This window comes from Macaca thibetana, chromosome 19 (assembly GCF_024542745.1).
Source record: "Macaca thibetana thibetana isolate TM-01 chromosome 19, ASM2454274v1, whole genome shotgun sequence".
Lineage (NCBI taxonomy): Eukaryota > Metazoa > Chordata > Mammalia > Primates > Cercopithecidae > Macaca > Macaca thibetana.
Genome location: NC_065596.1, coordinates 34,921,801 through 35,061,604, shown reverse-complemented (window position 1 = coordinate 35,061,604; position 139,804 = coordinate 34,921,801). Strand labels below are relative to the sequence as shown.

The window sequence follows — 139,804 nt, the reverse complement described above, 5'->3', positions numbered from 1 at the left end:
GAAGTGTCGGAGCAGCCTGGGGCCCCTCATGTCTGCCGAGAGCCCAGGGCCACTTTCCAGAGGGACAGAGGGCGGGAGGGGCACAGGACGGGGATGACAGGGTCATTCGTGAAGGACAAGGGACAGGGGAGCGAGGGCTCTGGAGATGGCTCGTGCTGGGGCCTGAAGGGCACTGGCCGGTCCCCGGGTGGGACTGAGTGTGGGACGGGGGTTGCCAGGCTCCTGTGAGGGTCCGATGGGGTGAGGGTGAAGCCCCCAGCCCTGACCCAGCCCTGATCTGCTCACAGCAGATGCCCAGCCCGTGACAGGTCCCCATTGCTAATGCAGGTCTCTGTGGAGACACCACCTCTGGGTTTTCCTCTAGTTTCTACTTTCTCCTCAGCCGAATTTGCATTTCCTTGTTATTAAAGCTCTTGAAAAACCCTGTTTATCTCAACTGGGCTTGGGGTGGAGGAGGAAGGGCGGGTTTGATGCCCTGAAACAGGAAGGTTGTGTCAAAATTAGCAAAATCCCTGAGCAGGGCAGAGAGCTGGCAGGGCTTCAATTCGCTCATCCCGTCTTCATTCATTCTCTGTTATTGACAGATTAAAACTGCATATATTGCAGGTGTACAACATGATGTGTTGGTACAGATACACACTGTGGACTCGCTGAATCAAGCTAATTCATATAACCTTACTTTGCATAGTTAATTTTTGTGGTAAGAACATTTAAAATCTGCCTCTTAGCGATCTGAAAGCATACAATACATTGTGATTAACTCTAGTCCTTATGTTGCACAATCTTGAACTTACTCTCTCTGTCTAGACGAAATTTTCTATCCTTTGACCAGCATCTCCTCAAACCCACCCATTTGTTCATTTTTCTTTCTTTTAACCGTATCTCAGTTACTTATCAATCCGTTTAAAGACATTTTTCATGAGCTGCTAATTCCACAAATGTGAGAAACACACACAGGGTGTCTGCCCTTTGGAGGTGGACGTCTTGAAGGGAGGACAGATACTGATGGGAGAATTGTCCAAATCTGCAGCTGGGAACTGCGGTTAAGTTTCCTGTGGGTAAGCGCAGGAATCTAGGGGACAGGTGGGCGGTGGAGCTGACCTCCTCGCAAAGTCAGGGGAAGCACTCTCTGAGCTGAACGCTGAGGGAGGGGTAGAAACTACCTGAACTGAGCAGACAGGTGACAGCAGGGCACTCACAGTGGGAAAATCAGCCAGTGAGTGTTCCTCAAAGGATACAACGTTTCAGTTAGAGAAGAGAAATAAATTCGAGAGGCATCATGTACAGCTCGGTGACTACAGTTAATAACAACGTATTACATTATTGGACATTGTTAATCAAGGTGATTCTAAGCGTTCTCACCACAGAAAATGATTAGCACAGGAGGAATGCCTACGTTCCCCAGCTCGATGTAGCCATTCCACGCTGTGTGCAGAGGCCACAACATTACACTGGACATGACAAATACATGCAATTTGCATTGGTCAATTTTAAACTGAATTAATTAATTTTTAAAAATCAGACCAGGCGCCGGGTGTCTCACGCCTGTAATCCCAGTACGTTGGGAGGCCAAGACGGGCGGATCACCTGAGATCAGGAGTTCGAGACCAGCCTGATCAACATGGTGAATCCCCGTCTCCACTAAAAATGCAAAAACATTAGCCAGGCATGGTGGCAAGTGCCTGTAGTCCCAGCTACCTGGGAGGCTGAGGCAGGGAGAACTGCTTCAACCAGGGAGGCAGAGGTTGCAGTGAGCCAAGACCAAACCATTGCACTCCAGCCTGGGTAACAAGAATGAAACACCATCTCAAAAAAAAAAAAAAAAAAAAAATCAGCATGTGAGATGGCCTGATGTTGAACAGAATATGGAGTGTTCAAGAAAGTGAAAGAACCTGGAGGAATGTAGAGATGGGTGAGCCCAAAGTCACAGGGACAGGATGTGGCTGGGAAAATGGGCATGTCCAGACCAAAGAGAAGTACACAGGTCTGATTCTATCTGAAGATAAACAGGGGAAGGGCTCTGAGAAAAAAAAAAAATTCATCTTACAATGAGATATTAAATGAAAAATTTTGAATACAATTTAAAAACTGTGGAAAGTACAATGGTCATGTCTGTGCTTTCGCAAATCACAACGTCCCTGGGGTCAGGAAGGCAGCAGGCAGCAGTGGCATGGACAGGCTGAGGCCGGCCTCGGGGAGCCACGGAGGAGAGAGGGGCCGTCACCAGGGGGAGACATAGGAAAAGTCAGTAAAGAGAGAGGGAAAGATGAGAAAAATTGAGAGTGAAATCACCAGGACTGGGTGACATGATGCATCTAGGAGGATGGAGAAGAGATGGAATGTTCAGAGTCTGCCCTTTGTGACTGTCACGTTCCCCGCCAAGAAGCTGCCGAGTGAAGTGTGGGCTGGTCTGGGGAAAACTGCCGGGCTCAGCCTTGGTGGTGTTGGGTTTGAATTCTCGTTGTAGAAATTGGTGTGTGGAGGTGACACCTGCACTCCCAGGGTGACCGCAGAGCTACTCACAGCCTCCAAGACCTGGAAATAACCTGAGTGTCCACTGCCAAATGAATGGATGAGGAAAATGTGGTGTGTCTATGCAATGGAATATTATTCAGCCCTAAAAAAGGAAGGACGTTGTATCATTTGCAACAACATGGATGAACCGGAGGACATTATGCTAAGTGAAATAAGCTGGGCACAGGAAAACAAATACCACATGTGGAATCTAAAAAAGTTCATCTCGGCCAGGCGTGGTGGCTCATACCTGTAATCCCAGCACTTTGTGAGGCCGAGGTGGGTGGATCACCTGAGGTCAGGAGTTCGAGACCAGGCTGGCCAAATGGTGAAACCCCGTCTCTACTAAAAACACAAAAATTAGCCAGGCGTGGTGGCAGGCACCTGTAATCCCAGCTACTCGGGAGGCTGGTTCAGAGGCAGGAGAACTGCTTGAACTCAAGAGGTGGAGATTGCAGTGAGCCGAGATTGTGCCACTACACTCCAGCCTGGGTGACAGAGTAAGACTCCATCCCAAAACAAACAAAAAAGGTCATTTCACAGAGGTAGAGATTAGAATGATGATATTAGAGGCTGCAGATGGGGGGCTTGGGAAAGACACAGATCAAATGGTACAAAGTTTCAGTTAAACAGGAGGAGTAAGTTTTTGAGATCTATTGCACAGCAGGCGGACTATAGTTAATAATAACTTATGATATATTTCAAAATTGCTAAAAGTAGATTTTAAATGTTCTCGTCACTATAAGTATGTAATGTGATTGTTATGTTATTTAGCCTTATTTAATCTTTCCACAATGTTTACATACATTGTAACATCACATGGTAACCCACAAACATATACAATTATTTGTCGATTAAAAATAAGATTTTTGGCCGGGCGCGGTGGCTCAAGCCTGTAATCCCAGCACTTTGGGAGGCCGAGACGGGCGGATCACGAGGTCAGGAGATCGAGACCATCCTGGCTAACATGGTGAAACCCCGTCTCTACTAAAAATACAAAAAACTAGCCGGGCGAAGTGGCGAGCGCCTGTAGTCCCAGCTACTCGGGAGGCTGAGGCAGGAGAATGGTGTAAACCTGGGAGGCGGAGCTTGCAGTGAGCTGAGATCCGGCCACTGCACTCCAGCCCAGGCGACAGAGCGAGACTCCGTCTCAAAAAAAAAAAAAAAAAAAAAAAAAATAAGATTTTTGGCTGGGTGCAGTGGCTCACGCCTGTAATCCCAACACTGTGGGAGGCTGAGGTGGGCAGATCATAAGGTCAGGAGTTCGAGACCAGCCTGGCCAATATGGTGAAACCCCGTCTCTTCTAAAAATACCAAAAAAAAAAAAAAAAAATTAGCTGGGGGTGGTGGCATGCACCTGTAATCCTAGCTACTCAGGAGGCTGAGGCAGAAGAATCGCTTGAAACTGGGAGGCGGAGGTTGCAGTGAGCCAAGATTGTGCCACTAGTCTGGGTGATGGAGCGAGACTCCATCTCAAAAAAAAATAAATAAATAAAATAAAATATAAGATTTTTGAAAATAAGAAAAGCAAAATATGACAGGTAGAGAATGAAGGAGCGAAAGGGGTGAGGGTTATGCATTTTACATCTGGAATAGTTTGCAATCTAGGGTATACTTAAAGGGGTCCCTCCGGCCCTCTAAGCATCAACATCACTCCCACCCAGAACTGCCCTTGGGGTGCCAGAGGGGACGGGGAAGACGGGACGAAGGTGTGACTCACCCTCCTGCGCGTGGATCGTCTGGGCCAGGCAGAGCACTGCAAGAGAAGCCCCAGTGAGAAAAATGCCACCACCCAGTCTCCTTACGGGGCTGCTATCGAAAGGGGGCTGGATGGAGCTGGGGGGCGTTCAGCATTTCATCAGGACCAAACCAACCCTCCTCGACATCGCTATCTCGGTGCAATCCTTGCTGCAAAATGGTTTCAAGATCAATCCCAAAGTCTCCTCTTCCAAAAAGGCTCCCGCTCCCCCAGCCCTCCTTTTTGGTGGTGGTGTTGGAGACGGAGTTTTCTTCTTGTCACCCAGGCTGGAGTGCGGTGGCGTGATCTCGGCTCACTGCAACCTCCGCCTCCCGGGTTCAAGCAATTCTCCTGCCTCAGCCTCCCGAGTAGCTGGGATTACAGGCGCCCGCCACCACGCCCGGCTGATTTTTGTATTAGTAGAGATGGGGTTTCACCACGTTGGCCAGGCTGGTCTCAAACTCCTGACCTCATGATCCGCCCGCCTCAGCCTCCTAAAGTGCTAGGATTACAGACGTGAGTACCGCGCCTGCCCCCCAAGCCCTTCTTAAAGCTGACCTCATCCCCATACCCGGGTCCCTGTTTTTAGGACAAGGTCTTCTCTGGTCAGACTTAGGCCCCGGGGAGAGCAGCAGGGCAGTCTTGGGGGAGGAGGACACTTTCCTTCCCAGAATCTTCTGCACTGGAGTCAGGCTTGAGCAGGGAACTTTCCAGACCTCCCGACCCCCTTTCCAGCCTCCCCGCTGCCTCCAGGACTCACCTAGGCCCAGGAGGGCAGTGGGGTAGCGATACATGGCCCTGGTCCCAGCAGTCTGGCCTGGCCTGGGACGCACCAGTGCAAGGACACAAGCCGACAGGATGTGCTGTCCAGGGGCCTCCTGCCTGTGGGGTTTCCACAGCAACTGCCTCACACAAAAGGAAGAGCTTTCCGTTCTGTTCTTTCCGCCCTTCCCACTAGTGAAATGAGAGGGAAGGCCTTGGCCTCTGAAAAACGCTGCTTACCCGCATGATCAGATGACTCTAAACTAGTTACCTGATGTGTCAGCCTCTTTCTAAATCTACGGGACAAGGCAGAATAAAGGTCGGGCAACCAACTGACTTGGACGTCATCCCAGCTCCACACGTTAACGACCACCGCTCCTGGGCAGGACGTTACAAAACTAGAAGTTGACATTTCCTCGTAGTTAAAACGAGAGTCATAGAAATCCTTCCCCAAGTTTTTAATATTGTGATCTCTGCTAAAATCCCAGCAAGGTATGTAACGCGTTAAGAAAAATCCTACAGTGAGCTGGGCGCGGTGGCTCACGCCTGTAATCCCAGAACTTTGGGAGGTTGAAACACTGTACACTCACTATAGAGAACAGTGGGGAGGTTCCTCAAAAAAACAAACATAGAGCTACCATATGGTAGCTAAGTCCACTTCTGGGTGTATATTTAAAAGAAACAGACCAAGCACCGTGGTTCACGCCTGTAATCCTGGCACTTTGGGAAGCTGAAAAATTGTGCACTCACTCTAGAGAACAGTGAGGAGGTTCCTCAAAAACCTAAAAATAGGCCGGGCGTGGTGGCTCACACCTGTAATCCCAGCACTTTGGGAAGCCGAGGAGGGCGGATCACAAGGTCAGGAGATCGAGACCATCCTGGCTAACATGGTGAAACCCCATCTCTACTAAAAATACAAAAAACTAGCCGGGCGTGGTGGCGGGCGCCTGTAGTCCCAGCTACTCGGGAGGCTGAGGCAGGAGAATGACGTGAACCCGGGAGGCAGAGGTTGCAGTGAGCTGAGATCACGCCACTGCACTCCAGCCTGGGCCACAGAGCGAGACTCTGTCTCAAAAAAAAAAAAAAAAAAAACTAAAAATAGAGCTACTATATGGTCCAGTAATCAATCCCACTTCTGGGTCTACATTTCAAAGAAACAAATTCAGTATGCGAAGAGCCATCTGAACTCCCCCGACCACTGCGGCACTATTCACAATAGCTAAGACGTGAAGATCATCTAAATGTCCATTGACAGATGAATGGACGTGGAAAATGTGGTACACGCACACAGGGGAATACTACTGAGCCTTAATAAGGAAGACAATTCTGCCATGGGTGACAACACAGACGAACTCTGAGGACATCACGCCAAGCGATGCAGATGCAGAGACCAAGTACTTCATGATGCCACTTACAGGGGTCTGCAGAGTCACCAGAGTCACATCACAGCAGTCAATGGTGGTTACGGGGGCTGGGAGGAGGGGAAAATGGGGAGTTATTAACAAACAGGACCTAGAGGTCTGCTGTCCGACATATGACCTATGGTCGACAATAATGTCTTGTTCACTTGAAATTTGTTAAGAGGACAGAGCTCATATTAAATATTCAAACAACGATATACAATAATAAATATTATATATAAATAATTATAATGATTACATATAATCACAATATAATTAATATATTATTATTTAAAATTGTTTATCATTTTATATATAGTCATTACATATATAATTGTTTATATATAATAATATAGCAAATTATAATAGTTTTATATGTAATTGTCAATATATAAACTATTATAATTATTAATATATATATATACAAGTTCATACATAATTGTTAATATATATAAACTATTATAATTATATATATACAATTAACAATTTGTGTGTGTGTGTGTGTGTGTGTGTGTGTGAGATGGAGTCTTGCTCTGTTGCCCAGACTGGAGTGCAGTGATGTGATCTTAGCTCACTGCAACCTCCGCCTCCCAGGCTCAAGCAATTCTCTTGCCTCAGTCTCCCGAGTAGCTGGGATTACAGGCATCTGCCACCACGCCTGGCTAATTTTTGTATTTTAGTAGAAATGGGATTTCACCATGTTAGCCAGGCTGGTCTCCAACTCCAGACCTCATGTGATCCACCCATCTCAGCCTCCCAAAGTGCTGGAATTACAGGCATGAGCCACTGCGCCTGGCCCCTTTAACAATTTTAATTGTTATTATATATATTATGTATAATACACACACACACAAACACACACTCACTCTCTCTCCCTCTACTAAGATGAATTCTCTTCCCCTCATCCCACAGTGTCATTTGGCTCCAGGTGGGGGTGGTGGGGGTGAGGTGGTCCAACAGCACATGCAAAATCCCAAAGGGGTTGAATGGTAAGGAGATGGTGCTTAGAACCTGGCATTAAGGTGTGGGGCCAGATGGGCACCCAGCTGGGTGCTGGAACGAGGAGCAGGACCAGGACAAGCAGTGCATTTCGGCATCATGGAGCTAGGGGGACTGCAGCCCACCCTATCATGGATTCTCATCTCTGCTGCTTCTGAGGACACTGGGGAGCTTGTCTCCAGGTGTAACTGTCGCAGACATTGATGAGGGTCTGCACCGCAGCCATTACTCACTTCTTCCTTAACAACCAAAACCAGTTCTGTTTGAGTGGCTATGCTCCAAGCCCAGGGAGCAAGTGGGAGGGAAATGGAGTTTAGATTAAGGCGATTTTAGCAATCCCATTTTCAGGGTTTGATTCAGAGCAGGGCATATGACCAGATATGACCAATAATACTTAAGGCAGAATAGAACAATGTTCCTGGAAATCATATTTATCTCTTAATAACAGAGGGTTTCAAAAAAAAAAAAAAAAAAAAAAAAAAGAAAGTTTTTTGCATCAGAATAGTCCAAACATTTCAAAAACATTGAAACATTCCATCATAATCACTACATTGCAGACTAGTCCTCCTCCCGAGACGCGGTGACTGTAATGATCTCAAGCTGGGATCTCATGGACAGACAGGGGAACTCAAGCTAAACCCTGGTCCTCCCAGAGCTCTGCATGATGCAGTCCCGGGTATGTTCTTTCAATCTAATCCAATGTTCTGTGAATATGTTAGACTGAGCCCATAAGACAGCAATCCATCTAAAAAATAACAATAAACCAACTAAAACTGCTTAATATAATATATTAAAAATTATTTTTAGGCCAGGCACAGTGGCTCACACCTGTAATCCCAGCACTTTGGGAGGCCGAGGCAGCCGGATCACAAGGTCAGGAGATCAAGACCATCCTGGCTAACACGGTAAAACCCCGTCCCTACTAAAAATGCAAAAAAAAAAAAAAAAAAAAAAAATTAGCCAGGCGTGGTAGCGGGCGCCTATTGTCCCAGCTACTCAGGAGGCTGAGGCGGGAGAATGGTGTGAACCCGGGAGGCGGAGCTTGCAGTGAGCCGAGATGGTGCCACTGCACTCCAGCCTGGGCGACAGAGCGAGACTCCGTCTCAAAAAAAACAAACAAACAACAAAAAAAAACCTTTTTTTAATGCCTCAAGATATAAAAACTAAGTGAAGGCTGTGCAGTCAAAAATTAAAGAAAGACGGAATCCCCAGACTCCAGCTGAATACTGAACCTGGTGCTCACCTTGATGATAAGGAATTAACTGAGCTTTATTTTCATGGTTTTGTAAATCATGGGGAGAAGCACAGACTGCAGGGGTGCACATTCCAAAAGCTTCCAGCTCATCCTAAGAATGATTTTGCCGGACGCAGTGGCTCACGCCTGTAATCCCAGCACTTTGGGAGGCCGAGTGGGTGGATCACGAGGTCAGGAGATCGAGACCATCCTGGCTAACACGGTGAAACCCCGTCTGTACTAAAAATACAAAAAACTAGCCGGGCGTGGTGGTGGCGCCTGTGGTCCCAGCTACTCGGGAGGCTGAGGCAGGAGAATGGTGTGAACCCGGGAGGCGGAGCTTGCAGTGAGCTGAGATCACCCCACTGCACTCCAGCCTGGGAGACAGAGCGAGACTCTGTCTCAAAAAAAAAAAAAAAAAAAAAAGAATGATTTCAAATCACTCTCCAGCTTCTCGTGGTTGCAAGGAATACTACATTTGTTTGGAAACTGATCAAACCAAGTGGCTCCTGAGAATGACTTTCCTGCTTCTGACTCTTCTTTTACTTGCAGGATGGTTTCTCTGTAGGAGAGTCTCCTTCAGCGATTTTTCACTTCAGCGATTTTTAATCAGCTTTATCAAGGAATCCTTGGCAGACAAACTGCCTTCATTGAAGCTGTGCAACTCAGTGAATTCTGACAGCTGTGAAACCACCAACATAGCCAAGAGTTTCCTCACTACTCACTAACATCAAAGGTCACAGAACACATGGGCAGTTACTCTGGGTTTTTCCATAAAAGGGGTGATACAGAGCTGTCCTTGCTCCATATTCTCAGAGGACCCCTCCGCCTTTGCATTCCTCTAAGACTTTGATCCCAGCTGGAGAAAGTGTACGTCCAAGGCATGCTACAGATCCAGCAGAGCACAGCTTACTCATTCAAAAATGCTACTTGGGGAGGTCAGGAGATCGAGACCATCCTGGCTAACACGGTGAAACCCCGTCTCTACTAAGAAATACAAAAAACTAGCCGGGCGCGGTGGCGGGCGCCTGTAGTCCCAGCTACTCGGGAGGCTGAGGCAGGAGAATGGCGTGAACCCGGGAGGCGGAGCTTGCAGTGAGCTGAGATCCGGCCACTGCACTCCAGCCTGGGCAGCAGAGCAAGACTCTGTCTCAAAAAAAAAAAAAAAAAAAAAAAATGCTACTTGGACTGGGCGCGGTGGCTCATGCCTGTAATCCCAGTACTTTGGGAGGCCAAGATGGGCAGATCACAAGATAAAGAGTTCAAGACCAGCCTGGCCAACATGGTGAAACCCCTTATCTACTAAAAATACAGAAAGTAGCTGGGCGTGGTGTGGCGTGCACCTATAATCTCAGCTACTCAGGAGGCTGAGGCAGGAGAATCGCTTGAACCCGGGAGGCGGAGCTTGTAGTGAGTCGAGATCATGCCCCTGTACTCCAGCCTGGGCAACAGAGCAAGACTCCATCTAAAAAAAGAAAAGAAAAAGAGGCCGGGCGCGGTGGCTCAAGCCTGTAATCCCAGCACTTTGGGAGGCCGAGACGGGCGGATCACAAGGTCAGGAGATCGAGACCAGCCTGGCTAATACGGTGAAACCCCGTCTCTACTAAAAAAATACAAAAAACTAGCCGGGTGAGGTGGCGGGCGCCTGTAGTCCCAGCTACTCGGGAGGCTGAGGCAGGAGAATGGCGTAGACCCGGGAGGCGGAGCTTGCAGTGAGCTGAGATGCGGCCACTGCACTCCAGCCTGGGCGACAGAGCGAGACTCTGTCTCAAAAAAAAAAAAAAAAAAAAAAAAAGAAAAAGAAAAAGAAATAAAAACATTACTCGTTGTGGGATGCACAGGCATGGAGTAATGATTCTCACACTAGACTCAGATACACACACAATATTTGCAACTTAAATCAAATTAAATACCAATTAAATGTCAAGTGGAAAGACAACAACTACATAAATAAAATGACATAAGATGCAACGTGAAACGTCATTCAAAGAAGAGTTTGCATTAGAATAGTTCAAATATTTCAAAACTGTTCCAGCACGGTCACTGCGTTGCTGACCAGTCTTCCTCCTGACATGTGGTTGCCGTAGTGATCTCAGGCTTGGACCTCGTGGACAGACTGGGGAACTCAAGCTAAACCCTGGTCCTCACAGAGTTCGGCACATTGCAACCCTGTGTCTTTCCTTCCAATAGAATCCGATCTCAAGGTCCCCAGTTCCTGAGCAGCCCTGGCTTGGCTCAGCCAAAGGGAAGTGTCTAGAGAATCTGAGTCTCGACTGCCCGGAGGTCTACACTTCTTGCCGTTTTCAGGAGATTCAACTGCAAAGCCCTCCCCAGGTCATCCACATTGGCTCACGTGTCTGTGCCCCACCCTTCCTGCCTGGGAGAAGCCTCTTGTTCAGCCGAAAAAGCAACCTGAGGGGGAGGTGGTAGCAGGGACTCACCCACGTCTCTCGCCATCTTCGGGCCCGGATGGAGCCCTGGAAGGAAGACCTCAAGACGATGGTCATCTCCATAGGATTCCCACCCTGCCCCTGGCTTTGTCCTGAATATTAGCCTTGGCGGCCTGGCCCGGGTTCCGATGGTGGATGAACCTGGCTTTCCACGGGCTCCCACCTCCAGCCTGCGCTGTGGAGAGACCAGGTCCTCGGAACCGTATTTTAACCTTGTCCTCCCTTCCCTGCCGGGGTTTACCAAGACATAGCGGGTGTCGTAGATGTGAAAATGCTTCTGCTATACCAGAGTCAGGAACTGAGCAAAACTGAAAAATGCCAAGGATGTGGTCTCCCAGGTGCTAGCATCACAGCTCTAATCTTTAACAAGGTCCAACCGCAGGTACGGAAATAAACAGCTTCTCCCTGCCCTGCACACGTCTCCGATTTTACCCAGGATGGGGCTGAGGAAGCAACACAGATTCACAAATTTTAATTTTTTTTTTTTCTTGCATGAGAGCCAAGGCAATAGGAGGCAAGGCTTGCTCCCTAGTTAGTGCCTGACAGGAACCGTATCTCCGTCCCAATCCTTCCATTCAAAGGAGGCGCAATTTGCTTTTACCAAATGTAAAACTCACGTCAAAACCGTGGTGTGAGTATTTACACCAGAGAAATCGGCAAACGCTACCCGTCAGGGCTGTTTTCTGTGTTTCCTTTTGCTTTTTTTTTCAGAGAGCTGATGGTCAAGCCTTTACCAGCACACCACTGGTAAATTTCCAAGGGCCAATTTAAAGAAAAATTTTTTTTACAGAACACATAAAAAAAATCAATGTGAAGTCAACATGCTCCAGGAAAATCAGAGAATTGATAAGCATGACTATTTCTGTAGCACATACTCTACCGTTTCCCCCTCCTACCTCAGCTACCATAATCAGCATCTGAAGTCTTATGTTCAAATTTCCCTTGTACATTTGTATATATAGTGTTCTCTCATCGATGTATCTATTTGGCGTGTGTGTGTATATATATGTAGGCTGTCATCTTTATTTATTCATTTATTCATTTATTTGAGACAGGGTCTCACTCCGTCACCCAGGCTGGAGTGCAGTAGCACAGTCTCAGCTCACTGCAGCCTCCACTTCCTGGGCTCCAGCAATCCTCCCACCTCAGCCTCCTGAGTAGCTGGGACCACAAGCACGTGCCACCACACTCCACAGATTTTTTATTTGTTTTATTTTGTTTGATAGAGATGGGGTTTTGTCTTGTTGCCCAGGCTGGTCTCAAACTCCTGAGTTCAAGCTCACCCACCTCATCCTCCCAAAGTGCTAGGATTACAAGTGTGAGCCCACACACTTGAGCCATGCTGTCATTTTGTTCTTGTCACTGCTGTTGTGGCAACAGACTCTCACTCTGTCGCCCAGGCTAGAGGGCAGTGGCACCATCTCGGCTCACTGCAACCTCCGCCTCCAGTGTTCAAGTGATTCTCCTGCTTCAGCCTCCTGAGTAGCTGGGATTACAGGCACCCCCCACCACACCCGGCTAATTTTTGTATTTCTAGCAGAGACGGGGTTTCACCATGTTGGCCAGGCTGGTCTCAAACTCCTGACCTCAGGTGATTCACCTGCCTTGACCTCCCAAAGTGCTGGGATTACAGGCACTCAATTTTAATTTTAGTGCAAAGTATAGTTTTCAAAACAATGTTTGCAATGTCATCAAATGTAGAATGAGCATGCATCAATGTTTCCTTAATTCATTCATGATGAAATCATCATCGAAAATTCCTATCTTTACCCAAATATTTAGCTTCTTCTGTTGCTCTTCATTTGTTCCTGCATTTCTCCATTTCCACTGGTATTATTTCCTCTTTTTTTTTTTTTTTTTTTTTTTTTTGAGACGAAGTCTCGCTCTATCGTCCAGGCTGGAGTGCGGTGGCGCGATCTCGACTCACTGCAAACTCCACTTCCCAGGTTCACGCCGTTCTCCTGCCTCAGCTTCCCGAGTAGCTGGGACTACAGGCACCTGCCACCACGCCCGGCTAATTTTTTTGTATTGTTAGTAGAGACGGGGTTTCACCACATTAGCCAAGATGGTCTTGATCTCCTGACCTCGTGATCCACCCACCTCGGCCTCCCAAAATGCTGGGATTACAGGCGTGAGCCATCGCGCCCAGCTGGGATTATTTCCTCTTGTCCAAGCCTTTTATTCTGGCAACCAATGAACTTTTCACTCTTTCTATTGTTTTGCCTTCTCCAGAATGTCACATAGTTGGAATCAGACAGTGAATTCCCTATGTGGGCTGACTTCTTTCATGTAATGATAAACATTTAGCTCTCCTCCACGTCTTTTCGTGACTTGAGAGCTCCCATCTTCTTAGCACGGGATAATATTCCATTGTCTGGACACATAGTTAATCCACTCACTTACTGCAGGGCATCTTGATTGCTTCCAAATTTGGGCAGTTATGAATAAAGCTACCGTAAAGATCCACATGCAGATTTCATGTGAACATATGTTTCAAACTTCCTCGGGTAAATACCAAGGAATGTAATTGCTGGATTCTATGGTAAGGCTATATTTAGTTTTAGAAGAAATTGCCACACTGTCTCCCAAAGTGGCTGGACCATTTCGTAATCCCACCAGCAATGAATGAGAGTTCCTGTTGCTCCACGTCCTCTCCAGTAGGCCAGTATGTGGTATCGTCTGCGTTTTAGAATTTGGCCACTCTAATAGGTGTGTCATGGTAACTTGGTTCCTAAGATACTGAGAGAGGTGCAGAACACCAGCTGGGAAGTCAGCCAGAATGAGCTTCTCCTGTGACGTCCCGTCCCACAGCCTCAGTGACCTCGGATAAGCCACTTGCCCTATAAACTTCTCTCTTCTTTTTTTTTTTTTTTTTTTTTTGAGACGGAGTCTCGCTCTTGTCACTCAGGCTAGAGTGCAGTGGCACAATTTCAGCTGACTGCAACCTTCCACCTCCTGGGTTCAAACGATTCTTCTGCGTCAGCCTCCTGAGTAGCTGGGATTACAGGCACGTGCCACCACACCCGGCTAATTTTTGTATTTTTAGTAGAGACAGGGTTTCCCCACGTCGGCCAGGCTAGTCTTGAATTCCGCCTGCCTCAACCTCCCAAAGTGCTGGGATGACAGGCGTGAGCCACCGCACTCAGCTACTTCCCTTATAAACTTTTCTAAACATCAATGTGTGACTGTTCTTTCTTCAGAAGCCCAACCACCAATATTTATCAATTGCTTATTATCTGCTTGATGTTTGAGATTCAGGAGTGAACAAAACATATCCAGCCGCTGCCATCAACAGAGCTCTGAGTCTAATGATGATAGGGACAGGATCAAAGAGCAAATCACAAATTATTTAGCTACTATTGTGAGATAAGAGTTAGGGTGACACTCACCACTATAGTAAGTAAGTCTTAAAACGCCAGCCGGGCGCGGTGGCTCACGCCTGTAATCCCAGCACTTTGGGAGGCTGAGACGGGGGGGTCACAAGGTCAGGAGATCGAGACCCTCCTGGCAAACACGGTGAAACCCCGTCTCTACTAAAAACACAAAAAATGAGCAGGGCGAGGTGGTGGGCGCCTGCAGTCCCAGCTACCGGGAGGCTGAGGCAGGAGAATGGCGTGAACCCAGGAGGCGGAGTTTGCAGTGAGCCCAGACCGTGCCACTGCACTCCAGCCTGGGCGACAGAGCGAGACTCTGTCTCAAAAAAAAAAAAATACCGCTGGCTTAACATAATGAGGTTTGTCATCTCACTCACGTAAATGACCAATGAGGGTTTCTCTGGGCGGAATTTGAATTTTATCTCCAGGATGACTCAGGGACACCCGCTTCTTCCATCATATCATCCCCTTGGGCAATGGCGTCCCATCCTTCACACAGAAAGAGGAGACACAGAAAATATTTGTACACTTGCAACGTTGATTGACGCACATCATTTCTGTCCAGACTTTTGGCTATAAATAGTCATTTTGGTCAGTCACACACGGATGCAAAGGAGACTAGGAGAAAAGTCCCTTGGTGGGGGTAGCCACCTCCCAGAGGTTCCAATGCACGCACTGTAAGGGGAAGTACAGAATTTTTTTGTTTTTTCTGGTGAGCAGCCACATATCTCTGCCTCATGTGAAAAATAATCTCCAGAAGAAACATACCTGAGACTGTACAGCCAAGGAGCATGACGTTGTGACACCCTGATTGATGGGCCATGTGGGGTGACTGACTCCTCTGTACTTAGAAGGAAATCAAAACCAAAGTTTCAAGTAATATTAAAGAGAAAAATTGTCATATTCCCTCTGGAACCCATGCACATCTTAACTTACCTGCAGAGAGCTGTAGAAACCACTAGAACCGAGGGAAGCAGCTCTGTGCAAGGATGGTGGTCTTCTCCCCTCCCAGTTACCTTCATTCTGGAGTTCGATGAAGGACGGGGTCCACACGGCCCACTCTGTTTCCTCTTTCTCTGAACCAGGGATGCAGAACCTCAACCCGGGTAACCTCTGGATATGAGTCCAGCCCCAGATCACCAGCTGTGGTTTTGGCTGCCGCAGTGACCGTGGCAACGTCCTGAGTCGTTTGCTGTTGTGGGTATGACGGACAGCTGGGACATTTTCCTGGACTCCCACCGAAATCTTTATCTTTAACGTCAAGATCGTCTTCTCCATCCCAACGGGACTCATCAGACCCAGAAGGCTCCCAGCCCCAGAGGTTCCCAGAGCTCTTCACGTGGAATGTTGAGTCTGGACCAGCCAGGATGGTGACTCTGGAGTTCTCCAGAAAAGAATCAGCATCTAGAGTCTCATGAGTTCCAGGCCCTGAGAAATTTAGACTCCAGAACCACTGCCAAAGTAACCCTCTCAGCCCAGTTCTTCGGTACCCGGCATCCACTCTCCTAGTGGGAGTCCATTGTGTTGCTCCAAGAAGACAGATCCTCACCATTACCGGAGAGACTGACCCTCCTGAATTCAGGTCCTGTGGCCCAGACTCAGCTCTGGAAGAGAAATCTGGATTTAAAATGCTCAGTACTTCGCTCGAAATCTGCACTTGATGAAGTCTGTAAGCTCTTGGTCCCAGCCTGGGCTGCGAAGCCTGAGGCTTGGGCAGATAATGCCTTCCCGCCATCATGTCTGCTCCCTCTTCAATCACTAAACCCCCACAGCATTGATCTAACCAGACATGGGCCCAGGGAGAGAGCTGTCTTCCCCGCCTCCCAGCCCCAATCCCTCGATCCCTCACCTGCCACGCCAAGACTGGTAAAGGGAAAGTCCAGGAAGAAACCATGGTAAGGGGCACTGTGCTGCCTGCACCGGCCCCGCTGTGCAGACGGCAGATGCTCGGGATGCGGTGCTCAGAGACTCGGTCCCGACCGTCTTGTGGTTTCTTATCAAGTATCTCCCAGCAAGGCACCATGAGGCTTCGTTCTTCCTTCCCGTGACCGGGGTAAAGGAGAGAACTGTCTCTTTAGACATCATCATCCATATGCCCGGCCCGAACGTCATCTCTGACCCAAACACCAAATCCAGACGGGCAACCATGACTGTGGGGTGTGGAGGGGGAATCTGAACACCAACCCGGAGGTCAGACTTGAAGGAGACGGCGACGCTGCCTACACCCCATCCAGAATATACAACCTTCAGTGGACCACCTCCCCAGTGAGCCTTCATCCATCAGGCTTGGTCAACGTTCTTTTTGTGTGAATCAAAACATACATATCCAGGCACCTATTAAGGGCTTGAGTCTGTGTCAGAGACGAGCCACACAAGTCCACGGACCTCACAGTCTAATGTGGAGGACACACATCTGAGTATTCAAACGTCTTATAGGCCAGGTGTGGTGGCTCACACCTGTAATCCCAGCACTTTGGGAGGCCGAGGCAGGTGGATCACCTGAGGTCAGAATTTCGAGACCAGCCTGGCCAACATGGGGAAACCCCATCTCTACCAAAAATACAAAAACTAGCCCGTGGTGGCGGGGCATGGTGGCGGGCGCCTGTAACCCCAGCTACTCGGGAGGCTGAGGTGGGAGAATCACTTGAACCCGGGAGATGGAGGCTGCAGTGAGCCGAGATGGCACCACTGCACTCCATCCTGGGTGACAGAGCAAGAAGAGAGGAAGGAAGGAAAGAAGGAAGAAGCCGGGCGCAGTGGCTCACGCCTGTAATCCCAGCACTTTGGGAGGCTGAGGCGGGCGGATCACGAGGTCAGGAGATCGAGATCACAGTGAAACCCCATCTCTACTAAAAATACAAAAAATTAGCCGGGCGCAGTGGTGGGCGCCTGTAGTCCCAGCTACTCGGGAGGCTGAGCCAAGAGAATGGCGTGAACCCGGGAGGTGGAGCTTGCAGTGAGCCGAGATCACACCACTGCACTCCAGCCTGGGCGATAGAACTAGACTCCGTCTCAAAAAAAAAAAAAAAAAAAAGAAGAAGGAAGGAAGGAAGGAAAGAAGGAAGGGAGGGAGGGAGGGGGGAGGGAGGGAGGGAGGGAGGGAAAGGAAAGGAAGGAAAGAAGGAAGGAAGGAAGGAAAGAAAGAAGGAGAAAGAGAGAGAAGGAAAGAGAGAAAGAAGGAAAGGAAAGAAAGGGAAGAAGGGAGAGAGAGAAAGAAAGAGAGAAAGGAAGAAAGAAAAAGAGAGAAGGGGAGGGAGGGAGGAAGGAAGGAAGAAGGAAAGGAAGACAGGAAGGGAGGAAGAGAGGAAAGAACAAGAATAAGAAAGAAAGAAAAGAGAGAGAGAGAAAGAAGGAAAGGAAAGAAAGGAAGGGAGGAGGAGAGAAAGAGAGAAAGAGAGAAAGAGAAAGAAAGAAAGAAGGAAGGAAGGAAGGAAAGAAAGAAAGAAAGAAAGAAAGAAAGAAAGAAAGAAAGAAAGAAAGAAAGAAAGAAAGAAAGAAAGAAAGAAAGAAAGAAAAGGGAAAAAGAAAGAGGGACTCGACCCTGAGAGCTGGCCCCAGGGAAAGGAAGCCACCTGCACTGTGGAGTGTAACCAGGGGCTGAGGACTGACAAACTGGCAACGGGAACAGCAGCGTGGGGGGCTTGAGGGAGACGTGGGCCAAGGAGACAGCTTCTGTGACAGTCCCCATCCAGAGATAATTTGCCTGTTGTAAGTTGAGTGGATTCCAGATGGAAAAAATAACGAAGAAGAGAATGTGTATGGGTTGAGCGGGAGTCTCTAAAAGGCCAAGTAGAGTTTTGGTATTTTACCCTCAAGAGAGTGGCAAAGGTTCTGAGCCTCCGTGTGGCATCATCATATTTTCGTCTGGAACATATCGGTGAGACCGCTTCCCGAAGTCAGAACTGCATGAGGCAATCGAAGGAAGAGGTAACTTTGCTAATCTCTCGCTCTATGCCAGACACTGCCCTGAGTCCCCCTTACGGCTAGTTTCTTTAATTCTCACAACTGTGGGAAGATGTTGTCATCCTTAGGCCAGTTTTACAGATGAGAACACTGACGCTCAGGGAGTTAATTAATTTGATGAGCCTCTTGCACCAAGATGTCCCGGAGACAGGGCTGACGGCCGCTGACCCGGAATGCTGGCGTCATCGTCACAAGCGTACCACATGCCTTCATGAAAATCAGACTCTCCCTCCCAAATGCAGGTCTAATTTCATAAAATAAGGTATGCTGATAAGAAAATGCAATGGGGTAGTAAAATAACAACACAATACAATAAAAACATTCGCCACTCTGTGCCACTCTTCTGCTCAGAAGCCTTCCAAAGGGCTTGCCTCCTCAGTCTTACTGACACGACTGCAACTTCCATCCCCCAACTCGGGTGCTTTAATAGCATCTCCTCCAACTCTGCCTTTCACTGATCGTGATGCAGTCCCAGTGACCTCCTTGCTATTCCTAAAAATCATCAAGCACGCATCTGCCTCCGGGCTTATCCACATGCCATTCTCAACCCGGAATGCTCTTCATCCAGACAGGCGCAGGGCTCCCCCCTCCCTCTCCTTCACTGTCAACCCCAGTATCTCCTTATCCTTCAGACCTTCTTGGACCATCCTGTCTGAAGTTGCAAGACTCCCTCCAGATTTCATATCACCTCTCCCTGCCTTTTGTCTTTCCTCAGCGTGTATCATTAAGCTTTGGCATATGTGCACGTATTTTACTTATTAATATTTTTTTTTTTTTTTTTTTTTTGAGACGGAGTCTAGCTCTGTCGCCCAGGCTGGAGTGCGGTGGCCGGATCTCAGCTCACTGCAAGCTCCGCCTCCCGGGTTCACGCCATTCTCCTGCCTCAGCCTCCCAAGTAGCTGGGACTACAGGCGCCCGCCACCTCGCCCGGCTATTTTTTTGTATTTTTTAGTAGAGACGGGGTTTCACCGTGTTAGCCGGGATCGTCTCTCGATCTCCTGACCTCGTGATCCGCCCGTCTCGGCCTCCCAAAGTGCTGGGATTACAGGCTTGAGCCACCGCGCCCGGCCTTACTTATTAATATTGTAGACTATCTGCCTTCCCACTACAATGTATCCCCATGAAGCCATAGATTTTTTTTCTGCAGTGTTTCCTAGAGTGTCCCTGCACCTGGAACACTCCCTAGCACACAGTACATAATAAATATTTTTGATGGCCGGGCGCAGTGGTTCACACCTGTAATCCCAGGACCTTGGGAGGCCGAGGTGGGCGGATCACAAGGTCAGGAGATCGAGACTATCCTGGCTAACACGGCGAAACCCCATCTCTACTAAAAATACAAAACATTAGCTGGGCATGGTGGCGGGCACCTGTAGTCCCAGCCACTCAGGAGGCTGAGGCAGGAGAATGGTGTGAACCTGGGAAGTGGAGTTTGCAGTGAGCCGAGATCGCGCCACTGCACTCCAGCCTGGGTGGCAGAGCAAAACTCCGTCTCAGAAAAAATATATATATATACGCGTAAATATATATATAAATATGCGTATTTATATATTTTTTTAATGAATGATGAATGAATAGACATAGTACATAGGAAGTACGGGGAAAGTTATGAGTGCATGATTATCAGTACAATTCCAGAGGCCAGATCTCTAGATTTTTAATTTTGGTCGTGCCAGTTATAAGCTCTGCCACTTTAAACTAAGTTTATTAATCTCTCTATTTCTCTGCCTCTTCCTCTGTAAAATAAAAAAGCAGTGGTGCCTAACTCATAGAACTGCTGTGATTATTCAGTGTGTAATTATGTTAAGGGTACTCACACTGAAATTACTTGATAGCCGGCTGGGCACGGTGGCTCATGTCTGTAATCCCAGCACTTTGGGAGGCTGAAGCGGGCAGATTACCTGAGGTCAGGAGTTCGAAACCAGCCTGGCCAACGTGGTGAAATCCCATCTCTACTAAAAATACAAAAAATTAGCCAGGTGTGGTGGTGCACACCTGTAATCCCAGCTACTCAGGAGGCTGAGGCAGGAGAATCACTTGAACACAGGAGATAGAGGTTGCAGTGAGCCGAGACTGCACCACCATACTCCACCCTGGGCAACAGAGCAAGACTCTGTCAAAAAAAAAGAAACAAAAAAAGAAAAGAAAAGAAAATTACTTAATGGGTACAATGCACATTATTTGGGCGATGGATACCCTGGAAGTCCGGATTTCATCACTATGCAGTCTGTACATACAACAAAATTACACTTGTATGTCATAAATGTTTACAAAGTTTTTAAAAAAATAGAAAAATGAAAGGCAAAAGTAAGCATGCTTTCTTAAAAATGAAAAGTAGTCAGACTGCGCCTGACATTACTAAGGGTTCTAATATTGATTATTGTTATTTACTTATTTATTTTTTGAGATTGAGTTTCACTCTTGTCACCCAGGCTGGAGTGCAGTGGCACAATCTTGGCTCCCTGCAATCTCTGCCTCCCAGGTTCAAGTGATTCTCCTGCCTCAGCCTCCCGAGTAGCTGGGATTATAGGCCTCCGCCACCACACCCAGCTAATTTTTGTATTTTTAGTAGAGATGGGGATTCACCATGTTGGCCAGGCTGGTCTCGAACTCCTGACCTCAGGTGATCTGCCTGCCTCGGCCTCCCAAAGTGCTGGGATTACAGGCATGAGCCACCGCGCCCAGCCTAATATTGATTATTAATGGTTGTTATCATAATTGTTATTTTCATTATTGGTGGGTTGTTATATGCACAAAACAGCACCCATGGAGAACCCACATTCTTTTCAGGAACTTATGAAAAATCGACAAAAATTGACCACTTCTCAATCCACCAAGGAGGTCTCAAAATACTCCAAAGATTTGATATAATGAAACCACATTTTGTGACTACAGAAATTACATGAGACCAAAAATTAAACGTTTAAAAAACACACATTTTTAAAACAACAAAAATCTGCATAACTTCTGAGTGACTGTTAAAAACACACACACACAGAAGCTGTGACATATTTAGAAATGAACAATGTTATTCATATCGAAACTTAGATGCAATAAAAATCACACTTAAAATGAAATGTGTGTTGTTTTAAGTGCACTTTTTTTTTTTTTTTAAGAAATTATGAAGTTTGGGGTTGGGCGCGGTGGCTCACGCCTGTAATCCCAGCACTTTGGGAGGCTGAGGCGGGCGGATCACGAGGTCAGGAGATCGAGACCATCCTGACGAACACGGTGAAACTCCAAACCCCATCTCTACTAAAAAAAATTAGCCGGGCATGGTGGTGCCCACCTGTAGTCCCAGCTACTTGGGAGGCTGAGGCAGGAGAATCGCTTGAACCCAGGAGACGGAGGTTGCAATGAACTGAGATCGTGCCACCGTGCTCCAGTGTGGGTGACAGAGACTCTGTCTGAAAGAAAGAAAGAAAGAAAGAAAGAAAGAAAGAAAGAAAGAAAGAAAGAAAGAAAGAAAGAAAGAAAGAAAGAAAGAAAGAAAGAAAGAAAGAAAGAAAGAAAGGGAGAGAGAGAGAAAGAGAGAGAAAGAAAGAGAGAGAGAGAAAGAAAGAAAGAGAGAAAGAGGAAGGAAGGAAGGAAGGAAGGAAGGAAGGAAGGAAGGAAGAAGGAAGGAAGGAAATAAATTATGAAGTTTGGGAAATTAATCACTGAACATGCAACTTACATAGATGGAATGAAAAACAAGAAGTAAAGGTCAGACAGGAGGAAGCCAGCCAGCAGTGAGGCGAGGGAGAGAGAAGAAATACCACCCTAAGGGCTCACCGCACTCACCAAGCTGCATTATCACGAAGGAAAAAGAAAATAAAGAAGACATCATAGGTGAGAGAGAAAAGACAATGGTGCACTAAGTTTCTATTACATAATTACATCAGACTTCTCATCAGTCACTCTGGAATTTAGACGACCAGGGAGAAATACATTTGAAAATACCCCATGGGCCGGGCGCGGTGACTCCTGACTGCAATCCCAGCACTTTGGAAGGCGGATGCAGGCAGATCACCTGAGGCCAGGAGTTCCAGACCAGCCTGACCAACATGATAAAACCCTGTTTCTACTAAAAATACAAAAAAAATAGCTGGACCTGGTGGCGGGCCCCTATCATTTCAGCTCGGGAGGCTGAGTAGGAGAATTGCTTCAACCTGGGAGGTGGAGATTGCAGTGAGCCGAGATGGCGCCACTGCACTCCAGCCTGGGCGACAGAGTGAGACTTGTCTCAAAAAAAAAAGAAAAAAGAAAAAGAAAATAGCCGATGTACATCTATGGAGAGATCCCAGAGTGTATAGTTAGATATTAACATCAGGATGACGTCTGTATTGTGCCAAGAACTGGGGAAATCAGAATATACATTCATACTGACTTATACTCACCCAGAAACAAACAGTGGAAGGATTGACATGAGAAAATTAAAATTGTGGCTCTCCCACGTTTTCTTCCCGGTCGACCCACCTGGACAAGCTGCAGACCTAGAAATCCCTTGACTGCTTCTCTTTCTCACCCTCTCCCCTTGTTCTACCTTCAGAATCCGTCCTCATGCAGACACGGCTTGCCAGCACCACGGTGCCAGGTTCACCCTCTCTCCCCTCCTGCAGGGAACATCCCCTAGCTGGTCTCTCCATGCTCATTTCTTGCTACTCAGTTGCCCCTCTCCACATTGTAGCCAGAGTGATCTTTTTTTTTTTTTTTTTTTTTTTTTTTTTTGAGACGGAGTCTTGCTCTGTCACCAGGCTGCAGGCTGCAGTGCAGTGGTGCAGTCTCGGCTCGTTGCAACCTCCGCCTCCCAGGTTCAAGCGATTCTCCTGCATCAGCTTCCAGAGTAGCTGGGATTATAGGCACCCACCACCACACCCAGCTAATTTATTTGTATTTTTAGTAGAGACAGGGTTTCACCATGTCGGCCAGGATGGTCTCGATCTCTTGACCTCGTGATCCGCCCGCCCCGGCCTCCCAAAGTGCTGGGATTACAAGTGTGAGCCACTGCACCTGGCCCCAGAGTGATCCTTTAAAAGCATAAATCGGATTATGTTTTGTTACCATCGAAATCTCCAGTGACTTCACGGTGCACTTCGCCCAAAACCCAAACTCTGTGACCCACGGGACACTCACTCAGCTTTCCAATTTCACATTGGTCCCTGTGCCCCCTCACTCCCTGCCCTCAGGCCACACGACATTCCCGCTGTTCCTTGAAGACACCAGGTCCCTCCCTGCCTCAGGGCTCCTCCTCTCTGCCTGGATGCCCTGACCTCCTGCTTTGCACCACAGCCTCCAGGTCTCTGATCAGCCTTCCCAGACCACCCTGTTGAAAGAAGTCCACTCCCCTGACACCCATCCCTTTGCTAAGGAGGTTTGTCTTTGTTCCCTCTTGACGTTCATCCTCCTTTCTAATTATCTACTCATTGACTCGTACGCTGTCCCCCTCCCGCAGTTAGAATGGAGACTTCACTTGGCCAGGGATCTCTTCTGTCTTGATCATCACTCTATCACCAGTACTTAGGGCCGGGCACATAATAGATGTTTAGTAAATACTTGTAGAATGAAGAGCAGTGAATTAGAAATATATTGCTCATCACTTAATAGACACTTAAATGTTCAGCAATGCCCCCCCACCCAATGCAATGGAATACTGTGTAGTCATTAAAAATGACGGTGCTGCTGGGCACGGCAACTCACGCCTGTAATCCCAACACTTTGGGAGACCGAGGCGGGTGGATCACGAGGTCAGGAGATCGAGACCATCCTGGCTAACACCGTGAAACCCCGTCTCTACTAAAAATACAAAAAAAACTAGCCGGGCGAGGTGGCAGCGCCTGTAGTCCCAGCTACTCGGGAGGCTGAGGCAGGAGAATGGCGTGAACCCGGGAGGCGGAGCTTGCAGTGAGCTGAGATCCGGCCACTGCACTCCAGCCTGGGCGACACAGCGAGACTCCGTCTCAAAAAAAAAAACAAAGAAAAAAAAGAACAAGCAAGGTACCAAGATCTCTTTCCTATGACTGATACCTCCTCATGTTTCCCTCCTGAGTTTCAGTCATGCAAGATGAGGAAACCCTAGAGTCTCCTGTGCAGGTCACTGTGTGCAGGGAACAATACCACCTTGTAGCCTCACAAATTTGCTGAGAAGATAGATCTTATGTTAAGTGCACTTATCATCATAAATTGATATGTGATAATACAAATATTATCCAATAATAAGAAATAAGCTGGGCACGGTGGCTTATGCCTGTAATGCCAGCATTTTGGGAGGCCAAGGTGGGTGGATCACCTGAGGTTAGGAGTTCGAGACCAGCCTGGCCAACATGGTGAAACCCTGTCTCTACTAAAAATACAAAAATTAGCCAGGCATGATGGTGCGTGCCTATAATACCAGCTACTCAGAAGACTGAGGCAGCAGAATGGCTTCAACCCAGGAGGCGGAGGTTGCAGTGAGCTGAGATCGCACCATTGTACTCCAGCCTGGGCAACAGAGCGAGTCTCCGTTTAAAAAAAAAAAAAAAATCCATCCCAATAACCCTTCAAAAACACTTTTGAGTTCTGACTTTATTTCTTCTTGTTTTCTTATTTTCAATGGAATTCATTCTACTGTTTTCACATTTACCACTCAGGGATATTTGGACAGAATTACACGGCCACAGGTCAACCACTGTGACCATGATTCCCTTTCTAAGAATGAGGAAGGATGTGGTCAGTGAGGTTTATTCATATTATGTTATGCTTTGCAACACTTTTTGTCCATTTTATTTCTTACATTTATTATTTCAGATGCTATTGTGACTGTATAAACTATTTCCCCATTTATGCATGTATGTATGTATTTATTTATTAATTTTGTGACAGAGTCTGGCTCTATCGTCCAGGCTGGAGCTAAGTTTTTGTTGGTTTATTTGTTTGTTTTAGTACACATCAGGTTTCCCCATGTTTACCAAGCTAGTCTCCTACTCCTGACCTCAGGTAATCCACCTGCCTTGGCCTCCCAAAGTGCTGAGATTACAGGCGTGAGCCACCGCACTCGGTCTCTCCATTTATTTAGATCTTTAACTTCTCAGCATCTTTTGTAACTTTTAGTATCCACGTCTTTCATTTCTTTTTTTGCATTTCATCTCATTCAGTTTGTTATTTTGGAGGCTTTGTAAATGAAATTGCTCTCCTCATTTCATTTTTAAATTATTGTTCATTAGTATACAGACACATGATTGATTTTGGTGAATATATCTCCCATCCTGCTAGGAATGTGTTGTACTTTCCAACTCCAGAGCTTCCATTTAGTTTTGTGTTTTAATAAGTTCACAGGATAGCACTGTACTCACTGGTCATTTCATGTAATTAATATTTCTATTAGCCGGGCATGGTGGCACTTGCCTGTAATCCCAGCTACTTGGAAGGCTGAGATAGGAGAATTGCTTAAACCAGGAGGCGGCAGTTGCGGTGAGCCGAGATTGCACCATTGCAAGTCAGCCTGGGCGACAAGAGCGAAACTCTGTCTCAAAAAAAAAAAAAAAAAAAAAAAATTTAACTTCGTGCATTTATTGGGATCTGAATTGCCATCCTTCAGATTTCTTGCTCTAGCCTAATGACTCTGTTGTTGTTCATTGCAAGTTTTATTTTTATTTTGTTTACTTTTTAGCAGCTTTATTTAGCTATTATTGTTCTACTAAAAAAAAAAAACCCTCTCACTTAATATACACAATTGGATGGATTTCGACCTATGCAATAACCCCTTAGAAGACATTCACGTGCATGCGTTGTTGGCTTTTTGCTTCTCACGGGAACATATTTCAGGCATTTCCATCTCCACGCTACACATGGGGAAATAGAGGCTCACAAAGGAGAAAGGGTGTGGTCCAGGTCACACCTGTCCCTGGTCCTCCAGGCTGAGGAGCAGAGAGACCACCCACTTCGGGGGTGCGAGAGTTTGACGCGTATCTCGGGCGCCCTCTTGTGGTCGCAGTGGAGAAACTCCCTGCTTAGTTCATTTTTTTACCATCCGGTATTCATTTTTCTCATTCCGTATTTGTTGGTCCTCTCCTGTGTGCCAGACACTGTTCGAGGCCCTAGCGGTCCATCAATATACAAAACTAACATCCTTGGTATCGAGGAGCTTTTTTTTTTCTTTTTTCTTTTGAAACGGAGTCTCCCTCTGTGGCCCGGGCTGGAGTGCATTGGTGCAATCTCAGCTCACTACAAGCTCTGCCTCCCGGGTTTAAGCGATTCTCCTGCCTCAGCCTCCCGAGTAGCTGGGATTACAGACTTGCACCACCACGCCCAGCTAATTATTGTATTTTTAGTAGAGATGGGGTTTCACCACGTTGGCCAGGGTGGTATTGAACTGCTGACCTCATGATCCGCCCATCTCAGCCTCCCAAAGTGCTGAGATTACAGACTTGGGCCACCGCGCCTGGCCGTTTAAAAAAAAAAAATGCTGCCAGCATATCGTCCAGAGTTCCTTTCCCTTTTATCTCTCCTTCGTTGCTGTTCTCGGCTGCTTTCTCCCAGACCTCTGCCCTTCCCGCTGTTCCATCCAGAACCGGCCACATAATTGGTGGTGTCGATTGCAAATGAGAACACGGGGTCCCTTCTTCAAAACGTAAGGATTTCAAATTGGTGGCAGCTGTGCATTAAAAGAAGTGCAGTGGCCGGGCGCGGTGGCTCATTCCTGTGATCCCAGCACTTTGGGAGGCCAAGGTGGGCTGATCACCCAAGGGGTTGGAGTTCAAGACCGGCCTGGCCAATAAGGTGAAATCCCGTCTCTACTAAAACTACAAAACTTATCCGGGTGTAGGGGTGGGTGCCTATAATCTCAGCTACTCAGGAGGCTGAGGCAGGAGAATGGCTTCAACCTGGGAGGCGGAGATCTCAGTGAGCTGAGATCACACCATTGCACTCCAGCCTGGGTGACAGAGCAAGTCTGCATCTCAAAACAACAAACAAAATTCCATCCCAATAACCCTTAAAAAACACTTTTGAGTTCTGACTTTATTTCTTCTTGTTTTCTTACTTTCAATGGAATTCATTCTACTGTTTTCACATTTACCATTCAGGGATATTTGGACAGAATTACATGGCCACAGGTCAACCACTACGACCATGATTCCCTTTCTAAGAATGAGGAAGGATGTGGTCAGTGAGGTTTATTCATATTATGTTACTGTTGCAAGAGGACACTTTTTGTTAATTTTTATTTCTTATATTTGTTATTTTGGATGCTATTGTGAATGTATGAACTGTTTCTCCATTTTTAAATGTATGTATGTATGTATGTATGTATGTATGTATTTTGAGATGGAGTCTGGCTGTGTCACCCAGGCTGGAGTGCAGTGGCACGATCTCGGCTCACTGCAACCTGCGACTCCCAGGTTCAAGCGATTCTCCTGCCTCAGCCTCCTGAGTAACTGAGATTACAGGTGCACCCCATCACATTTGGCTAATTTTTGTTTGCTTTTTGTCTGTTTGTTTTTTAGTGGAGACCAGTTTCCCCATGTAGGTCAGGCTGGTCTCGAACTCCTGACCTCAGGTGACCTGCCTTCCTTGGCCTCCCAAAATGCTGAGATTACAGGAGTGAGCCATCACGCTCAGCCTCTCCATTTATTTAGATCTTTAACTTCTCCACAGCATCTTTTGTAATTTTTAGTATACCCATCCTTTATTTATTTTACTAAATTTCTTCCCAATCATTTTATTACTTTGGAGGCTTTGTAAATAAAATTCCTCTCCTCACTTCATTTTTAAATTTTTTTTTGTTAGTATACAGACACACGATTGATTTTGGTGAACATGTCTCCCATCCTGCTAGAAATATATTGCACTTTTCAACCAGAGCTTCCATTTAGTTTTATGTTTTAATAATTTCACAGGATTACTATGCTCACTGGTCACTTCATGTAATTAATATTTCTATTAGCCAAGCGTGATGGCACATGCCTGTAATCCCAGCTACTTGGAAGGCTGAGGTAGGAGATTTGCTTGAACCGGGAGGCAGAGGTTGAGGTTAGCCGAGTTCGCGCCATCGCACTCCAGCCTGGGCAACAAGAGCGAAACCCTGTCTCAAAAAATATATATATATGTGTGTGTGTGTGTGTGTGTATGTATATATGTGTATATGTGTATATATGTATTACATATGTGTATATATGTGTATATGTGTATATATATTTATATACATATGTGTGTATATATATTTATATACATATGTGTGTGTATATATATACACATTATACACACACGTATATATATTTGTGGATTTATTGGGATCTGGATTGCTCTCCTTCAGATTTCTTGTGCTAGCTTAATGGCTCTGTTGTTGTTGGACGCAAGTTTTATTTTTTATTTTATTTACATTTTAGCAGGTTTATTTAGATATATTGTTCTACTAAAAAACCCTCTCACTTAATATACACAATTAGATGGATTTCGACCTATGCAATAACCCCTTGGAAGACATTCAAGTACATGCGTTGTTGGCTTTTTGCTTCTCACGGGAACATATTTCAGGCATTTCCATCTCCACGCTACACATGGGGAAATAGAGGCTCACAAAGGAGAAAGGTGTGGTCCAGGTCACACCTGTCTCTGGTCCTCCAGGCTGAGGAGCGGAGAGACCGCCCACCTCGGGGCTGCAAGAGTTTCACACGTATCTTGAGCGCCCTCTTGTGGTCTCAGTTGAGAAACTCCCTACTTAGTTCATTTCTTTTCCGTGGAGCATTGGTTTTTCTCATTCCGTATTTGTTGGTCCTCTCCTGTGTGCCAGACACTGTTCGAGGCTCTAGCGGTCTATCAATATACAAAACAAACATCCTTGCCATTGAGGAGCTTGTTTTTTATTCTTTTTTATTATACTTTAAGTTCTAGGGTCATGTGCACAACGTGCAAATTTGTTACATATGTATACATGTGCCATGTTGGTGTGCTGCACCCATTAACTCATCATTTACATTAGGTGTATCTCCTAATGCTATCCCTCCCCCCCTAACCCCACCCCACGACAGGTCCCGATGTGTGATGTTCCCCACCCTGTGTCCAAGTATTCTTGTTGTTCAATTCCCATCTATGAGTGAGAACATGCGGTATTTGGTTTTCTGTTCTTGCGACAGTTTGCTGAGAATGATGGTTTCCAGCTGCATCCATGTCCCTACAAAGGACATGAACTCAACCTTTTTTTATGGCTGCATAGTACTCCATGGTGTGTATGTGCCACATTTTCTTAATCCAGTCTGTCACTGATGGACATTTGGGTTGGTTCCAAGTCTTTGCTATTGTGAATAGTGCCACAATAAACATATGTGTGCATGTGTCTTTATAGCAGCATGATTTATAATCCTTTGGGTATATACCCAGTAATGGGATGGCTGGGTCAAGTGATATTTCTAGTTCTAGATCCTTGAGGAATCGCCACACTGTCATCTTCCACAATGGTTGAGCTACTTTACAATCCCACCAACAGTGTAAAAGTGTTCCTATTTCTCCACATTCTCTCCAGCACCTTTGTTTCCTGACTTTTTAATGATCGCCATTCTAACTGGTGTGAGATGGTATCTCATTGTGGTTTTGATTTGCATTTCTCTGATGGCCAGTGATGATGAGCATTTTTTCATGCGTCTGTTGGGTGCATAAATGTCTTCTTTTGAGAAGTGTCTGTTCATATCCTTTGCCCACTTTTTGATGGGGTTGTTTGCTTTTCTCTTGTAAATTTGTTTGAGTTGTTTATAGGTTCTGGATATTAGCCCTTTGTCAGATGAGTAGATTGCAAAACTTTTCTCCCATTCTGTAGGTTGCCTGTTCACTCTGATGGTAGTTTCTTTCGCTGTGCAGAAGCTCTTTAGTTTAATTAGATCCCATTTGTCAATTTTGGCTTTTGCTGCCATTGCTTTTGGTGTTTTAGACATGAAGTCTTTGCCCATGCCTATGTCCTGAATGGTATTGCCTAGGTTTTCTTCTAGGGTTTTTATGGTTTTAGGTCTAACATTTAAGTCTCTAATACATCTTGAATTAATTTTCATATAAGGTGTAAGGAAGGGATCCTGTTTCAGCTTTCTACTTATGGCTAGCCAGTTTTCCCAGAACCATTTATTAAATAGGGAATCCTTTCCCCGTTTCTTGTTTTTGTCAGGTTTGTCAAATATCAGATGGTTGTAGATGTGTGATATTATTTCTGAGGGCTCTGTTCTATTCCACTGGTCTATATCTCTGTTTTGTACCAGAATCATGCTGTTTTGGTTACTGTAGCCTTGTAGTATAGTTTGAAGTCAGATGAGGAGCTTATTTCTTTATTTATTGAGGCAAAGTCTCACTCTGTCACCCAGGCTCTAGTGCAGTGGCACAATCTCGGCTCACTGCAACCTCCGCCTCTTGGGTTCAAGCGATTCTCCTGCCTCAGCCTCCTGAGTAGCTGGGACTACAGGTGTGCCCACCACCACGCCCGGCTAATTTTTGTATTTTTAGTAGAGACAGGGTTTCACTGTGTTAGCCAGGATGGTCTCGATCTCCTGACTTCGTGATCTGCCCACTTCGGCCTCCCAAAGTGCTGGGATGACAGGCCTGACCCACCATGCCCAGTCGAGGAGCTTATATTCTTGCAGAAGGAGACAGACAGTAACCCTTGGGCATAATAAGCACATTCACAGCCTGCTAGAAGGTGAAAGTGATTTGGATAAATGAGAAAGTGCAGCAGTGGTCTGGAGGGTGTAAAGGTCAGCAGGGGGAACAGTGTGGTGGGTGCAGACTGAGGGCCAGGGAAAGGGAAGTGGTCATGAGTGCCCTGAGTGAGTGAGCTGGAAGGTAACACGAATGACTCCAAGTAGAACACCCTTCACGAGGATTCTTCTTCCCAAACTTCCTCTCGAAAGCTGAGGAACCCTCTCACCACAGGGATGGCTCATTCCATTAGACTTCAACATCCTCAGCAATTCCCTGCCCACCCCTTTCTAGGAGTCAGGATTCCTCCATCCTGATCTAGACCAGCATCTGGTGGCCCCTAAAAATCTGTCCTGGAAGTCTCACAAGGCTCTTCCACTCACAGTTTGTGATATGATGACCCCAGAGTTGTGCAGTGCACAACCAGCACAGCTGGACATGATGGGCCTGGTGCTCTTCCTCTGTGCTCCCACTGCGCTCTGTGCTGACTATGTCATTCCACTAGATGGTGCCATGTCAACTTCTCTCCTCTCTTCTCAATATCCTGTAAGCTCTTTAAGGATAAGATAGGATCAAAGTTCCATCCATGTCCCTGCTACTCAGAAGAGGGGCTGAAACATTGAAAAGGGAAATGTTAGAAATCCCTCAATAGCACTAGACTTAAGAAAACAAATTGCCGGGTAGTGATGATTAGATTGCTATAAAAGTCTGAATAATTACAAAAAGATTCTAGGAACTGACATATAATTATGTAGGGGCACTGGCAGTATGTAGTCACTGAAATCGGCTAAGGAATCATGGTGCAGTCTCAGGAACCAGCTGGGCACAGTGGCTCAGGTCTGTAATCCCAGGACTTTGGGAAGCTGAGGCAGGTGGATTGCTTGAGTCTAGGAGTTCAAGACCAGCCTGGGTAACATGGCGAAACCCCATCTCTACACAAAGTTAGCTGGGCATGGTGGCACACAACTGTAGTCCCAGCTACTCGGGAGGCTGAGGCAGGAGAATTGCTTGAACTAGGGAGGCAGAGGTTGCAGTGAGCTGAGATTGCTCCACTGCACTCCAGCCTGGCGACAGAGCGAGACTCTGTCTTAAAAAAAAAAAAAAAAAAAATGTTGGGAATGTATCCAGACGAACCAAAAAACCTAAAACCTTTCTTTGACCTTTCATGTTCTTTCAGATACTTTATCTCTCTTTCTTTCCCTTCATAGAGGACACCCAGGGTTATCTGCTGACCCCTCTGCCCTTCCTGGCCTCCTCTCTCTCTCTCGCCTTCTCCACTGCAGACTGACCTCTGCCTGCCCACCCCACTTGGGTCTGCTCTCACCCAGGCCCCGGGTGAACTCTGGATTCTTACTGAGTCCAGTGGACCTCTCTCTCTCCCTCATTTTTTTTTTTTTTTTTTTTTTAAATCATACTTGGCCTGCTTTTGAAACCACAAGAAAGGGACGATGCATCTCCCACTCCAGGCTTCTGGAACACACCTCTCTCTTCTCCCTCTGCTTTATCAGGCTACTGCCAGGATATCATCCAGAGTTCCTTTCCCTTTTATCTCTCCATCGTTGCTGTTCTCAGCTGCTTCCTCCCAGGCCTCTGCCCTTCCCACTATTCCCTCCAGAACCAGCCACATAATTGGTGGGGTCTATTGCAAATGAGAACATGGGGTCCCTTCTTCAAAACATAAGGAATTTCAAATTGGTGAACGCTGAGCATTAAAAAGAAGTGTGGTGGCTTGTCACAGTGGCTCATTCCTGTAATCCCAGCACTTTGGGAGGCCAAGGTGGGCCGATCACCTGAGGTTAGCAGTTCGAGACCAGCCTGGCCAAATGGTGAAACCCCGTCTCTACTAAAAACACAAAAATAAGCCAGGCGTGGTGGTACGTGCCTATAATCCCAGCAACTCAGGAGGCTGAGGCAGGAGAATCGCTTGAACCCGGGAGGCGGAGGTTGCAGTGAGCCAAGATCTCGCCATTGGCACTCCAGCCTGAGTGACAGATAGAGACTCCCTCTCAAAAACAAACAAAAAGGCCAGGCGCGGTGGCTCACGCCTGTAATTCCAGCACTTTGGGAGACCAAGGCAGGCGGATCACCTGAGGTCAGGAGTTCAAGACCAGCCTGGCCAACGTGATGAAACCCCGTCTCTACTAAAAATGCAAAAAGTTGGCCGGGCGCGGTGGCTCAAGCCTGTAATCCCAGCACTTTGGGAGGCCGAGACCGGCGGATCACGAGGTCAGGAGATCGAGACCATCCTGGCTAACCCAGTGAAACCCCGTCTCTACTAAAAAATACAAAAAACTAGCCGGGCGAGGCGGCGGGCGCCTGTAGTCCCAGCTACTCGGGAGGCTGAGGCAGGAGAATGGCGTGAACCCGGGAGGCGGAGCTTGCAGTGAGCTGAGATCCGGCCACTGCACTCCAGCCTGGGTGACAGACCGAGACTCCGTCTCAAAAATAAATAAATAAATAAATAAATAAAAATAAAAATGCAAAAAGTAGCTGGGCGTGGTGGCAGGCACCTGTAGTCCCAGCTACTGGAGAGGCTGAGGCAGGAGAATTGCTGGAACCTGGGAGGCAGAGGTTGCAGTGAGCTGAGATCTCGCCATTGGCACTCCAGCCTGAGCAACAGAGTAAGGCTTCGTCTCAAAAACAAACAAAAAAAGAAACGTGTAGGGCCCTCCAAACATGGGTCGCTGGGCAACCCATGAAGCTGGCCCTGCTTTGGCCCCGCCCCGCTCCCAGGACCTGAGCTCTGAGGGGCACTGTGGTAGGCAGAATAGCCCCACCCACCCCCACCCTGCCCTACATGCAAGGTGTCCACGCACAAATCCCTGGGACCCGCGAGTATGTCTGCAGATGCAGTTAAGGTTGTTAAGGTTGTGGATCTTACATCAGGGAGATTATCCTAGCGTGATGGTTAGTTGTTTTGTTATTGTTGTTGTTTTTGTTTTTTGAGACGGAGTCTCCTCTGCCGCCCAGGCTGGAGTGCAGTGGCCGGATCTCGGCTCACTGCAAGCTCCGCCTCCCGGGTTCCCGCCATTCTCCTGCCTCAGCCTCCCGAGTAGCTGGGACTACAGGCGCCGCCACCTCGCCCGGCTAGTTTTTTGTATTTTTAGTAGAGATGGGGTTTCACCGTGTTAGCCAGGATGGTCTCGATCTCCTGACCTCGTGATCCACCTGCCTCGGCCTCCCAAAGTGCTGGGATTACAGGCGTGAGCCACCGCGCCCGGCCGAAGGTTAGTTTTATGTGTCCACTTGACTGGGCTCTAATCTCCGGTTATTCCATCAGGCTCCAGTCTGGGTGTCACTGTCGAGGCATTCCGGAGACGCCGTTAACATCTACAGTCCATGGGCCCTCAGTGAAGATTGCCCTTAGTAATGTGGGTGGGCTTCATCCAAGCCACTGAAAGGCGTTGTGCAAAACGGAGGTTTCCCAGAGGAAGAAGAAATTCTGCCACCAGATGGCAGCACTAACTCCCGCCTTAGTTTCCCTCCTACCCTATGGATTCCAGGCTTGCACAATTCAATTCTGTGAAATAGATCTCTTTTCTTTCTTCCTTCCTTCCCTTTCCTTCCTTCCCTCCTTCCCTCCCTCCTTTCTTTTCTTTTGAGACTGAGTCTCGCTCTATTGCCCAGGCTGGAGTGCAATGGCACGATCTCAGCTCACTGCAACCTCCACCTCCCGGGTTCAAGCGATTCTCCTGCCTCAGCCTCCCAAGTAGCTGGGATTACAGGCACCTGCCATCATGCCCGGCTAATTTTTGTATTTTTAGTAGAGATGGGGTTTCACCACGTTGGCCAGGCTGATCTTGGACTCCTGACCTCGTGATCCGCCCATCTCAGCCTCCCAAAGTGCTGGTGCTGGGATTACACACGTGACAAATAGATCTCTTATATACATTTCTTTCTTTCTTTCTTTCTTTCTTTCTTTCTTTCTTTCTTTCTTTCTTTCTTTCTTTCTTTCTTTCTGTCTGTCTGTCTGTCTGTCTGTCTGTCTCTCTCTCTCTCTCTCTCTTTCTTTCTTTCTTTTTTTCAGAGCGAGTCTTGCTCTGTTGTCCAGGCTGGAGTGCAGTGGCTCGATCTGGGCTCACTGCAACCTCTGCCTCCTGCATTCAAGCGAGTATCCTGCCTCAGCCTCCTGAGTAGCTGAGACTACAGGCACACACCACTGCGCCCAGCTAATTTTTGTATTTTTTTAGTAGAGTCAGCGTTTCTCCATGTTGGCCAGGTGGTCTCGAGCTCCTGACCTCAAGTGATTCACCCGCCTTGGTGGCCTCCCAAAGTGCTGGGATTACAGGCAGGAGCCACTGCACCCGGCCTTTATATATATCTTAAGTACATAATACGTGTAATGAACCGCTGGCACATGCTACACATGGATGAACCTGCTTATGTGATGGAAGTCAGATAGGTAAAGCTGTGCGATGTGTGATTCCATTTATGCAAGTGTCCAGAAGAGGTAATCCATAGAATCAGAAAACAGGAGAGTGGTTTCCAGGGGCTGCAGACAGCGGGGCATGGGGAGTGACCGCTTAATAGGGTTTTCTTTTGGGGTGATGAAAATGTTTGGGAACTTGATAGAAGGGATGGGTACACAATTACCAGTGTACCAGTTAGGTGCGTTCCATTGAGAATGTACTAAATGTCACTGAACTGTACACCCTAAGGTGGTTAATTTTGGCTGGGTGCAGGAGCTCACACCGGTAATCCCAGCACTCTGGAAACCGAGGCAGGCGGCTCACCTGAGGTCGGGAGTTCGAGACCAGCCTGACCAACATGGAGAAACCCCGTCTCTACTAAAAATACAAAATTAGCTGGGCGTCGTGGCACATGCCCGTAATCCCAGCTACTTGAGAGGCTGAGGCAGGAGAATCGCTTGAACCTGGGAGGCGGCGGTTGCGGTGAGCCGAGATTACACCATTGCACTCCAGCCCGAGCAACAAGAACAAAACTCCGTCTCAAAAAAAAAAAAAAAAAAAAGATGGTTAATTTTACATCAATAGAAAATACTTCATAAAAGTCAGTAACATATACATATACATATATATTTCTCTCTCTTTGATTATTGAGTTTCTGGTGACCACTGACCCCTCCCTCCTTACATTTTTCTGTGGGTGCTGAGTCCTGACCTGATTTACTCCATCCCCTGCAGGGACCCCAGAGGGAACTTTCTAACACCTGGATGTTTCCCTGCCATTCCTCCGGGTTCCCCCACACCTGCAGGGCAAAGTGAGGCTCCCAGTGGCTTTCAGGCTGGCTTCTCCAGGCAAATCAAACTCCACCTGGCATCTGAGAACCTTCTGCCCCACCCAGCTTCCCCACTCCGCTCCGATATCCATCCTGCTCTCCTGGGTTCCATCAACGCTCACTCATCTTTCAAGACCCAGCTTAAGCCTGCTTCTTCGTTATCGCAAATTGACTATCTTCTCTCCAGCGCTACAACCCCATCCCCAGCTAGGGATAAAACCATTGACTTAGCCTCCCACCTGGGGGCCTCCCCTTTCTCTCACCAAGCTGCCTCCTACCTAGGCTTCCCTCTACCTCCCCCACTGACCCTGACCCAGCCTCCCACCTGGGCCTCCACCTCCCTCCCACTGACCCAGCCCCCCATCTGGGTCTCCCCTCTCTCTCAATGAGCTTCCTCCTACTTGGGCTTCCCTCTACCTCTCCTGCTGACCCTGACCCAGCCTCCCACCTGGACCTCCACCTCCCTCCTAATGACCCAGCATCCCACCTGGGCCTCCACCTCCCCCCCCACTGACGCAGCCCACTGACCCAACCTCCCCCTGAGCCTCCGCCTCTCTCCCATTGACCCAGCCTTTCACCTGGGCCTCCCCTTTCACTGAGCTGCCTACCACCTGGACCTCCACCTCCCTCCCAATGACCCAGCATCACACCTGGGCCTCCACCTCCCACCTCACTGACCCAGCCTTCCACCTGGGCCTCCACCTCCCTTCCACTGACCCAGCCTCCCACCTGGGCTTTCACCTTCTTCCCACTGAGCTGCATCCTGCCTTGGGACTCTGCTCTCCCCCTCTGCTCTCTCCCTGCCCACACTGCCCTGAAGGAATTGTCCTGACACCCAAACCTCACTCTCTTGTCATCAGTAGACACGGGTGCTTAGAATGAGATATGACCTTTCTATGACCTTTCTATGAGTGGCTTCAGGCAGGGAAGTTCATCTAGGGGATGCGGTCGCAAAGCCTCAGACACCCTCCGTGCTCTTCATCCTCCTGCTGCTTTCACTGTCTGACCTTCTCCCTCTCTCTCTCTCTCTCTGTCTCTCTGTCTCTCTCTCTGTCTCTCTCTCTCTCTCTGTCTCTCTGTCTCTCTGTCTCTCTTTCTCTCTCTCTCTCTCTCTCTCTCTCTCTGTCTGTCTCTCTCTCTCTCTCTCCATACAGCTGCAATCTGGAAGAAATTACTCTTCTAAACAGCCAGACTTCCCCAGTTTCAGGAAATTCCAAGCTGGGCAGGGGAGGGGCCAGGCTGGGGGCGCGCCCTGTCCAGCCCCACCCCCTCTGCCAGTTCCCCCTGCACACTCAGTCCTGGCCTCCTCCCGCCCCCACACTCCGCCCAGAGGGGCCTCAGCTTTTCCACCACTGCTTTCTAGTCCTTTAAATCCTAGAGGCAAACTTTTGGGGGATAAGAAAGGCTGGGAGTGGCCTGTGCCAAAACCCGCTCTGCCTGGGGACTGGGCGGTGATTCCGCTTCTGCCTGGGCTCCTACCATGGCCCCCGAGAGGGGCTGACACTTTAGTTCCCGGCGCAGGTAAAGGGGCCTTATGCCAGGGCTTGCCAGGGGTGGGGTCTGGACTCCTAGGCGTGAGGGAGGAGGGGCTGGGGGTCTGGACTCCTGGGGTTGAGGAAGGAGGGGCTGGGGTCTGGACTCCAGGAGCTGAGGGAGGAGGGCGCTGGGGCGTCTGGATCTCTGGGTCTGAGGGAGGAGGCACTGGGGCCTGGACTCCTGGGTCTGAGGGAGGAGGGGCTGGGGGCCTGGACTCCCGGGTCTGAGGGAGGAGGCACTGGGGCCTGGACTCCTGGGTCTGAGGGAGGAGGGGCTGGGGGTCTGGACCCCTGGGTCTGAGGGAGGAGGGGCTGGGGCCTGAACCCCTGGGTCTGAGGGAGGAGGGGCTGGGGGTCTGGACCCCTGGGTCTGAGGGAGGAGGGACTGGGGATCTGGACCCCTGGATCTGAGGGAGGAGGGGCTGGGGTCTGGACTCCTGGGTCTGAGGGAGGAGGCGCTGGGGCCTGGACCCCTGGGTCTGAGGGAGGAGGGGCTGGGGGCCTGGACTCCTGGGTCTGAGGGAGGAGGGTCTGGAGGGTCTGGACTCCTGGGTCTGAGGGAGGAGGGTGCTGGGGCGTCTGGACCCCTAGGTCTGAGAGAGGAGGGGCTGGGGGCCTGGACCCGTGGGTCTGAGGGAGGAGGGGCTGGGGCCCTTGGCTTTTGGGTCTGAGGAAGAAGGGGCTGACTTTCGGGTCTGGGGTGGGATTAAGAAAGCTAAGAGCTAGGACGCCTGGGACCTGAGGGCGAAGAAGGAGGTGGCTCTGCGGACCCGGATGCCTGGCCCCTGATACCCCCTCCGGGTTCCTCATGACACTTTCTGTACCAGGTGAGATCCCGCCCGGAGGAAGAAGGAAGAAGGCGCGGGCTGAGGATTAGGGAGGTGGAGGCGGACTCGGAGCCAGGGAACCGGGGGTCCAGGCTAGAGCCGCAGTGGTGAGCGCGCGCCTGCCCCGCTCTGGGAGGACCGCGAGGTAAGGCGCGGTGGGGGACAGGGGTCCTGGGTCCTGGTCGGGAGGGAAGAGGGGGCAGAAAGCGCAGGAGACGGCGGCCCCTGAATTCCCGGCCAGCCACGTGGCTGCAGGAAGCGCGCAGTGAAGCCCTTACCGGGCCGGGGGTCTCCCCATCTGGGGTCCCCACCCGCCTCCCCGCGGCTCCCACGGGTCTGAGAACCAGTCGGGCCGGATCTAGAGCGGGTTGTTATTTCCGTCCTGGCGGGGCCGGGACTGAGAGAGGACAGAGGTGAACCAGCTGTGCCCACCACCCTGCAACTGGAGCCGTAGCCCTGCTCCAGCAGGAAGGAGAGGGGTGGGTGGAGGCCGGGGGAGAACGCGAGGCCAGGGGCTCCCGGGGCTGCACGGTCGCGCCCCGCTTTCTGCCTGTTCCACGTTGGTCGCAAACAACAGCCCCTCTGTCCCGAGGCCTGGCAGCGGGAGGGACTTTTTCCAAGCATGACCTCATTGCTTTAAACACGACTCAACCAGAGGGAGGTTGGAGGCTTCTATTTAAGAGGACACCCAGGCTGGCAGAAGCGAAGTGACTTACCCAGGGTCTCAGAGCTAGGGCGTAGGGGTGGCGTTCGAAAACGACTTCCAACTCGTTGTTGTGGTCTGGACTGGAAAGGAAAAAAGACAATCAAGGGTGTCAGAGGAAATCCCTGGCGTTCACATCAAATCAGAATATGATTATTATTTTTTTTTCCCATGGGGTGGCCTGTCCATCCTCTTCTGTGGGTAGCTAGAGTTCATCTGGATTCCGAATCTGGTGCCCAGCATTTGCTGCTGAGTGACCCAGGGCAAGTTACCTAACCTCTCTGTGTCTCAGCCATCATGCATCTGTAAAATGGGGTTGTCCTGAAGATTAAATAAATTAGTTCATTCATGGGGAGGCACTCAGGCAGGATAAGCACTCGGGAAATGAAATTTTGGCCCCCTGAATGTAGTCTTTCTTTTCTTTCTTCTTTCTTTCTCTCCTTCCTTCCTTTTTTTCCGTCCCTCCCCTCCCTGCTTTCCTTTCCTTCCTTTCTTTCTCTCTCTCTCTCTCCTTTTCTTTTGTTTTCTTTTCTTCTTGAGACAGGGTCTTATTCTGTTGCCCAGGCTGAAGTGTGGTGGGACGATCGTAGCTCACTGCAGCCTCAGACTCCTGGGCTCAAGTCATCTTCCCTTTTCAGCCCCCCAAGTAGCTAGAACTGCAGGTGCATGACACAGCACCTGGCTAATGTTTTGTTTTTATTGTTGTAGAGAGGTCATCTCACTTTGTTGCCCATGCTGGTCTCAAACTTCTGGGCTCAAGCAATCCTCCTGTCTCGGCCTCCCAAAGAGCTGGGATTATAGGTGTGAGCCACGGCGCCCAGCCACAAACAGGAGTTCCAACCCCTGTTTTTCGAGGAGTAAACTGAGCTTTAGGTTGAGGAAGCCAGTTTGGGATCCCGCAAGAAGGAAATGGCAAGATTTGAGCCCAGGTGTGTTTCATGTCAGAAACCAAGACTTTATGTGTGTTGCCAGGTGCTGGAAAATGGTGACCACTGATAGGGCAATGGAAGGGGGATGCAAGATGCATGCTGGGAGCTGGGTTTGAGCAGAGGCAGGAGCTGAGAGCTGTCCAGGAGTCAAGAGGTAGCAGAGTGGAGGGAGCCAGCTCTGGACACTAGAGTTCCCCAGAGCTGGCTTTGTGATCTTGGGCAGTCACGTCCTCTCTCTGATCACCCATTTCCTTCTCTGGAACACTGGGAGAATGAGCCAAAGTGCGACTCCATTGAGCACGTGCTAATTGAACGTTCCCTGTGTGCTGGGTGCTGTGCCAAGACTTACATGGGTATATCATTCCACCAATTCTTGCAAAAGGACTGGGAAGTATTATCTTCCTATCATGCCATTTTCAAGATAAGGAAATGAGGTCAGAAAGGTCAAGTAAGTTGCTCAGAGCCACACAGCAATCAGCACAGCCAGATTCAAACCTGCATATTGGGCTTTCGGAATTCCACTTTTCACCTCTGACTCACTGCAGAGGAAGTGCTGAGATCACAGGCTGTGTTCGCAGCTGGAGAGGATTTTTTAACTGTGGATCCAGAAGATACATTCATGAGCTGAGTTCAACATTTAAAAACAAAATCGAGTACAATAGAAAATATCAGAGTAGGGGCCGGGCGTGGTGGCTCACGGCTGCAATCCCAGCACTTTGGGAGGCTGAGGCGGGCAGATCACGAGGTCAGGAGTTCGAAACCAGCCTGGCCAACATGGTGAAACCCCATCTCTACTAAAAATACAAAAATTAGCCAGGCGTGGTGGTGCGTACCTGTAATCCCAGCTACTCGGGAGGCTGAGGCAGCAGAGTCACTTGAACCTGGGGGGCGGAGGTTGCAGTGAGCCGAGATCATGCCATTGCACTCCAGCCTGTGCGACAGAGCAAGACTAAGAAAGAAAGAGGGAGAGAGAAAGAAGAAAAAAAGAAAAAGAAAGAGAGAGAAAGAAAGAGAGAAAGAAGGAAAGAAAAAGAAAAATAGAAGAAAGAAAAAAAAAGAGGAAAAGAAAGAAGGGAAAAAAGGAGAGAGAAAGAGAGAGAGGAAGGAAGGAATAAATAAATAAATCAGAGTATCTACCACGTTGTAAGACAAGTATTGGCCAGGCTTGGTGGCACACACCTGTAATCTTAGCACTTTGGGAGGCCAAGGCAGGCAGATTGCTTGAGCTCAGGAGTTTGAGACCAGTCGGGGCAACATGGCGAAACCCCACCTCTACAAAAAAAATACAAAAATAACACTACGTGGTGGCATGAACCTGTAGTCTCAGCTACTCAGGAGGCTGAGGTGGGAGGATCGCTTGAGTTCGGGAGGCGGAGGTTGCACTAAGCCAAGATCTCACCACACACTCCAGCTGGGTGACAGAGTGAGACCCTGTCTCAAAACAAGACAAATCTTGTTTCTCAAAATGTTTGTTTCCATTATGGGTAAGGAGGGAGTGGAGACTGTGTGCTAGGTAACGATAAAAACATATTTATTCATCTAGGTTGAGGTCAGAGAAATTTGATAAATGCTGCAGAGGTAGTAAATCAAAACTAGTTTCCCCATGGAAATCAATGTAAAGTGTGTGTGTGTGTGTGTGTGTGTGTGTGTGTGTGTGGCAGAGGCCAGTCTTCCAAATCTAGCCATCTACAATTATTTTAAATCCCTTTGGCTTTCATTTTCATCCATATTATCACCAGTACTTCCCAGGGTGCCTGTTACTATGCAAACAACATCAGTGTTCTATCCAACCTAATTTTTGTTCCACAGTTATTGTTAGGGAAATATTTTCCCCCCAATGCTAGCACTACCAATAGGTTAGCACTATTACAAGTATAGTTTTCTCTGATCAGACTTTTCTATGTATCCTGAAAGGAAGGTAGTGTTATTTTATTTATCTTACAGATAGAAAAATAGACAGGGAAATAAAGTAATTTATTCCAATTCATACAGCTGGCAAAGGGTAGGGCTTCAACTGAAATAGGTTTTTATTGTTGCGATAACAGTGACTGTTAAAACAAAAGTACAAGGTCATCAGAGTCCCTCCCAGAAGTTCCATACAAAACATGCAAGGACCAGGATATGGGCAGAGGCTGTGACTGCAGTTCTATTTCTCATTGAATTTAGGCCACGCGTGGTAGCTCATGCCTGTAATCCCCACACTTTGGGAGGCCAAGGCAGGCGGATCACCTGAAGTCATGAGTTTGAGACCAGCCTGGCCAACATAGTGAAACCCCGTCTCTACTAAAAATACAAAAATTTGCCGGGCATGGCAGCACACGCCTGTAATTCCAGCTACTTGGGAGGCTGAGGCAGGAGAATTGCTTGAACCCCAGCCTGGGCAACGGAACAAGACTCCGTCTCCACAAAAAATGAATTTGGTGCAGTTTCAAATATATGCAATTCTTCCCATCTTTTAACATAGGGGATTTTTTTTTTTTTTTTTTTTTTTTTTTTTTTTTTTTTTTTTTTGACAGTCATACTCTGTCACCCTGGCTGGAGTGCAGTGGCACAATCTCAGCTCACTGCAACCTCCGCCTCCCAAGTTCAAGCGATTCTCCTGCCTCAGCCTCTCAAGTAGCTGGGATTACAGGCATGCACCACCACAATCAGCTAATTTTGTATTTTTTTTTAGTAGAAACGGGGTTTCACCATGTTGGTCAGGCTGGTCTAGAAGTCCTGACCTCAGGTGATCCACCTGCTTCAGCCTCCCAAAGTGCTCAGATTACAGGTGTGAGCCACCGTGCCTGGCTAGGGAATTTGTATTATTATTATTTTAGAAAACATAAGACATCATAATATTAGGTTGTAGTCTTTCAAGATCAGGTACAGTTGTCCCTTGGTAGCAGTGATGGGATTGGTTCTGGGATCCCCATGGATACCAAACTCTGAAGATGTTTAAGTCTCTTATATAAATGCCCTAGTATTTGCATATAATCTATGTACATCCTTTCCTACACTTTAAATCATCTCTAGATTACTTATAATGCATAATATAATGTAAATGCTTTGCAAATAAGTGTTATATTGCTTGAAACTTGTACTCGTTTTTTTATTACTGTATTTTTCCCCAGTATTTTTGATCAGCAGTTAATTGAATCTGTTGATGCGGAACCCACAGATACCAAGGACTGTAATTCAAATCATAAAATGCACCCTAGGCAAAGTCTGCCTGGGCCTCTTCCTTGTGTGCCTGGTGGGCTCTAGGCAGGATCTGCTTTGCTCAATGGACAAAGTCAGCCCTGTCTTCAGAAAAGGAGCCTGGGAATTTCCATCTTTGACAAGCTGGAGTTTTCTTTTTCTTTCCATTGAGCCAGGGTTTCACTCCTGTTGCCCAGGCTAGAGTGCAGTGGCCAGTGCAGTGACACAGTCTCGGCTCCCTGCAACCTCTGCCTCCAGGGTTCAAGCGATTCTCCTACTTTAGCTGGGATGACACGCGTGCGCCACCATGCCTCGCTAATTTTTGCATTTTTTATAGAGTTGGGGTTTCGCCATGTTGTTTAGGCTGGTCTCGAGCTCCTGGCCTCAAGCGATCCGCCTGCCTCGGCCTCTCAAGCTGGGATTACAGGCGTGAGCCCCCGCACCCGGCCCAACAAGCTGGAGTTTTCTATCAGTCAAGTCTGGGAAGCACTCTGAAGGGTTTGTGAAATATTTGTTATTTGGCCTCTAGGAAGGCTCGAGTATTCGCTCTTAGGAGGATCGGCATAGCGTGGTGGTCATGGGAATTCTGGAGTCAGGTTAGGAAAACCTCGATCCAAATGTGAGTTCAGCAGCTGTGCCCATGGGACCTCCTGGAGTCTCATCTTACCCCATCTGTGACACGGGAGGCCGGGCGCGGTGACTCACGCCTGTAATCCCAGCACTTTGGGAGGCCGAGGCGGGCTGCTCACCTGAGGTCAGGAGTTCAAGACCAGCCTGGCCAATATTGCGAAACCCGTCTCTACAAAAATACAAACATTGGCTGGGTGTGGTGGAGGGTGACTGTAATCTCAGCTACTCGGGAGGCTGAGGAGGAAGAATCGCCTGAACCCGGGAGGTGGGGGGGGGTTGCGGTGAGCCGGGATGGCGCCACTGCGCTCCAACCTGGAGGACAGAACGAGACTCCGTCTCAAAACAACAACAAAAAAAACGGGAGCTGTCCCCCATGGTCCTTTGAGCAGTCTCGCGGCTGCGAGCCCCGGGCTGGGGCCTCGCTGACCCTCCCGTGCCCCTCGCAGATGCCCGTGCTGAAGCAGCTGGGCCCAGCACAGCCCAAGAAGCGGCCGGACCGCGGCGCCCTGTCCATCTCCGCGCCGCTAGGCGACTTCCGGCACACGCTGCACGTGGGGCGCGGCGGCGACGCCTTCGGGGACACCTCGTTCCTGAGCCGCCACGGCGGCGGGCCGCCCCCAGAGCCCCGGGCGCCCCCCGTGGGGGCCCCCCGCTCCCCACCACCGCCCGCCGTCCCGCAGCCCGCGGCGCCCTCGCCTGCCGACCCGCTTCTGTCCTTCCACCTGGATCTGGGGCCCTCCATGCTGGACGCGGTGTTGGGCGTCATGGACGCGGCGCGCCCGGAGGCAGCTGCCGCCAAGCCCGACGCGGAACCCCGCCCCGGGACGCAGCCCCCCAAGGCCCGCTGCCGCCCCATCGGGGACCTCGAGCTGGACGACGTCATCGGCCTCTAGGTTCCCCCATTCCCCGCGCCTTTCCCGCCCGGCACCCCACTTCTGTATACATAAACGTCCAAGGCGTGTGCCCGGGCTCTGACTTTTCACTTTGCACGTGGGAAGGGATGAATGATAGGGTCCTGGCGCCTCTGAGAGCCGGAGGTGTCACCGGGAGATCTGGTCCGGGTCGGATGATTGCCCTGGGGTGGGGTGCGGCTCCTTTAAGAGAGCCCGGGGGCGAGGCCAGGCGGTGCCGCTTGCAGAGGCGGCCGCTCCCGCAGTCCCGTTCGTCAAATACTGAGCGCCACCGCTGGCTGCACTTGGTCCTGGGGCCGGGCCAGACTCAGCCACCGCAGAGCCCGCCGAGGCGGGGCTGCCGATTGCTGTAGCCCCGGGAGTCCTGGGCCTCCACGCCTCGGGTGGACTCCGACCGGGCGGGGCCGCCCTTTACTCTGGGAGCGGCTGCAGAGGGAAGTGTCTGGGAACCCTTTTAGAGCAGTCGGGGCCTGGTCTGCGTGGGGGAAGGGTCCGCTGGCATCTTGGTTCTTTAAGGTCCCAGAAGGATGGGGCGAAACGTGCAAATGATTTGGACTGAGGGGCCAGGTTCTCTTAAGTTTCCCTGAGGGACGCGGCCGCAAATGTAAATCGCTTGGACTGAGGGCGGGTCCAGGTTCTTTAGAGACGTCCCCCTCAGGGGCGGGGCACACATGTATCACCAGGAAAGGGGCGGGGCACCACATGTAAATTACTTGGGGAGAGGCACACATGTAAATCACCCGGAAAGGGGCAGCACAAAAGGATCACCGGGAAAGGGGCAGGGCACGCATGTAAATCACCTAAAAAGGGACGGGGCACACATACAAATCACTTGGGAAGGGGAGAGGCACACATGTAAATAACCTAAAAGGAGCGGGGCACACGTAAATCACCCGGAAAGGGGCGGGGCATTACATGTAAATTACCCTGAAAGGAGCGGAGAACACATGTAAATCACTTGGGAAAGGGAGAGGCACCCATGTAACACACCTGAAATGGTCGGGGCACACGTAAATCACCCGGAAAGGGGCGGGGCACTACATGTAAATCACCTAAAAAGGGGCGAGGCACACGTAATCACCAGGAAAGGGGCGGGGCATTACATGTAAATCACCCAGAAAGAGGCAGTTCACACGTATCACCGGGAAAGGGGCGGGGCCAGGCTCCCAAGAGCTCCGGGAGACCGAGACGGCCGCAGCCTTTACGGAGCTCGCTTTCCTGGCGCTGGGGGAGGGCGCAGCTGGGAAGTCCCAGAGCAGCGGTGTCAGGCTCTCCACGAGGGAAGGACGGGGCCAGAGTCCTCGCGAGGGCCCGGGGCGTGGTCCCCTGGGCTGGGCCGGAGCGCGGGCCGCTGACGTCACTGTCGGGTGAAGCTCGGTGCCTCCAAGCGGAGCCGCCCTCCGTACGGGGTGACCTGGTCTGCGCGGCGGGCGTGCCAGCTCCCCGCACCCATGGCAGCGGCCAGAGGACAGCCGGAGTTGCCGCAGGAAGCCCCCGCCACGGAACCCCCGCCCCCGCCGGCCTGCCGCTTCTTCCTGGAAGGCCGCTGCCGCTTCGGCGCCCGCTGCCGCCAGCCCCACCCTGGGGCGCCGGCGCCGCCTGACTGCGAGGCGCAGCCCGAGGCCAGGGCCAAGAAGCCGCCGCTGCGCACAGCCGCAGATGTCATCCAGCGCATCCGCTGGGACCCGCGCCTCGACCCCGCCGACTTCTCGGTGGGCTACGTCGACCGCTTTCTGGGCGTGCGCGAGGAGCCCTTCAGCGCCTTCTGCTGGGACGAGCCGCTGGCGGCGCTCGGGCCCGGCGTGCTGGCCGTGCCCCAGCACCGAGTGCGCTTCTTCCGCTTCCGCGGCCGCCTCGTGTGGGACCGCGCCTCGCGCACCGACCTCGTCTTCGGCTCTGGCTCGACGGCGGGACGCGGGCCCACCATCCTGGACGCGCTGGACAGCGAGGGCGCCCACGGGGCGGAGGACGCCGAGTGGACACCGGCGGTGGCAGGGCAGGAGGCCCAGGCTGCCCCCGAGCGGGGGAGCACAGGGCCGCTCCGCACAGGGCACCAAGAGCCAGGCCTGGAGGAAGCCGGAGAGCTGGAGGCGGCCCAGGAGCACGCGCTTGGCGCAGCTGCTGATTTTGAACACTGGCCCCAAGGGGACGCCTCGCAGGAGTGACTGAGGAGGCACTGAAGCCAACAGCAGCCGCCAGGATCACATGGCTGCGAAGCAAGGAAGCACAGGCCCTGGCAGCCCCGGGGGGCCCCGCTGAGGAGACAGAAGCCGAGTGGGGTCCTGGGGCCTGGCCCGAGGACAAAGGGGCCCGCCTTAGTGTTGCAGCCCCTCGCCAACCGCACCCCATTTTGTGGCCCTCATGGTGACCCAGCCTGGGCTACAAGCAGAAGTGACCAAGGCCCAGGAACACCTGGTCCACGTGGCCCCACACCGCGCCGACTTCCTGTGCCCACCCAGAACCTACACCTGCCGCTGGCCCTGCTGCTACCGGCAGGCGCTGGGGAGGCGGCGGCTACCATCAGGTCTCTGAGACGATCCTCTTGGCCCTGGGGCTAAACACACCCCCTCAGCTGAGCTTTAGGGAGCTGGTCCTCCTGGGCCCTCATGTGCTCTGTGCCCACCCTCTCCCACACTGGAAGGCATGGCACAAATGCTGAGCCAGAGGCTGGAAGCCGAGGGGCTGAGTGTGCTACAGTCTCCAGGGCAGCTGCATCGACACCTCACCGTGGCCAAGGTGCCCCATGGTTCCCAAGCCCACCTCCCCAAGCTGGAATTCACCCTCAGCCAGAAAGTGGGGTGCCAGACCCTGCTGACACTCTGGCTGTGCCGGACGGGGAGGACACGGGGGCCTTTCCAGCCCCTGGCTGAGATCCCACTGGAGTGACACCCCCAAACCTCTGGAGACGACAATGGATGCAAACAGCCCACACAGGAAGGACAAAGCGGGAGCGTGCGCTCTCTCTCTCTCTCTCTTTAATTTTGGTTTCTCTCAAGCTTCCAAATGGTGCTCAGTGCTCCAAGGAAAGGAAGGAAGGAAGGAAAGGGAGGGGAGAGGAGGGGAAGGGAAGGCAGAGGAGGAACATCTGGAAAAAAAGCAGCCTGACAGTCCAGCTGTTTGCAAACTCATAGCACATCCTCCAGTTACATGGCAGAAGAGGGAGGGAGGGAGGGCCAAAAAGAAAAGGGAGAGGAGGAAGAAAAATAACTTAAACACACACACAAAGAAAAGAGAAGGCAACATGACGTGAGCTGGTGATCCATGAAGGCAGGGAGGGAGGGGAACCATTTTACCTGTGCTGAACCAAGGGAGGAATGCAGGGAGGAGGGAAGGAAAGGGGAAAAAAAAATCAGAAGAGACATTGGGGCAGAGGAAGGAGGGGACACGGAGACAACTTTATACAACTTGAGACGAGGCGGCCCGGCCGGCGTGTCCTCAGTGCGGTGTGGCGGCGGAGGATCTGGTGCTGGTGGTGCTGGCACTTCAGGGTGGGGGGCCAAGGACGGGCACAGTCTCTAAGCAGCTCCCCTCACCCCAAACACGGAGGCCCCAAAGGGCTGGGAACAAGAGTCTGTGGCGAAGCAGGTGAGGCAGCAGGCGGTGGGCAGGCTTGCTGGATGCCCCCGCCGCAGGCGGGCACGGGCTGGACGGCCTGTCTTCTTTCCACTGGCCCCCCGGCATGGGATGGGCCAGGGCGCCGGGTCGGGTACCGGAGTGCAAGCTCGAAAGAGAGAGAGAGAAAACACTGAGACAGCATTAGTGGAGTGAAAGGCGGACACAGATGAGCCTGCAGACCATGCCCCCAACCCTCCACTGCCCATCCCCTCCTCCCCAATCCCATCCCTCTGAGGCAAAAAATAAAAACGTAGAAAAATCTCTGTACAGACTCCCCGGTGGGAAAACGGGGGCAGGGATGGTGGCTCTTCCTGGAGCCCACTCCCCACAGATAAATTTACAACCCAAGTCCACGGCTCAAAAACAGAATCCGCAAAGGCAGCGCTGGGGGCTGCAGCCCCTGCCCCCGCCCCCTCCTCGCTGGGTGCTCAGAAGGCTGACAGCTGCGCCAGGCTGAGGCGGCAGTCGATGCTGGAGTTGTCCGGGCCCGTGTAGGCCAGGCCCAGGGGCTCTAGGAAGGCCCGGCAGGCGGCCTCGCCCTCGAAGGCCAGCTCGGCCTGCAGGTAGGAGACTGGCAGCGCAGGGCGGAAGCTATGGAGACAAGAGGAGAAGGTGATGAGGCGGGCGGGCGGGAGGGCAGGGGAGGGCCCCACGAGCGGGGAGGCCCCCCATTCGGGTACCCACAGGATTTCCTCAGCACAGTACCTGCTGGCTTCCCCACCCGCCTCCCAGCCTCCCCACCTCAGGGGCTTGGGGGGGCCCGGGGTGGGGTTAGTGGCCCCAGCCCCCAGCTGTGCCCCCCCTCGCCCTCACTTACCTGTGCAGGGGGCCAGGGAGGAGAGGGGACAGGCAGGGAAGGGCCCAGCGGGCTCCTCCGCTGGCTGAGGGGCAGGGGCCAGATGGAGGGAGCAACACGCGGCAGGGGATGGGGATGGCAGGGCTGCCAGGGCCACCGTGGGGACCCGGCCCTCGCTGCTTCCCCTGCCCTGCATGACAGTGTCTCTGGGAAGCCAGGCACAGGGGTGCCAGCCAGCACTCACCACTACATACTGAAAGCAGCCGCTTCTGGCCGCTGCTAAGCCACACGACTAAGCATCTAGCACGACCCAGGTCCTCAGAGCTCCCTGAACCCTCTTCCACAGGCGGTGCACCCTACCCTTTCCACACATACAGGAACCAAGGCACCAAGTGAGGGGCACTAAGTCCTGGAACCCGCTTCTGCTCCAAAGCCAGAGCTTCATGGAGGCCCTGGGATCAGAGTCCACGCCATCTCCCAGTCTCAGCTGGCAGGGCAGCGTCAGCCTCCTTGGGGGAAAGGTGCTGACACAATGAGGTCAATGACAGACTAGGGCCCCACCCACGAGGAGCCTCTCGGCTATGTTCCCAACCAAGGCCAATTAGGCATCGATTCACCAGGACGCTCCACCACAGGACCCTGTGCAGTCCAAAGCTTGAGAGCCGCCATTCATGGGGCCCATCATGGCAGTACACTGGGCAGCCTCCTGCCTCTAACTTCCCAAGCTGGCATGGAGCTCTGGGCACGGCATGCCACATGCTCGTCTGCTCCTGTGACTCCTACCCTGGCTCGGCCTCTCCCTGAAGTTGGCTTAATCCACACTAGATTCCAGGATGAGTCTCCCACCCTCCAGGCTGACGACCCCTCCCTAGCTCCAAACTCTGCTGTGACTATGACCTCAGAGGGCCACCTGGCCAGGCTCTCAAGGCCTCTCCAGTCCACTGGTCAACCTCTTCGACCAGAATTTCTCCACCTCGGCAAGACTGACCTCTGGGCCCCAGTGGCAGTGGTGGGGCTGCATACCTGGCCTCAGCACCCCTGGCCTCCACTCACTAGATGCCAAGAGCATCCCCTTGCTGTGACAACCGAAAACCTCTCTTGACATTGCCCAGCGTCGTCTGGGCACCTCAATCACCAGACAGAACCATGCGTCTAAACGTGAGTCAAGCAACTGTCCCCTATCCACAGCGAGCCAAGAGCAATGTCTAGTGAACAAAGGACACTGCAGGGGCCTGGCCTGACCAGGGGCCTTTGGCACCGCACCCAGTGTGGCCTCATCGCAGGCGTCTCCCTAAGTGTTTCTGGTGCTCTCCAAGGAGCTGCGTGGGACAGGGCCTTGTCCTGTTAGACCAGAGACTGCCTGGATGGTCTCTATGGTGGGAGCACAGCGACAAGCTGAGAAAGCAGAGACCTCAGGGTTCTGAGGAAGCCCAGAGCGAGGAGTGAACTAGGGGATCCAGGCAGGAGAGAACAGGAGGAAGAGACGCACAGACGGGGTGGAAAAGAGGCCCCAGAGGCAGTGAGCTGGGAACAGTGGGGAGGCGGGGAGGAGTGACCCGGAACACAGAGGTGGCCAAGAAGGAAAGCAAGAGGAACTGGAGAGGGAAGGGCTGAATGGAGAAAGATGGGGGAGCAAGGACCAGGAGAAGGGTCAGGGGCTAGGGGAGGCCTGCGGCCAGGAGCTGGTCTGAGAGGTGGTGTGAGGCAGAAGGATGGGAAGAGCAAGGGCAGAAGGGAGCTTGGCACCACATACGTTTTGATCATGGCTTTGAGGGCAACCTTGCGTTCCCGATCTGCAAACTTGTCCACGAGGTAGCCAGACATGCAAGGTGCATGGCAGTAGAGCCGGAAAAAGCGGTGGTAGTTGCCCAGGGCCCAGGCTGTCCTTAATGCCAAGGCGTGGGCCACGCAAGGATCTGCCTTCAGTTCTCGTGTGAGGTATGCCAGCTCCGTGGTGATGTCTAGCGCCAAGACAAAGAGGGTCAAGTCAGCAGGGCTCAACCCTGGGCACCACGGCCTCTGTCCCGGGGACTGGGCCTCACCTCCCGAGTTCTTGGTGAAGATGTAGTAGAGGATTCGGTAGGCAGTAAACTCGCCCACGTTGCCAGGCAAGTTCTCGGCGTACAGCGACTTGAGCTGCGTCTGGCACTGGTTAAACTCTTCATGGTCACCCTGCAAGGCAGAGGCATGGAGGGAGGAGAGCAGAGTGAGGGTGCTGAGGGCAGAAGAGCAGCAGGAAAGGGGCTGGGGAGGCCCGCAGAGGCCAGCTCACCTTCTCCAAGGCGATCCGGGCGTGGGTCTCATACACCTCCACCGTGAACTCGGTGCGGATGCCCTGCACCTGGGGCCGCGGGGCGAGAACAAGAGTCACAAGGAGCGGGAGGCAGGACTGGCTGAGGCCAGGCCCTTCCCAGCATGAGACTCACCGTCAGATCCTGCCGGATCGACTTCATCTGCTCGCAGGCAAACGCGTAGTCCTGCTTCTCTTTCCAGTGGGACTTCACCATGCATAGCGATTTTTTCAAAACCTGGAAAAGGAAACTGAATTAGCACTCGGAGTACAGCTCAGGTCCGGTAGGCAAGGGTTTCCACTGATTTGGTAGGAGAGTTGCAACATTAAGGAAAAAAACAACAAAAAAAGGCTGGACGCAGTGGCTCACGCCTGTAATCCCAGCACTCTGGGAGGCCAAGGCAGGTGGATCATCTGAGATCAGGAGTTTGAGACCAGCCTGGCCAACATGGTGAAACCCCGTCTCTACTGAAAATACAAAAATTAGCCGGGTGTGGTGGTGCACGCCTGTAATCCCAGCCACTGAGGAGGCTGAGGCAGGAGAATCGCGTGAAGCCGGGGAACGGAGGTTGCGGTGAGCCAAGATCACACTACTGTACTCCAGCTTGGGCAACAGAGCAAGACTCTCTCCCCCACCAATTAAAAAAAAAAAAAAGAAAAAACACACCAGACATGGGTTAAGAGTGGCCACCCCACACCCATTTCCCCGTAAGCACACGGCTGTTCACATGTTCTGCAGCAGAACAGTGAGGACGCAAACCCTGGGAAGCACAGCCCCCCGTGCCCCACAGCCCATGGGCCTGGGAGAAGGCTCTGTGCTCCCTGTCACCTAAGCCAGGGACCACGGCCCAGAGGGCAGGCGATTCGCTGGCCAAGCTGCACACCCACCATGCAGGATCCGGGTCAGCAGTGTGCCTTCGCGCTCCTCTCAGAACGCAGACCGGCCGAGGCTTCCCTGGCCGGGCTTCCCCTGCCATACCAGAGCCCCCATGTGGCCTCTGCCACCCTCCCTGGCTCGGCTCTCCAAGTCCTGAGCCAGCAGGGCCTCACAGAGCAGAACTGCCCAGCCCAGCCGGGCACTTACTGCCACAGGGCGCACGGTGGACGGGTCGGGGGCACAGGTGAGGCGCAGGTAGTGCTTGGTGATGTCAGGGCAGGTGCCCACGATCTGCAGCTCCTGCCAGTCAGGGTCGGCCCCGCTGCTCTCCAGGCTGCTCATCTGCAGCACCAGGGGCTCAAGGCGCAGACGGCGGGAGTGTCCATGCTGGAAGCGAGCTGCCCGCTTCTGCTTCTTCAGCTCGCGCTCGGGGTCCTCGCACTCCAGTGCCGCCATCTTCTTTCGACTGCGCTTGGTGGAAGCCAGATCATGCCTAGGAAGGGGTGAGGGCAGTGAGCGGGACGGGTGTCTCCAGCCACCCTACAGCCTCGCCTCTTTGGCAGCTGGCTATCCACCTGTCTAGCCTCTTCCTCCTTCTCCCACAGGTCCCCAGTACCCTCCTCCACCCTGGCCTGTGTCTCAAGCCCCTACCCAGTCTCACCTCTTCCCACGCTGCGCCCTGCCTCGGCCCCGATCCATATGGGCCCCTCGACCGCCCCGGCCCTTAGGGGGCGGGTTCCTGCGGCCCACAGGGTGACACTCGTTTCCTGAGTAGGAACTGTCGGAGTCTGAGTGGGAGTCACTGCAGGAAGAAGCAGGAAGATCAGGCCTGAAACGCCTCCCCCCTCCCCCACACACCCCCACCCCAGCCCGGAGCCTCAGTACCTTCTGCGGAAGTGGCGGGTTGGGGACCTGGAGGAGGAGCGGGAGCGGGAGTCTGTGCTGGACGAAGAGCTGTTGTCCTTCATGAAGACGTTGCGGTTGCCAAACTTGGTGAAGCTGTTGCCCCGGGCTCGACCAGCACCCCCAGCCCCCGGCGTCCCTCGCTGGGACGGGGCACCCCCGCCCCTAGTCGCTGAGCCCGCCCCTCTAGGAGGGTGAAGGCTGCTAGGGGCCTCCCACCGCTTCTTCTTAGGGCTCTCGGCCACAGGCTCCCGGGTCAGCCTGAGGATACAGCAGGGCAGGGCATTACCATCCCCGCCAGACACCGGCAGGACGGCCAATACCACCTCCCTCAATCTACCAACCTACCTCTGAAAGGAAAGGGGCTTACCCCAGGCGGCTCAGCTATCACAGTGCAGAAATGAGACGCACACCCAGGTTTTCTGTGTCCAGAGGGTGCGCTTAACCACTAAGCAATGCACACCTCTCCAGCATCCATGGTCCCCACCCCACCCCACTGGCCTCCCTCCAACCAGGACTTCATTCCCCTGGGATCCAACTTTCCAGTTCATTTCTCTTTGGAACTCCTGGTACCTGGGACCCCCAACTCTCCTACTTCCATACCCGGCCCGTGCCTCGCACAGCACCACCCTCCCACCTATGTCCCCCACCCACACTAACCCTGGCAGGGGCTCCCGGCTCCAGTCAATGGTATAAGCTGAGCCGTCCTGCAGCCGCGCCTGCAGCACCTCCTTGAGCAGCTTTTCCGTGCGGTCCTTGTCCTCCTCCGACTCACAGGCGGTGAAGCAGCGCTCCACATACTCTTTCATGTCCTGGGGCCAGTCGTCGGGCTTCCCAGACAGGTTCCCCCGGGCAGAGGACCCACTGCGGGAGGACAGATGAGGGGTTCGGTTGTAGAGAATTCCCAAACTCAGAAGACCATCCCCAGCACCACTCTGAGCCGACACACAGCGGGACACAGTTCCCATGTTCTCCTTCTGTCTCCTTCAGTGCTCACAGCAACCCCCAAGGGAGGGTCCTTCTCCCCTTTCCAGAGGTGCACACTGAGGCTCGGGGTGGGCAGCTGGCCAGTGGCACTGGACCACAGACGCTGAGTGCAGTGTGCGGGGCTGTGACGGGGCAAGTGGGCAGACGTCACCTGTGGTTCTGAGCTTTCTCAGGGTTGGGCTGGGGGCCGAAGCCGCCGTGCTGGCCCTCTGCGTTGGAGCCAAAGCTCTGAGTGGTGACAGCAAATGGTCGCTTCTGGATGTTGAACTTGAGACCTCCAGTCCCAGGGGCTGCTGTGAGGGCAGCAAAAACTAGAGTTAGGCCCTTCCCCAGCACATCCAGAGGTCCCCAGGAGACAGCAGGATGTGGAAATGCAGGGAGGAGCGGTCAGGTTCTAGAGGAGGGCTCCAGCACACACGTGCTGGTCCAAAGCAGCCCCACCCCAAGCCTGGCGATCACAACACCCAGAAATAAGGAGCAGCACACACCATATGCCTCACACCTAGGAGCTCTGTAAGGGCCCCAACCCCTCGAGCCTCCACACGGCTTTGCCGACTTACGTTTCATGCGGTTCCACAGTTGTTGGCCCTTCTTGGGCTTGGCAGGTTCAGTGTAGCTGTGTGGCCCATAGGCCTGGCCTGTGGCGGGCCCCGCCTGGCTGTGCTGTGTGGCTGGAGCTGTCCCAGGCTGAGGGCCACTGTTCAGCGTGTGAGCCCCATGCGGGGGATTTGAGGGCTGAGGGGGCTGAGCCGACGGCAGCTGCTGAGGGGGAGCCTGGTAGGACATGCTCTCATCCATGCCGGGGACTGGGGGCTGCAGAAGGAAGCAGGCGCTAAGCACGGGAGGCAGATTCGGGAGCTGGCGAGTGGCACTCAGCCCTCACCATGAGGACACAGTGGTCACAGCACTCGACCACAGCACCCTCCTGTGACCTTCCCACACGTGCTCATGCGAGTCCTCAGGGAGTAACAGCCACCGACAACACACGCACTCCAGCGTTGCCACGTGAGCACACACTCATAGAGCACGAGGACGAGGCCGCCATCCTTCCCGCTTCCGAGAGCGGACCGAGATGCGCACGTAATTACACCGGGGTGGGCACGCTGGGATTCAAACCCAGGCCTACCTGCCTCCTATGCACTAGCCCGGCCATCCCTCCAAGCTGCACCTTAAATGCAAAACCCACCCCGTGTGCGTGGCCACACTGCGGAAAAAGACGCCTTTCAACATCTCAGGTCTGGCCTTGGCTCGGCCTCAAACCCACCCTGGGTTCAAACACTATGCTTTGTCCTCCTCATTTTCAGACCAGGAGTTGCTTGGAAGGAAAAAAGCAGTTTAAGGAGCACAGGCCATTCCTCATTGACAGCTCACTCAAAAATCTACATTTCCTCTGCTTGAGCACGGCATGGGAGCTGGGCTAGGGTGTTACCTGGTTCAGAGTCCCTTGGTGCTGGGGTGCGGATGGCTGCTGGGGTGTGGCTGAGCCATAGGAGCTGGCCATCCCATACTGGGAAGGGGAGCCGTAGCTCTGGTACATGCTCTGCAAAGGTGCAGGGAGGGAGGGTTTAGTGGGAGGCCTGCCCTTTCCACTTCCCCAGCCCGCTCAGGAACTACACCAGCCATGGCCCTCTACCGATCCCTCACCCCTTTCTCTCTCCACTATATTAATGCACCACACCCTCTCATATACTAAAAAAAGAAAAATCTCTATCAATCCCGCATCTCACTTAGCTAGTTCTCAGAAAAATATAATCAACAATACTGAGTGCCAACTTTTCTAAGCACCACGACGAACAGTAAGAAGGAAAACCCATGAACTAATGAAGCTTGTGCTTGAATTACATGCCCGGCTGTAGACATCAATATATAATATATCCAGCAATAAGAATAATGAACAATAAAAAGGCAAAGAAAGGGAGAGAGACAGGCTGCAAGGCAGGAATGCTACTTTCAATCAGTGTGTCAGGTAGAGGCTCTCTGAAGGCGGCATCTGAGCAGAGACCTCCAAGAGGCGGTAACACAGGGAGCACTGCAGCCAGGGCAAAGCAAGAGCGGGCCTGGCGGGGGTGAGCATCAAGGAGGTCTCCGCTTTGATGGCCATGGCAGAATGAGCATGAGGAGAGAAGGGACCAGAACCAGGTACGTAGGACCTTGTGGCTCAAGGTGGGGACCTTGGAATGCACCTCATGGGCAAGTAGAGGGTTTCCAGCAGTCATCACCGCTATCTCCAGTCCATCCACCACCGGGCCCCATCCCGGCAGACTCCGCCCCGCCCCGCCCCGCCGGCTGGGCACTCACCATGGGATAGTAGTAGCTGTAGGGGTAGGCATAGTTGTACTGCTGGTACCACTGGTAGTACTGCTGCTGCTGCAAAGCTGAGGCTTCTGCCTGGGACACGTACTGTGGAAACAGAGAGGCACACGTGCCGTCAGCAGCCCAAATCCACAGGCGGCCCCCAAAGCACAAGCCTGTTGTTTACTGGTGGGTAATTGCCAAGGGATGAAACTGGGTTCATGTATCTGCAAAGTGAGCCGCCGTCTCCACCATGAGACTCACAGACGTTAGAGACCAGGGACATGGGCATGGCCTCCCTCTTCAGAGCCACATCACACCCTAGATTCCTCAAGGAAACAGAACTCTTCCGTTCAGACTTAGATACCCTGGAACAACTTTTTATGTTTCCCCTCAGAGCACCCCGTCCGAATGATACAAGAGAACGCCAGACTGTCTCTCTCCCACGACCACTGGCTCAGGGTACCCCAGCCCCATGTCCTTCTCACTTGTGCACTGGCCACAGGCCCATTGCTGCTGGACTTGGCAGAGCTGCCGGCAGCTCCTGACTTGCTGATGCTGGCCAGGGCCTGGCGGGCCTTCTCCCACTCCGGGTTCTCGTGCATTGGCGTCTCCATGCCATTCTCTCGGCCTGCCCCAGCCACCATGCTGTACTGAGAAGACCTGCAGAGAGAGGACCTCAAGTCACACCTGTTCTCCCCACTGTACACAGGTGGGCAAGTTGGGAGGCAAATTCCAGTCCCTGGATCCCAAATCTAACTGTCACTACCTATCTAAGCCTAAGTTTTCTAATCTGTACTATCCTGATAAAGGGTTTCTGCTTCAGAGTCTTCTGGGAGGGATAAATGAGATCACCCACTTCAGGTACTTATCCCAGAGCCTGGCACACAGGAGTTGTTAAAACCAAACAAACAAAAAAATTAACAGAACCCACAGAACTGAACACAGGCCCTGGCACCTCCTAGGGCTATGTCTTTCATGAATCAATGAATTCCGTCTGACATCACCCCAGTCGGCAGGTTATCACACTATTTTGAGAAAAAATAAGGAATTTGCAGAAAAACAAATAAATGAGTGTCTATTGAGTGTTGGGAATCTGCCTCCTAATTATACTTGCTTGAATGAATCATCATAATTCTGCAAAGCAAGCACTGTACTGTGAAAAATGAAAGCTCCAAGAGGTAAGGCTTGCCCCTCTCCACACAACCGAATGCTTCCCTCTGTGTTTGCCTCACCACCACCCCCAATCACAGGGATTGTGGCATCACTTCCCCTAAGGCCACGTGAGGTCCCACCCCAGAGGATAGCACTGGGTCTTGCTTCCTCTTTCCCTCCCGACCGGCCTCCATCCCTCTTGCCACACTAACCAATCTGTGCTACGTTGATCACCCACGTTGGCCGCCATCTGGACCTTGGGGTATAAGGGGTGGACCTCGGGAGCCAGACTGCTTTTTCACTGTCTATGAGAAAAAGAATGAGTTAGGGAGACTTAAGGGGGAGCTAAAAACATGTCACAAAGTGGGGAGGAAAAGTAGATGAACTCACAAGAAGCCAAGTAGAAAAGGGGAGGCTGACAGAGAAGCCACTGGGGTCAAGGATCTGAAGAGTTCTGGGTGTGGACTAAAAAGGCTGGAGTATGAGGAGAAGCCCCTGGCCACTTTGTAGTGCTCCAGGTGGAAAACGAAGGATTTGGAAACAGGGAAGCCAGAACAGACTTCCCAAAGGGAAGGAGAAGGGTCTGAAATCCATGGGAGCAAAGAGAGGGTGTGATGAAAGGTCGAGAGGGTGGGAGTGCCTCCACCAAGGGGGAAAAGTTCTAAAAAAAATTCTAGGGGCCAGGTGTGGTGGCTCACGCCTGTAATCCCAGCACTTTGGGAGGCCGAGGCAGGCGGGTCACCTGAGGTCAGGAGTTCGAGACCAGCCTAACCAACATGGACTAACCCCGTCTCTACTAAAAATACAAAATTAGCTGGGCATGGTGGCACATGCTTGTAATCCCAGCTACTAGGGAGGCTGAGGCAGGAGAATCGCTTGAACATGGGAGGCGGACGGCAGTGAGTTGAGATTGCGCACCACTGCTCTTCAGCCTGGGCAGCAAGGGTGAAACTTTGTCTCCAAAAAAAAAAAAAAAAAAAAAATTCTAGGGAATACGGGTTGTGAAAGGAACCTGAACCAAGAGAACAGATGCTATAATGAGAAGAGTCTGAGGGAACCCTTAAGGCTGAGAGGGTGGAAAGGTTTCCGAGAACTCTAAAAAAGACAATGCCGACGTGAACCCCAACGTGAAGAAATGGGTTCTTAGCACCGACAGACTGATTTCAAACAGGTCTCGGAAGGGCAGTAAGGAGACCGACGTGGGAGTCCTCAGTGGGACTACCCCTGCCTGCTTCCACGGGAGGTTCCCGGAAGCAGGGGTAGGGCTGGGAGAGAAAAGGGATCACCTTGGTTGGGTGTCTGGACATAAAGCTTTGGAAATGCCAAACAAGACCCAAAACATGTTCAAGGAATTAAGAGTGGGGTAGAGAGAACTGGAAGGAAAGTGGAGTGTCTCCGGGGCGAGGACGGCGAAGCCTAAACTCCCGCGAGGGAGTAACCGATAAGTAGGATAATGAATCCCGCAGGAGAACCGGAATTCTCCCAAGTTGACGGGATAGGAACAGGAGTCTGGAGCTGGGGAAAAACCCTAGAAACGCAAAGGCTTAACTTAAACAGGACATAGGGCGTGAGTGGAGACGAGGGATCGTGGCGGGGACACAGGAAAACGCGCCCCCGGGCAGAACGGAGATCAGAAATAAGGTCAGGAGTTGGGGGCTGGGGAGAGGACTCCCCGACGGGTCTCAAGAACGGGGACAGGCACCAGACGTGAGGCCTGGGGTCCCGGGAGCACCTGGCCGTCCCGCAGGCTGGGCGAAGGCAAAGGAGGACGCCGGGTGGAGGAGGCCGCCCGGATCCCCAAGACTGGCCACGGAGCCACTGCCCAGGCCGCGCCTGCGCACCACGCCCCAGAAAGACTCGCTGGAGTCGCCCGTCGCCCGGGGCAACACCCGGTCAATGGAGAGTTAGGGGCGCGCCCCGGGGCCCCAAGAACTCCGAGGGAGAGGGACGGGGAGTGGAAGACTACGGCGCACGCGCGCTAGTGCCCGAACGCGCGCCCCCAGGCCCGGTGCGCAGGCGCAGTGGCTTCCCCCTGCCCCGCCACACCCTGTCGACGCTCGCGCGCGGCGTCTGCTGCTGCGACAGCCGAGAAGGCCTCGGGGCTCGCGGGACGCTAGACCGAAAGGAGATGCTATCCCCGCCCGCCTGCTCGCCCGCCGCTCCCCTTACCAACCAGGACCCTTCGCTGCAGGGACACGCCAACAACCACCCAGGCGATTACCAACACGGCCACGACACAGCTCGGCCACCCGGCTAGCTCTGGTCTTCTTTGGCTTCGACGTCCTGACCGCGGCGTCCTGACGTCACGCGGCGGCCTCGCCCCGCCTCGCTCGGCCCTGCACAGCCAATGACCGCCACGAGCTACGCTTGAGCCCGCCCTCCCGCCTACGCACTTACGCATGAGCGTTTTAAGGCAGGCCGGAAGTCTGGGTGGGGACGGTGGCCCCGAGGGGACAAGTGAGGCCGCATTAGCTGGTTTTGCCTCCCACGCAGCCCCGTTTTGTTGTTGTTGTTGTTGTTCTCCTCCGAGACGGGGTATTGCTCTTGCTCTGTCATCGCCCAGGATGGAGTGCAGTGGCGCAATCTCGGCTTACTGCAACCTCCGCCTCCCGGGTTCAAGCAATTCTCCTGCCCCAGCCTCCGGAGTAGCTGGGATTACAGGCGCGCGCCACTATACCCGGCTAATTTTTGTATTTTTAGTAAAGACGGGGTTTCACCATGTTGGCCAGGCTGGTCTCGAACTCCTCACCTCGTGATCTGTCCGCCTCGGCCTCCCAAGTGCTGGGATTACGGGCGTGAGCCACCGCGCCCGGCCGCAACCTTGTTTTGACTGAGTCAGTGGGAGCCATTACTGTTCCTCCATGTACACTGGCGTGACAAGAGTTCCGGGATTGTCCACAGCACCGTGATGTGGAAGCCCTGGGGAGAGAATGATAAAGAAAGGGGGTGAGGAACAGCTTCCCCCGGAAGAGCGGGCTTCCCTAGTCAATGAATCTGGAAGGGCGCAGTGGAGGGGGCGCGGCGAGTTCAGATGGATGGAGGCTGGAAGCTGGTGCGGTTGGAGGAGGATGGGTGTAGCAGTTGGCAGGGGCGCTGGGGTGGAAGTGTGTGGGGTCACAGGTGTGTAAGGGTGGGCGCGGAGCGGACCCCCAGAGGTCACTGAGGTCAGGCTGAGACATTGGACCAAATCTGTACATAGGCATTTCTCTGAACTCCGCGCCACCTGTTTCCATCCAGGACTCGGATACAAATTATCCAGTCCGCTGCAGGGACCGGTCACTGTGTCACAGTAAGTGGTAGGATTTAAGAGGCAGTTTTCCTCCTTTTTTTGTACCATTATGAACTTGTAGCTTGAAAAGCACATACCATTTTCATAACTACGTATTATTTTGTTAATGCTAGCATAGATCTTTTTCCGTTATTTTACTGTGTGTGGTGGGGGGTCGTTTTCTTTTGTTTTTGTTTTTGTTTGGGTTTTGTTTTTTGGGTTTTGGTTTTGGTTTTGGTTTTTTTTTTTTTGGTACCAAACTTTTTGTTCCGGAATAATTTTGGATTTATTCAAAACCTTGCCAATGCCGGGCGAGGTGGCTCACACCTCTAATCCCAACACTTTGGGAGGCCGAGGTGGGTGGATCACCTGAGGTCAGGAATTCAAGATCAGCCTGGCCTGGCCGACATGGTGCAGTCTTGTCTCTACTAAAAATACAAAAATTAGCTGGGCGTGGTGACGCGTGCGCCTGTAATCCCATCTGCTCTGGAGGCGGAGGCAGGAGAATCGCTTGAACCCAGGAGGCCGAGGTTGCAGTGAGCCAGGGTTACGCCATTGTACTCCAGCCTGGGCGACAAGAGTGAAACTCTTGTCTCAAAAAAAAGAAAAGTTGCAAAGATCATAATGCAGTCCAGCGTATTTTATGCCCAGTTTCATCTGATGCTGTCATCAGAAGCATCAATAAAAGTGCTTTGTTACAGATACTGACAGGATACGTTAGTGTAACTAAACCCCAGACTTTACTGGGATTTCACCTTTTCCTCCAATGTTTTCTTTACATGCCAGAGTCCAAGCCAGGACCCACGCTCCATTTAGCTTTCTTTTACCTGTTGTTTAGGGCGGGTTTCTTGTAGATAGCATGTAGTTGGATCTTGCTTTTTTTTTGCCCAAGCGAACAGTCTCTGCCTTTTAAAAGAGGTGTTTATAACTGTACTTTTATTTTTTATGTCTTATTCTTTTAGCATTCTGTAACAGACACAGCGATAAAATGAAATGACTGGAACTTAAAAGTGAAAACTCTTTACAATTAAGCCCACAATTAGATACATTTATCTTACATGTCAGTAAAAAAAAAAAAAAAAAAAAAAAAAAAAAAAAATTATGAAAACAGGACGAATTATATCACAAAAGAACCCCAAAATAGAAAAAATACCTAAGAAATGTGTCTAACCATGAAAAGTACTGTTCTTTTGGTGTCTTCTGTGTACTTAAGTACAAAACATTGTTGCCTCTGATTAATGCACCCTGTACTTATTTTTCTGTTGTCCAGTTACATATTTGGTCGAATCCAGGGCTATGTTCATGTACCATCCAGGCAAACCAGCACCCCTCCCTTAATCCACTTCAGAATTTTACCCCAACTGTCTGATGATTTGCTCTAAGAAGTCACTAGGGGGTTGCTTTTTTTTAAAATCAATTATTTTATTTTATTTTTTTTTTTGAGACTGCTATGTTGCCCAGGCTGGAGTGCAGTAGCACGATGTCAGCGTACTGCAACCTCTGCCTCCCAGGTTCAAGCAATTCTTGTGCCTCAGCCTCCCAGTAGCTGGGATTACAGATATGCACCACCACACCCAGCTGAGTTTTGTATTTTTAACGGAGACGGTTTCACAGTGTCGAGCAGGCGGGTCTCGAATTCCCAATCTCAGGTGACCTGCCCGCCTCCGCCTCCCAAAGTGGTGGAATTACAGGCATGAGCCACTGCGCCTGTCCAGTAGGGCGTTGCTTCTGAACACTTATTTTAATAATCTTGGGTGGGCCAGGTGCGGTGGCTCACGCCTATAACCCTAGCACTTTGGGAGACTGAGGCAGGTGGATCACCTGAGGTCAGGAGTTCTAGACCAGCCTGGCCAACATGGCGAAACCCCGTCTCTACTAAAAATACAAAAAAATTAGCCAGGCGTGGTGGCGCATGCCTGTAATCCCAGCTACTCCGGAGGCAGGAAACCTGAGTTGTAATCCCAGCTCTTTTACTTAACCAGCCGTATGAGTTGGAAAACTCATTATTTCCCTTCTCTTGGCTCCAGATTCCTCATCTTGCAGCTGGGATCCAGAGTTCATACTCCAGGAGCCCAACTACAGCAAAAACCAAAACTGTACTTTTTTTTTTTTTTTTTTTTTTTTGGAGACAGGGTCTCTCATTCTGTCACCCAGGCTGGAGTGCAGTGGCGTGATCTCGATCTCAGCCCACAGCAGCTTCAACCTCCCAGGCTCAAGTGATCCTCCTGCCTCAGCTACACAGTGTGATGGTATTTTGTTATAACAACCAGCATGTAGTTAAGACATTTATTGAAGGATGTCTTGGTTCCTTCCAAGTTTTTGGCAATGATCCATAAAGCTGCATAAACATGTACGTGCAGAGTTCTTTGTGGGCACAGGTTTTCAGCCCATCTGTGTAAGTACTGGGGAGCACTGTTGCTGGTTTGTATTCTACCAGTATGTTTAGGATTATGAGAGACTGCCGCACTGTCCTCCAAAGTAGCTGTACCATTCTGCATTGCCAACACCAAGTAATGAGAGTTTCTGTTGCTCCACATTTCTGCCAGCATTTGGTGGTGCCAGCATTTTGGATTTGGCATTCTAATAGGTATGTAGTGGTGTCTTGTTTTTTTGTTGTTTTTTTTTTTTTTTTGAGACAGAGTCTCGCTGTGTCTCCCAGGCTGCAGTGCAGTGCAGTGGTGTGGTCTCAGCTCACTGCAACCTCCTCCTCCCGGGTTCAAGCGATTCTCCTGCCTCAGCTTCCCAAGTAGCTGGGGCTATAGGCGCCCGCCACCACACCCGGCTAATTTTTGTATTTTTAGTAGAAACGGGGTTTCACCATGTTGGCCAGGATGGTCTCGATCTCTTGACCTCGTGATCCACCTGCCTCAGCCTCCCAAAATGCTGGGATTACAGGCGTGAGCCACCACACCCGACCAGTGGTGTCTTGTTTTAATGCGCAGTTCCCTAATGACATACGACTAACATCTTTTCCTATGCTTATTTGCCATCTATATTAGGGTTCTCCAGAGGGCCAGAACTAACAGGATATATGTATATATTGAAAGGGAGTTCATTAGGGAGAATTGGCTCACACGGTCATCAGGCGAAGTCCCACCACAGGCCGTCTACAAGCTGAGGAAGGAAGAAGCCAGTCATGTCTCCAAGTCCGAAAGCCTCAAAAGTTGGGAAGCCAATGGCCAGCCTTCAGTCTGTGTCAGAAGGCCCAAGAGTCCCCAACAAACCACAAGGAGAAGTTCAGGAGTCCAAAGGCCAAAGAACCTGGAGTCTAATGTCCAAGGACAGGAAGCATCCACCACAGGAGAAAGATGAAAGCCAGACGACTCAGCAAGCCAGCCCCTCCCACCTTCTGCCTGTTTGTTCTAGCCACGCTGGCAGCCAACGGGATGGTGTCCACCCACACTGAGAGTGGGTGTTCCTCTCCCACTCCACTGACTCAAATGTCAGTCTCCGCTGGCAACACCTCACAGACACACCCAGAAACAATCCTTTTTTTTTTTTAAGACAAAGTCTCACTCTGTCACCCCGGCTGTAGTGCACTGGCACCATCTCGGCTCACTGCAACATCCGCTTCCCGGGTTCAAGCAATTCTTCTGCCTCAGCCTCCTGAGTAGCTGGGACTACACGTGCCAGCAGGTTCGGCTAATTTTTGTGTTTTTAGTAGAGACGGGGTTTCACCATATTGGCCAGGCTGGTCTCAAATTCTTGCCCACCTCGGCCTCCCGCAGTGCTGGGATTACAGGTGTGAGCCACCGTGCCCGCCTTCTTTTCCTGTTTTTTAATCAGATTGTTTTCCTGTTAACTGAGTTTTCAGAGCCCTTTGTATATCTTGGATAACAGTCTTTAATGAGATAGGTCTCTTGCAAATAGTTTATCCCAGGCCGCAGCTTGTTTTCTCATCATATTAAAAATGTTTTTCAAAGAGCAGAGGGTTTTTTTTATTATTATTTTAATAAAGTCCAGCTTGTAAGTTTCTTTCATGGAGCACGCCTTTAATGTATCAAAAAATTTATCATGGCGGGATACAGTGGCTCACAGCTATAATCCCGGTATTTTGGGAGGCTGAGGTGGGCGGATCACTTGAGGCCAGGAGTTTGAGACCAGCCTGGCCAACATGGTGAAACCCCATCTCTGCTAAAAATACAAAAATTAGCCGGGCGTGGTGGCGCACAACTGTAATTCCAGCTACTCAGGAGGCTGAGGCGCGAGAATCACTTGAACCCAGGAGGCAGAGTTTGCAGTGAGCCAAAATTCTACCAGTGTACTCCAGCCTGGGCAACAGAGTGAGACTCTTGTCTCAAAAAAAAAAAAAAAAAATTTCACAAAACCCAGTCATCTAGATTTTCTCCTAGGTTGTCTTCTAGGAGTTTTATAGTTTTGCATTTAACATTCAGGTCTATGATCCATTTTGAATTAATTTTTGTGAAGAGACTAAGGTCTGTGTCTAGATTTTATTTATTTATTTTTGGCATGTTGATGTCCACTTGTTCCAGCACCATTTGTGGGGAGAGGTTTGAGCATTTTTTATGATACTGTTCTTTTTCTTTCTTTTTTTTTTTTTTTTTTTTTAGACGGAGTCTCACTCTGTCATGCAGGCTGGAGTGCAATGGCGTGGTCTCAACTCACGGCAACCTCTGCCTCCCAGGTTCAAGCAATTGTCCCACCTCAGCCTCCCAAGTAGCTGGGACTACAGGTGTGCAGCAGCACACCCAGCTCCTTTTTGTATTTTTAGTAGAGACAGGGTTTCACCATGTTGGCCAGGCTGGTCTCGAACTCCTGACCTCGGGATCCGCCTGCCTCGGCCTCCCAAAGTGCTGGGATTACAGGCGTTGAGCCACCGCACCCAACCTTATGATACTGTTCAATCTCTGCTCTGCGCCCACCACCACATCCAGCTAATTTTTGTATTTTTTGGTAGAGACGGGGTTTTACCATATTGACCAGGTTGGTCTCGAACTCCTAACCTCAGGTGGTACGCCCGCCTCAGCCTCCCAAAGTGCTGGGATTACAGGCGTGAGCCACTGCGCCTGGCCTTGTCTTCACTTTTGAAAAACAGTTTCAATGAGTATAGAATTCTAGGTTGACTACTTTTTTCTTTTGCTACTTTAAGAATTTTCTTACACTGCTTTCTCACATTGTTTCCAGTGAGAAATCTGGTGTCATCCTAATTTTTGTTCCTCTGTTTATAAAATATTTTTGTTTTTCATCTGGCTGTTCTCAAGATTTTCTCTTTATTACTGGTCTTAAGAAATCTGATTAGGATGTGTCTTGGTTTTTGTGTTTCTTCTGCTTGGGGTGTGTTGAGTTTCTTGGATCTTTGGTTTTATAGTTTGTATCAAATTTGGGAAATTTGGGGTTGTTATTTCTTTAAACACTTTCTCTGTTCCTTTCTCTCTCCTTATGGGCCTCCAGTTACACATATATTAGAATATCCCACCACTCACTAGTGTTCTTTCCATTTAAAAAAAATATATATTCATTCCTTTTGTGGCAGGGCATGGTGGCTCATGCCTGTAATCCCAACACTTTGGGAGGCCAAGGCAGTAGGATCATTTGAGCCCAAGAGTTTGAGACCATCTTGGGCAACATGGTGAGACCTCATCTACAGAAAATGTTTAAACATCAGCCAACCATGGGCCGGGTGCAGTGGCTTACACCTGTAATCCCAGCACTTTGGGAGGCCAAGGCGGGTGGATCACGAGATCAGGAGATGGAGACCATCCTGGCTAACATAGTGAAACCCCATCTCTACTAAAAATACAAAAATATTAGCTGGGTGTGGTGGCGGACGCCTGTGGTCCCAGCTACTTGGGAGGCTGAGGCAGGAGAATGGCGTGAACCCAGGAGGCGGAGCTTGCAGTGAGCCAAGATCACGCCACTGCACTCTAGCCTGAGCAACAGAGCGAGACTCCGTCTCAAAAATAATAATAATAATAAAATTAAAATAAAAAAATTAGCCAAGCATGGTGGCATGCGCCTGTAGTCCCAGCTACTCGAGAGGCTAAAGTGGGAGGATCGCTTGAGCTGGGGAGGTTGAGGCTGCAGTAAGTCATGATCATGCCAGTGCACTCCAGCCTAGGTGACCGAGTGAGACCCTGTCTAAAAAATAAATAAATAAATCATTTTTTAAAATGTTTCATTTGGACAGTTTCTAATGCTGTCTTCCAGTTCATGAATCTTTTTTTCCCTGCAATGTCTAACCTGCTGTTCTAGCCAGTGCATTATTTCTTTCAGACATTGTAATTTCTATCTCTTGATATCCAATTTGGGCTTTTTTAATATCTTCTATATCTGTAAAGAACTTTTGAACATATGGAGTACATTATAATAGTGGTTTTAATGTTCTTACCTACTTATTCTAACTTCTGGGCCCATTTCAGTTGAATGATTTTTATCCTCACGATGTGCCCTATTTTCCTGCTTGTTGCATATTTGGTGACTTTGTTATTGGATACTAGACAATGTCAGTATTACCTTGTCAGGCGCTCGTTACTTTTGTGTGCCAGTAAATATTCAAAAATTTGAGAATGCAGTGACGTTACGTGGAAGCAGCTCGATCCTTTCAGGTTTTGCTTTTAAAATTTCTCAGGTGGGGCCAGAACAGTGTTTAACCGTCTGTTCCCCACAGTTGACGTAAGACCCTTCTCAGTGCTCTCCCCAGTGTTCCTTCAATTATGAGTTTTTTCTGGCAGGAACAATGCCTTGTCAAACCCTGTGTGAGTCCCCAGAACTCAGGCACTATTTCCTTCAGTCCCTCCAGGTGGTTATTTCCCTGGCATTCTAGTCCATTCAGGCTGCAGTAATGGAGGACCATGGACTAGTGACTCAAAAATAACAAACACTTATTTCTCACAGTTCTGGAGGCTGGAAGTCCAAGATAATTTATTTTTATTTTTATTTATTTATTTTTTGAGATGGAGTCTTGCTGTGCTGCCCAGACTGGAGTGCAATGGCATGATCTTGGCTCACTGCAACCTCTGCCTCCCGGGTTCAAGAGATTCTCCTGACTCAGCCTCCCAAGGAGCTGGGACTACAGGCGCTCACCACCACACCCGGCGAATTTTTTGTATATTTAGTAGAGACAGGGTTTCACCATGTTGGCAAAGCTGGTCTCTTAACACCTGAGCTCAGGTGATCTACCCGCCTCGGGCTCCCAAAGTGCTGGGATTGCTGGGATTACAGGCGTGAGCCACCGCGCCCGGCCAGTTTTTTGTATTTTTAGTAGAGACGGGGTTTCACCGTGTTGGTCAGGCTGATCTTGAACTCCTAACCTCGGGCGATCCGCCTGCCTCAGCCTCCCAAAGTGCAGGGTGAGCTATCGCGGCCGGCCCATAACTGCATTCTCAAAACAAAGCTCAGACTCTGCTCTCTCCTCTGCTCACGGAGTCCTCCCAGCTCCGCCTCAGTGTTCCCTCCCTGTCCCATGGCCTGGAAACTTGTAACAGGACCCTGCGGCAATTTTAGGGCTTTTCTTGATGTTTCCCATCCCTCAGGGATCACTTTCTTGTGAGAGTCTTGACTGCTGTTGTTTTCTTGTATTTGCTCTGGTTTTGGGGGGCCGTTGCAGCAAGGAGAGCAAGTCCAGACTCTGTGACTCCACCGTGGTCGGAGTGGAAGCCCCCATAGGTAACATTCTAAAAATAACCACTGGATTTTCCTTTTGTAAAGGTTGGGTAAAATGCCTTCTTTTTTTTTGTTTTTGTTTTTTTTTTTTTTTGAGACAGAGTCTCACTCTGTTGCCCAGGCTGGAGTGCAGTAGGTGCGATTCCAGCTCACTGCAACCTCCACCTCCCAGGTTCAAGTGATTCTCCTGCCTCAGCCTCCTGAAGAGCTGGGATTACAGGCGCCTACCACCATGCCTGGCTAATTTTTGTATCTTTAGTAGAGACGGGGTTTCACCGTGTTGGCCAGGCTGGTCTCAAACTCCTGACCTCAGGTGATCGCCTGCCTCAGCCTCCCGTAGTGCTGGGATCACAAGCATGAACGATGGCGCCCGGGGCCAACTTCTTGATAAAAGATCACCCCCAGGCTCATTGGCATGGGAGATCAAGCAGCTGAATCTCAAGGTACTTTGCACCCACCCAACAGTAACAGTCAGCGGTTGCCTGTGCTTGGGAAATGGGCTCAGGGGCACTAGAGGGCAGTGTTTGAGAGGAAAGAAGTCAGCACAGCAGCAGGGCCTGCCCCGGGGCAGACAGCCCACATGGTCAGGAAAAAGTGAGTGAACGGATGTTGTCCCCAGAACCCCTCCCTGAAATTGCAGTTGATTTTTATTCCCCACCTCAAGCCCACATATCCAAAGCTTCCTCTGAACGCTCCTTGCAGTGCACAAGATAGAAATGATTGACAGGCACGGAGCCGCGGCGGGCCCCACGCTGGACACCAGCATCTGGCACCGTGGGTCACCAAGCACCAACCTGATCTCCTCGGAGCCAGGTGTGTGTTGGGATTCAGGATTTTTCCGTTTCAAAGGTAGTATGATCTCTACTCCACAGGGCACACGGCACCCTCAGTGCTCAGCACAGCAGTGGGCAGCAGCCTGGTGAGCTTTTCTGCAGGGAAGTGTGTGAACGTTCACGCCGAGCGGGGTCAGTCACGTCTGTGAGTCATCTCCCACCAACACAGGTCAGGTTTTCCCACCCAATGAGCTTGGGGATGGCTTCACTTCGAAGCTCTTTGGATCTGTGGATTCTGGAATTTTGGATTTGTGATACCCATTTGATCAAAGAGGCAACCAAAGGCCGGACGCGGTGGCTCACGCCTGTAATCTCAACACTTGGGGAGGCCGAGGCGGGAGGATCATGAGGTCAGGAGATCGAGACCATCCTGACTAACACAGTGAAACCCCGTCTCTACTAAAAATACAAAAAAAAAAAATTAGCCGGGCGTGGTGGCGGGCGCCTGTAGTCCCAGCTACTCGGGAGTCTGAGGCAGGAGAATGGTGTGAACCTGGGAGGCGGAGCTTGCAGTGGGCCAAGATTGCGCCACTCACTCCAGCCTGGGCTGGAACAGAGCGAGACTCCGTCTCAAAAAAAAAAAAAAAAAAAAGAGGCAACCAAGGTCTAATGGGTCAAGTGACTTTCCACATCCGTGAAGGTCATGAGAAGCAAGACCAGGATGGTGGCCCAGCAGTGTCTTCAAGGATAAGCTGGGCCCTTCACCGTGCAGGCCCCTCTCCGTTGGTCCACTCTGCCACTGCTGTCTGCCACACCCTGCCCTGATATCTCCTCTCTGCCAGGTTTTTCCCTCACGTCCTCAACTCAGCCAAGAGCTGGTTTCTTCCAGAAAGAGCCCTGCTGTCAGGTGATTTATCGGACTTCTCTTTTTTTGGATGTTTGTTTTCAGGGTTTAGCTGATCAAAGTGGTATCGTTGTAACAGGCAGCTCTAAATATAAGTTTTCAGAGGCCTGTGTGTCTTTTTCTGTAAATCAATTCCCAAAAGCAGGATTGTTGGGGCATGGGGTGTATGCAGTTTTGATCTGATCACATACAAGCACATTTTTTTTTTTTAAGGGATAGTGGCAGTTTGCAGCCTCAGAAGTGTTTTGAGTGCCTGTTCCTCCAGATCCTTGCCCGCCCAGGACGTCAGCACTCTTGTTAATTTTATTGTATCTGGGTAGTGAAAAAGAGTAGTCTCTCATTCTTTCAAACTGCATTTCCCAGTTATTAGAGTTTGAATCTTTTTGTCTGTTTACTGATGTTGGAATTTTTACTTTATTGAATATTCATCTCAGTCGATTACTTTTAAATGGGTTGTCTTTTTCTTAGTTTATGAAAGCTTTTGTAGATTATATCTGTTAAGAATATATTTAGATTATATCTTTTAAGAATAATATATTTCTGCATCACAACTTTTAACACACATGCACACACACACACACACTCTCACACTCTCTCTCACTGTTCCCCAGTCTATCAATTTGCCATTTGACTTTACGGCATTTTTTTTGAATCTATAATTTGTCAAATAAGCTATCTTTTCCTTTCTGGTTTTATGATCTCTTGCTGAAACTCCTCCCTCCCCACTTTCCCTACCCAGTTATACAACATGCAGACAACATACAAATATTCTCCTAATTTCTCTTTTTTTCCCCCCCCAGAGATGGAGTCTCACTCAGTCACCCAGGCTGGAGTGCAGTGGGTGCAACTTCCACCTCCTGGGTTCAAGCAATTCTCCTGCCTCAGCCTCCCGAGTAGCTGGGGTTACAGGCTTGTACCACCCCGCCCAGCTAATTTTTTTTTTTTTTAAGTAGAGATGGGGTTTCACTGTGTTGGCCACTCTGCTTTCAAACTCCTGGCCTCAAGGGATCCACCCATCTTGGCCTCCCAAACTGCTAGGATTACAGTCATGAGCCACCGCAGCCAGCCTCTCTCTGTTTTTTGTCTTTTTTTTTTTTTTTTAAGAGACAGGGTTTTGATCTGTTGCCCAGGCTGGAGTGCAGTGGCACGATCACAGCTCACTGCAGCCTCGAAACGAGCTCAAGCCAGGAGCCTCAGCCTCCCGCGTAGCTGGCACCACAGGCATGCACCACCATACCCACCCTCCTAATTTCTCCTGAAATTCTGTGCCTTTACTTGTACACATCCAGATCTTCCACCCATCTTATCTATAGAAGGTTTTGGCCAGATGGAGAGCCGATATGTCACTACTGCTGCTAAACCAACCGTCCTTTCCACACTGACTTGAAATCTGTCTTCTGTCATGCATGTGTATATATATATATACACACACACACACACACACACACACACACACACACTTAGATCTATTTCTAGGCCATCTATTCTGTGCCAGAGATGTCTGTGTCTTCCTATGTCAGAACACATGTATTACTTTTAGAATCAGAAGAAAGGGTTCTTTTTGTTTTTTGATTTTTTTTTTTTTTTTAAAAACCATGTCTTTGGAGCCCCTGCTGAGCCTGGACAGGCACAGAAATTCCTGGCGGCTGGGAGGCCAGGGGAGAGAGGACAGCAGGGAGGATGTCACAGCCCCGAATCAAGGGAGAGGAGAAATAAGGAGGGCTCAGCTGCTTGTAAAATAGTCTTCCCTTTTATTTTCAATCAACCCTTTTCCAAGTTAGTGCCACGAGTTGAGATCAGGGGGTCAGAGCCCACTGGGATGTGGCGGGGGCAGCAGGGGGACTCATGTCCCCCGCCCCCAGCTCAGTCCCTCCAAGGATGGGACCGGCAGCCAGGGATGAAGGGTGTGAGGCTGTCTGCCCCCTCCCCTGCCAGCCCTACTCCCTAGTCTGCCCCCTCAGCTACTCCCAAGGCCAAGGACAGGGAGGCGGTCCTGTGCGGGCTGTCCGTGGCCAAGAGTGTTAGTGGTCAGAGCCCAGGCAGGCTGGGTTAGTGGGGTCTCCTCCGGCAGCCAGGGAAGGAACTGCGGAGAGAGGGAGAGACGGGGCAGTGATGCAGGTGGGAGGGCCTGCCCCGTGGGATCCACCCAGCAGGAAGCACGCAGCCCATGCCTGGAGCAGCTCAGAGGGCAGGAGGAGAGGGCAGAGGTCAGGCTGTAGGAGCTGGGGGTGTCCCTTGGAAGCTCACCGAAGAGGGGAGCCAGGGTCCAGTCCGGCAGGGAGGAGGGGCTCAGATAGACGACTGCCACTGCACAAAGCGCTTGGATTCCTGCTGGAAGATTCAGGGGAGAGGAGGGAATGGAGTGGGAATTGGTTTTGTACTGTGGGAGCCCTGCCCCTCCTCCCTCAGGCCCGAGTCCAGGCCCCCAGCCCCTCCTCGCTCAGACCCAGGAGTCCAGGCCCCCAACCCCTCCTCCCTCAGACCCGGGAGTCCAGGCCCCCGGCCCCTCCTCCCTCAGACCCGGGAGTCCAGGCCCCCGGCCCCTCCTCCCTCACCCGGGAGTCCAGGCCCCCGGCCCCTCCTCCCTCAGACCCGGGAGTCCAGGCCCCCGGCCCCTCCTCCCTCAGACCCGGGAGTCCAGGCCCCCGGCCCCTCCTCCCTCAGACCCGGGAGTCCAGGCCCCCGGCCCCTCCTCCCTCAGACCCGGGAGTCCAGGCCCCCGGCCCCTCCTCCCTCAGACCCGGGAGTCCAGGCCCCCGGCCCCTCCTCCCTCAGACCCGGGAGTCCAGGCCCCCGGCCCCTCCTCCCTCAGACCCGGGAGTCCAGGCCCCCGGCCCCTCCTCCCTCAGACCCGGGAGTCCAGGCCCCCGGCCCCTCCTCCCTCAGACCCGGGAGTCCAGGCCCCCGGCCCCTCCTCCCTCAGACCCGGGAGTCCAGGCCCAGCCCCTCCTCCCTCAGACCCGGGCGTCCAGTACCTGCGGGTTGAAAGGGTCGTCATCGTCTGTGTCATCGTAGTCGTCACTGGGGTTTGATGCGGGGCATGGCAGAGAGGCGGGATGGGGACCCATCAGGAGGCTGCACCCCCCACCCCAACCATGGTCCCCAGGTGCTGCCCCCGCTCCCCAGGACCCTGCCCTCCCCCGCTCCTGACCTGGGTGGGAAGAGGGCCCAGGCGCGGGGCAGGCTGCAGAGCGCGGTGGCCAGCGCTCCCGCGGACAGCAGGGAGAAGAGCAGCAGGAAGAGCAGGCCTTCCAGGGCGTCTTCGCACAGGCCCCGCAGGGCTGCACCGTAGTCCTGAGGGGAGGGCGTCATCGGGCGGTGCCCCCACCCCCTCCCCCACCAGCACACACTGTGCACACCAGTCTGGCTGTCCTCCCAGCTGTGGTACTGCACACGTCAGCCGACTGCTCTGTGACTCAGTTTCCCCTGTCAAAGGGCGGTTCTGAGAATACAGTGGGGTCGTTGGTGTGATAGGCCTGGCACTCAGGAATGAATTGCACAGACTCCAGACTTGGCGTCTCCTGAGCTGCACAACCCCCCCCCAACCCTGTCATTGCAGGTCCCCATCTCCCTTTCACATGGATCCTTCCCCACCAGCACCCCACATCCAGAACCAGTCCAGCATCTCCCACCAGCCCTGGGCCCTCTCCTCCATCTTCATCTGCCCCGGAACCTGAGAACTGCCCCTCCTGTTTCCCTTCTGCGTCCCGGCAGCGGCACCCCCTGCAGAAGCATCCTCTCCTGTACCAGGCGCCTGCAGGCCAGCCACCGCCAGCTCCGCCTTGGCCCAGGGCTGAGGGCTTCATAACCTGGGCCCTGCTGACATTTTGAGCCAGATCATTCTCTGTGGTGACGGCACTGCCCTGTGTGTTGTGGGGTGCTGAGCAGCACCGCTCAGTTCCACCCACCAGATGCCAGGAGGACCCCCTCCCGCGGTGTGGCAACCAACAGCAACTCTGCACCCAGTCAAGTGCCCATGGGGGCTACAGCACATGGAACGGCACGTAAAAGAACCAACCAGTGGCTCAGGATGACACCACACACACAATACACACTCAACACGCCAACAAATGCTGGCTCTGATGACTGTCATCCCAAGAAATCAGCAGAAACGGCCTTCACCGAATGCTAAGCACCTGCACAGCCTAATGCACTCAGTGGGGGTTGACAGAGCCCCCACTACCATGAGAACCTGGGCCTCCATCTCCCCTGTCAGGGCATCAGGGTCCTCACAGATTAAAAACCAAGAATAAGCAGCCAGGCCGGGCACTGTGGCTCATGCCCCTAATCCCAGCATTTTGGGAGACCAAGGTGGGTGGATCACCTGGAGGTCAGGAGTTTGAGAACCGCCTGGCCAACATGGCGAAATCCCATCTCTACTAAAAATACAGAAAAACTAGCCAGGCGTGGTGGTACTGCCCCCAGTACCAGGAAACTTCGGTAAACAGGACAGAGAAGGTCATCTCAGAGGGTGGTGTGTGCAACGAGGTAGGAGGGCGAGGGTCAGTGCAGGGTGGGAGTAGGTCAGGTGACCCCACCAGCAGGGATGGGTCCTCCAGGAAGGAGCCAGGCAGAGGGCTGTGCAGAGGAAGCTGGGAAGGGTTGAGGCCAGAGGCAGACGTATCCAGGACTGACCACCCAGGCCCTTGTAGGTCAGGGCGAGGAGCAGGGATTTTAATCCGTGTCCAGGGGGAATCACCAAGGGTTTTAAGCAGAGGAAGAACTTGATCGGATTGTGTTTTAAAAGGATCACCCGGCTGGCTGGCTGCTGCATGCAGGACAGATGGGGGTAGGCAAGGGGGGACAGGGAAGAGGCCCCTGCAGTCATGGCGTTTAGGATGCGGGGACCCGGGCACAGTGGTGGAGGTAGGAACAGTGGTGGGAGTCCAGATAGGTTTCAGAGGAAGGGCCAACAGAACTTGTTCCGAGAATGGTTGTGGGAGGTAAGAGCAGGGAGCTGGTTGTGGGAGGCATGAGCCTGAGTTTCTGGCAGGAACACCTGGTTGAGGTGGGGTGTCTGTTACTAAGCCAGTGAGGGCAGGGGTAGGGACCTGTCAGGGCAATGGAGGCTCTGTTTTGAGAGTATTGGTACATGCACACTGTCCTTCATCCTCACAACAGCCCTGCCAGGCAGACACTGACCCCCACACGCTGCTGCCTTTTGCAATGGTGGAAAGAAGTTGCAGCCCAGAGAGGGCAAGCTACTTGTCCGGAGTCACACAGTCTGGAAAGGGCAGAAGTGAGATGGAGCTGATTCACTTAGGCTCCGGCGCACACCCTCCTTCCTCCTCATCCCTGATGTCCCTTATTGTTGTTGTTGTTTTTTTTTTTTTTTTAATGTTAAAATAGAGATGGGGTTTCACCATGTTGGCCAGGCTGGTCTTGAACTCCTGAGCTCAAGGAGTTCTGATCTGCCCCACTGGGCCTCCCAAAGTGCTGGGATTATAGGCACAAGGCACCCATGCCCAGCCCCCTCTTTTTTTTTTTTTTTTCTTTGAGATGGATGATCGCTCTGTCGCCCAGGCTGGAGTGCAGTGGCATGATCTCAGCTCACTGCAACCTCCACCACCCCGGTTCAAGCAATTCTCGTGCCTCAGCCTCCTAAGTAGCTGGGAATGCAGGGGTGCGCCACCACGCCTGGCTAGTTTTTCTGTATTTTTAGTAGAGATGGGATTTCGCCATGTTGGCCAGGCGGTTCTCAAACTCCTGACCTCCAGGTGATCCACCCACCTTGGTCTCCCAAAATGCTGGGATTAGGGGCATGAGCCACAGTGCCCGGCCTGGCTGCTTATTCTTGGTTTTTAATCTGTGAGGACCCTGATGCCCTGACAGGGGAGATGGAGGCCCAGGTTCTCATGGTGCAGCTGTAGGGGAGGGTAGAGTGATCTGTCCTCCTCCTTCCCTTCCCTCCCTCCACGAAGGAGTCTGGGGGCCTGTATTCCAGTTTCTGCCTAGGCCACAGAAAAGTGCCTGGACCCCAGTTTATCCTTATGCAAAAGATCAGGGCAGCCCTGGGCTGGGTGGGGGCCCAACCTTTCCCAGCTCAATAGTCGGCAATTCTGAACATGGCTTCAGTGCTTGCTCCCCACTCCCTTTTCGGAATGCCAATTTCAGAAGGGTGGGGGGCAGTGGGAGCCACAGAAGGGGTCCGTCTGAGCCAGACCAGGGAAAGCTCAGGTCCAGGTATGGTGTAGATGAATCCCTTTTGGGTAGGGTTGCCAGATCAAATTCAGGACTTCCAGTTCAATTTCAATATCAGATGCCCATAAGGATAAACCGGGGTCCAGGCAGTTTTCTGTGGCCTAGGCAGAAACTGGGCTGGAATACAGGCCCCCCGGACCCCTTTGTGAAGGGAGGGAAGGGAAGGAGGAGGACAGATACATAATTTTCTAGGGTAAGTATCTCCCCAGCATTGCACCGGGCATACTTATAGCAGAGTGGTTTGCTGTTTGCTGAATCTGGCAGCCCTATTCTAGGGTCCATGGGGGGACAGATGGGGAAGGGACCATGCTTCCTTCTCCAGGAGAGAGAACGAGGCCTCAGCTGCAGTAGGGGCATTGGGCATTGAGAGTAGATGGATAAAGGCATTCCAGAAGCAGAAAGGACAAGACTGGACAACTGCCTGGCTGTGGGGGGCAGAGGGTGGGGCCCTCCGGAAGGTCCCTCTCTCTTCAGTGTGCACGGGCTGGCTGGCCGTGGGACCTTGGGAAAGTCCCTCAACTCTGCACCTCATCTTCTAAGTCTGTTCAGTGGGATAAGGGATAATCATAGTTCCTTCCTCATAGCATTGTTATGAGTCATCGATGAGTTACCACCTGTGAAACGCAACAGGGTCAGGTACTTGGTGAAGCTATGCACATGTGCGGTCTTTGATGGGCAGACTGGCCGGGGAAAGGCATCCTCGGGTGTGTTTTCGAACAGCTCTCACTGGTGTTGTTTGTTTGTTTGTGACAGAGTTTCGCTCTTGTCGCCCAGGCTGGAGTGCAGTGGCGCAATCTCGGCTCACTGCAACCTCCGCCTCATGGGTTCAAGTAATTCTCCTGCCTCAGCCTCCCGAGTAGTTGGGATTATAGGTGCGTGCCACCACCGCGCCTGGCTAACTTTTTGTATTTTTAGTAGAGACGGGGTTTCACCATGTTGGCCAGGCTGGTCTTGAACTCCTGACCTCAGGTGATCCGCCCACCTCGGCCTCCGAAAGTGCTGGGATTACAGGTGTGAGCCTCTGCGCCCGGTCAGCTCCTACTGTTTTATAAGGGAATTTTTTTTTTTCGATCCTCACGACCATCCAGTAAAAAAAAAAAAAAAAAAAAAAAAAAAAAATAACACTTGTCCTTCCTCACGGTAGGGGTGGGAAGCAGAGTCAGCCAGGCTCACCTGCCTGTGGCCACGCAGCCTACAGCAAAACCCAAGCTGGAGTCTGCAGGACACCAGATATCTTTCCTCCTGGGCACCCTGCCCGCCCCTGCCTGTCCAGTGTATGAACAGCATACGCCCCAGGGGAGCTGGACAGGTGCCCACTCTTGCAATCCCAGTTTTATAAGTGAGGGAACTAACTGAGGTACAGAGAAGTTAGGTGACTTGCCCTTGGTCAAGAGCTAGGACTGGAACCCAGGCAGTCTTATTCCTGAACTCACTGAGCGGCAGCCTCTAGGAGGGAGGGAGAGGCAGGAGGAAGGAGAGAGGAGAGAAGACAAGGAAGGAAAAGGTGGCAGGAATGGACGGGGAGGGTGGGATGGGGACCCAGGGAGGAGTGCGGGAGTTGGAGGGGGGAAAGGGAGGGAGGAGGGAAGGAATGTGGATAATGCTTGATAGGTAGGTAGACGACAGGTAGAGAATAGATATAGGACAGATAAATCATATAAACAGGATACAGAGATATCCTCAGGCGCAATGGCAGGGGTCCAAGGAGAGGAAGGAGCTAGTTCTGTGGGTCGAGGCAGAGGCTCCCAAGACTCCCCGTGGGAGAAGAAATTGGGAAGGGGAAGGGGGTTCACCTTGTGCAGGCCACGGCAGTGCAGCAGTGCCACCAACTGGTGAAAGTTTCCTTCTGTCACATTCAGAGTCTCCTCCAAGGACAGCAGAGGCTTCTGCAGGGCGAGGACAGGTCGTTTTCTCACCCACTCGTCAGGCTCGCCCAGTGCCCTGGCCCCGCCCACAAGATAGGGCCCCGCCCAGCTCTGCGGCCCCGCCCACAACCCAGAGCCCCGCCCACACACGGCCAAGGGGTCCGGGTCTCTGGGTTCTACCTACGCCCCACAGCTCCACCGCGCCCCTCCCGCCTTCCCCTTGGGGTCCACGTGTCTGGGGAGCGCCCACCCACCGACCTGCGCTGAAGGGAACTGAGGCACAGCTTCTCTCTCCAGGCCCAGCAGCTGGGAGTGGATGTTGGCCAGAGCTCGCTGGGACAGAGTCAGCCTCTGCAGAAAGAGAAAGGGAGGGAGGAGGACCCAGGAGTCGACGTCCCCGGCCCTCTTTCCTCTCCTCCGGACACAGCACTCGGGCCCCTGGCCTGCATCCTCCCCGGAACCCAGGAGTCCAGGCCCCAGCCCCAGCCCCTCCCCCTCCCTTCAGAGTCCAGATTTCTGGTTCCCTCAACACCCCTTTCCCTTGCCCGCAGCCCTAACCTGTTGGAAGGGGTTGGAGACGGCCTGGTTGCAGAGGAAATAATAGCTCAGGATGTCTGAAGTGGGAGGAGGAGAGGGGAGGAGGCCATGAGCCTGGGCCCCCAGGGACCTCCCGGGGGAAGGCCGGGGACTGGGGGGTTAGCAGGGTTAGGGGCCTCAGCCCAGCTCTGGAGGCCTCCTGGAGCCAGATGGCCTTACCTTCAGAGACCCGCCAGCCCCGCGTCCCTTCTGCTCCTGCCACAGCCAGAGCAGGCGCTGGTGCACATCCCTGTACTCCCTGGGAAACCCTGACTTAATGGTGCTCCCCAGTTTTCTCCAGGGGGCGAAAGCCCCCATTCCTGACGCCCAGAAGCACCCTTTCCTGACCCTCCTCTCTCTTCCTGGCACCAGCGTATTAATCCCGCCCTCTTTTCCAGCGCACCAGGACAGGCGCTGCCAGCTGGAGCGGAAGGGATGAGGGTCTGGGCGGTGGCGGGGCTCCAGGAGGGCTCCGAGCTGGGGAGTGGCCAGGAGCCCTGCTTCCCTTCCAGAGGGCTGGGTCTCGCCTGGCGGGCTGTACCCCCACCCCACCCTGGGCAGGACCGGGCACAGAGGAGGCCTCAGGAAGCCAGGGCCTGCACTGCCCAAACCGGCGGACCCACCGGGCCCTTGGAAATCACCTGAGCTGAGCCCTGTCTCCTCCTGGGTCAGGTTCAGAACATAAGGGTCTGGATTGGAGCAGAAGTCACTGAGGCCCTGTGTGAGGCAGCAGAAAAGGGGCTCAAACCTGAAACTGCCCCAATTCCACATTTCCACAGCACACAGTGCCTGGCTCCCCGGCTCCCCTCTGCACCCAGGGGTCCAGGTCCCAGCCCTTCCTCCCTCAGACTCAGGAGTCCAGGTCCCAGCCCCTCCTCCCTCAGACTCAGGAGTCCAGGCCCCAGGCCCCTCCTCCCTCAGACCCAGGGGTCCAGACTCCCCAGCCCTTTCTCCCTCAGACCCAGGAGTCTAGGCCCCCAGCCTCTCCTCCCTTGCACCCAGGAGTCCAGACCCCCAGCCCCTCCTCACTCGTTCCTAGGAATCCAGGCTTCCAGCCCCTCCTCCATTACAGCCTAAGCGTCCAGGACACCAACCTGTACCCACTCAGGACCCAGAAAACCAGCCCTAAACCTCAGAGCTGTGATCGTGCCCCCCAATTCCTTTCTCTGCTAAGCCATGCCATCCCAGGATCCAGAAGTTGAAGTCTCCAGGCCCCCAATGGCCCAGCCCCGGCACTCACCACAGCCGTGGCTGCCTCCAGGCCCATGGAGCCCCAGCTCAGGACAAGAACCAGGAGACTCATGACCGTCATCCTAGAGTGGGGGAGGGAGGATCAGCCTGGGGTTCTTAATCTCCTAGCCTAGCCTCTTTCCACACCCCAAATCCCATCACAGCCGCCCCCTCTACCCCACACCCACCTCTGGAGCCTGGAGGATCAGAATTAGGGACACAGAAGTTCGGTGGTGGGGGGTGGGCCGGTGGCTGCTGACGTCCAGCTGGACATCTGGCTCCTGCCCAGATGAGCAGGGTGTGGGGTATGAGCAGGGCCCTGGGCTAGGGGGTCGTGGCTTGGATCCCAGCTCCAGGACCCTGAGACGGTGACTGCTCACCTCTGGGCTCACTTCCCCTGAAGGTTCCCAAGTCCACCCACAGCCTGGTCAGCCTCTGGCTCTGCCCTGTCTCCTCTGAGAATGGGAGACAGTTCCAGGGCTGAAATCTGAAAGTCTCTGGACTTTCCAGGTGGGGAGGGGTGCAGGGGGCGTGTCAGCACTGGTAGGGTGACCAACAAGCAGGAAGGGCACCCAGGGGTCCCCAAACTGAAGGCCTGGCCTCCAGTCCCAGACTTGCCCCGTGTTGGCTAGGTTTACCTGTCTGCAAACCTTCGCAGGGTCTCTCCCACTCTCTCAGGGACAATGGAGGCACGAGTTCAACTCCGCCCCACCCCACCAGGGCCAGAGAGGATGCAGGGACTCCTTCAATGGGAATGGCCTGCCTGGTTCAAATCCCAGCTCTGGCACTTCTAGCTGTGTGGCCCTGAGCAAGTGGCCCAGCCTCTCTGATCTTCAGTCTCTCCCTCTGTTAAACAGGGAGAAGGGCCGGGTGTGGTAGCTTGTGCCTATAAACCCAGCACTTTGGAAGGCTGAGGCAGGCAGATCACTTGAGGCCAGGAGATCGAGACCAGCCTGGGCAACATAGCGAGACTCCATCTCTACAAAAATATGCAAAACTTAGGCCAGGCGCGGTGGCTCATGCCTGTAATCCCAACACTTTGGTAGGCAGAGGTGGGCGGATCACCTTAGGTCAGGCGTTCGAGACCATCCTGACCTCTACTAAAAATACAAACTTAGCCAGATATGGTGGCACATGCCTGTAATCCCAGCTACTTGGGAGGCAGAGGCAGGAGAATCGCCTGAACCCAGGAGGCAGAGGTTGCAGTGAGCCGAGATCGCACCACTGCACTCCAGCCTGGGCAGTAAGAGCTAAACTCCATCTCAAAAAAGAACTTAGCTGGGAGTGGTGGCATGAGCCTATGGTCCCAGCTACTCTGGAGGCTGAGGTGGGGGGATCACTTGAGCCTCAGGGGACAGAGGCGCAGTGAGCCGAGATCGTGCCACTGCACTCCAGCCTGGGCAACAAAGCAAGACCTTCTCAAAATAAAAAACAAAAATAGGCCAGGCGCGGTGGCTCAAGCCTGTAATCCCAGCACTTTGGGAGGCTGAGGTGGGCGGATCACGAGGTCAGGAGATCGAGACCATCCTGGCTAACACGGTGAAACCTCGCCTCTACTAAAAAACACAAAAAACTAGCCAGACGAGGTGGCAGGCGCCTGTAGTCCCAGCTACTCAAGAGGCTGAGGCAGGAGAATGGCGTGAACCCGGGAGGCGAAGCTTGCAGTGAGCTGAGATCCGGCCACTGCACTCCAGCCCGGGCGACAGAGCGAGACTCCGTCTCAAAAAAAACAAAAAAAAACAAAAAACAAAAATAAAAAACAGGGAGAAGGAAGCACCTTCCTCACAGGGTGGGCATGAGGCACTCCAGGGAGTACAGAAAAGAGTGTCGGGCGCGTAGAGCGATCTGTGAAATAAGCGTGGTCCTGCGGCTCTGCCACGACACTTAAGGGCCACTCAGCCTCGGACTTGGCCACCACCCTCTGCCTCAGGTCCCTGACCGGCCACATGGAGTCTTATGGTAACTCCTTTATCTGAAGGAATCAGCATGCATGACCCTCAATAGATCATCATCCTCATCTTTTTTTTTTTTTTTTTTTTTTTTGCACTTTGTCGCCCAGGCTGGAGTGCAATGGTGTGATCTCGGCTCACCGCAACCTCCACCCCCCGGGTTCAAGCAATTCTCCTGCCTCAGCCTCCTGAATATCTGGGACTACAGGCGCACATACCACCAAACCCGGCTAATTTTTGTATTTTTAGTAGAGACGGGGTTTCTCCATGTTGGTCAGGCTGGTCTCGAACTCCTGACCTCATGATCCACCCAGCTCGGCCTCCCAAAGTGCTGGGACTACAGGCGTGGGCCACAGCGCCTGGTCTCATCCTCATGTTTATTGCAAACACAATGATTATTTCTGCCATGATTCCAGCATACTTCATACTGTGAGGGCTGCCTGTTTTCAGGTCTGTCTCTGCCTCCCTCCTGGGCTACTCTGACTCTCTTTTCTTCGTGTGTACCCAGCCCTGAAGGACCACCGTCCTCCGTGTAGGACAGTTGTAAGACTGAGGTCCTGCCTGCCAGGAGAGTGCCAGGCACGCACTGGGGAACCCCTACTGCCTACACTTACACGATCACCAGCCACTTGCTCTGCTTCGCCAGGCCCAGGAGGGTGAAGAGGCAGACCAGCAGCTCCAGGAGCAGCAAGAGGACATAGGCCAGCCACCTGGGAGGGGAGATGGTAGGGCTGAAACCACAAACCTGCCTCCAGGCACCCCGGCGGAACAGCAACCCCGCCACCAACGTTCACCGAGATGGTAGGGCTGAAACCACAAACCTGCCTCCAGGCACCCTGGCGGAACAGCAACCCCGCCACCAACGTTCACCCCGCACCCCCAGCTCAGCCTCACATTCACTACCCTCCAAGCTCAGCCTCCTGCTATTTACTGTGTCTGGGCCACAGCCCAGCTCATCTGTGAAATGGGCTCATCAGGAGATGGGTCACTGGAGAGGTTTAGAATACAGGTCCTGAGCACCTGGGACTATCCCCTGGCTGGGCCGCACACACATGCCCTGGACCAGGGACATGTGATGTGTCCTCTCCGAGCTCCCCATCCCCAACCACGCCCTGCAGAGTGGAGATATTCCTTCTCAGACTGCACCAAGGATCCCATCGCATCCCCTGAGGGCATGACATCTGGAGGCAGAGGCTGCCTGGTCTCAATCCCAGCCCCTCCGCTTAACCGGCCGGGTAACTCTGTCTGGGTAACCTTAGCCTCTCGTTCCTCAGTTTCCCCACCTGCAACGTGGGGAGCACAGCACCACTGGCTTGAGAATGTTGCCTCAAGTGGGATGCGTGACTAGAAGTGCTTAAGAGAGTGCCAGGCACGTGGACACACTTAGAGGTTAGCCTGAGCAGGAAAGAGGGAACTGAGATGTTATTTAATAGTTAATACTTGGCCGGGCGCAGTGTAATCCCTGCACTTTGGGAGGCTGAGGCGGGTGGATCACTTGAGGTCAGGAGTTTGAGACCAGCCTGGCCAACATGGTGAAACCCCATCTACTAAAAATACAATTAGCGGGGTGTAGTGGTGCATGCCTGTAATCCCAGCTACTTGGGAGGCTGAGGCAGGAGAATCATTTGAATCCAGGAGGTGGAGGTTGCAGTGAGCCAAGATAGCGCCATTGCACTCCAGCCTGGGCAACAAGAGTGAGACTCAGCCTCAAAAACGAAAAAAAAAAAGTTAATACTTAAATATCTGCAAAGCGCCCACCACGATTCAGGAGGTGCAAGCACCCAAGCCACAGTGAGAGACAGGACCAGCTGGATTTCGTAGGCCCATCAAGAACCCCTAAGCCTAGCTGGGAAGGTGACCGCCTCCACCTTTAAACACGGGGCCTGCAAGTTAGTTCACACCTGACCAATCAGGTAGCAAAGAGAGCTCACTAAAATGCTAATTAGGCAAAAACAGGAAGTAAAGAAATAGCCAATCATCCATTGCCTGAGGGCACAGGGGGAGGGACAGTGATCGGGATATAAACCCCGGCATTCCAGCCTGCAACGGCTACCTGCTTTGGATCCCCTCCGTTTGTATGGGGGCTATTTTCACTCTATTAAATCTTGCAACTGCACACTCTTCTGGTCCATGTCTGTTATGGCTCGAGCTGAGTTTTACTCGCCGTCCACCACTGCTATTTGCCGCAGTCGCAGACCCGCCACTGACTTCCACCCCTCCGGATCCAGCAGGGTGTCTGCTGTGCTCCTGATCCAGCCAGGTGCCCATTGCTACCCCCAATCGGGCTAAAGGCTTGCCTTTGTTCCTGCACTGCTCAGTGCCTGGGTTCGTCCTAATCGAGCTGAACGCTAGTCGCTGGGTTCCACGGTTCTCTTCCATGACCCATGGCTTCTAATAGAGCTATAACACTCACCGCATGGCCCAAGATCCCATTCCTTGGAATCCGTGAGGCCAAGAACCCCAGGTCAGAGAACAAGAGGCTTGCGGCTACCTTGGAAGGAGCCCACCACCATCTATGGAGTTCTGGGAGGAAGGACCCCCCCCCGGGAACAACAGTGCAGTGCCCAGCACATAGTAAGTGCCCAGTTAATCCTGCCATTCTCTGCAGGCCCCACAAGCTTGGGCTTCACTCCTTACCCTCATCTCTGGCTGCTTCCCCCCCAGCCTCACAAGTGCCGCCTGCTGCAAGACTCCCTTGAGGGACCCTGATTTGTCTCTCGAGGGACTCCCAAGTGTGGGGTGCTTTCGCAGTGGTGCACCCGGAATATACCCTGGCGTCACCCTCATGGCTACCCCCACTTCCCTGCCCTCCCCCAGGAGGAGGAGCTGAGGCCCGGCTTGTGTGGCCCCTGGGCCTGACCACAGTGCAGGACCTGGATTTCCGCAAACTTAGGCCTGTCTGTCTGTTGCATCTGCTGCCCTGCAGGTGTGTCTTGACCTCCAGCTTTTTCAGCCCCAGTCTGCCTTCCCCACTCCCAGAAGGTCTCCCGAATCTCAGCCCATGCCCCGCAGGCAGGGCCCCCAGCTGACGTCGCATGAATGAATGAATGAATGAATGAATGAATGAATGATTACTAATGGTCAAAGCGATGAGGATGCCATCATGGTGGCCGTTGGGAAGGGTGGCTGCCTGGACGCTGCACAGCCCCCTGCCTCCTCTTCTCCAAGTGCCACCTTCTCAGTCCCCCTGATGAACTGCCAGACTCTGTTCCACCTCATCTCCCTCTATAATTTTCTTTTTTTCTTTCTCTTTTTTTTTTTTTTTTTTTGAGACAGAGTCTCACTCCACTACTCAGGCTGGAGTGCAGTGGCACAATCTCCGCTCACTGCAAGCTCCGCCTCCCGGGTTCACGCCATTCTCCTGCCTCAGCCTCCTGAGTAGCTGGGACTACAGGTGCCCGCCACCACGCTTGGCTAATTTTTTTTTTTGAGACGGAGTCTTGCTCTGTCGCCCAGGCTGGAGTGCAGTGGCCGGATCTCAGCTCACTGCAAGCTCCGCCTCCCGGGTTCACGCCATTCTCCTGCGCTTGGCTAATTTTTGTATTTTTAGTAGAGACGGAGTTTCACCGTGTTAGCCAGGATGGTCTCCATCTCTTGACCTCGTGATCCTCCCACCTCGGCCTCCCAAAGTGCTGGGATTACAGGCGTGAGCCACCACGCCCAGCCCCCTCTGTAATTTTCTCCAAAGTTCTCATGGCCCAACACCTTACAGAGGGTTTTGCTCTGCATTTGTCCCTTGCTGGCGCCCCCTAGAGGACGCAGCCACGTGGCAGGGATTTCTGCCACTTGCTCACTGCCCTGCCCCACTACCTGGGCGGCTGCACTTCCCGTGCACCTCTGCGGTGCTCTCCCTGTGCCAATCGCCCTTCTCAGCACTCAGATGCCAACTCAACAGTTCACAACAATTTAACAAGGGGGACGCTGCCCCGATTCCCATTTCACAGATGGGGCCTGCAAAGTAACTTGATTGCAGCCGCGTGGTTAGGGAGGGGCTGGCTGGCTTTCAAGTGCAGGTTCCTAACCTGTAGGTCCGCTGCCTCTTTCGCCAGAGGGTGCTAAATAAATGGTGCGGAACAACACTTTGGGAGGCCTAGGAGGGCAGATCACAAGGTCAGGAGTTCGAGACCAGCCTGGCCAACATGGTGAAACCCCATCTCTACTAAGAATACAAAAATTAGCCGGGCGTGGTGGCGCATGCCTGTAATGCCAGCTACTCCCGAGGCTGAGGCAGGAGAATCACTTGAATCCGGGAGGCGGAGGTTGCAGTGAGCTGAGATCGTGCCGTTGCACTCCAGCCTGGGCAACAGAGTGAGACTCCATCTCAAAAAAAAAAAATAGTGCTGAAAAAATGCACGTGTCACACGGATGAACGGGTGAGTGAGTGACCTGCTGGGTTAGTTCAGGAGTGACTGAGTCCAAGAGTGACTTGCTGAATGAGTGAGTCAAGGAATGAATGCATGTGTGAATAAGTGAGTGGAGTGATGATGGAGGGGGTGGGTGAGTGAATGGGCGAGGACATGGGTGTCAGGATGGCCATGGGGTCCTATGATCTGTCCCTCCACAGCAGGGTTTATCGACCTCATCATATTTTTATTTTTTTGAGGTGGAGTCTCACTCTATTGCCCAGCCTAGAGTGCAATGGCAAAATCTCGGCTCACCACAACCTCCACCTCCCGGGTTCAAGGGATTCTCCTGCCTCAGCCTCTTGAGTAGCTGGGATTACAGACGTCTGCTACCACACCTGGCAAATTTTTGTATTTTTAGTAGAGTCGGGGTTTCACCCTGTTGGCCGGGCTGGTCTCAAACTCCTGACCTCAGGTGATCCACCCACCTCAGCCTCCCAAAGTGCTGGGATTGCAGGCCTGAGCCACTGAGCCTTGCCAGCCTCGTCATAATTGACATGGTGGCTGGATCATTCCCTGCCGATGGGTGGGGAGGGGGGTCCTGTGCCTTGCAGGGTGTTGAACAGTCCCTGGGCCCTACCCACTGGATGCCAGAAGATGCACACCCCCCCCCCCCACCGGCTGTCACAACCAAAACTGTCTCCAGACATGGCCAACTGTGCCCCCGGGGACTCTGTCTGAGAGCTGCTGGCACTGAGAGCAAGAGCAGCAGCAGCAGCCTCTCACCTGTATTCCTCCACGAAGGACACATCTTCAGCCACCTGCAGGGGGCTCAGGGGCACTCCCTGCCAGAAGGCCAGCCCCTGTAGCTGCTGGGCCACCGCCTCTGCCTGCCGCCGAGCCCCTCGGGCAGCAGCCACCAGCTCTGTGCGAGGCTCGAGCACCTCCTCCAGGGTGGTCAGCTCTGTCCTCACTGCCTCGCCCAGCCTCTCCACCGTCTCCAACACCTGGGGACAGGACAGGGGCTGAGGTCTGGGAAGGACATCCTTGGGGGAGCCCGTGGTCAAGGCCCGGGGTTTTAGAGGTGAAGGAGGGGTGCACAGTAGCGGGTGTCTGAGATCTGGAGTCTGGGACATCTGAGGATTGAGGAAGGGAAGGGGTTGGGGAGGGGCTCCAACATCAAGTTCATGGAGTTCTGTGGCCTCTATCCAGAGCTCTGGGCGGTTGGTAGCTTGAGCCCAGGGTAGTGAGTCCAGCCCCAGGACTGAGATTAAGTGTGGAGCTTTAGGTCTGAAGTTTTCGTCTGCCTTCCAGAATCTGGGGTCGCAAGTCTGGGTTCCATGGTCTGGGGTCTGCAGCTGGACATGGAATCTAAGGCCGGAGGTGGGGCCAGGCCTCAGCCCCAGGGCCCAGAATCCTGGAGCTGAGGTCAGAGCTGAAGCCTCAAGTCGGGGACCTGGGCCTCAGGGCGGGGGTCCCTGAGCTTGCTTATGGGCCAACAATCAGATCTGGGGCCCTGGATCTGGCCCGAGGACAGGGGCTGGCGTCCCTGGTAGTTGGTTTCTGTGTGGTTTGGGGGTTTCAGGTAAGGTCCAGGGCTGGGCCCGGGTGTGAGGTCCTCAATTTGCAGCCAGGGTAGGGGGTTGGGTGGACAGTCTGAGGTCCGTGGGTCTCAGGATGAAGTTCCGAATCTGGGGTCCTAAGCTTCAAGCCTGGGGTCTTAGCTCTGAGTTTGGATCCCTTTGTCCTTGGGTGTGGGGAGCCCATCCGGGTGTGGGTCTGGGGTCCCACTGGTCGCTGGCCCCTCACCAGGTGGTCGATGGCGCTGAGTGTGTGGTTGGCGTGCAGCAGCGCGGAGCTGAGCTGGGACACCCCATCACTGGTCTCACTGTTGCCATAGAAACCGATGCCAATGCCAATGCTGAGCGGAGGAGGGAGAGGAATCTCAGCGGGTCCCAGGACCCCGGGGGCCACCATCCCCTCCCACCCCATCCCCTCCACCCCGCCTTCTTATCCACCCCTCCCATCTCTCAGCCCCACCCCATTGGTCCAGCCCGTGGGAAAAGGGCGACTTCAGGCTGGCCCCCATCGGTTGCCAAGGTAACGGGAAGGCCTCACTCCCCCAGTGGAGGGACGTCATTGTGATGCTAATGGTGGGTGGAGTGGTAGGGGGGAGGGAGCCCCCGATTTAACTCGCACCTCCCTGGAGCAGAACCCCAGTCACACCCAGCTTCGGGATGGGCCGTCTTCCCCTCCCGATGACTGCCTGCCCCACACCCTTCCCCGCATCCTTTGCCAGGCAGGCAGCCCTCCTGGCACCTGTCCTAGGGTGCCCTAGGATCCTTGGAGTCTGCAGCGTCAACCCCTTGTGCTGAGACGTCCCCCGCCCCCACCTGCTGGGGGTTCCTAAGGGTACGAGGGGGCAGCTGTCACCATCTCCTGGGGGGGACGCTGAGCCTGGAGCTCTCAGCCTTCCCCCACCCGGGACCCAAGCGTCTGGCCAGCTGGGAGGGAAGTAAGGGAATGTGGGAGGGAGGCTGGAGGATGGGCCAGAAGCCGTGCCCCCGCCCGGGCCCTGCCAACACACAGAGCTCCATTGTGGGGCCTGAATGTGGGGCCCCAGACCCCTCCCGTCCCCGCCCCCGGCCGGTGTCCCGCAGTGGAGGGGGCGGGAGCCTGACACCCTCACAGTTCCCAGCCCCGGCTGGGCCTCCACCCCCATCCCTCGGGTCGGACGCCCAGTGTCCCCGCCCCATTGTTTGGAGTCCTACAAAGCTCCTCTTGTTCCCAGTTCCCCCCAGGCTGCGGGGGCTGGGGCCGTGTCTCTCCCCCACTGGGCCTTTGTCCACCTCCCCTGTCTCCCCCCACGCCAGAGAGCCAGAGGAGGAAGCGTCCTGGATACAGGGCACGCATACAGGTCCCTCCCCTTGCCCACTGTGGGTCTGGGGGCAGGCCGCTGGCCCTGTGGGACCGCCCCCCCGCCGTCTGTGGAAGAGGATAGCCGTCTGTAACTTGTGGGTGCTGCTGTGCTGGGGAGGGGGCTATGCTCAGAGCTTGCTCTTGGTAGGTGGTGTGTTCACATTGGAAGCCCCCTAAGCACCCTTTGGGGCCTGGGTCTGAATCTCCATGCTGCCTCTTAAGCCACGTGGCCTTGAAAGGTGACCTCCCCTCTGCCCCTGAGCCTTCCTCTTTGGAAACTGGGCCTGATACCCCTGAATCCAGCAGCATTATTGTGAGAAGGAATTAGACCAGCTCAGGTCTGGGCACAGATGAGGTGCTCTTGGAGGGTGAGTATCTATTTATCGTCTGTCTCCCTGATTAGAACATAAGCTGCATGAGGGGCTCCTTGCCTGGCTTGGTCAGTATCTGGCACATAGTAGATACTCAATAAATAGTTGTCGAATGAATGAGCTGGTGAATGACGGAATGACAGACATCACCAGTTAACGTTGGCTGAGAGTAGCTGCAAGCCAGACACTGTGCTTTCTCTCCATCTTACCCCAGCAGGAGGTGGGCGAGACGGTAATACCCACTTTACAGAGGTAGACATTGAGGCCCAGGGAGACTATCACTCCCTTAGGTCACACGGCTATTCAGTGGGAGAGCCACCAAAACCAAGCCATCTGACTACCCTGCACCTTCTCACCAGATGGCTGCCCTTGATTCACTTCCTCTCCAGAACCTCACTTTCTCCATCCATCGAATGGAAGAGTCCTTCCTGCTGCGCGCTGAAGCGGGCTTGCAAATGGCGGGGAGAGGGATGAGGGAATTTTCTCCTTCCTGTCTGCTTCCTCCACGTCCCCGGAGGACACCCCCAGGAAGGCCAGCAGAGAGCTTGGGGAGCCCTGTCCCCACCGCCCACCCACCCTGGGGCCCCATTACCAGCCGGCGAGAAGGGCGACAATGCAGCTCCAGGTGACGCAGCCTCCTCCGGGCGAGGGGGTCTTGGACCCGGGAGGCTCGGGGGGCCGGCAGCAGCAGAAGCGGATGAGGTAGACAGCGATGAAAATGAGGCTCAGGCCCAAGCCCAGGCCCGCCAAGGCCGCCACCAGCAACAAGGCCTGGGGGAAGGGGGTGACATCAGGCCTCCGAGGGCACCAGCGTGTTCCACACTCAGATCCCCCTTCCTGCGTGGCTTGGGGGTCGGGGTCTGGGACGTCAGAGTGAAGGTGGGAGGCATCCCTGGCCTAATCTTGGGGGAGATTGGGGCCCAGCCCCTCCCAGGCTGGCAGCTGGGGTTCCAGGTGTCAGGGCCAGCTTGCTGCAGGGAGCTTCCAACTGGGGGCCCCAAGCCTTGGGTCGCAGTTCTGCTCTGCCCTCCAATGGCTGTGCAACCTTTAGCAGGAACCACCCCTTCTCCTAGCCTGGGTTTCCTCCTGCAGCCAGCAGTTGGAATGGAGCATTTCCCGAGGCCCCTCCACAATCGTGTGGGATCAGGGGGCCGGTGAGGGTGTGGGGGCACCTGTTCCTGGTGCCTCGGGCCAGGCTGGGGGAGGTGTGCTTCCTCCCCCTCTCCTCCCTGCTCACTGTCTCCCCTGCTGCTAAGCGCCACACCCCACTACGCCTGAGCTTGTCACCCAGAGACGGGGCGAGGGGCTGTGTGGCAACGTGTGTGTTTGTGTGTGTGTGTGTGTGTGTATGCAAGACTCAGAAATGGAAACTGGGAGAATGAAGACAGAACAGAGAGAGAGAGAGAGATGGAGGGAGGCGCAGGCAGAAAGACACAACCAAAAAAAGAGACAAAGATAAGACAAGGTTTGGGCATGAGTCTGAAAAAGGCAGAGAGCAAAAGAGATCAAATCAGAGAGGAAGAGCAGAGCAAGGGAGAGAGAGCGTGAGAACACTATAGACACAGGAGAGACACACAAGGACAGAGGCTGAGAGAGCCTCTCAGGCCCGGGAAGACAGAGGCAAGCAGTGGAAACATTCTGCGGTGGGGAAAGCCTTGCAGAATAACAGGGTGTCCACGTGGCGGGGATTTTACAGCTGACCTGTGCGGTCCCAGAGGCCCAGAGGACCACAGTGGCCCAGGGGGTTTGTACTGAGCCCTGGAGCTTGGAGGGACAACATTGGGATCAGAGTCACACTTCTGGACTTGCCAAGGCTGTTTCCCCTAAACCATGGTGTTTCTGCCTTTGTCCCCACACACACACACACACACACACACACACACAGTGGCACAGTGGTGTGTGTGTGTCCTAAGTGTGTGCAGTGTTTGTGTTTCTGGTGTGAGACTGGATGTTTTTATCTTTGGGTTGTCTCCATGAGATGAGGATGCACCTGAGTGTGCCTCCTGGGTGCACTGGTGTCTGCAAATGAGAACATCTGTGGGCATTTGCGTGTTCTGGGCACAGTTCCTTGGGTCTGTGAGTGGGTCCAGTTGTGTGTGTGTAACAGTGTGGGTGAGTGTGTGTGGATGCGTGACTGCATGTGAGGGTGTGTGTGCACATGAATGTTAGAGTCAATATATGTGTGCGTGTGTGTGTATATGTGAATGTGAAATGTATAAATGTGTGTGTGCATGTGTGTGTATATGGGAGTATAAACGTGTATGTGTAACTGTGCATGCATGAGTGTGTCAACATATATATAAGTGCAGTGGGTGCTTGTATATGGGAGTAAATGCTTATGTGTGTATGTGAGCGTGTGTTGAGTCACTGTGTGCAGTGTGTGTGTGCATATGTGTGATTGTGTATGTGTAAGTGGGTCTAGCCATGTGAGTGTATGCATGTGTCTATATGCGCGTGTTGTATGTGGGTGTGAGTGCATAGTGGGAGTAGTAAATGGGTATATGTGTGTGTGCATATGTGTGTGCATGTGGTGTATAATGAGAGTAAGTGGGTGTGTGTGTGCCTGTGCAGATGTGTGTGAGTGTGTGCATGTGCGTAATGAGAGTAAGTGGGCGTGTGTGTGCCTGTGCAGATGTGAGTGTGTAATGGGAGTGTGTGCATGTGAGTGTGTAATGGGAGCGTGTGTGTGCCTGTGCATATGTGAGTGTGTACTGGGAGTAAGTGGGCGTGTCTGAGTGTGCCTGTGCATATGTGAGTGCATGTGTGTAATAAGATTAAGTGGACGTGTGTGTGTGCCTGTGCATATGTGTGCAGGTGTGTAATGAAAGTAAGTGTGGGCATGTCTGAGTGTACCTGTGCATGTGTGTGAGTGCATGTGAGTGTGTAATGGGAGTAAGAGAGTGTGTGTAATGGGAGTAAGTGGGCGTGTCTGAGTGTGCCTGTGCATATGTGAGTGTGTGCATATGAGTGTGCTGGCAGTAAGTGGGCGTGTGTGTGTGCCTGTGCATATGCGGGTGTGTGTGTGTGTGGCTGTGTGCCTCCCCGCGGGCCAGTGTCCCAGAGGCCCTAGCTGTGTCTGCAGCTGTGCCCACGGTGGTCGCGTCCCTGGAGGGGTCCCCCTCTCCCCCCTTGGCTGTGGGGCTCTGCCTGCGCATCCCTGCCACCCTGACCCTGACCCCCGACCATGGGGGCGGAGTGAGGCTCCCCCAAACCCGTGCCTCTGGCGGTGACTGGGGCCGCGGATCCCCGCGTAAGGCTTCGGGAGGTCTCGGGGCCAGAGCGGGCGTGATTCTGGGCCCAGGCCGGAGCCGGTGGAGCAGCGGGGTTGGAGGTGTCCGTTGTGTAATCGCGAGGCTGTGGGCGAGGGGACGGCGGTCCCCGTGTGTGGGGAGAGGGGGCGGGCGAGGAGCAGGCGGGGAAGAGCTGCTCAGGGCTGTGCCAGCCATGACCCAAATAGCTCAGAACACAGCACGCATCCCCTCCGCGCTTTTCTGGGACCCCCTCCACGCCCCCTGAGCTCTCCAATCCCAGCCCCCTTTTCCCAGGAGCAACCCAGGACAGCGCCCAGGGACTCAGGCCCCATCGGCAGGGCCAGGACCCGTCCTGGGGCCACATCGGGACTCCCTGCACCCCCACCCGTGCCCAGCTCTGCCGAGCCTTTCTCCTCATTAATCTCAAAGTCAAGGACTTGAATTAAACTGGGTCAGAGGACAGCTCTTTCGCCCGTTGGAGCTGCCCCGAGCTGGGTCCCTTCCCCAGGGACCCCGGCTTCTGTGAGGTTCCCACACCGGCCCCACCCTCGGGACCCGGGTCTGTCATCCCGAGGCTCCCCAAACCCAGCCTCATCTCGGCCCTCACCCCTGCAGCGTCCTGACCACCCCTTCTTTCTTGGGACGGGCAGGAAGCTTTCTCTCCCAGCGCGCCTTCATTTTCCAGCCCTGGCACTCAGCCCTTTGAGCCCCCTTCCCCATTTCAGACTTTCAATCCCATCCCAGCACCCCAGAAGCCAGCGTTTTCCCCTCCACCGTTATCAGGTCCGCTGTCTCCTGGGTCCCCCCTTATCTGGGACATATTCACCTGCTCTGATCCTGTGGGGCTGGGTCATCTTTTAGGGCAGGGAGAGTAGACCTAACCTCCCGATGACCCCGGAGGCCAGCTTCCCAGGCAGGTATCAGACACCCGGGAATCCGGGTCCCCCCTCCCCTCCACTCCATGAACTCAGGGGTCCAGGCCCCCAGCCTTCCCTTATTGAGAGAGCTCGAGGTCTGGACCCCGAGCGAGCGCGCGTCCCGGGAGAACCTCCAGGTATGGAAGCCCCAGGCTCCTCCTCCCTTTGCAACCCCAAAGTCCGGGCCGGCCCCCAGCCTCCGGGGGAGCTCAGGAGATCTGTGACCCAGCCCCCTCCTCCCTCGGGACCCAGGAGCTCCGGCCCCCAGCCCTGGCCCCCAGGCCCTGGCGCCCGGTCCCACCTGCTGGTATTCCTGCTCTTGGGGCGCGAAACCGCTGGGCACCGGGCGGAGCTGGAAGTCGGCGCGGGGCAGCTGGTGGAGGAGATGCACCCAAGCCGAGGGCCGGTAGCCCGGGGGCGCCCCCATGGCCCCCGGGGGAGGGGGCAGCGGGGCGGACGCCGGGGCTGCGGGAGCCTCCGGAGTCGAGCGGGGCGCGGGCGGCGCGGGGTCTGGCTGGGCTCAGGGGAGCGGGAGCGGGGGGGAGGCAGGGGGTGGGGGGCGGAGATTGGGGGGAGGGAGGCGCGGGCCGGGCGGGGACGGTGCTGCCCCTGGTGGTCGCGGCGGGGACTGCGGGAGTCAGGAGGCTCCGGCGCTCCGCTCCCCCCACCCGCCCCCACCGTGGTCGCGGCTCCCACCTGCTGCCCGCGCAGGTACCGCGCTGCTGGCGTCGGTGGCATCCGGAGAGCTGGTTTGCACCGCGATTGAAAACAGCCCTCCTTATCCATAAGAGGCCACTCATATTGTTATTTCACCCTAAAACCTAATGATCCCTTTATCCTTATGGAGAACCTTCATGTCTGTGTAAAGGTCGTTAGTAAGTACAGAGCGTTTTACAAAGAGCGGCCAGTTCCACGGATAAAAATTCCTCTGTGTATGAAAGTGCTCTCACCTGTAAAAGATGCCCGTGTTTGTGTAAAATCTCCGTCCCACTTTTATTCCTAACCTGTATAAGGACACAGCTTCTAAGCACAAACCCTCCTGTGTGTATAGGCTACTCCAGAACGCACTGAAAAATCCACACGCCTGTATAAGAAGCTTTCATATCTGCATAAGGATCCCTTCTACCTGCATAAGGACCCTGGCCATCTATATAGGGGCCCTTCCCGTCCTGTAAACTGACTCAGGATTACTTCCGTGTATACAAGAACCCCTGCCCCTTGGCATTCGCGGTACAGTTACAAAGTATTTTTCCAGCCACTCCCCATGTTACGTCTCACTGGAATCCTCCGATGCCACACTGATAGATGGGGAAGTGCCAGCCCTGGGAGGAGACTTGGCCACCCTAACATCATCACCCGGACTGTCATTATTGCAGCCAAAACTAGGTGCTCAGGAATCTGGCCCCAGGGGTCCCCTCTTGCTGTAAGGCAGGATGAGACTTTGCCATCTGAAAACCACACACGTGGCCTCTCTTGTGGGGACTGGGATGAGTGAAAGAAGGGAGACTAGTGCTCCACTTACTCCATTTCCATATTTTGCTCCAGATTGACAAGAAAGGACTAGGGAAAAGAGGAATGCTGGTGGTAGTGGAGGTGGTGGTGATGATGATAATGATGGTGGTGATTATGTTTGTGATACGGTGTCATGATGATGGTGACGGTGACGGTGATGGTGGTGATGATGTTGATGGTGATGATGATGGTGATGATGATAATGGTGGTGGTGAGGATGGTGGTGATGATGGTGACGGTGATGATGACGGTGATGATGATGATGGTGGTGGTGATGATGGTGATGGTGATGATGGTGATGGTGGTGGTGATAGTGATGGTGATGATGGTGATGGTGGTGGTGATGACGGTGATGGTGGTGATGATGGTGATGATGATGGTGATGATGATGATGGTGGTGATGATGGTGATGGTGGTGATGATGGTGATGGTGGTGATGATGGTGATGGTGATGATGAAAGTTGTGATGGTGATGATGATGATGGTGGTGGTGAGGATGGTGGTGATGATGGTGATGGTGGTGGTGATGATGGTGATGATGGTGATGATGATGGTGATGATGATGATGGTGGTGGTGAGGATGGTGGTGATGATGGTGATGGTGGTGATGATGGTGATGGTGGTGGTGATGATGGTGATGGTGACGGTGATGATGGTGAAGATGAGGATGTGATGATGGTGATAATGATGATGATGATGGTGAAGACATGATTATGTTGACATGTCATAATGATAATGTTAATGATGATGAGGATGGCGGTGGTGGAGGATGATGAGGTGATGACAGCGAAGAGGAGAGTAGTGATATTGGTGATGGTATTGATGATGAAATAGGAGAGTGAGAATAGGCACCTTACCTCTCTTTCTCTCTCTCTCTCTCACACACACACACACAGACACACCCTCTCCTCACTACCCCAGGTCTTCTCCAGCTTCCTGTGGTTCTGACTAGAGTCATGTTCTCCACCATTCCCAGCCAGGTGCTCTACATGGGGCTTGGGGATGAAGAAGATCCTGAGACGAGCAGTCAGAGGTATACTGAATGACTCTAGGCAAGTAGTTTTCCATCTTGGAGTCTCTCTTTTTCTGTCTGTAAAATGAAGGCTTAACGCTTTAGGGCTAAGATTAGTGTATTCTAAAACTCTTGTTCTGACAATCTCTTGCATCATGTCCACAGCCAGTGTTTGTTGTAGCAGCAGGATTTGCAAATGGGAAGAATTCCAAATGTCATGATGTGCACATTTGGGCGTGTGTACATCAGAGTGCAGGACAGTGAGGTGCTGGTGGTAACTCTGCAACCCAATAGAGTTCAGTGGCTTCATATTGCCCAGAGAATCAAATCACACCCTCAGCCCTAAGTTTATGCCCTCCATCGTTTGGCCCTGCATCAGCCCTTTCCGTAAGGATAATATTCTAGATTAGTGGTTTCCAATTTATAGAGCCACAACCCACAGTGAGAAATACATTTTACGTTATGATCTAGTATACACACACACACACACACACACACACACGAAGTAAAATTTTCTGACCACTATGTGCAATGCTCTTGGATAATTTCTATCCTCTGTTACTTCTATTTTATAACACAAATCTGGTCACAACCTTCTAAATTGGCTGATGGATGTTGGATTGCCACCTGAGAAACATGAACCCCAAATTGCAGAGAACAATCTGGGTTGGTGTTAGAAAAGGGGTAACTGGGGGCCAGGCGTGGTGGCTCAAGCCTGTAATCTCAGCACCTGGAAAGGTGGAGGTGGGTAGATCACTTGAGGTCAGGAGTTCAAGACCAGCTTGGTTGGCTGGGTGCAGTGGCTCAAGCCTGTAATCCCAGCACTTTGGGAGGCCGAGACGGGCGGATCATGAGGTCAGGAGATTGAGACCATCCTGGCTAACACGGTGAAACCCCGTCTCTACTAAAAAATACAAAAAATTAGCCGGGCGCGGTGGCGGGCGCCTGTAGTCCCAGCTATTCGGGAGGCTGAGGCAGGAGAATGGCGTAAACCCGGGAGGCGGAGCTTGCAGTGAGCTGAGATCCGGCCACTGCACTCCAGCCTGGGCGACAGAGCGAGACTCTGTCTCAAAAAAAAAAAAAAAAAAAAAAAAGACCAGCTTGGCCAACATGGTAAAACCCTGTCTCGGCCGAGCCCAGTGGCTCACACCTGTAATCCCTCCGGAGGCCGAGGCCAGTGGATCACCTGAGGTCAGGAATTTGAGGCCAGCCTGGCCAACATGGCAAAACCCCATCTCTACTAAACATACAAAAAAATTAGCCTGGCATGGTGGTGTGTGCCTGTAATCCCAGCTACTCGGGAGGCTGAGGCAAGAGAATTGCTTGAATCCAGGAGGTGGAGGTTGCAGTGAACCAAGATTGCACCACTGCTCTCCAGCCTGAATGACAGAGTGGGACTCCATTTCAAAAAACAAACAAACAGGCTGGGCGTGGTGGCTCATACCTGTAATCCCAGCACTTTGAAAGGCCAAGGTGGGTGGATCACTTGAGGTCAGGAGTTCGAGACCAGCCTGGCCGATATGGTGAAACCCCATCTCTACTAAAAATACAAAAATTAGTCGGCGTGGTGGCACGCGCCCGTAGTGCCAGCTACTCGGGAGGCTGAGACAGGAGAATTGCTCGAACCTGGGAGGCGGAGGTTGCAGTGAGCCGAGATTGCGTCATTGCACTCTGGCCTGGGTGACAGAGCAAGACTCTGTCTCAAAACAAACAAACAAACAAACACCCTGTCTCTACTAAAAGTACAAAAAAATTAGCTGGACATGGTGACGTGTGCCTGTAATCCCAGCTACTCAGGAGGCCAAGGCATGAGAATAGCTTGAACCTGGGAGGCAGAGGTTGCAGTGAGCTGAGATTGCGCTACTGTACTCCAGCCTGGGTGACAGAGTGAGACTCTGTCTTAAAAAAGAAAAGGGATAACTGTTACTAAGTAGAAGTAAGTTATATTAGCTTCCAGGGAGAGCTCATTGCTTTGTTCTTACTGCTATGTCCGCAGCATGCTGCTTTCTTTTTTTTTTTTTTTTTTTGAGACGGAGTCTCACTCTGTCGCCCAGGCTGGAGTGCAGTGGCTGCATCTCAGCTCACTGCAAGCTCCGCCTCCCGGGTCTATGCCATTCTCCTGCCTCAGCCTCCCGAGTAGCTGGGACTGCAGGCGCCCGCCACCTCACCCGGCTAGTTTTTTGTATTTTTTAGTAGAGACGGGGTTTCACCATGTTAGCCAGGATGGTCTCGATCTCCTGACCTTGTGATCCACCCGTCTCGGCCTCCCAAAGTGCTGGGATTACAGGCTTGAGCCACCGCGCCCGGCCTGCATGCTGCTTTCTTACATGAAACACACACACACACACACACCCCATAGTCACCACATATGCTATTCCCCTAGAAAAAAACTTTAAATTGATGGAGTCTCTCTCTCTCTCTCTCTCTGTGTCTCTCTCTCTCTATCTCTCTGTCTCTCTCTCTATCTCTCTCTCTCTTTGTCTCTCTCTCTTTCTCTCTCTCTCTGTGTTTTTACTCCAGCTCTTTCTGTCCCCACCTCTCTGTCTCCCTTGCATGTGTTTTGGGCCCCAGAAGGCAAGCCTCTTTAGAGAATGGCTTAGCCTGTATGGATTAAACCTAGGACATCCATCCTCCTGCATGGGACATCTGCATTGCTGCCTGACAGAAATGTGTTATCTCCACCTTCTCTGGCTGTGGTTCCCTGGGTCTGTTTCTGCTGAGGAAAACGGTCATTCCAGGTGGCCTTCGGGTATTTCTAGAGCCCTTGGCCAAATACCACCCCCAAACTATCTCAGGCTCTACAGGTGTTCATTCATGCCTTGGGACGTGTGCAAACCCCCTGGTAGAGGGGAGCTCAGAGAACATGGTTGTTGCTATTTCGTTTCAGCCAACGCTTGCCATATGGGAAGAGGGACCTGGCACCACCAGATGTTCCAAATTTCCAAGAGAAGGCAGAAATCTGGATATTTTTAAAAGCAAAATCCCTCAGCTTTTAAATGTTAAAACTAATTCAAATGAAAAAAAAAATGCTGTGTGGGCCAAATAAAACCTGTCTGTGGGTTGGACTGGCTGGTTTGTAAGCTCTGGTCTAGCCAGGCATGGAGTAGCACAGGCATGAAAGGGACAAGTGGAGAAAGAGGGGCCCACAAAAAGACTGAGAAGGAGCAGCCACAGAGATGGGAGGGAAGCTTGGGGCAGGCGGTGATGCTGCCTCCTCCAGGAAGGCCTCCTGACCAGCTTCTGCTGACAGAAGGCAAGGGCAGCTCCTGGCTGAAGGATTCAGCATGTGCTTCCCATGGCTTAAGCTTTGGGAGACTTGCCTGCTTAACTGAGTGGCTGTAAGGATGCCAGGAGAGATTTCCAAGCGCTCGGCCCTGTGCCTAGCATGTAGTAGGCTCTCAATAAATCAGGACCATGTGTGCTGTGCCCTCCTTCCCTCCTTCCTCCCTCCCTCCCTTCCTTCCTTCCTCCTCCCTTCCTTCCCTCCTTCCTCCCTCCCTTCCTTCCTCCTCCCTTCCTTCCCTCCCTCCTCCTTCTCCTTTTTTCCTTCCCTTCCTCCCTTCCTTCCTTCCTCCTTCCTTCCTTCCCTGCTTCCTCCTTCTCTTCCTTTTTCCCTTCCTTCCTCCCTCCCTTCCTTCCTCCTTCCTTCCTTTCCTCCTTCCTCCTTCTCTTCCTTTTTTCCTTCCCTTCCTCCCTTCCTTCCTCCTTCTTTCCTTCCCTCCTTCCTCCTTCTCTTCCTTTTTTCCTTCCTTCCTTCCTTCCTTTCTTCCTCAAGAAATCAGGACCACAGATGTGTCTGTCCCCCACACACATATCGATGCCTACTATGTCCCAGGCACTGCTGCAAGTTCTAGAGAAACGGGGATAAGCAAAAAAGACAAAGTTTCCCATTGGCACAACTAAAACTGCCAGAGTAGAGAAGGTAGAAAATTGAGGAATGAACAGTGAGCCGAGTCTGTACTATCAGGTAAGAGGAAGCAACACACAGATGTGAGTGGATGTGGTGGGGATGCGGGGATGGGGTGGTTGCTCCTTTGTTTTTTTTTGTTTTTGTTTTTGTTTTTTTTTGAGATAGTGTCTTGCTCTGTTGCCCAGGCTGGAGTGCAGTGGCATGATCTCAGTTCACTGTAACCTCCACCTACCCAGTTCAAGCAATTCTCTGCCTCAGCCTCCCGAGTAGCTGGGATTACAGGTGCCCGCCACCACACCCAAGTAATTTTTTGTATTTTTAGTAGAGATGGGGTTTCACCATCTTGGCCAGGCTTGTCTTGAACTCCTGACCTCGTGATCCACCCGCTTCAGCCTCCCAAAGTGCTGGGATTACAGGCATGAGCCACCACGCCCGGTGGTTGCTACTTATGTAACAGAAGGTGCTCGGGGCATGTCTCTGTCTCCATTTGGGTGATATTTGAACAGAGACACAAATGAAGGACGTTCTTTAGTTCATGATTGGCATGACTAAGAGCTCAGGCTTTGCAGTCACACTATCTGGTTTCAAGCCTCCTCTCTCGGCTCTTTATTAGCTCGGTGACCTTAGATAATTTTCTCAACTCTCTGTGCTTTTGGTTCACATAAATAGGATGAAAATAGTAACCTTGGCCAGGCACAATGGCTCACGCTTGTAATCCCAGCACTTTGGGAGGCCGAGGTGGGTGGATCACCTGAGGCCAGGAGTTCGAGACCAGCCTGGCCAACATGGCAAAACCCTGTCTCTACTAAAAATAACAAAAATTAGCTGAGTGTGGTGGCGGGCGCCTATAATCCCAGCGACTCTGGAGGCTGAGGCAGGAGAATCACTTGAATTCGGGAGACGGAGGTTGCAGTGAGCTGAGATCGTACCACTTCACTCCAGCCTGGGCAACAAGAGTGAAACTCTGTCTCAGAAAAAAAAAAAAAAGAGAGAGTAACCTTAACTAATTCCACAGGGCTGTTGTGAGATTGAGTGAACACGCGGGAAGTGTTTGCTGAGCTAGTGCTTAACATGTGCTACTGAATTATGGTGGTGATGGCATATCTCCCAAATAGGAGGAAAGCAAAGTAAGTGAATGAATTCACAAGAAGATAAGAAAATGACCAGAAAAGGCATAAATAGATAAAGCTGTTCAGCCTTCAGATGTTCAGTCATCCTTATGATCTTTCCCTCCCTCCCTCCCTCCCTCCCTCCTACCCTTCCTTCCTTCCTTCCTCTTTCCCTCCTTCCCTCCCTCCCCCTTCCTGCCTTCTGGCCTTCCTTCCTTCCTTTCTCCTTCTTCCTTCCTTCCTTTCTTCTCTCCCTCCCTTTCTTCCTTTCTTCATCCTTCCCTCCCTTCCTTTCTCCTTCCTTCCTTCTTCCTCCCTCTCTTCCTTTTTACCTTCCTTCCTTCATCCCTCCCTCCCTTTCTCCTTTCTTCCTTCCTTCTTCCTCCCTTCTTCCTTCCTTCTTCCTCCCTCTCTTCCTTTTTTCCTTCCTTCCTTCCTCCTTCCTTGCTTCCCTCCTTCTCTTCCTTTTTTCCTCCCTTCCTTCCTTCCCTCCTTCCTCCTTTCCTTCCTCCCTTCCTTTCTCCTTCCTTCCTTCCTCTCTCCCTTCCTTTCTTCCCTCCTTCCTTCTTTCCTTCATTCCTACCTTCCTTCTTCCTTCCTTCTCCCCTCTTTTCTTTCAATTAAATGTTTAATAGCTGCCAGACTGTGTTCAGTAAGCCCTGGGATCTATTAATAATAAAAAAGAATCCGTAGATTCATTGGTTTGTTCATTCCCCAAGTATGTATTTACTGGACAGCAACTAGGTGCCAGGCACTGTTCTAGGCCCTGGGAATTCAGCAGTGAACTAAACGAATGAAAATCTCTGCTTTCACAGAGCGTGATAGAGATAACTCATTAGGCAAATGAGCAAATATGCAGATATAGCCAGTTTATTAAATAAGCTGATGTCATGGTTAATTTTATGCGTCAACTTGACTGGCCTAAGGGATGCCCAGATAGCTGGTAAGACATTATTTCTGGATGTGTCTGTGGGGGTGTTTCTGGAAGAGGTGAGCATTTGAATCAGTAGACTGAGTAAAGAAGTTCTCCCTCACCAATGTGGGCGGGCATCATCCAATCTGCTGGAGGCTTGAATAGAACAAAAAGCAGAGGAAGGGCGAATTCACTGTGTTTTCTTAACTGGCACATCCATTTTCTCTTGCCCTAGGACAACAAATTTCGTGGTCCTCATGCCTCTAGCCTCAGACCGAATGATACCACCAGCTTTCCTGGTTCTTCAGCTTATAGACAGCATGTCGTGGGACTTCTCAGCCTCCAGAATTGTGTAAGAAAAGTTCTCATAATAAACCTCCACTGGTATCTCTCTCTATAGCTCTTTGGTTTTCTTTCGTTGGACAAATCTGACTAATAGAGCTGCATTCAACCGCAGTGAAATACCGACAGCCCAAAGCAGGCCTGAGATCCACAGATTCCAGGAATAAAGCACCCGACTGTTATACATTATTGACGAGAGAGTAAAGGGTACAAACCCTTTAGGAAAAGGCCTGGCAGCTTCTTACAAAGCTAAGCCCACACCTATCCCATGACCCAACAATTCTACTCTTTTTTGTTTTTTGCTTTTTGTTTTTAGACGGAGTCTCACTCTGTCACCCAGGCTGGAGTGCAGTGGTGCGATCTTGGCTCGCTGCAACCTCTGCCTCCCGGATTTAAGTGATTCTTCTGCCTCAGCCTCCCGAGTAGCTGGGACTACAGGCATGCACCACCACGCCCGGCTAATTTTTCTATTTTTAGTAGATACAGGGTTTCACCACGTTGGCCACGCTGGTCTCGAACTCCTGACCTCATGATCTGCCCGCCTTGGCCTCCCAAAGTGCTGGGATTACAGGCGTGAGCTACTGCACCCGGTCAACAATTCTACTTTTACCCAAAAGAAAGGAAAATATGTATCCACACTAAGAATTGTGCAAGACTGTTTACAGCAGCTTTATTCATAATAGCCTCAGGCTGGAAACAGCCTGCATGCCTGTCAACAGGTGAATGGACCAAGATATGTCATATAGCCACAGAACGGAGTGCCACTTAGCAATGGAAAGACACAAGCTAATAATGCATGCACAATACGGGTAGGTCTCAAAATTATTGTGCTGAGTGTCAAACACAAAGAAGGACGTACTGTATGAGTTCAGTTAGATGATTTTCCAAACAGACAGAATTAGCATGTGGTAGTAAAAACAATCAGAACAGTGGTTGCCTCTGGGTGAGCAGGGTCAGGGTGACTGGGAAGGGGGCTGGGGGAACTTTCTGGAACAAAGGAAATCATTCCGTATATTGATGAGGGTTTGTTTTATACTAGTGTCTGCATGTGTTGCTCACTTAAGATTTGTGCATTTCAGGCCAGGCGCGGTGGCTCAAGCCTGTAATCCCAGCACTTTGGGAGCCCGAGGCAGGCGGATCACGAGGTCAGGAGATCCACAGCATCCTGGCTAACACGGTGAAACCCCATCTCTACTAAAAAAATACAAAAAATTAGCCAGGCAAGGTTGCGGGCGCCTGTAGTCCCAGCTACTAGGGAGGCTGAACCAGGAGAATGGCGGGAACCCGGGAGGCGGAGCTTGCAGTGGGCCGAGATAGCGCCACTGCACTCCAGCCTGGGCGACAGAGCAAGAGTCTGTCTCAAAAAAAAAAAAAAAAAAAAAAAAAAGAGGCAACCAAGGTCTAACGGGTCAAGTGACTTTCCCACATCCTACTACTCTAGCGGTATGGTTTCTGGCCCTGGGTGATGAAGGCAGGTGCACAGCAGCTTTGAGTGTGAGAGCTCAGAAAGGAAGGTGGCTGGGGGCTGGGCTCTGGACTGGTTGGTTTGCATGTGAAAGGTGTGATTGAAAGAGTTGTTGGCTTGGCTGGTGGCTCAAGCCTATAATCGAGCACTTTGGGAGGCTGAGATGGGTGGATCACCTGAGGTCAGGAGTTGGAGACCAGCCTGGCCAACATGGTGAAACCCCTGTCTCTACTAAAAAAAAAATTAGCCGGGTGCAGTGGCAAATGCCTGTAATCCCAGCTACTCGGGAGGCTGAGGCAGGAGAATCGCCTGCACCAGGAGGCGGAGGTTGCAATGAGCCAAGATGACGCCACTGCACTCTAGCCTGGGCGAGAGAGCGAGACTGTCTCAAAAAAAAAAAAAAAAAAAGTTAATGGTAGCTGTGTTCACAAGAACCCCCAAGACTGGAAACGGCCAGGTGTTCATCAGCAGAAGAAAGGATAAAGAAACGACGGAACCCCGTACAAGGCAATCCTGCGCCGCGGTAAAAGCGAAGGGACTGTGGACACACACAGCGGCACGGAGGAATCTCAGAGACACCGAGCTGAGTGGAAGACGCCAGAGAGGAGAGCTTAGCTTTCTGAGAGTTTATGACTCTGCTTGTGTGAAGTCCCGGAACAGTGGAAATTAGACTATAGTGAAAAAATAATAATAATATCAGAGGAGTGGTGGCCTCCAGGAAAGTAAAGGCGGGATGTGACTGGGCAGGTGCATTCGGGAGCTTGCTGTGACAATGCCGTGTTCTATGTCTCCATAGGAGCTTCAGTATATAATTTTGAAACACACTCAGGCCAGGAGCGGTGACTCACGCCTGTAATCCCAGTACTTTGGGAGGCTGAGGCGGGCATTTCACGAGGTCAGGAGATTGAGACCATCCTGGCTAACATGGTGAAACGCCGTCTCTACTAAAAATACAAAAAAGTAGCCAGGCGTGGTGGCGAGTGCCTGTAGTCCCAGCTACTCGGGAGGCTGAGGCAGGAGAATCGCTTGAACCGGGGAGGCAGAGGTTGCAGTGAGCCGAGATCATGCCACTGCACTCCAGCCTGGGTGACAGAGCGAGACGCCATCTCAACAAATAAATAAATAAATAAATACTCACCCCCCCCACACACAGTTAATAGTGTACTTAAGATGTGTGCAATGGCCAGGTGTGGTGGCTCACACCTGTAATCCCAGCACTTTGGGAGGCTGAAGCGGGCAGATCAGTAGGTCAATTCAAGACCAGCCTGGTCAACATGATGAAACCCTGTCTCTACTAAAAATAGAAAAATTAGCTGGGCATGTTGGCTCACACCTGTAATCCCAGTGCTTCGGGAGGCCGAGGCAGGCAGATCACTTGAGGTCAGGAGTTCGAAAGTAGCCTGGCCAACATGATGAAACCCTGTCTCTACCAAAAATACAAAAAAAAATTGAGCCGGGCATGGTGGCAGACACCTGTAATCCCAGCTATGTGGGAGGCTGAGGCAGGAGAACCGCTTGAATCCGGGAGGCAGAGGTTGCAGTAAGTCAAGATCATGCCACTGCACTCCAGCCTGGGCAACAGAGCAGGACTCTGTCTCAAAAAAAAAAAAAAAAAAAAAAAAAAAAAAAAAAAAAAAAAAATTGTGAATGGTTGAGTCTGGGTGTCTGGTTGGTGTGGATGGGGTATTCATTCTAAGATTCTTTCAACTCTCTCTATGCTTGAAAAAATTTTATAATAAGATGTTGGAGAAGAACTCAGCCTTTACCAACCTCCTCACCCACAGGTTTGTCGATCTCCTTAAATTACAAAAAAAAAAAAAAAAAAAAAAAAAGACTTGGGGCACCTGTCACAAAGTGTGTGGGAAGAGGTTTTATTTTGGGAACCACCTTGGCTGCTATGCACGGTGGCAAGTCATAATTTGTCATTTTCCGCTTTCTGTGTATGAACCTTTTTGCCACTTGGAAAGCGGTCCCTGTCAGTCTGAGTCTCAGTGGGAAGTCTGGTTCTGCCTTCCTCTGTGGAAGGAAAGGTGCTCTCTGTCCAATCCTTTGAGGTAGAGATTGGGTTCCCCCATCACACGGCCCCGGCCCCACGTGGGACTTTTTTTTTTTTTTTTAAGAGATGGAGTCTGGCTGTGTCACCCAGGCTGGAGTGCAGTGGCAAGATCTCGGCTCACTGCAACCTCTGACTCCCTGGTTCAAGTGATTCTCCTGCCTCAGCCTCCCAAGTAGCTGGGATTACAGGGACACACCACCACACCCAGTTCATTTTTGTATTTTTAGTAGAGATAGGGTTTCATCCCATTGGCCAGAATGGTCTCGATCTCTTGACGTCATGATCCGCCCACCTCGACCACCGAAAGTGCTGGGATTACAGACGTGAGCCACCACACCTGAACGTTTTTTCTTTTCTTTTTTTTTTTTGAGGACGGAGTTTCACTGTTGTTACCCAGGCCGGAGGCTGGAGTGCAGTGGCGCAATCTCAACTCGCCACAACCTCTGCCTCCCAGGCTCAAGCGATTCTCCCGCCTCAGCCTCCCAAGTAGCTGGGACTACAGGCGCGCGCCACCAGGCCCAGTTAATTTTGTATTTTTAGTAGAAACGGGGTGTCTCCATGTTAGTCAGGCTGGTCTTGAACTCCCAACCTCAGGGGATCCACCCGCCTTGGCCTCCCAAAGGGCTGGGATGTGGCATTGTAGTCGTGTGAGCCAATTTTCCCTATAAACTCCCTTTTGCATATACATGTATCCTATCGGTTCTGTCCCGTGGAGAACCCTGACTAATACAGGGTCCTAGAAATAACAGAACTCTTTATTTTTTTGAGACAGAGTCTCCTTCTATTGATAAAACTGTAGTGCAGTGGTACGATCTCAGCTCACTGCAACCTCCACCTCCTTGGTTCAAGCAATTCTCATGCCTCAGCCTCCCAAGTAACTCCCAAGGGCCCAAGTAAGACTACAGGCCCACACCACCATACCCCAGCTAATTTTTGTATTTTTAGTACTGACAGGGTTTCACCATGTTGGCCAGGCTGGTGTTGAACTGATGACCTCAAGTGATCCGCCTGCCTCAGCCACCCACAGTACTGGGATTACAGGTGTTAGCCGTCGTGCCCAGCCAAAACAGAACACTTAATTATAGAAGTCATAATAGCTTTCATATACCGACAGCTCCCTATGTAGACACTTTGTATAAGTGATGTCCATCCCTCACAACACCCATGCGAGTTACTGCCCTGCTTTACAGATGGGAAGACTGAGGCTCAGAGAGGTTAGGAAACTTTCAGAAGGCCACACAGCCAAAGGGCAGAGCTCAGGTCTGCTCACTTTGCCAGGTTTCCTGACAATGCCCTTTGATTGCCCTGTGACTGGGAAGGAAATTAACTATTTTTTTTTTTTTTTTTTTTTGAGACGGATTCTCACTCTGTCGCCCAGGCTGGCGTGCAGTGGCCCAATCTCGGCTCACTGCAAGCTCCGCTTCCCAGGTTCATGCCATTCTCCTGCCTCACACTCCCGAGTATCTGGGACTACAGGCACCCCCACCACACCCAACTGGAAATTAGCTAATTTAAAAGGGTTCAGCTCACTGTTTTGCATTCCTTCTTTCCAGGATTTTCCAAGGTAGTGTTCCTTGGAATACTGGTCTGAAAGCAAGACTAACCACATAATTTGCTGGGACCAGTGCAAAATAAAAACACACACAAAAGCAGAAAAAAAAAAGCCCTTTATAGGAGGCTGAGGCAGGAGAATGGCGTGAACCTGGGAGGCGGAGCTTGCAGTGAGCCGAGATCGCGCCACTGCACTCCAGCCTGGGCGACAGAGCGAGACTCCATCTCAAAAAAAAAAAAAAAAAAAAAATACCCTTTAAGTTATTAAAATATAAAACTTCTTCCTTTCTTCCATCTTCTTTCGTTACTTCTCACAGTTTAATTATTATTTAGTGCCATTCTAAATAAAAATTAAATGTTTAAATTATTAGTAAAAATAAAATTATGGTAATTAGCATATCCATCACCTCATGCATTTATCTTTTTTTTTTTTTTTTTGAGGCAGACTGTGGCTCTGTTGCCCAGGCTGGAGTGCAGTGGTGCGATCTCCGCTCACTGCCTCCTCCACCTCCCAGGCTCAAGTGATCCTCCCACCTCAACATCCCGAGTAGCTAAGACTACGGGCACGTGCCATGTGCCACCACATCCAACTATTTTTTTTTTTTTTTTTTTGAGATGGAGTCTCACATTGTCACCCAGGCTGGAGTGCATTGGCCTGATCTCGGCTCACTGCAAGCTCCGCCTCCCAGGGTCAAGTGATTTTCGTGCCTCAGCCTCCCGAGTAGCTGGGATGACAGGTGCCCACCACCACGCCTGGCTAATTTTTTGTATTTTTAGTAAAGACAGGGGTTTCACTATGTTGGCCAGGCTGGTCTCAAACTCCTGATCTCACAACCTGCCCTCCTCGGCTTCCCAAAGTGCTGGGATTACATGCATGAGCCACCAAGCCCAGCTAATTTTTGTGGTTTTAGTAGAGACGTGGTTTCATTGTGTTGCCCAGGCTGATCTCAAACTCATGAGCTCAAGCAATCCACCTGCCTCTGACTCCCAAACTGCTGGGATTACAGGCATGAACCACCGTGCCCTGCACCATTTATCATTTCTTTGTGGTGAGAACATTCACAAACCTGTCTTCTGGCTATTTTGTTATATACAATAACTTGCTACCCAATATCTTTGCCATCAATTCCTTTTCTGCCCAAAGCAGTCAGTCATTTTCCGTTTCTTGCCACCCAAGACCCTGAACTGATACAGGTTAATACTCCTACAAGCACTACTGCTTTTCCTAACTGACCTTGCTTAGGGTCTCTCTCCATAGAAGACATCTGCATGTCTGATCCATTTGCTCTTAACAACAGTGCTATCAGATTCTGATATTAAACCCTTTTACAGAAGAGGAAACTGAGGCACAGAGAGGCAAATTACTTGACCGAGTTGGCATAGGTAGTAGGGTGCTGAGCTGGGATTCAAAACTTGGAAGCTTGAAATTGGGAGGCTGACAACCAGGAGCTCTGAGAACAGGTTCCTTCTGTCTCGCTAGTGAGGTTCATTATCACTCCTGTGTCTTTCTTTCTTTTTTTTTTAAAGACAGAGTCTCACTCTGTCACCCAGGCTGGAGTGCAGTGGTGTCATCTCTGCTCACTGCAAGCTCCACATCCTGGGTTCAAGTGATTCTCATGCCTCAGTCTCCCAAGTAGCTAAGACTACAGGCACCCGCCACCACCCCTGGCTCATTTTTGCATTTTTAGTAGAGACGGGGTTTCACCATATTGGCCAGGCTGGTCTCGAACTCCTGACCTTGTGATCTGCCTGCCTCGGTCTCCCAAAGTGCTGGGACTACAGGTGTGAGCCACCATGGCTGGCCGACTCCTGTGTCTTTTCTGCTTGGCGGGAACAGATTCTTCTGCGGTGTGGGGGCTGCCCTGGGCACTACAGGCTGTTTAGAAGCATCCCCGGCCTCGGCCGGGCGCGGTGGCTCACGCCTGTAATCCCAGCACTTTGGGAGGCCGAGGTGGGCGGATCACGAGGTCGGGAGATCGAGACCATCCTGGCTAACACGGTGAAACCCCGTCTCTACTAAAAAATACAAAAAACTAGCCGGGCGAAGTGGCGGGCGCCTGTGGTCCCAGCTACTCGGGAGGCTGAGGCAGGAGAATGGCGTAAACCCGGGAGGCGGAGCTTGCAGTGAGCTGAGATCCGGCCAGTGCACTCCAGCCTGGGCTACAGAGCGAGACTCCGTCTCAAAAAAAAAAAAAAAAAAAAAAAAAAAAAAAAGAAACATCCCCGGCCTCTACTCATTAGATACCAGGAATAGCCCCCGTTCAAAAGTTATGACAACCAGTGTCTCCAGACATAGCCAAGTGTCCCCTGGGGAGCAAGATAGTCCCTGGTTCAGAACCACCGCACTAGTGTGGTCTTTCTCTTACTTTTTGTGGAGAGAGTCAGGGGCAGGATCTTGCTCTGCTGTCCAGGCTGGAGTGCAGGGGTGCAATCAAGCTCACTGCAGATTTGACCTCCCAGGTTCAAGCCATCCTCCCACCTCAGCCTTCTGAGTAGCTGAAAAGAAAAAGTAGTAGCTGAAAGAGAAAAAAAAAAAAAAAAAAAAAGGCTGGGAATAGTGACTCTCGCCTGTAATCCCAGTACTTTGGGAGGCCGAGGCAGGTGGATCACCTGAGGTCAGCAGTTCCAGACCAGGCTGGGCAACATAGTGAAACCGCATCTGTACTAAAAATACAAAAAAAAAAAAAAAAAAATTAGCCAGGCCTGATGGCAGGCGCCTGCATTCTCAGCCACTCAGGAGGCTGAGGCAGGAGAATCGCTTGAACCCAGGAGGCAGAGGTTGCAGTGAGCCAAGATCATGCCACTGCACTCCAGCCTGGGCAACAGAGTAAGACTCCGCCTCAAAAAACAAAACAAAAAATTTAGCATGCATGCACCACCATACCCAGCTAACAACAACAACAAAAAATTGTAGAGATGAGGTCTCACTCTGTGGCCCAGGCTGGTCTTGAACTCCTAAGCTCTAGCGATCTTCCTGCCTTGGCCCACCCAAAGTGCTGGGGTTACAGGCCTGAGCCCCCAGCCCGGTCCTAGTGTGGTCTTTCTCGACACACAATTCCCTAGGTTACTCCACTGCTGATGCCCCTCACCTGGTCATTGCTAACCCAGGTGTGGACCACAGACCGGCAGCACTGGCTTCACCTGGGAGCTTGTTAGGACATCAGAAAGGCAGATCCCAGCCCAGTCCTGCTGGTTTAGAATCTGCAGTTTAACAAGATCCCCAGGTGACTTGTATTCACATTAAAGCTTTAAGAACATTGTCCTAAGAGACGCTACGGAAAGCCCTGTGATGGATCCGGAGACCTGTCCCATCACACTCACTGCGATTCTTCCTTCTAGAGAAAAGGCATGACATGAGTCCATTGTGACAATTTTCTTTTTCTTTCTTTTTTTCTTTTTTTTGAAATGGGGTCTCACTCTTGTTCAGGCTGGAGTGCAGCGGTGCGGTCTTGGCTCACTGCAACTTCCACCTCTCAGGTTTAAGCTATTCTCCTGCCTCAGCCTCCCAAGTAGCTGGGATTACAGGTGCCTGCCCCCACACCTGGCTAATTTTTCTTTTTTTTTTTTTTTTTTTTGTATTTTTAGTAGAGACGGGGGTTTCACCATGTTGGCCAGGCCGGTCTCGAACTCCTGACCTCATAATCCACCTGCCTCAGCCTCCTAAAGTGCTGGGATTACAGCCTGAGCCACCACATCTTTTTTTTTTTTTTGAGAGGGATTCTCGCTCTGTCGCCCAGGCTGGAGTGCAGTGGCCTGATCTCAGCTAATTTTTTGTATTTTTAGTAGAGACAGGGTTTCACCGTGTTAGCCAGGATGGTCTCGATCTCCTGACCTCGTGATCCACCCGCCTTGGCCTCTCAAAGTGCTGGGATTACAGGCGTGAGCCACTGCGCCTAGCCCGGCCTATTTTCTTACAGCAAACTCTGCAGGGCTTTCTATGACTCTTCCCATAAGAGAGATGCTACTCTCTGCAACAAGGAAAAATAGTGTGGCATTCTGGCTAAATTCCAGGATGAATTATACTGGAAGTATATGTATGAAGCCTATCTCTGCTTAGAGGTTACATGAGGTTTAGAGGGTTGTGTGAAGTGTCAGTGTAATACAGAGGAAAGAGAGGGACTGCTCAGTGGTGAGTCTTACATGGCAAAATAGAGATCATGCTTTCTGCCCTAAGCACGGTAAGAAAACCGGTTGGACTCCCTCTCCACCTTCAGCAGCTGCCCTGCTGTGCCTGTAGGGCTTGGCTGTGGGATATAAGGAACCCTCCGTCTCTGCTCCCTTAAAACAAGCAAGCCACACCTGCTGGGGTGGGTCCTAGGCTGGTAGAGCTGTAAGGCAATCCTATTTTTGGTGGAAGCCTGAAAGCAACATATATAATCCATACATATTCATAAGGTTTGCCTTGTGCGGTAGGAGCCTCCCAGATGGTCCCCAATAATCCTCACCTCCTGGTATTTATAGCGTCATGTAATCCTGTCCTTTTAAAGATGATTGTGTGACTTGCATTCTGCTAGCAGACTCTTTTTGCCTTCTTAGTTTGCATACTTTGATGAAACAAGCTCCCCTGTTGCAGAAAGCCTGCACGGCAAGGAACTGAGGGGTAGCCTCTGGCCGACAGTCAGCAAGGAACTGAACTGCCAACAAGGCCATGAAGTCAACAGAACCTTGAGATGGCCACAAAGCCGCTGGCCCCTTGATTGCAGCCCCGGGAGAGATCTTGAAGCCGAAGAAGACCCGGCCGGGCTGTGCTCAGATCCCTGACTCATGGAAATCGCGAGATAATAAACGTGTGTTGTTTGAAGCTGCTCCCTTTGAGGTGATTTGTTACACAGCAGTAGCTAACTGATACATATAGAAATAAAGAGAAAATAAAGTCTTGGGTCTCTCTTTTGATATCTTCATCAAGAAAGTTTGATCACTTTACCAAACACATATTATGTATTTTTCATCAATAAAAGAGAATCTATAAAACAGCTTAAATAATGAAACATTAATGACATGGCCTCACTTAGCCCACCATCCAATTAAGAGCTACAATCTTATCTCGACCACCTCATCTACCCAGAATCTCCTTCCATTCTCATCCTCCACTTTCCTCCTCTGCAGAAGTAATTATGTTTGTCGTTCTCTTATTCATTTTATTTTTTTATTTTATTTTATTTTATTTTATTTTATTTTATGTTCTAAGACAGAGTCTCACACTGTAGCCTAGGCTGGAGTGTAATGGCGTGATCTGGGCTCACTGCGACCTCTGCCTCCCGGGTTCAAGCAATTCTCCTGCCTCAGCCTCCCAAAGAGCTGGGATTACAGGTGCCCACCACCACGCCCAGCTAATTTTTGTATTTTTAGTAGAGACAGGGAGACAGGACTTCACCATGTTGGCCAGGCTAGTCTCAAGCTCCTGAACTCAGGAGATCTGCCCGCCTTGGCCTCCCAAAAGTGCTGGGATTATAGGCGTGAGCCACTGTACCTGGCCTCTTATTTGTTTAAAATAGTATCTCTAAACCACATATTGGAATAAACTTGGTAAAAATGACAACAAAAATCATGAAGTTTTTTTTGATATGATTCGTGAGATCATTTTCAATGCCATCGTTTGAAGCTTTCCAATATAGGTCTACATCACAGTTTTTGTATTTTTGTACCTGTTGATGGACACACGAGTTTCTTTTAGTTACTTTTCTATTTCTATTTATTTTACTTTCCCTATTATGTAACAGACATTTTTTACATGTTTCTTGGTGCATATGTGCAAGAATTTTTTTAGAGGATACATATAGGAATGGAATGATCGTGCTATAGGGATTGTTAGTTTCAATTTTTTGAAATAGTGTCAAAGTATTTCCAAAAGTAGCCTTACCAATTTTTTCCCAGCTTAATTGAGATATGATTGACAAATAAGAGTGGATATATTTAAGGTGTACAACATGTTTTGACATAAGTATACATTGTGAAATAATTACCATAATCAAGATGTTTACCATATCCATCACCTCACTTTTTCTGAGACATGGTCTCATTCTGTCACTCAGGCTGGAGTGCAGTGGCGCTATCTTGGCTCACGGCAACCTCCACCTCCCAGGTCAGGCGATTCTTGTGCCTCAGCCTCCTGAGTAGCTGGGATTACAGGTGTGTGCCACCACACCTGGCTAATTTTTGTATTTTTCGTAGAGATGGGGTTTGGCCATGTTGCTCAGGCTGGTCTCAAACTTCTGACTTCAAGCGATCCACTTGCCTTAGCCTCCCAAAGTGCTGGGATTATAGGTGTGAGCCACCGTTCGTGGCCACATAGTTGTCATTTTTGCAAGTGTGGTGAGAGCCCTCATGATCTACCGTTAGCAATATTTAAGTACATAACACATTTTCACTGATTAGTCGCCACGTTGTACAACAGATCTCTTGAATTTATTTTTTTCTATGTAAAATTTTGTACCCTTTGACCACGATCTTCCCAATCCTTACTCCCTTTCCCAAGCCCCTGGTCGCCACCATTCTGCTTTCTGCTTCTGTGAGTTCAACTTCTTTTTTTTTGAGACAGAGTCTCACTCTGTTGCCTAGGCTGGAGTGCAACGGCATGCTCTTGGCTCACTGCAAACTCCGCCTCCCGGGTTGAAGTGATTCTGCTGCCTCAGCCTCCCAAGTCGCTGGGAATTACAGGCATGTACCACCACACCTGGCTAATTTTTGTATTTTTAGTAGAGACAGGGTTTCCCCATGTTGGCCAGGCTGGTCTTGAACTTCTGACCTCAGGTGATCCGCCCACCTCAGCCTCCCAACCTGCTGGGTGGGATTACAGATGTGAGCCACCGCGCCCGGTCAGAGGGTAAGCTTTAACTGAGTGGTGGGAGTACAACTGGATTTGAAACAACTTATCCCAGGCTGAAAAATCGTAGCAACAAAAGCAAATTTATGACAAGGACCTGGTGCTGTGTCCTGCATCACGCCACATCCTCCCATTCCTTTTCAGAGAGACTCTAGTGGCTCAAGCCTGTAATCCCAGCACTTTGGGAGGCTGAGGCGAGCGGATCACAAGGTCAGAAGTTCGAGACTAGCCTGGCCTACATGGCGAAACCCCATCTCTACTAAAAATACAAAAATTAGCCAGGTGTGGTGGCTCACGCCTGTAATCCCAGCACTTTGGGAGGCTGAGGCGAGCAGATCACAAGGTCAGGAGTTCAAGACTAGCCTGGCCAACACGGTGAAACCCCGTCTCTACTAAAAATACAAAAATTAGCCAGGTGTGGTGGTGCACGCCTGTAATCCCAGCACTTTGGGAGGCCAAGGCTGGCAGATCACAAGGTCAGGAGTTCAAGACTAGCCTGGCCAACATGGTGAAACCCCGTCTCTACTAAAACTACAAAAATTAGCCAGGTGTGGTGGCTCACGCCTGTAATCCCAGCACTTTGGGAGGCCAAGGCTGGCAGATCACAAGGTCAGGAGTTCGAGACCAGCCTGGCCAACATGGCGAAAACCCATCTCTACTAAAAATACAAAAATTAGCCAGGCACGGTGGCTCATGCCTGTAATCCCAGCTACTCAGGAGGCTGAAGCAGGGGAATAGCTTGAACCCGGGAGGCGGAGGTTGCAGGGAGTCGAGATCGTGCCACTGCACTCCAGACTGGGCGACAAGAGCGAAACTCCGTCTTAAAACAAATAAGCAAACAAACAAACAGAGACTCTAGTCAAAAGCAATTGCTCAGGGTCCCTTGAGTACACCCAGCCCATGTCACATTGTCACGTCTTGGCAGGGACCATGTTCAAGTTGCCTGCACCCTAACTCAGTGAGGGCAAAGCCTTTGTGTTGTAATCCCCGTTCCCTAGCTCCTGCCTGGCCTATGAAGGCGCCGAGGAACACTGTGTTTGCGGTGTGTGAGCCCCAGCGTGGCTGCTGCTGGGCTGAAGGGCTTTGCTCTTATATCTGCCTCTCCCCACCAGAAGCGGCGCTGCCAGGGAGCCTGGGTCAGGTGGATTTACCTCCGTCTCCAGTGCCAAACACCGGACCCACAGACTGGGGAACAAAGTGGAGAAAGATATTAGGAGTGAATGATTACAAGAAGACAATGTCAGAAGACAGGGAGCAACATTCTAACTCCTCTAGACCAGACTTCCTTGAGGCCATGAGATGTCCTTAAGTAGGTGAATAGATAAACTATGGTCCATCCAGACAATGGAATATAATTCAGCACTAAAAGGAAATGAGGCTGGTGCGGTGGCTCATGCCTGTAATCCCAGCACTTTGGGAGGCTGAGGTGGGCGGATCACCTGAGGTCGGGAGTTCAAGACCAGCCTGGCCAACATGGAGAAACACCATCTCTATTAAAACTACAGAATTAGCCGGGCGTGGTGGCACATGCCTGTAATCCCAGCTACCTGGGAGGCTGAGGCTGGAGAATCGCTTGAACCCGGGAGACGAATGTTACGGTGAGCTGAGATCGCAGCATTGCACTCCAGCCTGGGCAACAAGAGTGAAACTTTGCCTCAAAAAAAACAAGAAAAGAAAAGAAAAAGAAAAAGAAATGATGCCGGGTGCAGTGTCTTATGCCTGTAATCCCAGCACTTTAGGAGGTCGAGGTGGGTGGATCACCTGAGGTCAGTAGTTCGAGACCAGCCTGACCAACATGGTGAAACCTTGTCTCTACTAAAAATACAAAAATTAGCTGGGCGTGGTGGTGCGAGCCTGTAATCTCAGCTACTGGGGTGGCTGAGGCAGGAGAATCGCTTGAACCTGGGAGACGGAGGTTGCAGTGAGCTGAGATCACAGCCACTGCACTCCAGCCTGGGCAGCAGAGTGAGACTCTATCTCATAAATAAATAATACATAAAGAAATATGTATCAAATAAATAAATAAATAAATAAATAGAAATAAGCCATCAAGCTATGAAAAGACACGGAGGAAACTTAAATGCATATTACTAGGTAGTAGAAGCCCATCTGAAAAGGCTACGTATTGTCTGATTCCAACAGTATGACATTCTGGAAAAGGCAAAGTACGGAGACAGGAAAAGATCAGGGCTGCCAGGAGTCGGGTGAAGGAAGGATGAATAGGTGTGCAGAGGAATTTCAGGGCAATGGCTCTCCTCTGTCCAACACTGTGATGGTGGATGCCTGTCATGAGACATTTGCCTGAACTCATAGGACGTATAACAGGAAGACTGAGCGAGCCCTAATATGACTTCGGGTGATTACGATCTGTTGATGTAGGCTCATCAATTGTAGCAAATGTACCACTCTGGTAGGGAATGCTGGGAATGGGGGAGGCTATGAAGGTGTCGGGGTAGGGAGTACATGGCAAATCTCTACCTTCTCCTCATTTTACTATGAACCCGAACCTGCTCTAAAAACAGTCTTTTATTACTATTATTATTATTATTATTATTATTATTATTATTTTGAGACGGAGTCTCGCTCTGTCGCCCAGGCTGGAGTGCAGTGGTGCAGTCTCGGCTCACTGCAAGCTCTGCCTCCCGGGTTCACGCCATTCTCCTGCCTCAGCCTCCTGAGTAGCTGGGACTACAGGTGCCCATCACCACGCCCGGCTAATTTCTTTTTTTTGTATTTTTAGTCGAGATGGGGTCTCACCGTGTTAGCCAGGATGGTCTCAATCTCCTGACCTCGTGATCCACCCGCCTCGGCCTCCCAAAGTGGTGGGATTACAGGTGTGAGCCACCGCCCCCCACTGACAGGTGGGGATTATTACAATACCAGGTGAGATTTGGGTGGGGACACAGAGCCAAACCATATCACCTGCATTCTCAGGAGAGTCGTTTGCTACTCACCAGGCGAAGGAACACTGTTTTTTTCTGGGTAACACTGTTGACATTCGGGGCTAGGTTATTCCCTGGGGGAGGAGCTGTTCTGTGCATCCTCAGCCTCCACCCACCTCAGTGCCAGCAGCATCGCCCTCTCCTCGGGGTTGTGACAATCAAAAGTGTCTCCAGACTTTCCCCAGTGTCTGCATTTGGGACCTTTCTATTATTACCGCTGATTCCATGAGTACATGGTAATCACCCATTGAGTTCCAGGGACTCCACTGTAATTATCCAGCTGGTTCTGGGAGCTCCTGGTGCAATTACCCAGCTGGTTCCTGAGACTGCACCACGATTCCTTAGCTGATTTCCGTGTCTCTACACACTGCCAGCGCCTCTACATAATTATACACTAGTTTCTAGAGCTTTTCTGTAATTATTCAGCCTTTTATAGAAATCTAATCATAACTACCTGGGCAATTTGTTTTGTTAAGTAGAGCGCTAATGAGTGGTGGCCGATGTTTCAGCCCCTCTTCTGAGTACCAGGGACGTGGGTAGAACTTTGATCCTATCCTATCTTAAAGAGCTTACAGGATATTGAGAGGAGAGGAGAGAAGTTGACATGGCACCACCCAGTGGAATGACATAGTCAGCACAGAGTGCAGTGGGAGCACAGAGGAAGAGCACCAGGACCATCATGTCCAGCTGTGTAGGTAGTGCACTGCACAACTCTGGGGTCATCATATCACAAACTGTGAGTGTGAAGAGCCTTGTGAGACTTCCAGGACGGGTTTCTAGGGGTCACTAGATGCAGGTCTTGAGCAAGGCTGAGGAATCCTGACTCCTAGAAAGAAGGGGGCAGGGAATTGCTGAGGATGTTTGAAGTCTAATGGGAAGACACGTCCCCTGCTGTGAGAGGCAGCTCAGCGTGCTAGTGGAAGTTTGGGAAGAAGAATGCTCCATGAAGGCACATTCTGTTTGGGGTCATTTCTGTTACTTCCCAGTTCACTCAGCATAATCATGGTGACCAACAGGGCTCTCTACACAGGACCTGTGGCCCCAACACTCACCCCTCTGCATTCTCTTCCTGCCACTTCCCTCTTCCCATCCCTCTGTCTGCAACTGCCACACTGTTCCCCCTGCTGAGCTTTGCACCCCCAGACCTCTTGGACCACCGCTGCACTTTCTCCTTTATCCAAATCACTCTCATCTTCTAGCTGACTGTGACTGTGTAATGTCCGTGGGTTACTGCCCGTCTCCTTCTGCAAGAATATAAGCTCTTCCATGGAAAGGGTGTTTGTGTTGTATATTGACGAACCTCTAGAGCCTCAAACAGTGTTGGCACACAGGACAGGACCAAGAAATACTGACTGAATGAGAAAAATGAACGCCAGATGGAAAAAATAAAAATGAGCTAAGCAGGGAGTTTCTCCACTGTGGCCACAAGAGGGAGCTCAAGCTATGTGCTAAACCCTCCCAGCTCCAAGGTGGGTGGTCTCTCTGCTCCTCCGCCTGGAGGGCCAGGGACAGGTGTGACCTGGACCACGTCCTTTCTCCTCTGTGAGCCTCTATTTCCCCATGTGTAGCGTGGAGATGGAAATGCCTGAAATGAGTTCCTGTGAGAAGCCGGAAAACCAGCTACGCATGCACGTGAATGTCTTCTGAGGGGTTATTGCATGTGTCCAAATTCATCTAATTGTGTATGTTAAGTGAGAGGGTTTTTAGTAAAACAATTATAGCTAAATAAAGCTGCTAAAAATAAATGCAATAAAAATAAAGTAAAATTGCATTGAACCACAACATCCAAGCCATTAGGATAGCACAAGAAATTTGAAGGAGAGTAATCCAGACCCTAATGAATCAACAGAGTAAGAAATATTAGTTACAGGAAGTGACCATAATGCTACCTTGGGAAATTATTAAAGCATATAACTAAATGGAAATTATGAAGCTGAGAAGTACAATAAATTTCTAGCAAGGGCAGAAAGTGGTGGCTCATGCCTGTTATCCCAGCACTTTGGGAGGCTGAAGGGGGGTCAGGGTTTGAGGTCAGGGGTTTGAGACCAGCCTGGCCAACATGGCGAAACCCCATCTCTACTAAAGATACAAAAAATTAGCCAGGTGTGGTGTTGCATGCCTGTAATCCCAGCTACTCGGGAGGTTGAGGCAGGAGAATTGCTTGAACTCAGGAGACAGAGGTTGCAGTGAACCGAGATTGTGCCATTGCACTCCAACCTGGGCAAAAAGAGCGAAACTCTGTCTCAACAATGACAACAATGCAACAACAACAACAAAATTCCTAGCACGATGAAGACATATTCACTACAATCAATCATGTCTATATACTGACAAAAATAATTCAATAGTGAAATTAGGAAAGCTATTTGCAAACCTCAAAAATAATAAAATGAATAGAAACAAATTTAATAAAGAAATGCGAGACGTGTACACTGAAAACTACAAAAGATTGCTGAGGGAAATTAAAGATCTAAATAGAGGCCGGGCGTGGTGGCTCACGCCTATAATCCCAGCACTTTGGGAGGCCGAGGTGGGCGGATCACAAGGTCAGGAGATCGAGACCATGGTGAAACCCCGTCTCTACTAAAAATAGAAAAAATTAGCCGGGCGCAGGGGCGGGCGCCTGTAGTCCCAGCTACTCAGGAGGCTGAGGCAGGAGAATGGCGTGAACCCGGGAGGCGGAGCTTGCAGTGAGCCGAGATTGCGCCACTGCACTCCAGCCTGGGCGACAGAGCAAGACTCCGTCTCAAAAAAAAAAAAGATCTAAATAGAGAAACAGTTCATACATTCACAATGACTTGCAAAACAATAAATATAAGAAATAAAATTGGGCCAGGTGCAGTGGCTCATGCCTGTAATCCCAATACTTTGGGAAGCCAAGGTGAGAGGATTGCTTGAGTTTGGAAGTTTGAGGACAGCCTGGGCAACATGGTACAACTCCAGCTCTCCAAAAACTACAAAAATTAACTGGGTGTGGTGTTGTGTGCCTATAGTCCCAGCTATAAGGTGAGAGGATAGCTTGAGCCCAGGAGGCAAAGGCTGCAGTGAATTGAGATTGCTCCACTGCCTTCATATCTGGATTACGAAATAAAATGAACAAAACATGTTATCTTACAAAGCAGTATCGTAATTTTAGGAACACACTGACTACATCTTTCCCCCTTCTCAAGAAAGGACTTGTGCTTATAGAGGTTGCCCTGTGGCCATGTAATCACGTCCAAATATACGTGAATGGTAAACATGAGATCATTAAGATGAGTTCCGTGAAAAATAAGAAAAGAGTAAGAAATAAAGTCAGAACTCAAACGTGTTTTTGTTGTTGTTGTTGTTGTTGTTGTTGTGTGTGTGTTTTTGAGCTGGAGTCTTGCTCCATCGCCCAGGCTGGAGTGTAGTGGCACGATCTCGGCTCACTGCAACCTCTGCCTCGCGGGTTCAAAGAATTCTCCTGCCTCAGCTTCCCGAGTAGCTGGGACTACAGGTGCCCGCCACCACACTCGGTTAATTTTTGTATTTTTAGTAGAGACAGGGTTTCACCTTGTTTGTAAGGCTGGTCTCGAACTCACCTCAGGTGGTCCGCCTGCCTCAGCCTCCCGAAGTGCTGGGATGACAGCCGTGAGCCACCGCGCCCGGCCCAAAAGTGTTTTATACGGGTTGTTAGGATGACATTATTAATTTCTACAATGTGCTCCGAGGGACTGCAGACTGTGGATGGGGAGCTCAAGTTCAAAGGCCACCTTCATCCCTTCCTAGCTGAGGATCTTCGGGCAAGTTGCTTAACTTTGCTGTGGCTCAGTTTCCCCATTTGTAAGAGGAATAACGACAGTATCTGACGTGAGTGTTTTAGGGGTAGTGAGATGAGTCAATGCATGTCCAGTGCTTTGAACTGTATCTTGACAAAGCGAGAGTTTCATAGTCTCTGTCCATTATGATGGTATCTCCTCTTTGACCCACCACCTTTCCATCTGTAAAATAGACTTGAGGCGCTCAATCTCGCCAGTCTTGAAAGGTTCTTTCCAGTAGTTTGCAGTGTGGCAGGTCGGGCTGGGTCCCGAGAGGACTCCAAAGCAGTTCTTGTCCTGGGAAGTCTCAGCTTTCGGGGGTGCTGAGACGTCCGTTGGTGTTAAGGCAGCTGAGTCCCTTACCACACAGAGACACGGGACTGAGCGTGAAGGCTGGAGAAGGGGGAGAAACTTGGAGGAGTGAAACCTGCTGCAGAGAAAATGAGGAAAGGTGGGGAGAGAGGAAGGCGCTGCCCGGGGGGACCGCGAGTCTGGGGAAGCCGTGAGCATGAGATGTTTGACAGGCAGTGAGAGTGTCACCGGCAAGCGGGCAGAGGGAGCCCCCTTTTGTTACAGAACTGGGGAGGCTGGGTTCTGTGCTGGGAGTTTACCTGGGGACTGCTGCCCGGCTTTACTCCTCCCAGAGCCAGCGTCCTCGCCTATAACACGGAGGTGAACATAGGAACCCTTTACAGGATCCTCGTGGGGATTAAATGAGGCTCGAAGATGGAAGCGGTTGCCTGCTGTGGAGCCTGTTCCTGCAGACGCAGATGTGCGTGTGGATAACACAGACCTGGGCGCACACCTGTAGGGGCAGGTGCACCCTCTCCTCCCTGCGAGGACGGGAGCCCAGCCCTGCGCCGTGACGCCCAGCAGGGGAAGTTTTCTTCTGGGTACTGAGGCTACTCTAGGCCTGGACACACGCATCAGCCCACAAGTTGCTGCCACTTAGGAGGAGAGCAATGTGGGGGCTGGCACCCACAATTGAGTTCTGTGAAGGAAAAAACAGGAACTTGAACTTGGGCAGAAAGTTGAGCGGTTGCGGAATGCCTGGGAAAATAATTTTTAAAAAAATTTAATACAGATAAAGGCAGAAGAGCCACGACACACACCCTAGGTGCTGAGGCTCACGGGCCACACCTACGGGAATCTCCCAGACTCTCAAACCTATAGACGCTCTCTGCAGGCACTTGCAATTAAAAAAAAAAACCAAAAACAAAAAATCCTACTCTATCGAAGAATAATTGACATATAAAAAGCAGTATGTATTTAACGTATACGACTTGAGGAGTTTGGAGAGGAGTATGCCCTGCGTGTCCACACCACAGTTTACGGCATAAACCCGTCCACCACCTCCCACAGGTTCCTCCCATCTGTTTGTATATTATTATTGTTTGATAATATTTCTATGACTACATATCAGTTAGTGATGATAAGAGCACTTAACAAAAGATCTACCTTCTCAGCAAATGTGTAAGTGTACAATACTGTATTGTTACCTGCTGGCACTGCACTGACTAGGAGGCTCTCGCGTTTCCTCATCTTGCATGACTGAAACTCGTGGGGAGAAAATGTGAAGGGATCAGTCACAGAAGGAGGTCTTGACACCTTATCTGTTTCCACCTAAGCCTGTACTCCCAGCTCCTCATAGGTGGCTGTTTTTTTTTTTAATTTTCTTGAACAAAAAATAATTTTGTTTTTCCTAGTTACGACTAACACATGCTAATGTAAAAAAAATTTGACTGGACGCAGTGGCTCACACCTGTAATCCCAGCACTTTGGGAGGCTGACGTGGGCGGATCACCTGAGGTCCAGACTTGGAGACCAGCCTGACCAACATGGAGAAACCCCATCTCTACTAAAAATACAAAATTAGCCGGGCATGGTGGCGCATGCCTGTAATTCCCAGCTACTTGGGAGGCAGGAGAATCACGTGAACCCAGGAGGCAGAAGTGGTGGTGAGCCGACATCGCACCATTGCACTCCAGCCTGAGCGACAAGAGTGAAACTCCGTCTCAAAAAAAAAAAAAAAAAAATTCAGCCAGGCATGGTGGCTTACACCTGTAATCCCAGCACTTTGGGAGGCAGAGGTAGGAGGATCGCTTGAGCCCAGGAGTTAGATACAAAATACAAAAATTAGCTGGGTGTGGGTAGCACACGTCTGAAGTCCCAGCTACTCAGGAGGCTGAGTTGGGAGGTTGACCTGAGCCCTGCGAGGTTGAGAATGCAGTGAGCTGTGATCGCACCCTGCACTTCAGCCTGGGTAACAGAGCAAGACCCTTTCTTTAAAAAAAAAAAAAAATCCAAATAAAACAACTCATAAAAAATAAAATAAGAGAATCTGTTAATCACTGCAAACATTTGTGTTAACACTTTCTCAGAAATCTCTCCTTCCATAAACGTGTGCAAATGTACATATGTAACTTAATGTATGTAACCTCTACAAACATGTTTTTTTCCTGTTTCGTTCAGTCAACAATACCCTTGAAATCTTCCATGTCAATAAAAACAGAACAGCATCATCCTTTTTTTTTTTTTTTGAGACAGAGTTCCGCTGTGTCGCCTAGCCTGGAGTGCAGTGGCGCGATCTCAGCTCACTGCAACCTCTGCCTCCCAGGTTCAAGTGATTCTCCTGCCTCAGCCTCCTGAGTAGCTGGGATTACAGGTGTGTGCCACCATGCCAAGCCAGCAGCATCATTTTTAATGTTCATCCAGTATTTTGTTTGTTTGTTTTGTTTTGTTTTTAAGTTTTTTTTTTGTTTTGTTTTTTTTAGCTGAGATGAGGTTTCACCATGTTGGTCAGGCTGGTCTTGAACTCCTGACCTTGTGATCTGCCCGCCTCAGCCTCCCAAAGTGCTGGGATTACAGGTGTGAGCCACCACACCCAGCCAGCAGCATCATTTTTATTGCTCATCCAGTATTTCATTGCAAAGAGGTGCCATTATTTAACCTGTAAATGTCCAGTAAACAATGGCCAATATTGTTTCTGATTCACTATTCATTCTACAAGTATTTACTGAACATCTATTATGTGCCCGGCCCTAAGTACCGGTGATAGACTGATGATCAAGACAGAAGAGGTCCCTGGCCAAGTGAAGTCTCCATTCTAACTGCGGGAGGGGGACAGCGTACGAGTCAATGAGTAGATAATTAGAAAGGAGGATGAACGTCAAGAGGGAATGAAGACAAACCTCCTTAGCAAAGGGATGGGTGTCAGGGGAGTGGATTTCTTTCAACAGGGTGGTCTGGGAAGGCCCTTCTTGCTGAGATGGTGCTGAGCAGACCTGGAGGCTGTGGTGCAAAGCAGGAGGTCAGGGCATCCAGGCAGAGAGGAGGAGCCCTGAGGCAGGGAGGGACCTGGTGTCTTCAAGGAACAGCGGGAATGTCGTGTGGCCTGAGGGCAGGGAGTGAGGGGCACAGGGACCAATGTGAAATTGGAAAGCTGAGTGAGTGTCCCGTGGGTCACAGAGTTTGGGTTTTGGGCGAAGTGCACCGTGAAGTCACTGGAGATTTCGTGGTAATGAGACATGATTTGATCGACCCTTTTAAAACATCATCCTGGCTATAATGAGGAGAAGGACGGCTAAGAAGCAGCAAATGAACACAGAGACGCCAGCTAGGGGATGTTCCCTGCAGGAGGGGAGAGAGGGTGAACCTGGCACCGTGGTGCTGGCAAGTCGTGGCTGCATGAGGACGGATTCTGAAGGTAGAACAAGGGGAGAGGGTGAGAAAGAGAAGCAGTCGAGGGGATTTCTAGGTCTGCAGCTTGTCCAGGTGGGTCGAAGGGGAAGAAAATGTGGGAGAGCCACAATTTTAATTTTCTCATATTAATCCTTCCAGTGTTTGTTTCTGGGTGAGTATAAGTCAGTATGAATGTATATTCTGATTTCCCCAGTTCTTGGCACAATACAGACGTCATCCTGATGTCATTTAATCCCTAAGAATACACTCTGGAGTAGATAGGCTATTTTTCTTTCCTTCTTTCCTTCTTTCCTTCTTTCCTTCTTTCCTTCCTTCCTTCCTTCCTCCCTCCCTGCCTCCCTCCCTCTCTCTCTCTCTCTTTCTTTCTTTCTTTCTTTCTTTCTTTCTTTCTTTCTTTCTTTCTTTCTTTCTTTCTTTCTTTCTTTCTTTCTTTCTTTCTTTCTCTTTCTCTCTCTCTCTCTCTTTCTCCCTTCCTTTCCCTTCCCTTCCCTTCCTTTCTTTTTTTGACGGAGTCTCACTCTGTTGCCCAGGCTGCAGTGCAGTAGTTCAATCTCAGCTCACTCCAACCTCCACCTCCCGGGTTCAAGCAATTCTCCTGCTTCACCTTCCGGAGTAACTGGGACTACAGGCATGCGCCACCACGCCTAGCTAATTTTTTGTATTTTTAGTAGAGACAGGGTTTCACCATGCTGGCCAGGCTGGTCTCGAACTCCTGACCTCAGGTGATCCACCCACCTCGGCCTCCCAAAGTGCTGGGATTACAGCCGTGAGCCACTGAGACCGGCCATAGGCTATTTTCTTTTCTTTTCTTTTTATTATTATACTTTAAGTTCTAGGGTACATGTGCACAACGTGCAGGTTTGTGCTTTAAAGTTCATATGGAACCAAAAAAGACCCCGCATTGCCAAGACAACCCTAAGCCAAAAGAACAAAGCTGGAAGCATCACGCTACCTGACTTCAAACTATACCATAGACGATTTTCAAACGTATTTCTCCCTTGTCAGCTTCCAGAGTGACGGAAAAGTCTGATGTAATTATAATAATGGAAACTTAGTGCACAATTGTCTGCTTTTTCTCACCTAGAATATGTTTATTTTCTTTTTCTTTTGTTTTCTAAAAGTGTCGTGATAATGCACCTTGGTGAGTGCCTTGGGCACTTAGCGGGGCATTTCTTCTATTACCCTTGTGGTTCACTGCTTTTCTGGACCTTTCCAGCCCCTCCCCTCGACTTCTTTTCTCCTTCTAGTTCCACAAGTTGCATGCTCAGTAAGTAATTTCCCAAACTTCATGTTTTCTAAAAAAAAAAAAAGTGTACATTTTCCTCTAATATGACTTCTACTGCATTCAGCAAGTTTCGGTATGAATCACTGTCTCTGTTCATTTCTAAATATTTTGTCTCCTGTGTTTTTTAAGTCTGAACTCATAAGTTATACTGAATTTTTAGTTTTAAAAATGTATTTTTAAATCTTTTAATATTTAATCTTTTACAAAAATTTGTAGTCACAGAATATGGTCTGTATTTCTTTCTTTTTTTTCTTTCTTTTTCTTTTCTTTTCTTTTTTTTTTTTTTTGAGATGGAGTTTCACTCTTGTTGCCCAGGCTGGAGCGCAGTGGTGTAATCTCGGCTCACTGCAACCTCCACCTCCCGAGTTCAAGCAATTCTCCTGCCTCCGCCTCCCAAGCTGGGATTACAGGCATGCACCACCACACACGGCTAATTTTGTATTTTCGGTAGAGACAGGGTTTCTCCGAATGTTGGCCAGGCTGGTCTCTAACTCCGGACCTCAGGTGATCCGCCCTCCTCGGCCTCCCAAAATGCTGGGATTGCAGGCATGTGCCACCACGCCCAGCTAATTTTGTATTTTTGTTAGAGACAGGGTTTCTCCATGTTGGTCAGGCTGGTCTCGAACTCCCAACCTCAGGTGATCCACCTGCCTCGGCCTCCCAAAGTGCTGGGATTGTAGCCGTGAGTCAGCAAGCTCAGCTGATTTTATTTGTATACATTTATAGGGTACAAGTGTAACTTTCTTGCATGGATAGATTGCAAAATGATGAAGTTAGGGCTTTCAGGGATTCATTAACCCAGTGACATACATTGTATCCATTAGATAATTTTTTTTTTTTTTTTTTTTTTTGATGGAGTCTCGCTCTGTCGCCAGGCTGGAGTGCAGTGGCGTAATCTCGGCTCACTTCAACGTCTGCCTCCCAGGTTCACACGATTCTCCTGCCTCAGCCAATATGATTACTTTTAACTTAATAACTCACTGAATAGTCACAATAGTTCTGTACCATTACTTTGAAAAAAATTTTTTACAGAGGAAGAAGTAGAGGAACAAAGATGTTAATAAACTTAGTCTAAAGTCACAAAGCTTCTAACTGGTACAACCATAATTAAAAGCTAGAGATCTGGCTTCTGGAATTGTACTCAGTAATCATGCCCGTGTAGCTTTCCTTATACTTCCTATATACTGTGTATGTCTATCCATTCATAAGTTTCCAGGTTTTAGATACTCAACAAATATTCATTCAAAAAAATGTATTGAGTATGTATTATGTGCCAGGGACTGTCCTAGGTACAGGGACACTATAGGAAACACCGCAGAAAAAAATCTATGACTTCATGGGGATATATTCTAGTGGGGAGGCAGATCATAAACAATATTAGTAAGTAAAATATATGCAAGATTAGTGATATATGCTGAAGAAAGAAAAAAGGCAGCCAGAGGTGATATAAAATCTGGAGGGAGTGTTGCAACTTTAGATAGGATGGTCCAAGGAGGCCTGAAGGAGAAAGGGATATTGGAGTCAAGAGTGAAGGAGGCGGAAAGTGAGTCCCATGCATCTCTGGGGGAAAGAGTGTTCCGGGCAGAAAGCATGGCACGTGCAAAGGTCCTGAGGCAGATGCATGCTTGGAGTATTCTAGGAACAGCAAGGATGTCCATGTGGCTGGATCAGCATCGCGAAGGGGAGAGTAGGGGGAGATACAATCAGAGCACTAAGCCAAGAGGTGGGTGGGGGAGAGAAGATGCAAAGTCTTGTCAGTATGACCGAGATGGGAAGTCCTGGAATGCTTTTGGGCAGAGGAGCGTGTTAGTCCATCCCGGGTGCCAATTTTCTGTTATTAGTCCGTTCTTGCATCGCTGTAAAGAAATACCTGGCACTGGGAAACTCACAAAGAAAAGAAGTTTAATTGGCTCATGGTTCTGCAGGCTGTACAGGAAGCATAGTGGCTTCTGCCCGGCTTCTGGGGAGGCCTCAGGAGGCCTTCCGTCACCGCGGAGGGCAAAGGAGGAGCAAGCACTTCACATGGCTGGAGCTGGAGGAACGGAGAGAGAGAGGAGAGGGGTGCCATACACTTTTAAACAACCACATCTCGTGAGAACTCACTCGCTATCATGAGAACAGCACCAAGGGGGATGGTGACAAACCATTCATGCCGGAGCCACCTCCACGAACCAATCACCTCCCACCAGTCCCCACCATTCACACCGGAGCCACCCCCGTGAGCCTATCGCCTCCCACCAGTCCCCACCATTCATACCAGAGCCACCTCCATGAGCCAATCACCTCCCACCAGTCCCCACCATTCATACTGGAGCCACTGCCATGAACCAATCACCTCCCACCAGTCCCCACCATTCATGCCGGAGCCACCCCCATGAACCAATCACCTCCCACCAGTCCCCACCATTCATACCAGAGCCACCTCCACGAACCAATCACCTCCCACCAGTCCCCACCATTCATACCAGAGCCACCTCCATGAGCCAATCACCTCCCACCAGTCCCCACCATTCATACCAGAGCCACCTCCATGAGCCAATCACCTCCCACCAGTCCCCACCATTCATACCGGAGCCACCCCCATGAGCCTATCGCCTCCCACCAGTCCCCACCATTCATGCCAGAGTCACCCCCATGAGCCAATCACCTCCCACCAGTCCCCACCATTCATACCAGAGCCACCTCCATGAGCCAATCACCTCCCACCAGTCCCCACCTCCAACCCTGGAGATAACAGTTCGACATGAGGTTTGGTGGGGACACAGATCCAAACCACACTAAGGAGTGACACAAAGTGGCCAGTGCTTTTGCTATACTGCCACTTAATTGCCAAATTGTATTTTATGATCAGCATGCCTTATTTTATGGAATTGGACTTGCACTTTGGAGGGAGACTTTGATTTTCATGAAGGCATGTGGCATGCATGTGACAATGATGTCAGCAATCCAGGTAAGCTACCATCAGCCCTATCTCCAGGACATCACCCGTGTGAGTAGCTGGGCATTACCCTTGTACTTCCATTCTGCAGGCTGGTCACCAGGACCTGGCGGCAGGTACCCGGGACCTTCACTCTCTAAGGAGACACCCTGGGTCTCACCCGGTGACCCCTCCTTGCTCCTGAGGGGCGTCCTTCCTGCTCTACCTGGAGGTTGGTTTGATTGTGTTCCTCAGTCACCTGTATAGGGACCGTTGTTTCCAATGAAGACGTCTTCTCCAAGGAGGGCTCCTTCCAAAGCCACAGTCTTGATTTATGCAAAAATTTCACAGGAATAAAAAAACATTTCATAGGAATCAGCTCTTGGCTAATTTTCCCCCATTGCCTGATCATCTTTTGAGTCATTTACCGCATAATCCTTTGTAGACTCCACCTTCTTCTGACAAAGTTCTGTTCTCAAGGGAATGATTTCCCAGAATGACAGCCATAAACTCAGCTATTGTCTTCTCTCATCTGGAGCCACCCAAAACTCCAGAAACGAGCTTGGCTGGCACGATGCGTGGGCAGGCGTCCTTGTGGCTTGGAGCAGCCACTGCTGTGTCTGATCGTCTCTGATCCTTGGGAGAAACGTTATCTTTTTACAGGACAACTCTGCTACTGGGTGGAGAACAGATTAATAGACGAGGAATGTTAGATGCAAGAAGGATTAATTAGGAAGCTCTTGCAATGATCCAGGTACAGCAGACAGTGGTTCAGGCCCGGGTGGTCTTCAAGAGGTGGTGGGAAATGATGCGATTCTGGAGATATTTCAAAGGGAAACGTCTTATAATGTGTTCACAGCTGTGAGATATGAGGAAAAGCATAGAGTCAAGGATAACACTATATATATATTTTTTTCCCAAATAACTAGTGACTGGAATTCTCATTTACTGAGATGGGGAAGACCTTAAAAGGAGCAGATCTGGGAGTGAATATAAGAAACTTGGTTATAAACATGTTAGGTTTAAGTTCCTACTGGACACCTACTGTGTGGCTTGATGTCTTTTATTCGTTTTAGGAAATATTGTTTAGTAACCCTTCCAATATTGTGTCTGCCTGATTCTCTTTCTCTGTCTTTCTTCCCCTTATGGGATTCCAGTTGTACATATGTTAAGCGTTTTCACCACGTCCCATATTTTCTTTCTTTCTTTCTTTCTTTTTCTTTCTTTTTCTTTCTTTCTCTTTCTTTCTTTCTTCTTTCATTCTTTCTTTCTTTCTTTTTTCTTTCTTTCTTTTTTGAAACAAAATCTTACTCTGTCACTCAGGCTGGAGTGCAATGGCACCATCTCCGCTCACTGCAACTTCTGCCTCCAAGCAATTCTCCTGCCTCAGCCTCCTGAGTAGCTGGGATTACAAGCGCCCGCAACTACACCTGGCTAATTTTTGTATTTTTAGTAGAGATGGAGTTTCACCATGTGGGCCAGGCTGGTCTCGAACTCTTGACCTCAGGTGATCTGCCTGCCTCGGCCTCCCAAAGTGCTGGGATTACAGGCATAAGCCACTTCGCCCGGCCTCCGTATTTCCATTCTATGATCTGTCTCTGCTTCTGTCTGGATTTTGTTTTCTCACTCATGTTTCAGTTAATACTTCTCTCTCCAACTGAGTCCTGCTTGTTACTAACCTCATTTGTTGAGTTTATAATTTTACAAACTCCGTTTTTTAATTCTGGAATTTTCATGTGTTTTTTGTTTTTTTTGAGATGGAGTCTTGCTCTGTTGCCCGGGCTGGAGTGCAGTGGTGCGATCTTGGCTCACTGCAACCTCCGCCTCCCAGGTTCAAGAGATTCTCCTGCCTCAGCCTCCTGAGTAGCTGGGATTACAGGCATGAGCCACTGTGTCCGGCTAATTTTGTATTTTTAGTAGAGACGGGGTTTCTCCCTGTTGGTCAGGCTGGTCTCAAACCCCCCACCTCAGGTGATCCGCCCGCCTCCGGCCTCCCAAAGTGCTGGGATTACAGGTGTGAGCCACCACGCCCGGCCGTGTTTGTTCTTATATTTGCTAGTTCTTTGTTGAAATTCTTTATCCTGCTCCCACTCAGCTTTTTGGTCTCTCATCTGCTGCCTTTCGTTTCAGAATCAGCAAACCGTTAACATAAAGCTAACCTCAAAGGATAAAGTCCCTTTGCTTGGTTTCCTTCCTCTTTTATGTCTTGGAACCCTAAATTCTCTCTGACTTGGAAGCGTGCCAAGCTCTACAGACAGATGTTCTTCGGTTTTTGTTCATCTTTTTAAATTTTTTTTTTCTTTTTTTTTTTTTGAGACAGAGTCTCGTTCTGTTGCCCAGGCTGGAGTGCAATGGTGCGATCTTGGCTCACTGCAAATTCCACCTCCCGGGTTCAAGAGATTCTCCTGCCTCGGCCGGGCGCGGTGGCTCAAGCCTGTAATCCCAGCACTTTGGGAGGCCGAGGCGGGCGGATCACAAGGTCAGGAGATCGAGACCACGGTGAAACCCTGTCTCTACTAAAAATACAAAAAATTAGCCGGGCGCGGTGGCGGGCGCCTGTAGTCCCAGCTACTCAGGAGGCTGAGGCAGGAGAATGGCGTGAACCCGGGAGGCGGAGCTTGCAGTGAGCCGAGATCGCGCCACTGCACTCCAGCCTGGGCGACTAAGCGAGACTCCGTCTCAAAAAAAAAACAAAAAAAAAAAAAAAAAAAAAAAAAAAAAGAGATTCTCCTGCCTCAGCCTTCCGAGTAGCTGGGACTACAGGTGCCCTCCACCACACCTGGCTAATTTTTGTATTTTTAGTAGAGACAGGGTTTCACCATGTTGGCCAGGATAGTCTCGATCTCTTGACCTCGTGGTCTGCCCACCTTGGCCTCCCTAGGTACTGGGATTACAGGCGCAAGCCACAACAACAGGCCTAAAGTTTTTTTTTTTTTTTTTTAAATGAACAGCGAGAAGTTTATTCTAAAACGACCTAGTCAGATATTTCTGGAAGCCAAACTTCCATCAGTGTTTCTTCTGAACCTACCTCCCAGGCATAAATCCACATATTTACTGAAATTCCTGCTGTGATAATTCCAGTCCAAGCAAATCATCACTGTCCTGGAAGGCAACAACTTTCTTTTTTTTTTTTTTTTGGAGACGGAGTCTGGCTCTGTCGCCCAGGCTGGAGTGCTGTGGCCGAATCTCAGCTCACTGCAAGCTCCACCTCCCGGGTTCACGCCATTCTCCTGCCTCAGCCTCCCGAGTAGCTGGGACTATAGGCGCCCGCCACCTCGCTCAGCTAGTTTTTTGTATTTTTTTAGTAGAGACGGGGTTTCACCGTGTTAGCCAGGATGGTCTCGATCTCCTGACCTCGTGATCCGCCCGTCTCGGCCTCCCAAAGTGCTGGGATTACAGGCTTGAGCCACCGCGCCCAGCCGGAAGGCAACAACTTTCTAACTGGTCTATCCACACTTGGTTTTTCTTGTTTTCTTTTAGAAATATAATGATACATCAATAATAGGTAAGGCCAGCTGGGTGCGGGGGCTCACGCCTGTAATCCCAGCATTCTGGGAGGCCGAGGCGGATGGATCATCTGAGGTCAGGAGTTCGAGACCAGCCTGGTCAACATGGTGAAACTCCATCTCTACTAAAAATACAAAAATTAGCCGGGCATGGTGGCAGGCTCCTGTAGTCCCAGCTACTTGGGAGGCTGAGGCAGGAGAATTGCTTGAACCCAGGAGGTGGAGGTTGCAGTGAGCCAAGATCATGCCACAGAACTCCAGCCTGGGTGACAGAGCAAGACTCTGACTTAGTAGTAATAATAATAATAATAATAATAACAATAATAATAGTAAGGACGGCCGGGTGCAGGGGCTCATGCCTGTAATCCCAGCTTTCTGGGAGGCCGAGGCGGGTGGATCATCTGAGGTCAGGAGATGGAGATCAGCCTGGTCCACATGGTGAAACCTCGTCTCTACTAAAAATACAAAAATTAGCCAGGCGTGGTGGCAGGAGCCTGTAATCCCAGCTACTCGGGAGGCTGAGACAAGGAGAACTGCTGGCACCCGGGAGGCGGAGGCTGCAGTGAGCCAAGATTGTGCCACTGAACTCCAGCCTGGGTAACAGAGCAAGACTCTGTCTCAATAATAATAATAATAATAATAATAATAATAATAATAGGTAAGGACATACTTTCTTCCTGGGTTGAAATCCAGTTCCATCCATGAAATCATGCGTGTTAATGCATGACACTAATCAAACTAATTAACCTCTGAGTTCAGGGTTCTCATCTGTAAAATGAGTCTAGTGATGAAAATGCCTTTCCAAAGTTGTTGGGAAAGTTAAGGAAACTATCCAGACAGGGGACTCAGAGCAGTGTCTGGCATAAAGTAAGTGCTCAGAAAACGTTACCTCTTACTTTTCTTGCTTCGTGCAATTCTGACTTCAGGAAGCGGTCTCACAGAAACGTTTTAGACAAAAATATGATGATGCCACACCTTTCCCACTCTCTCGAGGGTAAAATACCAAAACTTCATTTGGCCTTTTAGAGACTCCCGCTCAATCAATACACATACTCTTCCTTATCATTTTTCCATCTGGAATCCACTCAACTTAACGACAAGAAAAATTATCTGCCGATGGGGACTTTCACCAAAGCTGTCTCCTCCATCCACGTCTCCCCCCAGCTGCTCTTCAGTCAGTCCTCAGCCGCCGATTACACTACGCAGCACAGGTGGCTACCCTGGGGTCAGCTCTCAGGGTCGAGTCCCCTTTTCACACAAGGTCGGCTTGTATCCTATTGTATGTATTTATGTATTTATTTATTTTGAGACAGAGTCTCACTCTGTCCCCAGGCTGGGGTGCAGTGGTGTGATCTTGGCTCACTACAACCTCCGCCTCCCAGGTTCAAGTGATTCTTCTGCCTCAGCCTCCCGAGTAGCTGGGATTACAAGTGCCCGCCACCACGCCCAGCTAACTTTTGTATTTTTAGTAGAGACGGGGTTTCACCATGTTGGCCAGGATGGTCTCCATCTCTTGACCTTGTGATCTGCCTGCCTTGGCCTCCCAAAGTGCTGGGATTACAGGCATGAGCCACTGCACCCAGCCGGATATTTTTTTCTTTAGAGCACTTACTGCATCAGCAGATATGGCTCTCAGTGCCACAAAACTCTGCCTCCCAGGTTCAAGCAATTCTCTTGCCTCTCAGCCTCCGGAGCAGCTGGGATTACAGGCGCCTGCCACTATGCCCCTCTAATTTTGTATTTTTAGTAGAGATGGGGTTTCATCATGTTGGCCAGGCTGGTCTCGAACTCCTGACCTCAAGTGATCCATCCACCTCGGCCTTCCAAAATGCTGGTATTACAAGCGTGAGCCACTGCGCCTGGCCAGTTGATCAACTTTCAAAGAAAGAATATTCACAAATTTAGATTTAGAGAAGTTTATAAGGAGGCCGGGCTCGGTGGCTCACACCTGTAATCCCAGCACTTTGAAAGGCTGAGGCAGCCAAATCATGAGGTCGAGTTCAAGACCAGCCTGGTCAACATGGTGAAAACCCATCTCTACTAAAAATACAAAATTAGCCGGGCATGGTGGTGCATGCCTGTAATCCCAGCTACTTGCAAGACTGAGGCAGGAGAATCACTTGAACCTGGGAGGCAGAGGCTGCAGTGAGCCGAGATCATGCCATTGCACTTCAGCCTGGGTTACAGAGTGAGATTCCATCTCAAAAAAAAAAAAAAAAAAAAGAAAAAAAAAAAAAAGAAGAAGGAAAGGGGAAGTGGCTTGTCTGAGGACACTGAGGCTGTGGGACAGGACGTCACAGGAGAAGCTCATTCTGGCTGACTTCCCAGCTGGTGTTCTGCACCTCTCTCAGTATCTTAGGAACCAAGTTACCACGACACACCTATTAGAGTGGCCAAATTCTGAAACGCAGATGATACCACATACTGGCATACTGGAGAGGACGTGGAGCAACAGGAACTCTCATTCATTGCTGGTGGGATTGCGAAATGGTCCAGCCACTTTGGGAGACAGTGTGGCAATTTCTTCTAAAACTAAATATAGCCTTACCGTATAATCCAGCAATTACATTCCTTGGTATTTACCCAAGGGAACTGAAAACGTACGGTCACATAAAACATACATATGGATCTTTACGGTAACTTTATTCATAATTGCCCAAACTTGGAAGCAACCGAGATGCTCTGCAGTGAGTGAGTGGATTAACTGTGTGTCCAGACAATGGAATATTACCCCGTGCAAAGAAGATATGAGCTCTCAAGTCATGAAAAGACGTGGAAGGGAGTTAAATGTATATCATTACATGAAAGAAGTCAGCCCAGATAGGGGATCCACTGTCTGATTCCAACTATGTGACACTCTAGAAAAGGTAAAACTATAGAAAGAGTGAAAAGTTCATTGGTTGCCAGAATAAAAGGCTTGGACAAGAGGAAATAATCCCAGTGGAAATGGAGAAACGCAGGAACAAATGAAGAGCAACAGAAGAAGCTAAATATTTGGGTAAAGACAGGAATTTTCAATGATGATTTCATCATGAATGAATTAAGGAAACATTCATGCATGCTCATTCTGTATTTGATGACATTGCAAACATTGTTTTGAAAACTGTACTTTGCACTAAAATTAAAAAAGAGGCTGAGGACAGTGGCTCATGCCTGTAATCCCAGCACTTTGGGAGGCTGAGGCGAGCAGATCACCTGAGGGCAGGAGTTCAAGACCAGCCTGGTCAACATGGCGAAACCCCATCTCTACTAAACATACAACAATTAGCTGGGTGTGGGGTCACGTGCCTGTAATCCCAGCTACTCGGATGGCTGAGGCAGGAGGATCGCTGGAGCCTGGGAAGTGGAGGCTGCAGTGAGCTGAGATTGCACCATTGCACTCCAGCCTCGGTGATGGAGAGAGACCTATCTTAAATAAATAAAAATTTTAAACGACAGCATATATATATATACATGCACACACACACATATGTGTATATACACACATGCATATATGTATATACACACATATGTCCATATACACGTGTGTACACACACGTATATACACATATATGTCCATATACACACGTGTATACACACATATGTATATACACATGTGTCCATATACACACGTGCATACATACATACATGTATATGCACACATATTATATATAATATGTGTGTATATATACACATATGTATATATACACATACATGCATATGTATATATACACATATATGTATATACACACACATATATGTATATATACACATACATACATATGTATATATACATATATGTATATACACACACTTATATGTATATATATGCACACACACACCAAGTAGACACATCGATGAGAGAACACTATATTTACAAAAGTGCAAGGGAAATTTGAACATAAGACTTCAGATGCTGATTATGGTAGCTGAGGTAGGAGGGGGAAACGGTAGAGTATGTGCTACAGAAATAGTCATGCTTTATCAATTCTCTGGTTTTTCTGGAGCATGTTGACTTCACGTTGATTTTTTTTATGTGTTCTGCAAAAAAAAATGTCTTTAAATGGGCCCTTGGAAATTTACCAGTGGTGTGCTGGTAAAGGCTTGACCATCAGCTCTCTGAAAAAAAAAGCAAAAGGAAACACAGAAAACAGCCCTGACGTGTAGCGTTTGCCGATTTCTCTGGTGTAAATACTCACACCACGGTTTTGACGTGAGTTTTACATTTGGTAAAAGCAAATTGCGCCTCCTTTGAATGGAAGGATTGGGACGGAGATACGGTTCCTGTCAGGCACTAATTAGGGAGCAAGCCTTGCCTCCTATTGCCTTGGCTCTCATGCAAGAAAAAAAAAAAGTAAAATTTGTGAATTTGTGTTGCTTCCTCAGCCCCATCCTGGGTAAAATCGGAGACGTGTGCAGGGCAGGGAGAAGCTGTTTATTTCCGTGCCTGCGGTTGGACCTTGTTAAAGATTAGGGCTGTGATGCTAGCACATCCTAGCACATCACAGCTGTGATGCTGGCGGACCACATCCTGTGCATTTTTCAGTTTTGCTCAGTTCCTGACTCTGGTATAGCAGAAGCATTTTCACATCTACGACACCCGCTATGTCTTGGTAAACCCCGGCAGGGAAGGGAGGACAAGGTTAAAATACGGTTCCGAGGACCTGGTCTCTCCACAGCGCAGGCTGGAGGTGGGAGCCCGTGGAAAGCCAGGTTCATCTACCATCGGAACCCAGGCCAGGCCACCAAGGCTAATATTCAGGACAAAGCCAGGGGCAGGGTGGGAATCCTATGGAGATGACCATCGTCTTGAGGTCTTCCTTCCAGGGCTCCATCCGGGCCCGAAGATGGCGAGAGACATGGGTGAGTCCCTGCTACCACCTCACCCTCAGGTTGCTTTTTCGGCTGAACAAGAGGCTTCTCCCAGGCAGGAAGGGTGGGGCACAGACAGTGAGCCAATGTGGATGACCTGGGGAGGGCTTTGCAGTTGAATCTCCTGAAAACGGCAAGAAGTGTAGACCTCCGGGCAGTCGAGACTCAGATTCTCTAGACACTTCCCTTTGGCTGAGCCAAGCCAGGGCTGCTCAGGAACTGGGGACCTTGAGATTGGATTCGATTGGAAGGAAAGACACGGGATTGCAATGTGCCGAACTCTGTGAGGACCAGGGTTTAGCTTGAGTTCCCCAGTCTGTCCACGAGGTCCAAGCCTGAGATCACTACGGCAACCACATGTCAGGAGGAAGACTGGTCAGCAACGCAGTGACCGTGCTGGGACAGTTTTGAAATATTTGAACTATTCTAATGCAAACTCTTCTTTGAATGACGTTTCACGTTGTATCTTACGTCATTTTGTTTATGCAGATGTCGTCTTTGCACTTGACATTTAATTGGTGTTTAAGTCGCTAATATTGTGTGTGTATCTGAGTCTAGTGTGGGAATCATTACTCCATGCCTGTGCATCCCACACCAAGTAACGTTTTTGAGTGAGGACGCTGTGCCGTGCTGAGTCTGTGGCATGCCTTGGACATAAGCATATAGCTTGCCTTCTCCAGCTGGGATCAAAGTCTTAGAGGAATGCAAAGGTGGAGGGGCCCTCTGAGAATATGGAACAACGACAGCTCTGTACCACCCCTCTTACGGAAAAACCCAGAGTAACTGCCCATGTTTTCTGTGACCTTAGATTGTGGAGGAACCGACAGATGCCGATTCTGCCAGCCACTCCTTCCCTAGTGGGCACCACACCCTTGCCTCCCATCCTTCCTGGGCACCTGGTATTCAGATACTAGGGGAATATTAATCAGGGCCCAACTAGGAAAACAGAAACCCTTCTCTACAGTTAACAGAGAGGGAAGTAAAGGCAGGACGGTGCCCCTGCATTGGATCTCAGCACAGGCAAAGAACATTAGTGGAAAGGCGATGAAATCTAAATAAAGCCTGTCATTTTAATTACTGTATCAGTGTTAATTTTTTTCTTTCTGGCAGATGTGCTGGGGTCGTGTAAAGCATGAACATTAGAGGGATCTGAATGAAGGGCATATAGGAACTCTCTGTATCTCTGCAACTCTTCTGCAAATTTGAATTTATTCCCAGGTAAGAAGTGTGTTTAAGAAATAAATTAGTCGGCCAGGCGTGGTGGCTCACGCCTGTAATCCCAGCACTTTGGGAGGCTGAGGCGGGTGGATCACGAGGACAAGAGATCAAGACCATCCTGGCCAACACAATGAAATCCTGTCTCTACTAAAAATACAAAAAATTAGCCGGGCGAGGTGGCAGCGCCTGTAGTCCCAGCTACTCGGGAGGCTGAGGCAGGAGAATGGCGTCAACCTGGGAGGCGGAGGTTGCAGTGAGCCACGATCGCACCACTGCACTCCAGCCTGGGCGACAGAGCGAGACTCTGTTAAAAAAAAGAAAAAAGAAAAAAGAAATTTCTTCCCCAGATACCCTGGCGTGGTATCTCGAGGGCATGGACGCAATGCAGCAGTGTTGTTTGCTAAGGCGTAACAAGGGCGGCCATTGCTCTAGTTCCCAGTAAGATCCTCATTTCCAGCTGAGACCTTGTCAGTCTGGACTTCGCTGCTCACATCACTATCAGCATCTTGGTCACAACCATGTAATCAGTCTCCAAGAAGTTTCAAACATTCCCTTCTCTTCCTGTCTTCCTCTGGGCCCTCCAAATAACATGAATTAACAAATTTCAAGTGAACAAGACGTTATTATTGATGATTTATAGGTCGTATGTTGGACAGCAGATAGGGCCTGTTTGCTAATAACTCCCCATTTTCCCTTCCTCCCAGCCCCCATAACCACCATTCCCTGCTGTGATGTTGTGACTCTGGTGACTTTGCAGACCTCCTGTGACATCATGCAGTACTTGGTCTC

The 139,804-nt window shown here is 51.0% G+C and overlaps 6 protein-coding genes and 1 long non-coding RNA gene across 20 annotated transcripts in view; 4 read left to right on the top strand and 3 right to left on the bottom strand.

Moving 5' to 3' along the window:
* The window catches only part of LOC126943245 (leukocyte-associated immunoglobulin-like receptor 1), a 13,775-nt gene extending 8,523 nt beyond the window's left edge, over positions 1 to 5,252 (bottom strand). The window contains exons 1-2 of one of the 4 annotated variants that reach the window (XM_050771812.1): positions 5,013 to 5,252; positions 4,235 to 4,270 (exon numbers count right to left, since the gene is read on the bottom strand). In XM_050771812.1, the coding sequence (XP_050627769.1) occupies positions 4,235 to 4,270; positions 5,013 to 5,046 (70 nt within the window). In that variant the 5' untranslated portion in view covers positions 5,047 to 5,252. The remainder of the gene's footprint in view (positions 1 to 4,234; positions 4,271 to 5,012) is intronic. The other 3 variants (XM_050771809.1, XM_050771810.1, XM_050771811.1) reach the window with 3 other exon arrangements.
* Positions 5,253 to 37,590: 32,338 nt separating this feature from the next.
* Positions 37,591 to 45,074, top strand: CDC42EP5 (CDC42 effector protein 5). The gene is made up of 3 exons (XM_050771857.1): positions 37,591 to 37,823; positions 38,665 to 38,809; positions 44,553 to 45,074. The coding sequence occupies exon 3, from the start codon at positions 44,553 to 44,555 to the stop codon at positions 44,997 to 44,999; it is 447 nt and encodes a 148-aa protein (XP_050627814.1). The 5' UTR covers positions 37,591 to 37,823; positions 38,665 to 38,809; the 3' UTR covers positions 45,000 to 45,074.
* Positions 45,075 to 46,123: 1,049 nt separating this feature from the next.
* Positions 46,124 to 48,354, top strand: LENG9 (leukocyte receptor cluster member 9). Its single transcript, XM_050771751.1, is given in 6 exon segments — positions 46,124 to 47,144; positions 47,147 to 47,359; positions 47,362 to 47,460; positions 47,463 to 47,552; positions 47,555 to 47,632; positions 47,635 to 48,354. Coding segments are annotated over 6 exon segments (1,425 nt in total). The 5' UTR covers positions 46,124 to 46,468; the 3' UTR covers positions 47,904 to 48,354.
* On the bottom strand, positions 47,976 to 60,255 carry LENG8 (leukocyte receptor cluster member 8). Of its 4 annotated transcripts, XM_050771685.1 has the most exons (16): positions 60,102 to 60,200; positions 58,145 to 58,237; positions 57,266 to 57,440; positions 56,784 to 56,885; positions 55,915 to 56,025; positions 55,046 to 55,298; positions 54,637 to 54,778; positions 54,159 to 54,362; positions 53,481 to 53,759; positions 53,257 to 53,397; positions 52,803 to 53,088; positions 51,855 to 51,956; positions 51,701 to 51,769; positions 51,471 to 51,600; positions 51,182 to 51,389; positions 47,976 to 49,223 (listed from the first exon to the last, which is right to left on the bottom strand). In XM_050771685.1, the coding sequence occupies exons 2-16, from the start codon at positions 58,180 to 58,182 to the stop codon at positions 49,061 to 49,063; spliced, it is 2,403 nt and encodes an 800-aa protein (XP_050627642.1). In that variant the 5' UTR covers positions 58,183 to 58,237; positions 60,102 to 60,200; the 3' UTR covers positions 47,976 to 49,060. The 4 variants fall into 4 exon arrangements, with proteins under 4 accessions (XP_050627642.1, XP_050627641.1, XP_050627640.1 ...); XM_050771684.1 differs by having other exon boundaries at positions 47,976 to 51,389; positions 60,154 to 60,255; XM_050771683.1 differs by having other exon boundaries at positions 47,976 to 51,389; positions 60,106 to 60,204.
* A 492-nt stretch (positions 60,256 to 60,747) lies between these two features.
* LOC126943274 (uncharacterized) lies at positions 60,748 to 64,232 on the top strand. The gene is made up of 2 exons (XR_007721719.1): positions 60,748 to 60,878; positions 64,200 to 64,232. It is a non-coding gene; the product is annotated as an uncharacterized LOC126943274 (long non-coding RNA).
* A 7,996-nt stretch (positions 64,233 to 72,228) lies between these two features.
* On the bottom strand, positions 72,229 to 94,676 carry TTYH1 (tweety family member 1). Of its 6 annotated transcripts, none has more exons than XM_050771923.1 (14): positions 94,424 to 94,653; positions 90,547 to 90,725; positions 88,474 to 88,585; positions 87,451 to 87,671; positions 82,936 to 83,031; positions 80,383 to 80,455; positions 79,784 to 79,859; positions 79,125 to 79,180; positions 78,825 to 78,917; positions 78,495 to 78,587; positions 73,652 to 73,794; positions 73,476 to 73,521; positions 72,748 to 72,831; positions 72,229 to 72,583 (listed from the first exon to the last, which is right to left on the bottom strand). In XM_050771923.1, the coding sequence occupies exons 1-13, from the start codon at positions 94,547 to 94,549 to the stop codon at positions 72,790 to 72,792; spliced, it is 1,356 nt and encodes a 451-aa protein (XP_050627880.1). In that variant the 5' UTR covers positions 94,550 to 94,653; the 3' UTR covers positions 72,229 to 72,583; positions 72,748 to 72,789. The 6 variants fall into 6 exon arrangements, with proteins under 6 accessions (XP_050627880.1, XP_050627881.1, XP_050627876.1 ...); XM_050771924.1 differs by having other exon boundaries at positions 72,748 to 72,828; XM_050771919.1 differs by lacking the exon at positions 73,476 to 73,521 and having other exon boundaries at positions 72,748 to 72,828; positions 94,424 to 94,676.
* A 42,886-nt stretch (positions 94,677 to 137,562) lies between these two features.
* The window catches only part of LOC126943335 (leukocyte-associated immunoglobulin-like receptor 1), a 14,658-nt gene continuing 12,416 nt past the window's right edge, over positions 137,563 to 139,804 (top strand). For all 3 annotated transcript variants that reach the window (XR_007721739.1, XM_050771938.1, XM_050771937.1), the window contains exons 1-3: positions 137,563 to 137,788; positions 138,908 to 139,015; positions 139,720 to 139,804. The exon at positions 139,720 to 139,804 is cut by the window's right edge and continues 1,320 nt beyond it. The gene's annotated coding sequence lies outside the window, so the exon portion shown is untranslated. The remainder of the gene's footprint in view (positions 137,789 to 138,907; positions 139,016 to 139,719) is intronic.

Coding starts and splice junctions, on each gene's coding strand:
- LENG8 (XM_050771684.1), bottom strand. CDS start 58,182: ATGGCGGCCAACGTGGGTGATCAACGTAGCACAGATTG. Junction 55,299..55,914: donor ACCAAGGGACTCTGAACCAG/GTAACACCCTAG, acceptor TTCCTTCTGCAG/CCCCCAGTCCCCGGCATGGA. Junction 53,760..54,158: donor AGCCGGGAGCCCCTGCCAGG/GTTAGTGTGGGT, acceptor CTGTATCCTCAG/GCTGACCCGGGAGCCTGTGG.
- CDC42EP5 (XM_050771857.1), top strand. CDS start 44,553: ATGCCCGTGCTGAAGCAGCTGGGCCCAGCACAGCCCAAGAAGCGGCCG.
- TTYH1 (XM_050771918.1), bottom strand. CDS start 89,386: ATGGGGGTGGAGGCCCAGCCGGGGCTGGGAACTGTGAGGGTGTCAGGC. Junction 79,860..80,382: donor TGGAGGCAGCCACGGCTGTG/GTGAGTGCCGGG, acceptor TGCCTCACACAG/GGCCTCAGTGACTTCTGCTC. Junction 72,584..72,747: donor GACCCTGGCTCCCCTCTTCG/GTGAGCTTCCAA, acceptor CTCTCTCCGCAG/TTCCTTCCCTGGCTGCCGGA.